Source organism: Leptopilina boulardi, unplaced genomic scaffold (assembly GCF_019393585.1).
Source record: "Leptopilina boulardi isolate dan_hultmark-lab unplaced genomic scaffold, ZJU_Lbou_2.1 LbouV2_325, whole genome shotgun sequence".
Lineage (NCBI taxonomy): Eukaryota > Metazoa > Arthropoda > Insecta > Hymenoptera > Figitidae > Leptopilina > Leptopilina boulardi.
In genome coordinates, this window is record NW_026137891.1 from 1,804,950 (window position 1) to 1,921,581 (window position 116,632).

The 116,632-nt window shown below is 22.9% G+C and overlaps 6 protein-coding genes and 1 non-coding gene across 13 annotated transcripts; 4 read left to right on the top strand and 3 right to left on the bottom strand.

Annotated features, from left to right (window-relative positions):
• Positions 1 to 326: 326 nt before the first annotated feature.
• Positions 327 to 56,668, bottom strand: LOC127284741 (synapsin). Of its 4 annotated transcripts, none has more exons than XM_051310374.1 (11): positions 56,559 to 56,668; positions 42,309 to 42,439; positions 41,200 to 41,673; positions 37,122 to 37,443; positions 34,696 to 34,949; positions 32,469 to 32,604; positions 32,144 to 32,248; positions 8,169 to 8,374; positions 6,488 to 6,752; positions 5,573 to 5,828; positions 327 to 4,896 (listed from the first exon to the last, which is right to left on the bottom strand). In XM_051310374.1, exons 4-11 carry the CDS (start codon positions 37,383 to 37,385, stop codon positions 4,718 to 4,720), a joined length of 1,665 nt encoding a protein of 554 aa, XP_051166331.1. In that variant the 5' UTR covers positions 37,386 to 37,443; positions 41,200 to 41,673; positions 42,309 to 42,439; positions 56,559 to 56,668; the 3' UTR covers positions 327 to 4,717. The 4 variants fall into 4 exon arrangements, with proteins under 4 accessions (XP_051166331.1, XP_051166333.1, XP_051166332.1 ...); XM_051310376.1 differs by having other exon boundaries at positions 37,122 to 37,455; XM_051310375.1 differs by lacking the exon at positions 42,309 to 42,439.
• Positions 9,289 to 28,913, top strand: LOC127284745 (metalloproteinase inhibitor 3). 3 transcript variants are annotated; one of them, XM_051310383.1, is made up of 6 exons: positions 9,289 to 9,417; positions 9,968 to 10,050; positions 24,708 to 24,834; positions 24,908 to 24,993; positions 25,209 to 25,436; positions 27,390 to 28,913. In XM_051310383.1, the coding sequence occupies exons 3-6, from the start codon at positions 24,708 to 24,710 to the stop codon at positions 27,600 to 27,602; spliced, it is 654 nt and encodes a 217-aa protein (XP_051166340.1). In that variant the 5' UTR covers positions 9,289 to 9,417; positions 9,968 to 10,050; the 3' UTR covers positions 27,603 to 28,913. The 3 variants fall into 3 exon arrangements, with proteins under 3 accessions (XP_051166340.1, XP_051166341.1, XP_051166339.1); XM_051310384.1 differs by lacking the exon at positions 9,968 to 10,050 and having other exon boundaries at positions 9,385 to 9,417; XM_051310382.1 differs by lacking the exons at positions 9,289 to 9,417; positions 9,968 to 10,050 and adding an exon at positions 10,676 to 10,933.
• LOC127284737 (uncharacterized) lies at positions 12,482 to 17,237 on the bottom strand. Its single transcript, XM_051310368.1, has 4 exons — positions 16,246 to 17,237; positions 15,177 to 16,072; positions 14,967 to 15,089; positions 12,482 to 14,590 (listed from the first exon to the last, which is right to left on the bottom strand). Exons 1-4 carry the CDS (start codon positions 16,796 to 16,798, stop codon positions 13,817 to 13,819), a joined length of 2,346 nt encoding a protein of 781 aa, XP_051166325.1. The 5' UTR covers positions 16,799 to 17,237; the 3' UTR covers positions 12,482 to 13,816.
• Positions 30,763 to 32,127, top strand: LOC127284743 (metalloproteinase inhibitor 3-like). The gene is made up of 5 exons (XM_051310380.1): positions 30,763 to 30,891; positions 31,030 to 31,159; positions 31,335 to 31,420; positions 31,600 to 31,827; positions 31,932 to 32,127. The coding sequence occupies exons 1-5, from the start codon at positions 30,778 to 30,780 to the stop codon at positions 32,115 to 32,117; spliced, it is 744 nt and encodes a 247-aa protein (XP_051166337.1). The 5' UTR covers positions 30,763 to 30,777; the 3' UTR covers positions 32,118 to 32,127.
• A 12,710-nt stretch (positions 56,669 to 69,378) lies between the features above and the next one.
• LOC127284747 (piercer of microtubule wall 1 protein) lies at positions 69,379 to 77,346 on the bottom strand. The gene is made up of 2 exons (XM_051310386.1): positions 77,063 to 77,346; positions 69,379 to 69,695 (listed from the first exon to the last, which is right to left on the bottom strand). The coding sequence occupies exons 1-2, from the start codon at positions 77,199 to 77,201 to the stop codon at positions 69,484 to 69,486; spliced, it is 351 nt and encodes a 116-aa protein (XP_051166343.1). The 5' UTR covers positions 77,202 to 77,346; the 3' UTR covers positions 69,379 to 69,483.
• Positions 77,347 to 79,722: 2,376 nt separating this feature from the next.
• Trnav-uac (transfer RNA valine (anticodon UAC)) lies at positions 79,723 to 79,795 on the top strand. The gene has a single exon. It is a non-coding gene; the product is annotated as a tRNA-Val (tRNA).
• A 16,017-nt stretch (positions 79,796 to 95,812) lies between these two features.
• On the top strand, positions 95,813 to 103,942 carry LOC127284742 (protein dissatisfaction-like). Of its 2 annotated transcripts, none has more exons than XM_051310378.1 (7): positions 95,813 to 95,943; positions 96,204 to 96,319; positions 99,369 to 99,554; positions 100,147 to 100,290; positions 100,505 to 100,668; positions 100,949 to 101,195; positions 103,700 to 103,942. In XM_051310378.1, exons 1-7 carry the CDS (start codon positions 95,813 to 95,815, stop codon positions 103,927 to 103,929), a joined length of 1,218 nt encoding a protein of 405 aa, XP_051166335.1. In that variant the 3' UTR covers positions 103,930 to 103,942. The 2 variants fall into 2 exon arrangements, with proteins under 2 accessions (XP_051166335.1, XP_051166336.1); XM_051310379.1 differs by having other exon boundaries at positions 100,177 to 100,290.
• Positions 103,943 to 116,632: the final 12,690 nt, after the last annotated feature.

Consider the following 116,632-nt stretch of genomic DNA (forward strand, 5'->3'; position numbering starts at 1 on the left):
GTTTGTTTGTTTTTTTTTTTATTTAATCAAAGGTGTTCATTTTTTTCTATTTAGAAATTCTTTGATCGAATTTTTTTTAAGCTTTGTCAAAGAGCTTTTTTTTCAAAAATCTCTTTTTTTAATTTTTTCGAAGAGAAATTTGCTAAAAATTTCTCTGAAAATTATTTTTTAATTCGGTGAGAATTTCAATTTTTGATAAATTGTTGAATATATCCTTAAGCTCTGCTTAAAATTTTCTTTTTCGTGTTCTTTAAATAGACGTGTGTATTTTAAAAAGCGCTGGAAATTAATGCCTTTTTAAGCAGAGACTTTTGTAAACACGTCAATTATTTTGTTTCTTTTTTTTTTGCTTTTTCTGAATTTTTCGATTTTTTTTCATTTTTGGAATGCTGCTATTCTACGTAACACTCACATATAATGAATAAATCTTATTTTAATAATCTTGTCTTAAATGTTATTTTTTTTGGCATTTTTAAATGCTTTCTATTCTATTCTTTTTTTTTTAATCATAAAATAGAAGATTAAAGAAGTTGAAAGGAAAATTTTTTACTGATGAGAACAATATTTTTCATTTCTCTCCTCGATTGCAATAATAAAATTGCCTTTATTATATCATAAAATGATATAAATTTTTAAAAGTAATTTTTTAGTAACTTTTTTTGTTACCAAAAAATATTAGCAAACAAATTTTTGCTAATACAAGAGAAGATATCATTTTTTTTTTATAAATATTTTAAATCGCTGTTAAAATTTTTGTTCATCATCAGTTTTTTTTTTTTTTTTGTGTTGGGATTATTAGCATATTTTTCTAGAGCACTCTTAATGTTTATAGAATAGTTAAATAAATTTTAGTATCTAGTGAAAATGAATTGAAAAAAAAACAAATATTTACTTTCTCTCGTCATAAAAAATTTTGATGTTTATTATCTTATATCGTATGTTAATGCAAAAATTTTTCCACGCAAAAATATAGAAAAAAAAAAAAAAAATTATCCATAGAGATTACGAATGATGAAATCCTTAAATGAAATTCTCCACAATTTCGGAAATATAATGGAAGTTAATTTCCGGTGTTTCATATGAATTTCACATTCAGATATAAATCATCGCGTATTATATTTTTTTTCTCAATAGAAATTTTTCAATTTTTATTATAATGCGCTTCAAAATTACATGCGAGCTGAAATTAATTTTTTTATTCTCCTTTGACAAAATTTATACATAAAAAATCGCTGTCATTTTGGGAAAACCTGAGATTTTTTTTTTTTTTAAATACACATTTTATTAAAATTTATTGTATTTTAAAAAATCATCCTCAGGTATATTAGGAAACTGATGGAAAAAATTTTGTTTCCTCCCGAAAAAAATTGCAAAAATTTTGTCATTTATTAAATTTCAGCACACACATTTTTTTTTTTTTTATTAATTATATATTGATGTAAGAATAAATTGCAATGGATTTTAATTATTTTGTTTTTAAAAAGACATTTATATGGATTTTTGTTTTTATTCGAATAACATTTAAAATGGATTGCAATGCTTTCTTTTCAAAGATATTTGTTGAAAATGTATTTTCTGTTTTTTTAATTACTAAAATTGAATTTCTTTTCATAAAATTGCAATAAATTCTTGAAGATGTTAAATATGGATTGCAATGAATTTCCTTATATTTCTATTTAAATAATTTTATTCTTTTTTATTATTATTATATATTTGATTAAATAATGGATTGCAATGTTATATATATATATTTATTACTATTCGATTAAATAATGGATTGCAATGTTTTATTTTTAAGATTAAATAATTGCAATTTTTTTTTTCCTTATAGATTATGCAATGGATTTCAATGTTTATTTATTTATTAATATATTTTTTTTTTGAAATAATGCTATTTTCTATTGATTAAATAAATTTCTTATATCTCTAAGAGAGAGAAAAAAAAAAACTAGAAAAAAAAGAAATTATTTTTTTTAGGGAATTGTAGAAAAATTACAAGTTTCTGTCAATTTTAAATAGCCCTGTTAGTCGGGTTTTATTTTCCTTTTTTTGTTAAAGAAAAATTAGAAACTTACTTTTATTTGTATATATACGTAAGTTGACAGTGATTAAATATTATTATTTTCTACATGAATGTAAATATGGAACATTCCTAGTGACACTGGCACACTAAAAAGAAAAAAATTACTATTACATTGATAAAAATTTCTATATATAAATTGAAAAATTTGAAAATTTAAAAATTTTCAGAATTACTTGACATTTCTCAAAATTTCCCAAAAAAATAATTTTTTTTTTTCAAACTATAAAAAGTACACAATAGAGGCATCGTAATAGATATTCTATTTCGATAGAAGAAAGAGGGAGGAAAAAAAAAAAGAATAAAATAAAAATGGTAGTACACGACCAGATAACAGATTTTAAAAAATAAAAAATAGAAAATAGAAAAACGAAAAAAAAATTGGGAATAAAAATCAATTTTCCGCTTCGGGTTAAAAAAAAAAATTATTACGTTTCAAGACCCATTTTTTTTTTTGGTTCATTGAGGAAATTAAATTCTCCGATGTTTAATGGAGAGGAAACTCGTTAATTATTTTCATCTAACGCATGACAGTCGATTCTTACTTCTACTTTCGGGTAAAATTTTCATTTTTTTTTTTTTGTAATTATTATTATTTTTCTGAAAATGTTGAATAGCTCGTTCGTTGCTCTTCTGAGGGGGGTTTGGGGGTGGGGGGGGGGCCTCTTTTGGACGAGACCAGACGCTTAAGATTTTACAATCTATTTGTGCGCTTATAAAGTATGTGATCCTATCATTTTTTTTTTTAAATAACGCTAACAACAATGCTACTAGTTTAATTTTTTTAAAAACTATAAAAAATAATGAAAAATTTAAAAAATGAACAATAAAAAAATGAAATATAAATTTTTTTTTTTAATGAAATTTGAAATAATTTTTATAAATTAAAATGATAGTATGAAGTATTTTTTTTTTATTTGTATAGTAAAAAAATGCAAAAATTTGTTTTGTAAAAAAAGACTAGTAGCGAAGATTAAAGCGTGCGTTGTATTGTACTCGATTATATTCTCTTCTCGTTATTATTTATTATTATTATTATTATTATTCTTTTCTAATAGAATTTAACAGAATTCAGATTAACCAGTGCCATTCTAATACAATTAACATCTTATTCGTAATTTTTTTTTTTTTTTTTTTTTCTTATCTGTCAGTGAAAAAGCTTCTTTTGGTATTTTTTTTTTCTACTATTTTTGACGTGCATCTAGCATATCATTTGACTGACACTAATAAAAATTTACATTCGATACATTTATTTGCTTGCGCATCACCATGAGTATATAATATCTATGGTCAACGTCAAGGGACCTTTCTCTGCCAATAATCGACAATATAATATTGTATATATATATATGTCGTGTAAAACGAGAACATAATTTGTTGATTGCAGCAGAGACAAGTTCATTGTCGAACCCCTCTTTTAGGTCAACTATTTTTTTTTTTTTTCTTTTGCCAATAACTTTCATTTAGTGGCGAATCCAAAAAAAAAAAAATCATTCACAAATCTCTCTGTGTCACTTTATATATTTAATTAATTTTTTCTTTCATTATCATCGCTTTATTTTTGAACCCTCTTTAATAAAATTTATTTTTACAATATTCGTTTTGAATTATAAATTTAAAATATAATTAATTCAATTATAATTACATTTATAATTATAATTACAATATAGTAATTGAAATTTATAATTTATAATTACAATTTGTAATTGGTGTCAACTTTTTTTTTTTTTTTTTTGAATGATAATTTTTGCAAATAAATTTTTTTGCATTATCATTTTAGAATTTTTTACGTTATAGTAATTTTTGAATATTATTTTACGATAATATTGTATTAATATTTTTTAAATTTTCTAATTGATTGAGAAACGAGAAAAATTGCATTAATTCATTTTTTTCCCACTTTTATGATTATAATCATCAATATAATGTTTTACAATCATTTTTATGAATATTATAATCATTTTAATGATTATAATCACATTTGTTTTTATGTTTTATAATCATTTTATGATTATAATTCGAATTTTTATCATTTATGCAATAATTTTTGTTTCGCAATTTTTTTAAAATTAGTTTTTGCTGATTATTTATTAATTTTTTTTTTTTATATGAAGAGAAATAAGATCCGAGGATGAATCTTGTCCCTGACAAAGTTGTCATTAATTTTTTTTTTTGTAAATTTTGGGCAATGAAATTGCAATTTTTTTTCTCGAAATTATCGAAAGGACTTCACTCGATTCGATAATTGGATTACAATTTTTATAATTGCATTCAAAATGCAATTAATTAATATTAGTCAATAGTTAGTAATTAGTAATTAGTAATTAGTAATTAGTAATTAGTAATTAGTAATTAGGAAAATCAAATAATTATTTTGATTTTCGAAAATATTAATATATAATTTGTCGAATTAGTAATTTTTTTAATTAATTAAATTTTACCTGAAAAAAAAATATTTTGGAAAATGGATTCGCCACTAGGTTGACCTTTTTGGATCCAGTTTTTCTTCATCAAGACTTTTTCTTTACATATAGCGATATGTTCGAAGCTTTTTTTTGAATCATCAATTTTTGAATGGGGGGTGCTATCTCTCCCGATATATAAATTTTCAATTTTTTTTTTTAGAGAGAAAGAATTTTACATGTCGCCAAAAATTCCAGCAAAAGTCTTGCGAAGATTTTTCATTGTATCCTCGGAATCTTCATTTTGACTTTGGGATTGACTTCCTTGACGATGAAAAGGTGCCCTTGTGGGTGGTGGTTCCTCTGGACGACGACCAGCCGATGTGACACTGCTTACAGTACTTGATTGCGAAGCTAGAGGGACAATTAGTAATAATAATAATTATATATCTTTCATTAATCCCCAATGGCTGTGTATAAAAATAAAAAACAAAAAAAAGGCATTACTTTTACGAGTCCGAGAGGCGGAGAAATAACCATTATTAACGCTCAGAGGTATTATAATATTTTTTTTTCTTCTTCTCAAATCTATTATTATACAAATATTTTCTTTGCACAAACGATAAGACCTCCCAGACTTTCAAGGAAATTCCCCCCAAGAGAGAAAAAAGAATTTTTTTTCTGAAAAAAATGATTTTTATCGAAAAAAATTATTTCTACTTTAGAATAATAATTACTAATTAAATAATTACTCATTATTAATTACTAATTTATTAAATAAGAAATTGAATTAAAAAAATTTTTTTAAATTCTAAAAATGTCATGAAAATTAATATTAGAGCTGATTCATGAGTCTCAATTATGTTTTTTTTTCCAAAATTGTAGGGGGAATTTCCTTGTAATAAAATATGAGACACTTTGCTGTAGGTCTTTGGAAATAAAATAATTATTGTCTTGAATGATATTTTCTTGTTTAAATGATCCAAGGCGGTCTTGAAAAGAGTTTTGCGTGTCAGAAGGTCAAAGAAGAGAGAGAAAAACCATCGCATTGTTTTGCAATTTGTAGTAAGCGCAAATATTAATGGCTGACCTTGTGAATCACGTCGTTGCAATTGATGATGACTGTCAGAAGAAGTGACATCACTGACGAGAGCAGACGTTGAACCCGCTGATCCAAAGCCACTTGTTATTGAGCTAATACTGCCATGGGACCCCAATGCTGCTGTTGCTGCCGCTGATGCTGAAACTGGTGCACGATCTTCCGATGGACTCGTCACTTGACTGGAGCTTGACATCGACCCTCTGGATGCAGTTTTCGTTAAGACAGCTGGTGGTCGACAGAAGGCCTGCAAAATTAATATATTTTTAATTATTTACTTTTTTAATTAAAAAAAAAATTATAAAAAATTATTTCTAACAAATAACAATTATTTTGAAATAAATAAAAATAAATAATTGTCACAAATGTAAATGTTTTTTTTTTCAGAAAATTATACGTTACTCATTTATATTTCGTAATTCCACGTGAAAACAAATTTCTATGCAAATTTTAAAGACAGTAATTTTATTATGGAATAAATTCAAATTCATTCATGAAAAAAAACCATTTATAGGCAAACGTTTTGAGTTCCACGTATATTTAAATCTCTCCGAAATCAATTGGGAAATTTTTTTAAACTCAAAATTCTTAAATTATGTATAAAATCAAAATATAATTTATGTATAAAATGTTATTTATTTTTTCTATCTATTTAATAATTTTATATCAAAATTTTCACTAATATTAAATTAGAAATTAATTATTAATTTAATAACTAAAAAACTCCTTAATAATAAAGTAAAAATTTAAAATTAATTGAAATATAAATATTATTATTAGTATAAAAAATTAAAATTATTAATTATTTAATAAATAAATTGTAAAAAAAATTAAAAATAATTTTAAGATGAAATAATTTTTTTTTTTGAATTGAGAAAAAATTTTTTTAAATATTTACAAACGAACCTGCATTTTTGCGGTGACTAAATCTGCAATGTGACGACGATCTTCTTCCTGAGAGTCACCCATTAACGACAGAGCGCTATCATTAACTTCAATGATGTACTCCTTTCCATCTTTTCCAACTAAAAGTTCAATAGCACATATATCCAAACCACCGAAAAGTTGCGCCACGTGATCCACCCACGCTCGATGTCTTTCAGTAACCGCAAGTTGTTCTAACATTGCCGATCCAGTATTAGATTTCCAATTTCCACTGATGCTCTTGCGCCTGAAATTACAAAAAAAAACACAAAATAAATAAATAATAATCTTTCACTTAGAAAAAAATAATAATCTTAGAAAAAAAAAAATCAATTTTTAATTAAAAATTTAAAAAAATAAAAAAAAAAATAAAAAATTTAAAAAAAAAATTAAAATAATCCAATATCTAATAATAATTGATAAACTAAATTAAATATTCGCTAACAATTATTGTCAACAATTTTCTAATGAAGAGCATTAATTTTCTATAAAAAGAATTAATGATTTTTACTTACAGAATTTTATTCTAATTATCTTTTAGCCGAATTTTCATTTTTCCGAAAAATCATTATTTTCTTTTCAAACAAATTTTTACATAAAGAATTTTATAATAAACAATTTTTTTGTTTTTTTGACAAAAATTTCTCTTTACCAAATTTTCATTTAAAAACTTTCAACTTAATCAAATATTAATTTAGCAAAATTTTTATTCAACAGAATTTTTAGTGATTCGAATTTTTAAATATAATTTACCGAATCTTTTTTGGAATTTTTTTTTTTTTTTGCACGAACTTTTGATTTGATAGAATTTATAAAACTCTAAATTTCCGAACAAATAAATTGATAAACAAATATTTTGTCGTGGATTTTTAAAATTGATCACAATTTATTTTTCTTTTTTTTTTTGAATAATTTCTGATTGGACAGTTGTAAAAATTGCGCCTCAATCTTTTTGTCGATTATTTGTTCGGTCATTTGTAATTTCGGTGACAATAAAAATTCGGCGTTTTTATTAATTTTCAAATAACAATTTCTTGCAATGAAAAATTCGGTTAAATGAAAATTCGGCGTTTTGAACAATTTTCTATAAAAATTTCATTTCACCGAATCTTCATTTGTCCGAATTGTCAAATTGTCGTTCTTTTTTTTTGAGAATTCTGTCAAATTAACAATTCGTCAAACAAGTGTCAAAAATTCATTATCTAAAAATTTTTTTCTGTTAAAATTCGTAAAAAAAAAAATTCTGTCTAATGCTTGTTCGAAAAATGAAAATTCGGCTAAAAATTAATTACATCAAAATTCTTGAAGATGAAATTGGTTTTTATGGAAAATTCACTTTCTTTAATGTAATTTTTCGAATTATCTAATTTCTATTTATTTGATTTTTTTTCCTTATCAAAATAAAAATAAAAAAAATAATCATTAATTTTTTTTTACTTATCAAAATAAAAAAATCATCAAATTTTTAATATCGAATTTTAAATAAATAAAAAAAAAAAATTTGAATTTACGATTTTCAAGTTCGTTTTTTTCGAAGATTTGCAAACAATATTTATTATATGGGGTTGTTAATTGTTTGCCCTTGAAATATTGTACTAATATATATACGCGTGTTTCTTGGCATGTATTGTAAGAGAAAGATGGCATTGTTCTAAGCACGTACATAAAAGCCTTGTAGTTGTTTCCAATCTTCTGAACATGAACGTCATACTTGGTGTCAATGTACGGTTCGGAAGTACAATAGGCATTCGTCATTGCTGCTAATGAAGAAAGATCTAAAAATTCTTGACTTGTCTCCGCCCGAGCTTTTCCAATACCGCCATGTGCATGTCCCAATTTTATCACCGCTGGATATCGACTCGCGTTCACCTGCAAGAAAAATTAAAAATCAATATTCATTTCCAAAAATAAAAAAATTTTTTATATAAATTAAAAAATTATTTATTACTATTTTTTAATAAAATAAAAATTTATCACTGAAATTATTTTCTGTTAATTAAAAATTATTTTTTTTTCAATAAATTCACAGAAAATTAGTTTTATTTGGAAAAAGAAATTTTTTTCATTCAAAAAAATAGAATTCTTCGAAATATGTTTCGCCTGTTTTTTTTTAAATTGATAATTTCCAGATTTTGTGGAATTTAAAAAATGTTTTTTTTTTTTCATTTCTTTTTGCACTTATATAAGCAAGTGCCCTCATTCTTGTTTTGAAGAAGAAAAAAAAAGATGTTAAAAAAAAAACCCACGTAAGAAATGTTGAGTAAATAGTGCGAGTATTGAGGAGTGAATGGACCAATGCTGGATGCTGGGATACTTAACTGAAAAAAAAAAAAAAAAAAATATGTGAGCAATGATGAAGTGGGAGGGGAGGAGGAGGAGATTCAAACAACGTCGGAGAGGAAGATGATGATGTGAGGATCGTATCACAAGAAGCAAAGCTGCCAATTTCGCTGAAGAAGCGAAAGAGAGTTCATCTCGCTTTTTTTTTCTATATATGCGCGACGTGCTTCATAATACGCATTAAAAAAAAATAGTTCGGTTTTTTTTTTAATTATTTTTGCCTATTGTTTTTTTTTTTTGAATTATTTAGTGACGTGTCAGTTTAATAATAAAATAATAAAGTATAATAATAATAAAAATAAATAATAACAATAAAAAAAAGTAATAAAATAAATAATAATAAAAAAAATAATAATAAAAAAATAAAATATAATAAATAAATAATAATAAAAAAAATAATAATAATAATAAAATAAATAAATAAAAAATAATTATAATAAAAAAAACAAATTATTTTACAAAATATATTATACTAAAAAATTATAAAATTATTAAAAATTATTAAATTAAAATAAAATTATAAATAAAGTTCAAAATATAGAAAGTTAAATGAAGAAACAGTGGACGAAATAGTAAGTTAATTGATAAAAAATAAAGTAAAATTAGATATAATAATATAAAATATATCGAATAATTACTGAGCAAGTTTGATAAGAAGGAAATTCCCTCTCGTTAGTGTCAGAAGTAGATTAATAGTAGTAAGTCGAGTAATTATGATTAATAATGATTTATTGATATTTTGGTGTTTGAAATTGAAATCAGAAATTATTAGTTAATCACTAGTTTCACTTAGTGGTTAGTGCTTAGTGCTTTTCATTTAATTTTTTATAATAAATAAATAAAAAATATTTTTTCAGAAAAAATCTTATCTAAAAATAATTTAGATAATAAAAATATTTTTTTTTTATTGATATTTCCCAAAAAATAGTCGACTTAATTTATATTAATTAATTAATTAATTAATTTTTAATGAATAAATAATTAAATAAACAGTTAAAAACAAAAATATCAAACTTGAAAAAGTAAAAATAAAAAAATCTTTTTTAAATAAATATTTTTTTAAAAAAAGTGACAAAAAATGGATTAGAAAAAAAATGTGTTAACAAAATTAATTGTTTTCAGTTATTTGTGTCGCAATGATTTATACACGTGTTTTATTAGTTAATATTTAAAAAAAAAAAAACAAATTTCATCAATTTCTCAAGGTGAGTGTAATCGAAAAAATATATTTATTTTTTACTGCAATTATTTATTATTATTATTATTATTATTATTATTATTATTATTATTATTATTATTATTATTATTATTATTATTATTATAAAAGAAAATTTCATGTGTATTGAGGAAAAATTTATCTACACGAAAAAACGATTAAATTTCCTGTTTTCGATAAAAATATATAAATATCGAGGAAAAAAAAATGTTAATATGCAAATTATGATCTGAAATAGAATAAATACTTGATAAAAAGAAAAAAAGCACTAAAATGATAAATAATAAATAATAAAATGATAAAATAATAAAATAATAAAATGATAAAATAACATAAATAAAATAAAAAAAAGTAAATAAACAAAACAAAAAATTATTAAACGAACAAGAAAAATTTATAACTAATCAGAGAAAAATAAAAAATTAATTTTTCAATTTAAATCTCCCCTCCCCTGTGAAATAAAAAAAAAAAAAAAAATAACAGGAAAAAGTTGAAATTGATAAAATTGAAAAAAGGAAATTTTTCGATATAAAAAAAAAAAAAAAATAAAAATGAAAACAATATTAACATATGAATTTACTGATGCAAGCTGACGAGCGTATATAAGAGATTGTGGTCCAGAATATAATAGCGGTATTACGAAGGAACTGGGGCAGTCTTGCTTTGACTCGCGCCTTAGACGTTCCTACCTGATTTATTTTCATTTTCGTTTTTTAATCACTTTCAATTATTTTCAATTTTTTTTTTTTTTTTAATTATCCATCTGTATAGTGAAAACTTGTGACACTGAGTTTGTGATATTTTTTTCCCAAAAAAATAATAAGTGATTTTCATAATACATTCACTCCCATTGGGAGATTTCATTGAGAAAGGTCAGTGTTTTTTTAAACGATATTTTACATAAAATTATGTATTTATGTCTCAATTTTAATTATTGATATTTTTTTACAACTATTAATTATTTAATAAAAATTAACCGTATTATTTAATTTTTTTATCATCCCGAATTTTATATTAATTTTAATTTTATTGTTTCCTAATATGTAATTATAACAAAAATAGTAATAATAATAAAAATCATTAAAAAAAAATAATAGTAATATTAATAATAAAAATAAAAAAATTCTAAGATTTATAAAAAATAATTTATCTATTAATTATTAATATTACAATATTAATAATAATAATACTAAAATAATGTATAATATGGTAATTATTATAATTTAATAAAGAATTTGTTGATAAATGATAGATTAAAAAAAAAATTATGCATTTTTTTTCAAAGTAGTTTAATTAAATTTTAATAGAATTGCCAAAGTGTTTAATTAAAAAAAAAAAGAAAATAGTAATGAAAAAAAATTGTTCCTAAAGTTTGGTCCTGATTTTTCTTCAGGACATTATTAAATTCTGGTACTTCTATATATATATAAAGGAAATTGCAAAAATGGAAGGGGGGGGACTTCATCTTTTACAAGTGATAATTTCCGTTCATGACTTCAAACTATATACACTCTATTGTGTTGAAATTAGACTTTTTTTTAGCAAAAGTTTCATTAAAGATTTCAATTTCAAGGAAATATTAACAATATCCCCTTTTTTATTTCAACATCAATATTAATAATAATTCTCTTCTGTTTACGAGTTTATACAATCTTTGTAAATATAATTATTATTTATTTTAAAAAGAATTTTATTTTATTTATTCTATTTTTTTTTATTTATGCCTTTCGGCACACTTCTATCATATACTTTAATATTTGAAAAATTATTTTTTAAAAAGTACTGAAAAATTATTTAAAAACTGTTTTTATAATTTATGTAAACGAGTGAAAAATATTTTAAAATAAAAAATTTAAATATAAAAAAATAAGGGAATAAAATAATAATAAATAATAATAATAATAATAAATAAATAAGATTTGTTAACATAAAAAAATTCTGTTGAAAAAATTATTTATCTCTGATCGTAAATTAATTAAAAAATTGATTCTTTGCTGTGGGGGGTCGACTATAAATTTCTCCCTCGAGACATGATGTAATCATTATAATTTTATAATTATATATCTTCTGCTTCTTGAATTCAGTTTTAAAGGTGATTCATTATGCAAATATAATATATGAAACTTTCGGAACAATTCAAAAATAATTTCATCTTCAATTAAAAAAAACAACAACAACAAAATCTAATTATTTAAAATATAATTGTTTAAAAAAATTAATTATTTAAAAATATAATTGTTTAAAAAAATTAATTATTTTAAAAAAAATTGTTAAGGATAATAAATTTCGGGGAAAAAAAAAATTCTTTCATTTGAATGTGTAAAAAAAAATTAATTTGTGTTGGGATTTTCTTCAAGTGGGTATACTTTAAAGCAATATATATATATATATATATATGAATCTGCGTAATTCTGACCTTGACCCTGAGTATTCCTATGGGCTTCTCACATTCCAATGTAACGCAACAAACGATGGAGTAACCACATATACAAACACATGTGAAAAATCATCGTTAGGATTTTGATCATAAGAATAAAGTAGATCTCAGGGTCTTACACGTTTGATATATTGCGTCGAATCAACTTTAATGATAATTTATACACTCGTGTGTATTTTATTCATAAAATAACTTGTTCATTTTATTTTTTCAAATTACTGTGTCATTATTAACATTGCACTATTTCGCTTTTATTCTTTTAATTGTTCATTTTTTATTATTTTTTTCATATAGGGTAACTGTGGGTATTACTGTGCTTTTTTTGTATATGCTAACTTTGCAAAGCTCAATTTAACCTCAAAAATAAATCAAATGTTGTTATTCCAATTGTAGATAAAAGTTTAATTATTAAATTTAATTAATCATTAAACTCGAGATTAGTTTGGCACTTTTTTTATTTAAAACATCCATTTAAAAAATAATGGCAAATGCGTGTGTTACTGTTAAAATGTCGGTATTTCTGTGCGGTAATTACTAACAAAACGGCAATTACTGTGCTGGCATTACTGTTAAAATCGAGCTGCATGTCGAGCTGCGCATGTCACAAGAATTTAACCTCATTGGTTGAAATATAGCGGGCTTATTCAAACTAAATTTTGTTTCAAAGTTTATTTGAAACAAATTTATTTTTTATTATGTCAAATTATGTTTATAATTTATAAAGAAAATCTTCTTTCAAAAGCCAAATTATTTAATAAATAAGATGTAGAATTTTGTGGCCAAATGGCTTTATTAACTATTAAACAAGCATCATATTCTACATCTTATTTATTAAATTATGTTTACTACGTCAATAAATTGAATAAATAATTAAAATTTTTTAAATAAATAATTTTCCCATTATTACAACTTTATTGAAAGTAACATATTTTTAATATGTCAATATGCACATATATTTTAGTAATTGGACAACTTATATTACATATATGTGACCGTCCACGACAAAACATAAAACATAAATAAGTAACAAACTTTATTATAATGAATAAATAAAATTTGAGTCTTAAATACTTTTGGTAGATATCACAAAGTATTATATAAATAGATAAAAACGTTAATCGAAGATATCACAAAGTATTATGACACTTATGAGCATATAATTATCCTTAAGTAAAAAAGTTTGATAAATAAAATTTGAGTCTCGAACACTTTTGGCAGATATCACAAAGTATTATGCCATATTAGATATAAATCTTAATCGTAAATATCACAAAGCATTATGACATTAATTAAAAATATATAAGCTTTAATCTTTTAATCACAGATTTTGATTTAAATTTACTTGTCTTTCTTGCAAATCACGAATCTGTTTTTCTATTTCTCGTCTTTCTTTCTCTTTGGCTAATTTTTCGTCTAAAGCTTTTTTTTTCTCTGTTATAGCTGCAAATTTTTCTTGTTGTTTCAAAAGCTTCTGTTTTTCTTTTTCAAAGCTTTCCATTTCTTTTTGCTGTTTTTTTTCCTCTCTTTTCTTTTGAAGTTCTTCTTTTATTAATTTAGATTTCGCCTTTTTTTCTATTCTCGCTTTCTTTCTTGTTTCTACAGCCTCAATTTTAATTCGCTTCTCAGTTTGTTTTGTGTCCACAATTTCTTGCCATTGACTTCCGGTGACGACTGAAGGATGACGCACTTTATTTATCCTTTTCTTATTTTCATTTTTTAATAAATTATCAGATGGCCAAAACAAAAACTTCTGATGCACAGATTCTTCTGATATTACCGGTTTTTGTTCATGAAAATTTGTAATGTCGCAAAGCGGATTAACTTTTAACTTGTTTTTGGTCAAATCAAGTGGTACATCGAGCTCTGGAGAATCCTTTGATAAGACAATATCGTTGGAAATCGATTTATTCTCTGCAGAATCATTTGATGCTAAGAGAATACCGTCGGAAATCGAATCATTGTTTGTAAAATCATTAGATGCTAAGACAGTACCGTTAGAAATCGAATCGCTTGGAATATTTTGATTGACATCTACTTCTAATTCCATTATTACACATCCATTTTCAATGACAGCATTGCTTCTTGACTTTACCTAAAAACAATTATCTAATTGTAACCAGCCGTTTTTTATAACAAAAAATACATTACAATTTTCAATACAAAAAAGCTGGTTTTTTATTAATAATTTTTTTTTACAATTCAATAAATTCAATGTAAATTTAAATATTAAATTCAAAAATATCTTTAAATGATATTAAATTATATGACAAAAGCTAGTAAGAACAATTAATGTTAATAATTCAATATTTTATCAATGTGTTATTTCAATCTAATAAAATATGAATTAAAAATATTGATCAACTTATAAATATTATAAATTGATATATGAAATCGTAATTTTTAAAATCTAAGTAAATATAAAAATGTTTTCAAAACAAGAAATGAATTATTTAATTATATGCTTTTACATTATCTGAATTTATCGTAGATTTAACATTTACTCCATTTAGCATCTTGTGACCCCGAGTGGTGTCAATAATTTCAGTTATATCAGAAACAATGTCCATGGGCAAGTCCAACCTTGAGTCATTCTGAAAATAATTTAATAGTTTAAGAATATGCAATAAGTAACGAAAATAAATATTAACATTTAAATTACTTATTTATTATCCATATACCTTTTGATTATTAAGAGTGTTCGATAAACCACCTGATGGGTACGATAATTTGTACCATATGTTAAAGAGTTCCTCATCTTTTACGTTTCCTCTCCAAGTTGGACTTTCATTTAGTCGAAATGCCTCTATTTGATCTTGCTTTAAAAATTTTTCAAACACTTCCAAGGAGTCTTGAACTGTTGAGGAATTACATTGCGAAACCTGAGAACTGTCTTCTGACAATGAATCTGAGTCTCCAATTCGTTTAAGGACCTTAGTGAAATCAATTGCCTCAACATCGAAAGGACATAATCCACTTTTTTTGAACCCGTTTCGTAAAACGGTTTCTAGATTCATTGAATCTAAAGTTTCTTTTAGCAAAGGGGCAAACTGAGACTTTTGAATTCCGACTGCAAAGGAATTTCGACAAAATGTTTCAACTTTTTTCTTCCAATTGGCCTTCAAGGTACGAAATAGAGAAACATCCAATGGTTGCATTATGTGCGTGGCATTTGGGTGCAAGGCGATTAGCACTATTTGCTTTTCGGAACAGAATTTACTTAAGTATAACGTGATATGCGAAGCGTGACCATCAATAAACATAATTACTGGACGTTGAATATTATTTTTTGTTAACCACGGTTCGTAAACATTTGCGATGTACTCGTAGAAATTTTTAGATAACATCCACCCAGTTTTTGAATAACCAAAAGCATAATCGGCAGGCGCCATTTTAACACAATTATTTGGTAGCGAATTCCCAGTAAATAGAATAAATGTCGGAGCAAGGTTACCAACAGCATTGGCTGTCACTAGAGTCGTAATGTTTTCTTTCTCATTATTGTTTACGACAGTGAACACGTTTTTCTGACCCTTTGGAGCGAGAACCGATGAAGATATTGGATTTAAAGCAAGTCCTGTAAATTAATATGTATTTAAATTGTTTAAATATCAAAATGTAAAAAGTGTTTTTATATTACTCAAAGCAAATTACTAATTATTTAAATCTTTTCCTAGTGATAAATTCAATTTTTTTTATTAAAGTATAAAACAATTTAAAAAAAAGTACTTATAAATTTATTATTATTACCTGTTTCATCACAGTTAAAAATTCTATTTGGCTCTAATGACAAGAGATTATTTTCAACCAAATATTTCGAGATTTCTTCAAACCATTGACGCAAACTATACTCTGAAACTTTTGCTCTATTCAAACAAACTTTTTCCGTAACTCTTGTCGAAATTTCTGGATTACGCTTCAAAAACCCATCATACCAAGCTCTACCTGGTATATTGTCAGTAAATGGATTTTTTTTCTTCGTTTGAACACAAATTCGTCGAACACTGTCCACCAGCTGACTTTTAGATACAGGAAATCCTTTTTCACAACAGTGAATGATCCAATTCACTAACTCTTTTTCTTCATCTGCAGTAAATACAGTCGAAGGACCAGGGTTTTTATCGGCATACAGACCTAATCTTTTTGCCCTAAGTGTTGAGCCGGGAATGTCATATGTCCGAGAAACTTGTGCAACTTTTTTCCCGTGTCGAAGTTCCTCGAGAGCGAGAGCTAAGGTTTCTTTTGAATATGAAATTCTTTTCTTTTTCGTTCGTTTTTCTTTTTTCTTTTCTTCACTATCCATATTTTTCTTTTTACTTAACTAATCTAATTAATTAACTAATTAAGTAATTAATTAATTAACTAATTAATTAATTAATTAAGCTGTCCATGAGAATGGAGGTTAGAGAAACGTCAACAAAAAGATTAGGTTACCTTTGCGGCGAGTTGCGCAGTAAACGTATTTAAAAATGACAGTAATGCCAACAAGCAGTGAAATTATTGCTGGTAATACAGTTATAAGAAATATTAATTATAAATAAATAATATAAAGATAAATTAGTATTTTTTTAAAACATTGAAGCATACTTAATTGAGTAATAACACTGAATTGTGTATATTATTGAAAATATTGAAAATATTAACGCTTTCGAATAAGTGTTCACGGCAGCCATATTTGATAATTTCATGGAATTCAATCATAATCAATTTTAAATATAAATAATTAAATAACCAATTGATGAAATGCACATTTTTATTTACTATTCCATTAAGTAAGATTTACAATAAATTTTGTAATTATTTTGAAAAAAAAATATATTTATAAATTATATATAATAATAATTTTTTTAAAATGACAGTAATACCATCACGCACAGTAATACCCACAGTTACCCTACAACATTTTTTAAACAAATTTTTAAAAAAATTTATTTTTTTTACATTAATTAATTATTAATGTATTATTAATTAATTATTACATTACTATGAATTTTTCAATTTATTATTAATTATTTATTAATTATTTATTAATTATTTATTTATTATTTATTAATTAACTATTGATAAATTATTAGTTTACAATGAATTTATAAATTTCTTATTAATTTATTATTTATTAATTAACTATTGATAATCTATTAGTTTACTATGAATTTATAAATTTCTTATTAATTAACTATTACTTTATCAATTTGTTATTAATTTATTATTAATTATTAATTAATTATTAACTAATTATTGATCAATTAGTAGTTTACTATGAATTTTTCAATTTATTATTAATATATTATTAATTATTAGTTTACTATTAATTTATCAATAGTTAATTAATAAATAATAAATAAATAATTAATAAATAATTAATAATAAATTGAAAAATTCATAGTAAACTACTAATTTATCAATAATTAATTAATAATTAATTAATAATTAATAATAAATTAATAACAAATTGATAAAGTAATAGTTAATTAATAAGAAATTTATAAATTCATAGTAAACTAATAATAATTTATCAATAGTTAATTAATAAATAATAAATAAATAATTAATAAATAATTAATAATAAATTAATAATAAATTGAAAAATTCATAGTATACTACTAATTTATTAATAATTAATTAATAATGAATTAATAATTAATAATAAATTAATAAGAAATTTATAAATTCATAGTAAACTACTAATTTATCAATTTGTTATTAATTTAATATTAATTATTTATTTATTATTTAATCTACATAGTTCTTGCCTGTCAACTTAGTACGTATATTAATTAATTATTAATCAATTATTTATTAATTATTAGTTTACCACTAATTTATAAATTTATTATTAATTTTTAGTTTATCATTATTTTTATAAATTTTTAATTAATTATTAATTTTTTGAATATTTATTTAATGATGAAATTTTTTTTTAAAATTGCATTAAAAAAGTGATTGACCCCTTTTAAAAACATTGATTTGCATAAAAAGTATGTGCATAAATATATATAGTGTATAAACTTTCTTGACTGGTATTTTTATCGCAATTTTAAGTTGAAAACTATTATGTAAATATAAATGAAGATAATGAGACAGCAGACAAACTCGCGAACTTATTCCCATTGAGATGAGACGAACATTTCATTCAAGTGTCGCACTTTATCTTTTGTATACAAAATATATTTTATAATGATAAGCATATATTATATATAGTAAACTCCATTAAAATTTTTTATCAATGTGCGTTGAAAAATTTATTTATTTTTTTTTTATTTTAAACAAATTACAAAATTGTATCAGTTTGAAAATAATTTACGTTACTTAATTCCCATTGGAAATTTTGAAAATTTTTAGTCTAGTTTAAAATTATAAATTACGTATATCTAAAAATAAATATTTAGTAAATATTTGGTAAAGATTTGGTAAATATTTAGTAAATATTTGGTAAAGATTTGGTAAATATTTGGTAAATAAAAAAAATAGTATCCGTAGGAGGAATCGAACCCATGTTACTAAAATCGATTCACAACTATATATAAGTGCCTTTAACGATTGCGGCTATCGTATCAAAAAATTTTTTTCCCCTAAAATTTTATCGAATCAATAAAAATTATTAGAAACAATTTTTTCCTTAAAATTCTCTCAATGATAAATTAAAAGGAATCATTCAGTAACGAGAATAAAATGAAAAAAAAAAAAAATGAACTGACGTGAGAAATTATTCGTTTTCTTTTTTTTTTTTTTGTTCATTCAACTTTTGTTTTGTTTTCTAATTGAAGAAGCTCTTTCAGTGAAAGGAAATTCGAAGCCTGATACATGTACATTCCAAGTATAGTAATTGGACTCTTTGAAAAGTAACTCTTTGAAATCTGCCACGTGTAATATAGGTATATACCTTACGGTGCGCTCTTTATTGCAAGGTACCAGGCGCATTTGTCAGCTCTAATAATAGATGAATATACACGATGTTTAGTTTGTGAAAGTTATTTTAGAGTGTTTATAAAATTGACGAAAATTTATAGGTGAATGTCCTTTTTAGAAAATATAGTCTTCTTTTTTTTTTTTGCAAAAATAACTTTCTAATTAGAATGAATCGAAAAAAAACAATGGTTTTTAGTTAAAACATTAGCTCATCATTTTTCTATGCTTCCAACACACATTGTTTACTCATTTACTTGACCATTATTTACACTTCTTTTTTTTCTCCTTTTCGACAGAAAAATACTTCTTTCAAAAAAAAAAAAAAAGAAATTCTGTTGAAAATATATGTGAAAGATAAAGTGCATCATCATTTCAAATGAAATATCTCGTTTTTAGTAAATATACTTTTGCTTTTAAATTGCAGTTTTAGGAATATTCGACTCTACCCACTCGTAGGAACACATTTTTTTCCCCCCTAATATTTTTGCGATTATTGGATCCTCAATTTGTTTTGTATCTTAATTTTTTTTTTACTTTTAAAAAAAATTTGTTTTTTAAAATATTTATTTGTAAAAATGTTTATTTACAATAATATTTATTTGTAAAAATATTTATTTACAAAAATATTTATTTGTAAAAATAGTTTTATCAAAAAATATTTATTTACAAAAATATTAATTCAATAATTTGATTATTTAAATTATATTTTCATATATACCTATGAAGAAGAATGCAATATTTTTTTTTTTTAAATTTGATTTAAATTCATGGGTTGAATTGATTAAAGGTCGCGAATATAAATGATTCATTGCAAAGTGACTTCTCAGCAGGATTTTTTTTTTTTTTTTTTGCAGGTGAGAGATTGGCGGAAAAAAAAGCAAATAATATTTAATTAAACGAGACGTTTTAAATTTAAACTCATCTCAAAAGATGCATATATAATCTATTATAAAAGAAGGAGAGCTGATATTGAATTTACATCAAATTTCAATATCGAAAGTTTCGATCAATATAAGTTTTCAAACAAATTCACTTTTAATTGAAAATAAAATTAATTTAATTCTCGTTTTTAATTTTTTTTTCAAATTAAAAGTTTTTTTTGTCTAAATATTTTTTTCAAATTAAAAGTTTTTTTGTCTAAATATTTTTTTTATTAAAATAATAAAATGTTTTTTATGTTCCAAATAAATAAATAAATAATAAATAAAAAATTAATAAATATAAATAAAAATAAATAAGTAATGAATAGCAATAATAAAAAATATAATAAAAAATATAATAAAATAATAAAGAATAATAAAAAAGAATCATTTCAATGAGAATAATAATTATTATTATAAACCGAGCAAATATTGCTTAGTAAACACTATATACATTATAAGAGGGAGCGTTAACTGTTTCTACGTGCCGAGGAATACTTGATATTAAAGTTTTTAATTTTTATTTCAATTTCCGTCTAGGCTGCAATTTACCGTCGATTCACAGTGAATAACGAACCCTTTTGCCTCTTATAAACATTGAAAGGAAATTTTTTTTTTCCCATTTTCTCAACAAATTACAAGTTTGCACGATTATTATTTACATTTTTTTAAAAAAAATTTTCTTTATAGTTGCAAATACGGGCTTAAAAATGATAAAGAAATCTCAAATTTATTTCCAAAGAAAATTTTATAGTTTCGTTATTTTTTTTTCAAAGCTAAATAATCGTTTCAATAAAATTGAAACATTTTTTAAATTTATTTATTAATAATAATAATTAGTTATTAATTAGTTATTAATTAATAATAATTATTTATTGATTAATAATATTTATTTATTAATTAATAATAATTAATTAAGTATAGTTAATTTATTGCAATTAATATAAAATTTATTTTATTATAAAAAATTTAAAAATAAATCTATTTTAAAAATAAAAGGAATTTTTGTGTTAATTTCTTGAAAATTGAATTTTAATGAAATTGGCGTAAAAATTAATTAATGAATTTTTTTTTTTTAATCAATTTAGGTATATAGTGATAATTTTTGAATATCTGGGATATAAATTTAAAAGACCTTCAGTAAGTTGGAGTACTTTCTACTTTCACCTTTATTTATCGAATCGTATATTTTATGAATTCATGACATTGCAATATCCGATTGCTTTTTTTCATAAAAAAAAAAATTATTCCTCACTAAGTCATTAAATTATATTAATATAAATATTTATTTGATTAATGTAAAAAAAAAGTATACTGTAATTTTTTCAAATTAATTCAAAATATATATACTTTTTTTAACTGAATTCAAAATATAATTTTTTTTATTTAAATAAAAACAATATTTTTTTTTTATTATGAATTAAAAAAATCCATTCACAATTCAAAAAAAAAAGCAATGAAAAATAAAAAAATATCGATAAAATTGAATTTTTCCTGCTCAATAATTTTTGTTCCACTTTTTTTTTTTTAAATTTTATTTTATCTTTCATGATTTTCTCGCAATAATAAAATATTGTATATAAAATTTTTTCTCTCCCGATGATCAGATTCAAATAGCAGAAGACTCAAAGTGAATCTAAAATCTTTGCACATGATTCACAATCGCAAATCTGAATAAAAGATTTGCAAGGAGTGTTTTTTATCATTTGCCATTATATATATATATATAGGTGCGTCATAGTGCGTGGAATTATTTACACACACTTCAATATTATATATATATATATATCTAAAACGTCATTCTCTTTGACTAAAAGATGAAAATAAATTAGATAATTTACGCATAAGGAAATAAAATAACAATAATAGTAAAAAAAAAGAAGAATAATTTGAAGCCAATCGAAAATAATGTAAAAATAAAATATGCAATCCAATATTTACATTTCATTCGTGTATAGCGTGCGCGATAAAAAACGAAAATAAATTTTAAAAATTTACGTAAAGAAATAAAAAAAAAATAAACTTGAATTAATGTAAAACGCAAAAAAAACGGAAAAATGAAGTAAAAAAAATAAAATAATGCACTTCCAATATATTTAAACGTCACTATTCATGTGTAAAAGACGAATATAAATTAGGATAATTTTTTTGTAAGCTTATTTGTACTACAAATAAATAAATAATTTACACAAAGAAATAATAATAATAATAATAATAATAATAATAAAAATGTTAATTGTAATTGTAAATTTTTATAAAACAAAAAATTTTCCTCAAATTATTTTGAAGTTTTTGAAAAAAAAATTTCCATATTCTTTTATTTTGCGTTTATTTGAGTTAAATGAAAATTTTATTTTCGCTAAATGAAATTTTATTTGTCCGAAAAATATAAAAAATTATATATTTTTATTTGCTTCAATTTTATTTATTCCAAATAAACGACAATAAAATATTTCTCTGGATGTAAAAAAAAAAGAAAAAAACAAAAAAGTAAAAAAACAATTAATCTCTCATTTAAAAAGGAATTCGGCAAATAAAATTCGAGAATTAGGACAAATTCTTGAAATTTTCAACTATATATGAAATTCATGTTTAATTATTCAAGAAGGAAATAACGACAATAAAATAATGAGTAGGTGTAATTTTTCCAGAGTACGTGTAGGTTGTCAGGAGTGTCGCGTGCCTCCATGTATATATATATATGTTGTAAAATGTAAAGATACATATCAAAAAGCAAGATCTTGATGACCGGCTCTCACAATGCTTGTTCTTTTGTCGACATTAAATATCTCTATATATATTTACAATTTATATTATTAATAGTCACAAGCAAATTAATCGCGCGTGCCATTATTGCGATTTTCTTACAAAAAAAAAAATTATTTTTATATTTTTCATTAATTCATCACACAGCTTCCAAAAGAACTAATAAATTATTATTATTATTATTATTACCATAAACCATGTAGTTAATTTAATTGAAATTGAATTTCGCGAAAATCGAGTAAGCTTTAATTGTTTTTTGAATTGTCACGCAATAACTGAAAAGTTTATTAATCATAAATCTCTAACGCGACGACGAAACCCCAAAAGCAATGTGAGAACAAATGACACGTTTCGAATATAGTTTGTTATTCAAATCCATTTTTGCCATGACCTTTTTTTTATCCATCACTCGATTAAAACATTTTCTCCTTTTTTTTCCCCCCCAGTGATTTTTAACGATATTTGGGCATTCGATAAATATTTATTTTTACAATTTTTCTGTTTACTTGGAACTCTTAACAATTTTTTTTTTTAAATTTTATTTTATTTTTTTTATTTATCTGTTATTTATTTGTATTTGTTTTTTTTATTATTTTGTGGTTTAATTTTTTTTTAATTTTATTTTAAATATTTTTTATTTGTTTTTTTTTATTATTTTGTGGTTTAATTTTTTATTAAATTTTATTTTAAATATTTTTTATTTCTTTCTATTTAATTATTTACTTATTGTAGGTATTTGTTTTTTTATTAATGGTGTGGTTTGATTTTTTTAAATTTTTAATATTTTTTATTTCTTTTTATTTAATTGTTATTTATTGTATTTGTTATTTTTTATTGTGTGATTTATTTCAAGTGTATTAATTTTTTTCGCTTGTTGAATAATGAATATTATTTTCAAATATATATTTTTTATGAATTAAATATTGAGAATCGTTATTTATTTAAATTGTCAAATAAATTATCTATAAAATTATAATGAAAGGGACTTTTACGAGCTGAATATAATTTATCGGAATTTTCAAGTTTCATATAAAGCATATACATGCACACATATATAATAAAAAAAAAAAAAAAAAAAATGTTGAGCATCATAAGAGATGTTAAAAAGTTTTATGAGGAATAATGATTCAAATTTTTTCGATTTCGTTTCTCCTATATACATACTTTGGTTGGTTTTTTGGTTTTTAATATTCAGTGCTGTAACATTTTATGATTTCACATTTATATATCTATATATAAACATAGACACATATTTATATTGTGTCCTCATAAAATGAAATTATGATTGTATTTTCATCTAAAGTTAATTTTTTTCCGTCCACATTTTTTTTTGCTTGTTTTTTAGTTGAAGATTTATATTATAAAAATTGGCAATTTTTATTTTGAAATTAATTTTAAATTATATTGTAGCAAAAAATAAAAAAAAAATTTTTACTTTATTCGATACTTATTTTATTAAATATGAATATAATTTATATAAATATATAAATTTAATTGTACTTAATTTATTGTAGATTCAAATTTTAAGTAAAGAGCAAATTCGAAAAAAAGGATAAAAATTAAAAAAAAGAACAGTTTGAAATAAATTTTAGAGAAATAAAAATATTTTTGTTACAGATGCGGTGGCAATTTCTTTGCATACACATTTTACTGGTTACACTGCTTTTATTAACAGTAAAAAAAACAGAAGCTTGCTCATGTGCACCAGGTCATATTCAATCTAAATTTTGCACTTCTGATTTTGGTAAATAATTTTCTTTTTTTGATTTTTAATTAATTAATACACAATTAATTTAATAGACATTTTTTTTATGTAGTTGCTGTGATTAAAGTCAAGGAGGTAGTACAGGGGAATAATTCAGATCCAACACTTTACAGGGTTAAAATAAAGAGAGTGTTTAAAGTGAGTAAAATTATCTAAATTTACTAAATATAAATAAATTAAAATTTTCTTTAAATTAATTAAAAAATATAAAAAGAGAGAAATTAGTTTATTATTTTTATTATTTATTATTAATTATTGATATTCTATTTTTATAATTTCTATTATTAATTTCTCTTTGGATTTATTTAAAGATTTTTGCTGATATGACAAAAAAAAATTCTATTCTGTTATAGAATTCAAAAGATACGAATCTCGTATTAGAAGATGAAATTTATACACCATCATCAAGTGCGGCGTGTGGTGTTTATCTTGAATTAAACAAGAATTATGTCGTAGGTGGTAGTTTAGAACGTGGAAAACCATTTATAAATCTTTGTGGTATGGTAATACTATGGGAAAATACGACAAAACGTCAACGAAAGGGTCTTAGACAACTCTATAAACTCGGTTGTCAATGCGAAGTAAGTGTAGAAGGAAAAAATTTTTATTTTTTCAAAACCTATGTAAAACTTATCCAAATATATTTCAAACTAATCCAAATGGTTTTTGAAAAAAAAATTTAACACGTTTAAATATGTTTTAAATAAGTTCAAACCTGATTGAACACATTTCGTATATATTTAAAAGTGTTCTGAATAAGTAAAAACATGTTAAAATAGGTTTTGAATATATAAAAACATGTTTTAATATGTTTTGAATAAGTTTAAACATGTTTAACATGTTTTGAAAATATTTAAGCATGTTCTGAATAATGAAAAACATATTTAAATATGTTTAAAATAAGTTTAAACATGTTACAATATGTTTAAATATCTTTAAATATGTTTAAATATCTTTAAATATGTTTAAATAACTTTAAATATCTTTAAATATCTTTAAATATGTTTTTAATAAGTTTAAACCTTATTGAACACGTTTTGAAAATATCTTAACATGTTCTGAATAAGTAAAACATGTTTAAATATGTTTTAAATAAATTTATATATGTTTAAATATGTTTAAATATAATTAAATATGTTTAAATATGTTTAAATATGTTTTTAATAAGTTTAAACCTTATTGAACACGTTTTGAAAATATCTTAACATGTTCTGAATAAGTAAAACATGTTTAAATATGTTTTAAAAGAGTTTATATATGTTTAAATATGATTAAATATGTTTAAATATGTTTTTAATAAATTCAAACCTGATTAAACACGTTTTAATATATTTAAACATGTTTTGAATAATTAAAAACGTGTTTAAATATGTTTTGAATAAGTTTGAACATGTTTAAATATGTTTAAATATCTTGAAATATGTTTTTAATAAATTCAAACCTGATTAAACACAATTTAAATATATTTTAAATATGTTCTGAATAAGTTAGAACAAGTTTAAATATGTTTTGAATAAGTTTATATATGTTTAAATACGTTTAAATATATTTATATTCATTTAAATGTGTTTAAATACTTTTAAATATGTTTTAAATATGTTTAACCATGTTCTGAATAAGTTAAAACATGTTATAAATATATTTAAATATGTTTAAATATGTTTTTAATACATTCAAACCTCATTAAACATGTTTTGAATATGTTTAAACATGTTCTGAATAATTAAAAACATGTTTAAATATGTTATAAATATGTTTTAACATGTTTAAATATGTTATAAATATGTTTTAACATGTTTAAATATGTTATAAATATGTTTTAACATGTTTAAATATGTTATAAATATGTTTTAACATGTTTAAATATGTTGAAATATCTTGAAATATGTTTTTAATAAGTTCAAACCTGATTAAACACAATTTAAATATATTTTAAACATATTCTGAATAAGTTAGAACAAGTTTAAATATGTTTTGAATAAGTTTATATATGTTTAAATATATTAAATATTCATTTAAATATGTTTAAATACTTTTAAATATGTTTTGAATAAGTTTATACATATTTAAATACGTTTAAATATATTTATATTCATTTAAATGTGTTTAAATACTTTTAAATATGTTTTGAATATGTTTAAACATGTTCTGAATAAGTTAAAACATTTTTTAAATAAGTTTAAAAATGTTTAAATATGTTTTACATAAATTCAAACCTGATTAAATACGTTTTGAATATATTAAAACATGTTCTGAATAAGTAAAAACATGTTTAAATAGGTTTTGAATAAGTTTAAATAAACTAAAACATTTAAAATATTTTTTTTAAATAAGTTCAAACTTGATCAAACTGGTTTTGAATGTGTTTTAACCTATTCAAACATGTTTTGAATGATTCCAAACCTGTTTTAAATAAGTTAAAACAGGTTTAAACGTATTTTAACTAATTTAAAATATATTTAAATAATTTTGTAATGTTTTTTTTTATGCAAGATGGGAATATGTTTAAAACAAGTCTTTTTTTTATGTGTTAGATTGCCTACACGTCATTTAATCGAAAAGGTTCAGTATTGGAGAAAGCAAATGGAAAAAAATGCCTATGGGAAAGTGAACCGGGACCATTAATGTGTCAGGAATTATATGGAGTTTGTTTAAAGGGTCAAGATGGATGTTCATGGTTTCCATCGACATCTTATAAAACATGCATTAAAGAGCATAAACGTAATCGAGAACAGCGCAGATCATAGGAAGTTGGCATGTGTGTATGTGTATGATTCACACGAGTTGGAAATCCTCGTTTTTGCAATTTATACAATCGTTTCAGTCATTTCATTTTCATATATATATATATATATATATAGCAATTACACGCGCGCGTACTCTTTTGAATTCCCTCTTTTTAATGTAAAATTCATTTTCATTTCACTCTTAATTATTCGTCAACTTTTTCTAAATATAAAAAAAATGGAATTATTTTATGTGCAGTAAAAAAAAAGATTGGAAATATTTTTTTTTTTGCATTTAATTTACATCTCTTTTTTGTATTTATAATTTTCTCCGATGGTTCTTTGCATCTTTCTTATTAGTCGCGATTTCATGGAAATAGAATCATTGCGCGAGTCTATAAGAAAAACGGAATATATGAAGATGCGAAGACGATTATCGTGATGATTTTATTTGGTATTTTTATCGAGAATTTTATAACTTTACCACGAATAATAATAATAAAAATTATTATTATTATGTACTGGCTAAATTATTCTACGATAAGAAACATTGTATTTTACAATTTAATAATGAAAAAAATTTCAATTTTAGCTTCTTTCTTATTTTGAAGAAAAAAAATATATATTTTTTCGATTTTTCAATTTTTTTATTATAAAATTATTATTTAATTAGTCAGGTATTTTTAAACATAAAATAGTTTCATTTTTTTGATTTATATCTCTTATTTTAATAACTTTACTTTCTTTATGTTTTCTTTTCTCATTTTTCCTTATTAAAGAAAAATTTATGACTCTATTATGTGAAAAGTTTTTTTTTTTTTTTTTGAAATTTATATGGAGAAATCGATTTACAATACTTTTCGCAATTGAAGTTTGAAGGGGGATTCATAATTCAAAGTTGATTCTTGTAATTCGTGGGTAGATTATGCGTTGCCCACTTATATATATATATATATATGGTCTCCAATTTCATGGGGAAATCTGATTTCGTGGGAAGACGTTCGTTTATTATAAGATTGAGCTTCGAACCTTGTATAGTACAAAAATAAAAATTGTGCTTTCGTCAATTTTTATACCAGTAAATATGTCACCAAAAAAAAAAAACGATTCTTTTACCAATTTATCTTTCGCGAAAATATTTTTTTATATAGTAATAATTAAAAAATACAAATTTTCCTAAAAAATTTAATTATTATAAAATAAATAAAAAAAAAAGTTAAGGCTCAATTTTTCGAAAATGATAAATTTACTGGTGTAAAAAAAAAGAAATATGGCAATCGAACGTCGATGTTCAGTATTTAATGAAACTTGTTAGTTTTAACATTGTGTAAATATATATAATATATTATTTAAAAAAAATTATGTACATAAAAATTTATGTAGTATGTCATGTCAAATAATATATTATAAATATTTGCCTGTATATAATTTATTTATACATTCAAATATTAAAATTTCAAAAAGACGACTATTTCATTGATTTGTTTAAAAGAAGAATATTTTTCTCGGATTTTTCTTAAAAATACAAAACTGTGGAAAAGTCGTTTTCGTTTGAAGAAAATATTTTTTTAGAGTGAGTAAAAAAAAAAAAATTGGAGAACGACGAAAATCGGTAGAATATTATTATTATTAGTATTAATTATATATATGGATATTATTTAAAATTGGTGATTAATTTATTGTATCAGGAGTGAATTATTATATATATATAATATCTACTTGTAACAGACTAAACAAAATTCAATCTTTGTATATGTGAACTAGATTAAATGAAAATATATGAAAATAGCAATTTTTTTTATGTATATGTTTATTTCTTTAGCTTACGATTCTTTTTTGAAAATCTATTCGTAAGGCAAGTAGGCGCACCTTTATGAAAAGTCAATTTACGTCATATATAACATTCGCATTCGTGTGTGTATTTCTGGCATTCTTTTCAAATTCTCTTTTCAACATTCACAATAGAAACTTCAACTTTGACAATTCAGTTTTATAATTTTTTTTTTTTTTTTTTTCATAAGCATCACGAGTAATCTTCAAACTTTTATTTATATACTTTTCGGTGACTTTACATTCTTTGATTTTTAAATTATAAAAAAATATCCCCAAAATTGTTTCCTGAAATTTATTTTTATTTTATCTTATTCAATTTTATTATTATTCGTATTTTATTTTTTATTTCATTTTATTAATTTATTAATTATTCGTATTTTATTTTTTATTTCATTTTATTAATTTATTAATTATTCTTATTTTTATTTGATGTTTAATTTAATTTATTTTGATTTATTTTTCTCATTACATAATTTTAATTTAATTTAATTATTAATTAGATTATTGAGGCTGGAATAAATTTGAATCGATAATCAAAAATTATAATATATAAGTATATGTATAATTCAAATTAATTTGCACAGAGCGACAATTAATTAAAGGACAATGAACTTGAATTTAATCAAATTGTTCAATCACCATCAACTTATAATCGATTATTAATCGATCTTTATGTATTCGAGGTGTAATTTCAATTTACAAGTTCCACCCTGAGGCAGGGAAACCTTCGTAATCTATTATGAAACTTAGTTAACATCAATTTAATTAGTAATTATTCTCTTGTCGATAACTCAAGTTTATTAAAACATACAAATTCTTCAATAGTTTATATTTCATATAATAATCGTAATTAATAATAAAAACTAGAATTTAAATAATTGAAATAATTAATTAATTAAATTAATATATATAATATATTCAATTAAATTTTTTCTTAAATTAATTTTCATTTCTCATATTTAAATTTTAAAGAAGTTATGAATAATATTTCTGCCAGTATAGAAATGAAAAATCAATCTTTGTAATATTTTTATTTTTAGTATTAAAATTTTTTATTACAACTTGATTATTGTCAACGTTTTACTTATAATTTAAAAAAGAAATTAAAAAGAAAATTCTACATTTTGACACAACTACTTTAGAAATTAATTAAAAATTAAATGAGAATTCAAATCAGATTTAAAAGAATGAATTTGTAAAAATAAATTACTAAGAATCGTTATTATTAATCAAGTGATTAATTTTTTAAAATAATTTTTTTTTTTTGTTAAATAAATATAGAAGTTAAAAATTTTGTTCTATGAAATAAAATTTGTTTCTCTATATACTGATAAAATGAAATTACACCTCAATATCACATTTTATGACAAATCCGTGCAAAAAATTTAATGTTAGAAATCATCAACAATTGTCAGTGTTCAAATCTAAAGTTAGTTTTTTGTTTGCATTGAAATTAATTTTTGATTCTTTTTTAAAGGTTTGTTTTCTGTAAATTAATAATTATTGTCATTGATTTTTATTTTTTTCAAAATTAATTTAAAAAATTTTTAAATTAATAAAAAAATTCCAATAAAAAATGGTAAGAAAATATAAATAATAAAATAAATTTTTCTAGATGCATTGGCAATTTTTTTGCATACAAATTTTCCTGATTGCACTATTTTTATTGTCAGTGCAAAAAATCGAAGCAATTTGTAATTGCTTAATAACCCATCCTCAATATGACTATTGTCGTTCTGATTTTGGTAATAAATACAATTTTTAATTAAATTTAATATAAAAAAAAAAATTATTTTCATTTGTAATTATTAATTAAATTTTTGTTGTTTAACACTTTCATGTATAAATATATAATTTATAAAACGAATCAAAAAAAAATATTTCTTTTCGTTTCTATTTTTTCTTATTTATGTTTTTCAGTTGTTGTAATTAAAGTCAACGAGGTAATAGAAGAAGATTACGAAAATTACTTAATTTACAAGGTTAATGTAAAAAAAGTTTTTAAAGTAAGTAAAATAATTTTATAATTAAATATTACTGAATTAATTAATAAAATTAAGTTTTAAAAAAATTAATTTAAAAAAATATTTTAAAAACGTTTTATTAATTTTGTTTTTTAATTTCTTTTTTGTCAAGATTTCTCCTTTATCGGAAAATATTAATATAAAAAATAATTCTGTTATAGTATTTGAAAAATTGGAAGAATCTATTAGGAAATAAAATTTATACTCCAGCATCAATTATGAATTGTGGTGTACGTTTTGAATTGAATAAGAAATATTTCGTAAGTGGTCATTTTGAAAATGGAAAACCTATTGTAACAATTTGTGATGCAGTGATACAATCGAAAAAAATTACAAATGATCAATACAGTGGTTTTGATAAACGCTATAAAGAAAATTGCGAATGCAGTGTAAGTTAAGTGGAAAAAAAAAGAATTAAATTTTTTCACAAAAAATTTTTTTTTTGTCAAAAATAGATCAAAAAAAAAAAAAAATTTTTTTTTTCTTTTTAAAGATATTATATACGCCGCTTGATCAGATGGAATCAGTTTATCAGGAATTGAATAAAACGACATGCATATGGGAAAGTAATCCAAAATCATTTGATTGTCAATTACGACATGGAATTTGTCGAATGGATGACAATAATCAATGTTTATGGGATGAAAAACAATCTTATAGAAATTGTATGAATAATTAAGAAGAGTATTTGGATTATTGACTCACCATTTCTCGATGATTTGGATAGAATGTTTGTTCAATTAAAGGAAAACTTTCCTTTCCCAATCGTCTTTGTAGTCCCAATAGATGACCAAATACCCATGGTTTGTCCTAAATTCGAAAATTAATTTTCTTATCAATATTAAAAAAAATATATATATTATTTTTACTATTATTACATAATTATTAATTACACTAATTTAAAAGTATCATATAAATTATATTAATTAATAATTAAAAATAATTAAAGTAATAAATTTATTTATGTTAAAACAAAATTGCCAATAAATAAAAATTTAAAAAAAATGAATTGTTTTTTTTTTTAATTTACCTGGAAGTTGTAAATTGCTGTTAAATTGTTAACACTTGGAATTCCGCCGTACATTAGACCAAGTAACAAATTTTTATGATCCTCATTAGCATCACGCAAATTTTGACGAATCAAAACAAAGTCTGGTTTAAACGACCTGTTAAAAAAAAAAATACATTTCATTAACAAATATTCTAAAATTAAAATACTTTTTTTATTTGCGTTATTTTTTTCGAATTTTCTAATAAATAAATAAATTTTATTTTTTTTTATATATATATATAATATATAAAAATGATTTGATTTATTCGGGTCAATGAACTGCAGGAAAAATATGGAAATTTTCTTTTTGATGAATTTATTAAAAAGCAAGATAAAGATGAATGCTTTTATATATATACATACATACGCTATGTACTCTCTTATGCTAGATTTATCACGATTACTCTCAATATTCATGACTTTTATCCTTTTCATCTCCATGTTATGTTCTTGCTTTAAACGCAATTCAAACGCGTACATATATATTGTTTAAACCGGAACAAAATTTCTTGCTCCAATATAATATAAATTTTTTATTCACATTTTCATTCTATTAAAATTCCAGATTAAAAAATCAATTTAAAAAAAAAAAATTGCATTAATTCAAAATATATATATGCGAGTTCAATTATAGATTAAATTTATTCATTCTCATATCATATAGAGGAGCAGCGTTATTTTAAGGAAAATTGTTCTGGCAAGTGTAACCTAGATTCGGAAATAAACATTCGTGATTCAATGGATGCTGTGTGTTTACCTAGATTCGACCACAAAAATTTTCTGTGCTTTAATTTAAATTTTATTTCACATGAATATAAGAAACAGTCAAAAAATTTCTTGACTAAAATTTGTGTGAATTTTTTTTTGGAAAACTTCCTCCGTAAATTGTATTAAAGGTAAACAAAAAAAAAGGAATATAGAAAAATGGAAAAAGGTAATTTGAACATATACGGCGCGGGTTTATGGTCTTCTTTGGAGTTGAGTTTAACAAGAAGGTCGGCAGTTAAGAGAAGATTAAGTGCCCCGTAGGAGAAAAAAAGTGCGGGATGGTAATTCAAAGAAACCGACTGGAGAATATAAGAGGGACAAGATAAAATGATGAAAATGAGAAGATTGTTGTACGAGTTATGGCAGTGCTTTACATAAAGGTGTCGACTATATTTACGTTTTTCAAAAATAAATTTTTAAATAAAAATTAGGTACATAAAAAAAAAAATGGGACGCATGAATAATTTTCATTGAGCCGAATTTTATTTTTTCGAATTATTATTTTTCACAATTTTCACTAAAATCGATTTTCAATATTAGAGAATTTTTATATAATTGAAAATTAACTTGATAGAATTTTTATTTGCTTCAATTTTTATTCAATATAATAGCAATTTTAATGAATTTTTATTATAGGTAGAATTTGTCCGAAATTGCAAATGGCCGAATAAACAGTTGGCAGAAAGATTTCGGCGCGATTTTTAAAAGTAACCAATCAAAAATTATCCTGGAAATTGTGATTGGTTACTTTTAAAAATCGCGCCGAAATCTTTCTGCCAATTGTTTTTTCGGCCATTTGCAATTTCGGTCAAATGAATGTTTGGTTATATAAAAATTCTCTAATATAGAAAATCGGTTTAATGAAAATTCTGCAAAATAATAATTCAAATAAAATTCGGCTCAATGAAAATTGTGTCTAATGAAATTCTATTAAATCAAAAAAATTACTATATGCACTCAGAAAAAACTTCGTTTGTAGCAACCAAATTTTGATTAAATCAACAATTGATATACAGTTAACTAAACATTTGGTTGCATAAACCAAACGTTTATTTAGCTCAATCAAATTTTTTCTTTGTTCAAAAAAATTTATTAAAATAAACCAAACAGTTATTTGGATCAAATAAATATTTATTTTTAGACAAATTTTGTTTGAACTAACCAAAAAATTGGGTAAATATAAAAAAATGGTACATTTGGTTCAAACATATCTTTTTTCTGCGTGTGGAAATTCGATGAATAATTTATTTTTTCTTAAATAAACGATTTTGGCTTTTCTGTATGCACAAGTTTCAAAATTTTGAATTCAATATTTATTGATATTTTTTCTTTTTTTTTCGACTTGAAACACTAGTTTTTTTATATATATATGACATGGTAGAAAAATGGATATGTGTTTTTTGATTTATGCTAAGTGAGACCAATAAAAATAACATACCGGATAACCTTGGTCCCGTTTCGGAAGACAGCCATGGAGACGGTGGTACCCTGTTCGTTTGCAGTGAGTGAGAGCTCACGGAATTCGGCTTGTTCAACACGAATTTCATAGTCGCCATGAAGTCTTCGTCCCCGGAAATATTTACTCCAGTCTGTGTTTTGATCATCGATCACCAATAAAATCAACGAGCGATCTTTGCCAAATGATTGACCTCTAGTGGCGCCAGATACCGCGGCACCCAAAATTGATGCTCCCTATTTTTCAACGAAAAAAAAAAACAAATTTCATTCAAAATTTATATTTAACAAATATTCACAAAAAATATTTCTATTAAATTTACTATACAATTTATTTTGAAATAAACCAATTTAAATTCAACATGATATTTATAGAATACTTAATGAGAAAATGTGAATATAAATAGAAGCTTGTATAAAAAAAAAAATGCAAATCCAGCTTTTAAAAACAAAACAGAAGAGGGTTTTACATAAAAAATATTTGGTGGTCTTAAAAAAAACATTTATGGAAAAAGTATATTAAAAACAAAAACTTGTATAGCATAAACGGTGCAAACTGTATACATTTTCATTAAAAAAAAAAAAAAAAAAAAAGAAAAAGTTTACTTGATATTTTTATCAAAGCAAACTCTCGTATATGTAAATCGTGTAGTGTTCTAATAAAAGGCTCTTTTCTAGAAGCTTGACGCTTTTTAGTCGAATAAAAAAAAAAGCAGAAAAATTTCATAAACTCTCATAGGAATATTTATATTTAACCAAAAAACCAAAATTAATATTTCAAACAAAATGAGAGAAAAAGTTATTAAAAATCATGTTACAGTTGAAGATGCTGAGTTGAAATTCATTATATATTTTAAAGAGATAAGAGACAAATATATATATAAATATGATAACAAAATTTATGATAAAAATAATAACAATATAATTAATAAGTAACTGCCATAGTAACTGTTGCCATAGAAACCAACTGTTACCATAGTAAATAACTGTTGCTATAGAAACCAACTGTTGCCATAGAAACTAACTGAGGCCATAGTAACTGTTGCCATAGAAACCAACTGTTGTTATAGTAACCGTTGCCATAGAAACCAACTGTTGCCATAGTAACAGTTGCCATAGAAACCAACTGTTGCCATAGAAACCAACTGTTGCCATAGTAACTGTTGCCACAGAAACCAACTGTTACCATAGTAACTAACTGTTGATATAGAAACTAACTGTTGCCATAGAAACTAACTGAGGCCATAGTAACAGTTGTCATAGAAACCAACTGTTGCCATAGAAACTAACTGAGGCCATAGAAACCAACTGTTGTCATAGTAACTGTAGCCATAGAAACCAACTGTTGCCATAGAAATCAACTGAGGCAATAGTAACTGCTGCTATAGAAGCCAACTGTAGCCATAGTAACTAACTGTTGCCATACAAACCAACTGTTGTCATAGTAACCGTTGCCATAGAATCCAACTGTAGCCATAGTAACTAACTGTTGCCATAGAAACCAACTGTTATCACAGTAACTAACTGTTGCCATAGTAACAGTTGCCGTAGACACCAACTGTTGCCATAAAAACCAACTGTTACCCTAGTAACCTACTGTTGCCATCACAGAAAATTAAAAGGCATTAAAATAAGCTGCAACGCTTATTATTTTAATACCTTTTAATTTTCTGTGATAGTAACTGGAGCCATAGAAATAAACTGAGGCCATAGTAACTGTAGCCATAGAAACTAACTGTTGCCATAGAAATCAACTGAGGCCATAGTAACTGTTGCTGTAGAAACCAACTGTAGCCATAGTAACTAACTGTTGCCATAGAAACCAACTGTTGTTATAGTAACCGTTGCCGTAGAAACCAACTGTGGTCATAGTAACCGTTGCCACAGAAACCAACTGAGGCCATAGTAACTGTAGCCATAGAAATCAACTGAGGCCATAGTAACTATAACTGTTGCCATAGTAACGGTTGCTTAGGTACCGGTTGCTAAGGTATTGATTTTTATAGTAACTGTTGCCATAGTATCTGTTGCTATAGTATCTAACTGCTCTCATAGTAACGGTTGCTTAAGGCCAAAGCAGAATAGAAACGTAACCGGAATCGTTACCGCAAACGCAAGCAGAATAATAAGAAGGACAAACTTGCCCTTTTCTAATTCATTCTTCCGGTTGCGTTTGTGGTTACGATTCCGGTAATCGCTGCTATAGCGACGGTTTTTAAGGTATACCAGTTGCTGTAGTACTGGTTACCATAGCAACAGTTGCTAACGTACCGGTTGCTATAGTAATGGTTGCCATGGTAATCGTTTCTGTAGCGATGCGATTACAAAAACAGCTTTGAAACCGTTGCTAAGACAACAGATCATCTTTCTAAATTCGAAAATAAATTTAAAAAAGAAATGATTACCAACCTGATCACGTGCAGCTCCAGTGAGACTCTGAACCCTTTGAAGAAGACTCTCCCTTGTTTTGGCGGGCGATGATGGTGCGCTTGTTGTTCTTGATCCTGGCCTAAGATTTAGACTTAGATCGCCGCCTGTTTGAGCACTCATTGGCGGTGCACCTGGTACTGGTGGTTGACTAGGTGGTTGCTGTGGACCTGGTTGCGATTGTAATGGCCTCTCTGATATTCCCTGATAAGTTTGAGATGAATCTTGTCGGCCCAAGGTGGCCATCCCAGGATCTGCGTGTGGATCATCGTCAAGTTCCGAGCTTAAGTCCCCTGACGAGAATCTAGAAGACAAGCTATCATGTTCGTCGTGACAGAATAATTCGGCATTGCTTTTTCTTTAGGTCTAGAGCTCATTTTTTTTTTTTTTGCTATACAAGCACAGCAAATGGATATAATGACATCATGTTGAGGTCCATTAATGAGGAGATGACCATGAAACGAGCAATGCCGACAGTACATGCCCGCGCAAATGAAAATGCACATTGATCCATCAAATGCAGGAGTCTCAGTGATTTTTGATTGATTGTAACAAAAAAATTTTTTTTTTAGATACACTATAAAAAGAAAGTCTTATTTTAAGGCCAAAAAGAGGTCTTATTTTAAGAGGCAACATTTTTACGGCAGCTTTGTTATCCCAGGTGAAACGATTCTACGGAAATCACTCCACGGAAATTCCATACGGAATTCCGCAAAATTTTGAAAGTATTCCTTTCATAATTTTGCGAATTTTTTTTGGAAGAATTCCAAACAGAATTGCACAAAATTTTCAATAAAATTCCACAACTTTATTTTTTGCTGATTTTTTTGTGATTTTAAAACTAAAACGAAAACTAGTCGACGATGATGTTCCTGGTGGATATAATATAGAATTTATGATAGATTAATTAATATCTAGTCGAACTTATTTGAGAGGTGAATAAAACGTTTTCCAAAAGAAATTTACTGTTTTTCAGTCAACTAACTAACGGTAGTTGAATTTCTCGACTAATTTTTTTCAGTGTATCCACCAGCAGTTATTTTTAAAATTACAAAAAAATCAGTAAAAAATACACTTAATAAAAAAACTAGTAGATTTGACTACTTTTTAACTACCCTGCATAGTTCAATAGGTCCTTAACTGAATTTAAAAAGTTGTATGGACTATTAAAAATTAGTTAAAAGAACTAAGAATTTAGTTGGGTCAAGGAGATTTTGTTCTAATTTTTAAAGTTGATTTAACTACTTTTGTTAAGTACAATTAACTACTAATTCTTAACTCCATAAAAAATAGTTAAATTGACTACACGCACATAGTTAAAATAACCAAAAAAGTAGTTACTTTTACTACTTTCAAGTCAGTTATAACTAAAGGTAGTTGAGGATTTCGGATAAATTTTTTTCAATGTACAGTTGTGAAATTCTAACAAAAATTTTGTGCAATTCCAACAAAAATTTTGTGCAATTCTGTATAGAAATTATGTGTGTAATTCTTATAAAAAATTCGCAAAATTACAAAAGAACTTCTTTCAAAAATTTTGCGGAAATTTTTGTGGAATTCCGTATACAATTTTTACGGAATTCCGTGTGGAATTTCCGTACGGAATTTCCGTGGAGTAGTTTCCGTAGAATCGTTTCACCTGGGTGGAATTTACGCAATGCAATTTCCATATTACAACTACCAGCGCTGATTTTAAGGCTCATTTTAAAATAAAATTTTCTTTTTACTGTGTATATGTTTTCTATTTTTGTTTAGAGGAATTTCTAAATTATTTCTTTCAATAAAATATATTATTTCTTTAATGAAAATATGAAATATTAGTTTCATCATAAAAATAATGGTCATGCGCTTTATAGTTAAATATTGTAAAACGTATAATATATATAAAAAACACAAAAGAAATTTTTGTCTTTGAAAAATGTAAATTATGAAAATCGCATGCAATTTTTATAACTCTTATATCATGGATATTGCAAGATAAAGAATGTCTCTTTCTTTATATATATATATAACACACAGCATCTCAAAGGATTCATAACAAATTTGTCTCCATTTTGAAATGGAAATATTTATATCAGGTATTTTCTTTTTCAAAACGTCCAATTAAATTTGAATTGTTAATGAATTTTGAATGCCACAAATTTGTACAGTATTATTTATATTTTTTTTATAGAATAGGAAGCGACATCAAGATTTTATTAAAAATTCATGCATATAGAAAAATTCAAAAGAAAACAATCGTTGATTTATTTATTTTTGTGACAAAAATTGGTTTTTTGTGAATTATTACATGTTTTACAATATTATTTTAATAAATATGTTTATCAATCGAAATAAATTTTGTTTATTGAATTACACCGAAAGAAATGTTTTATTTGGACCAAATATAATATATTTGATTTAAATAAATGTACACCCAGAGAAATGATTTATTTGAACCAAATAAAATATATTTGAGTTAAATAAACGTATATTTGTCTCAGAGTCTACTAAATTATTTATTTGGCGTAAATAAAAATTTTATTTGTCATAAATAAATTTTTCTTTGGCTCAAATAAATTTTTTATTTAAATGAAATAAAATATATTTGCAACAAATAAAAGAGTTAGTAGGCTCGAAGACAAATATACCATTTCTCTGAAATTTTTTCTGAAATTTTTTCTAAAAAAAAGGAGTTGAATTTCAACTCCCTAGGGGATGCTTTAAATGTCCCACCCTTTTGGAGTTGAAGCGAAGGGAGTTAATACTTTTCGAGTTAATTTTATGCCTAGGGAGTTGGTTCTAAGAAGTGAATTTCATTATTAACTCCTTTTTTGAGTTGAATTTTAACTCGAAAAATTTAACTCCCAGTAACGTTAACTCCCTAATTTTTTGACAGTGTACACTATAAAAAAAGGAGTTGAATTTTAATTCCCTTGGGGATGCTATAAAAGTGCTCCCATCCTTTTGGAGTTGGAAGTGAAGGGAGTTAATGATTCACGAATTAATTTTTTGCCTAAGGAGTTAATTTTAAGGAGTTTATTTGTCTCAGAGTCCACACTGTAAACAAAATAGGGAGTTAAAAGCACTGGGAGTTAAATTTTTCGAGTTAATAATTAAATTAACTCCTTAAAACCAACTCCCTAGGTATAAAATTAACCCGTAAAGAATTAACTCCCTTTGCTTTAACTCCAAAAGGGTGGGACTTTTATAGCATCCCGAAGGAAGTTAAAATACAACTCCTTTTATTTATAGTGCATTAATTTGATGTAAATAAATTTTTTTTATTTAAATCAAATAAAAATTTATTTGAATTAAATATTTATTACGCTGTGAGACAAATATATAATTGAAGCGAAGGGAGTTAATGCTTTTCGAGTTAATTTTATACAGGGAGTTGATTTTAAGGAGTTAATTTGATTATTAACTCCTTTTTTGAGTTGATTTTTAACTCGAAAAATTTAACTCCCAGTAACGTTAACTCCCTAATTTTTTTACAGTCTACACTATAAAAAAAGGAGTTGAATTTTAACTCCCTTGGAGATGCTATAAAAGTGCTCCCATCCTTTTGGAGTTGGAAGTGAAGGGAGTTAATGATTCACGAGTTAATTTTTTGCCTAGGGAGTTAATTTTAAGGAGTTTATTTGTCTCAGAGTCCACACTGTAAAAAAAATAGGGAGTTAAAAGCACTAGGAGTTAAATTTTTCGAGTTAAAAATCAACTCAAACAGTTAATAATTAAATTAACTCCTTGAAACCAACTCCCTAGGTATAAAATTAACTCGTAAAAAATTAACTCCTTTGCTTTAACTCCAAAAGGGTGGGACTTTTATAGCATCCCGAAGGGAGTTAAAATACAACTCCTTTTATTTATATTGCATTAATTTGATGTAAATAAATTTTTTTTATTTAAATCAAATAAAAATTTATTTGAATTAAGTATTTGTGAGACAAATAAATAATTTCTTTGGGTGTAAGATTGTTTTCTGAGTGAAAGTAGAAAATTTTAAATCTTTTTTAAAATATTTTTTTGTTTTTAATTTTGTTTGTTTTTTTTTTTTTTTAATAAAATTTCCACTTACCTTCGTTTCAGGTAGTTAACATTGGTGGTGAATGACTGGCGGAAGCTGGAGAATGAAATGTTGCCGGGTGATTGAGAAGGACCACAATACTTGGCACACGCGCCGCGTCCGGTAATTTTGATGGTTTCTTTTTAATCGACTGCGTTATTAGTGAAGAACTTTGATTATTTTTTAGTTTCCAGTTTCCTTATCACTTTTTTTTTTTTTTGTTCTTGTTACTGTTGTTATTATTCTTATTATTATTATCGAAGATTAAATATTTCAGTGAAGAAGAAATAAATTTTGTTTCAGTTACGTTTGTTTTAATTTTTTTTTTAGTCAGTCGTTTCTTTTATTTTTCTTTTTTTGTAGAGAGAAAAAGTGAGTAGGCGGAAAATTGATTTGAAACTGGCTTAAAATTATATATTAAGTTCAAATCATAGGGTTAAACTAAGAGTGATAAGAAAGGACAAACTAAACAATCCAAGTTAGAATCTGAAACATTTAAATCGGATTAATTAGAAACTTTTACTAAATTGCAAAAAATTTGGTTCGTTATCAAGTTAAAGGCAATTTTTTTTTCACAGAAAAATAGTAAAAAAAAAAAAATAACAAAAAATAGTAAAAAGTATTTCCTACTATTTTCTATTTTCTTTTTTATTTTAATTGAAAATAAAATTATTTTTTTCTGGAAAAATGTCTCTAATTTGATAACGAATAATATCAAATTTATATTTACAAAAATTCGAAAAAGGTATTTACAAAAAACCCTTTTTTCAAACCTACACGATTTGGAATTTTTTTTTTTTGTATTTCTCTAATATGGTTTTTCTATGTGGTGGAATTTTCCTTTTTTTTAATACGGGGGTAATCGGATAAAAATATACAATGGAAATTTGACCTACTTTTTAACGCTATAAATATATATTTCGATATGAGGGGGGAACAAGGGGGGGTAGTAGGTGGGGGTTTGGGGGGGGGGTGATAACACATTTAATAAGTGGGTGGAAAACTACTGTGCTTTGGGGAACATATTTTTTTTGTTTCCTTTTTTTTTTTTTTTTAAATTTTCGATACAAATCAAATCTACAAATATTTAAAAAAAAAAAAATATTGCCCATATACTTAACAGATAAAGAATTTTTTCACACGTCCGGGTCTTGACCTCCAGTTGAAAGTTATCCTCTGGATAAATCCCGAATTCTGCGATGTCACTGATGTTAATTGAGGTTTATTTGGAGGATAATTTTTAACTGGAGACCTGAAGAAATGAAGAAAAACTCAATAAGCTCTCTTCGGGGGAAAAAAAAAATACTCTTCTTGATTGGCGCTTTTCCAATTGGGGGCAATTTTTTTTTAGGAAAAATTTTTTTTTTCAATTTTTTTCAATGCATTATAAATATTTTTTTTTGACAATTAGATTTGTGTACAATTTTTTTTTTGGAAATTAAATTAATAGAAAAATAATTTTTTTCAAGAGAGAAAGAAAGAGAGAGAGAAAGATTTAGAAATTTGTTTTTTTTGGTACGATTTGTATAAAAAATAATTATTTTTCCTATCTGGCTGTCAGTAAAGTGGGTATAAAAAAAAGTCTATAAAGAAATTTTTTTTGAAATTCAACTTGAATGACACTACGTCTGATCTAAAATATATATATATACGTTTGAAGTATACAACACCTGAATCGATATCCTGGGTATTACCTTCCTTATAGCAAGATTTCAATCCAAAAGGGTATATGAGGAGAAGATGCAAAAGGAGAAATCAAGTTTCGTATATATATATATATATATATATTGTAAAATCTATCAAACTTTAAACTGAACTCTCTATATATACGTATATATAACTTTTGAACTGAATAATTAAAGGATTATTGATTTATGATATCGAGAATTGAATTGCGAATTCGATCGGAAATTCATCTCAATTTTCAATTTTCTGTAACGAATTTCTGTACATTTGATTTTTTCTGAAAATTATATTTTATATTTTAGAAATTTCATTTCTAACACAGAAAATTAAAAGTCATTAAAATAAGCTGCAATGCTTATTATTTTAATCCAATTTTGCTTATTTTAATCCATTTTGGTATTAAAAAATAAGCAAAAATTGGATTAAAATAATAAACGTTGCAGTTTATTTTAATACCTTATAACTTTCTGTGAATATATAAATAATAATTTTGCATACAAAAAATGATGCCTTTAAAAAAAAATCTTTTTCTAAATTTTAAATAATTGCTAAATTTTTGATACATTTTCTCTATACGAAGAAATTTTTTATTTGAACCAAATAAAATATACTTAAGTTAAATAAACGTATATTTCTCTCGACCCATTTATTTGGAGTAAATAAAAATTTTATTTATAATAAATAAATTTTTTTAAATAAATTTATTTGCAATAAATAAATATTTATCTGACTCTGAGATAAATTTAATTTTTAATTTATTTTCAGTCGTAATTTTTAAATCGTTTTTTTTCCACAACTCAAGCATAAAATTTTTCTTTCAAGAAAAAATAAATATGTTATGAGATAAAAAAAAAAAAATTATTTCTTTATAAAAATTATTTTTCTTGTCCAAAAAGAGAAATAAAAATATATTTTTAATTTAAGGAAAATAAACGATTTTTATGTATTTTTCAGAGAAATAATAAAGTTTTGGATAATATTAAAATCCACAGATGCGTATAAAAATGAAATTAAGAGTGAAATGGCTCCAAGCGAAGTATATAACAATAGAAAATATTAAATATATACCAATGAAAATTGAATTTAAAATTAAAAACAAAAAAAAACAATTTAATACCAACTTGAAAAATAAATTTAAAACGGAATTATAAATTCAAAAAATGAAAATTATAAAAGAAATGTTTTTTTGTTATAAAAAAAAATGTATTTGAACTGTTAAAACTAAAATATTTAGTAAAAAAAAAAATTTACAAATTAATGAAAAAAATAATAAGCAATTAAAAAAATATAATTATATAAAAATAAAATAATTGTAAATTTTAAAATTTATTTAAGAAGAAATTAAAACGAAAGGTATGAATTAAAAAAAAAATAATGAACTTACTTAAAAACAAGTTTATAATATAAAAGAAATTCATTCCTTCATTTTCTCAAAGTAATTAAGTTTAATAAGATGAAAACTCACAATAGAATAATTAAACAGAGAATTATATATTTATAAGCGGAAATTAAAAAAGAAGAAAAAAAATTTTTAATAACAAGAGCAGATTTACAAAAAAAAAAAATTTATTTGATTCAAATAATCGATTACTTCACTTATATAAATTTTGGGAAATAAATAAATATTTATACTTAATCCAATTAAATTTTTTAAGAATTTAAATCGTATTTAAACCAATAATTTCCTTATTTTAAAATAAAATTTGACTCAAAAATTTATTTAATTCAAGAAAATATATTTGATAATAGTCAAGTAAATTTATTTGATCTGAATAAAAATTATTTGATACGAATAAAAATTATTTGATTCAAATAAAAAATAATTTGATTCGAATAAAAATTATTTAATGCAAATAAAAATAATTCGAGCAAATAAAAATTATTTGATGCAAATAAAAATAATTCGACCAAAAAAAAAAATTATTTGACACAAATAAAAATTATCTGATGCAAATAAATAATTTGATTCGAATAAAAATTATTTAATGCAAATAAAAATTATTTGATGCAAATACTTATATAAATTTTGAGAAATAAATAAATATTTACTTAATCCAATTAAATTTTTATAAGAATATATATATTTGATAATAGTCAAGTAATCGATTATTTGAATTAAATAATTTTTTTCAGTGTAAAATAAAAAATTTATTTGCCCTTAATAAAATTTTTCTGTTTAAAACAAAGAAAAAAAGATATTAATCTCTGAGAAAAATATATTTTTATTTATAATTCAAAATTTTATTTGTTTCAAAATAAAAACATTTTTTTGGATACAAATAACCAATTATTATTTGAATAATTTTCTTTTTCAATGTAGAAAATTATTCAAATAATTGAATTTGACTTTTAAATATATTTAATTCTTTTTTTTTTTTTTGTTTTTTTTGCTCTAGAGAATAAATTCCAGTCTGCGACTAGAAAATTCCTCAAGTCAAAGTTTCCCCTCTGTAATTTTCACCCACAAGAGAATAAAGATCGGGGACAGAAATCGATGGGCAAAAGTTTAAAGGAGACTCGTGTCTCTGACAAGAATTTTGGTGAAACTTAAGAGTATGAGATTCTTAACGCAAAAAGGGTTGAACGTTGAAGGTGGTACAAGTATAAGAAGCCCGAGGGGGGGGAAGAGAGAGAGAAAAAAAAGAGAGGAGAGACGAAGAGGGGGAGGGCAGAGTTAGAATTCAGCTTCGTTCTTCACCTTTGTATTTTTTTTTTTTCATTTGTTCTTTTGGAACTGAGTGGGTGACTCGAGGGGTGTCTAACTGTTGCAAAAGCTTGTAGAGGAAGGCAACGCCCGCCTTGTAGAATATAGGGGGTAGATGACTGTCGTATCGACCCGTTACTGCCGTAGTACCCGACTTTATGCTTCTCGTGGACCACATCAGAAACCGTATATATATATATATATATATATATATATATACCCTCCCCCCTTTTTCATTTCCTCATAATTTTCACATTCCATGAAAATATAAATATGAAAAAAAAAAATTGCTATTCAAAATATACAACAATTTTATCCAAGTTATACGAAGAAAAAAAATTTATTTCATTCAATTAGTCCATTTAATTTCAAATTTCATTTTTAATTTCAAATAAAAAAAATTTTATTTGATGCAAATAATTTATTTATTTTCAAATTACATTGAAGAAAAAAATTTATTTGATCTGAATAAAAATTATTTAATACGAATAATATAATTATTTGATGCAAATAAAAATAATTCGACCAACAAAAAAAAAAAAATGATTTGACACAAATAAAAATTATCTGATGCAAATAAAAAATAATTTGATTCGAATAAAAATTATCTGATGCAAATAAAAAATAATTTGATTCGAATAAAAATTATTTAATGCAAATAAAAATTATTTAATGCAAATAAAAATAATTCGAGCAAATAAAAATTATTTGATGCAAAATAAAAATAATTCAATCAAATAATAATTATTTGATACAAATTAAAAATTATATTTTTTGTAAATAAAAAATTATTTGATGCTAATAAAAAAAATAATTTGATTCGAGTAAAAATTATTTGATCGGAATAAAAATTATTTGATACCTGAAATAAGAATAATTCGATCAAATAAAAATTATTCGACCAAAAAACAGAAAAAAAAATTATTTGACACAAATAAAAATTATCTGATGCAAATAAAAAATAATTTGATTCGAATAAAAATTATTTAATGCAAATAAAAATAATTCGAGCAAATAAAAATTATTTGATGCAAATATATAAGAATAATCACGATCAATTAAAAATTATTTTCTTGTACGGAAAATAAGTTTAAAAAAACAAATAATAAAGAAAAAAAAAATTAAAAAATTCATTTATAAATATTTATTTTAAATTAAATATTTTAATTTATTATATTAAATATCTTATAAATAAACAAATTTCCTGTGGGGAAAATAAGTTTCTTTTTCAAAAAAAGAGAAAAACAATAAAAAAAGAAAATAATTTTCTACCTGGATTTTGAGGGATAAGAATAAAAAATTACTTAAATATTTTCCTTTCAAGGAATATTTTTCTAAGATCCAATTTAGAAAAAATTCTCTTCACCTGCGACCCATTTGAAGGAAATTTATCACTCAACTAAACAAACTTGAATCAAGTTATAGTGAGATGATGAGAGTTCCTTTATTTTGAGTAAACACACAATTTATCCATCAATAGTTAATGACCCAGTTAAATATATATATATAACTTTTGAAAAGTTATACGTTTTCTAAACTTCTATAAACTTTTGTTGAAATTACGTCTTATATAAGTCTTTCAGTAAACACAAAACTATTTTCGTTTCATTAAAAAAAAAAAAAAAAGAAAAGAAAGCTAATTGTTTTATTAATTTGCAAAGAATTGGTATTTATCTTCATTATATAATTTTCTTACTTCCATAAAAAAAAAAAACAATTTTTTTCCCCATAAAAAAATACTAAAATTAATTGCAATTATAGTGAATAATTAAATAAAAAAGAGAAACAATTTTTGTATAAAGAAAATTTTTTTCTTCTCTAATTAAATGTGAAATTATTAAGAAGAAAATAATTTTGAGAAACTAGAAATTAGTTGAAAGCTAATTAATTCAAGAGAGCTTCATTCTTTAAATTCCATTCGAGTTTTCTGAAATGAGCTTTTCTCTCCCCTGATATAACCAAGAGTATAGTAGAGATGGAAAATAATTCAATCTTTCGAATTATAAAATTTACACACAAAAATAGTATAACTTTAACGGACTGAAAACAAAATTTAAAAAAAAAAAAATAATAATAAGGGAAAGAAAATTACAATTTTCATTATATATTATATATATGGCGACAAAATACCGAGACGAATGCGCGAGAGGACAAAAACAATTTTTAAATGGAAGTTTATATATTCTTTCAAGAGAAGCTAAAATGAGATAAGCGGAAATAAAATCTTTATTAAATGTCATTTTCTTGCCTTCTTGCCATCTCTCAGAGGGCGTTTAAGCTTCATGAATATGAGAGGCAATCTAAATAAGAAAAAAAAATAAAAAAAATAAAAATAACGAAGTCATCATTTTATCTATAAGTATTTTTTTTTCTTTCTCTTCATCTAAAGTGTTAAAACTTTTTCAACAGTTAAATAAAATAATTATATATATTCTCATCAAGTGGAGAAATATAAACTTTTTTTTTCAAACTAAAATAATTTAACAATTTTTACAATTATTAAATTCTTTTCTTTTCAAAGTGAAATAAAATTTAAAGTTTAATTATTTTTTTTATTGTTGAAAATAATTTTCTTGTGCGAAAAAAATGCAAATGTTTTTGAAAAATAATTTTAAACATATTGAAAATTTATTAAAAATATTTTTTATATATTTTTATAAATATTTTTGTTAATATTTCTAACATGAATAGAATTTTTATAAATATTTTTGTTAATATTTTTGTAAATATTTTGTAAATAATTTTTAAATATTTTGTAAATATTTTTTAAATATTTTTTAAATATTTTCCAAATATTTTATTTATTTATATTTGGAACATAAAAGGTTTTGTAAATATTTTGTAAATATTTTGTAAATGTTTCTTCTAAATATTTCGTAACTATTTTTTAAAATTCCAAAAAAAAAACTAAAATAACAAGAATTTTTTTTCAATTAGTATATATATAGTGACAAAAGAAATTTATTTTGTCAAAAAATAAAAAAAATTCCGCACTATTTTGTTGACGTAAAAAAAAAATGTTTTTTCCTCGCTGTGTCTATGTAAATATTTCGAGAGAGAGAGAGCTTCCTTCAATTTTTGAAATTGAGCTTTTTTCTAAATTCGAAGGCGCTATATATATAAAACATTGTGTTTTGAAAAGGAATTTAGGTTCATTCGAATCGGTATAAGGTTACATCTTATACATGCAAATTGAATCACAGGTCCGAAGAGAAAACAGGATCAATGGAAATCCACTTGTTTCCAACCCCCCACCCCCCCTTCTTTGAAACTAAATTATTTCAAAACACTCAACAGAAAATTGAATTTATTTCAAATGCAAAACAAAAAAAAATAAACAAATTTTTTTCAAGCATTGCAAATTTTTTTTCTAATCAAAATGAGGAAAAAAAAATGTTTAATCATGAATTATTTATTATTATTATTATTAATCCATTAAATTATTTTTTTTAATTAGTAAAAAAAAATAATAAATAAAATTCGAGAAATTGAGAGAATAAAATTTGAATGAAAAAAAGAAATTTTATAAGAAAAATATCTTGTTTTTAGAAAAAAAAAAAAAATGTCAATTTTCTATTTAATGGTGATAATAATCGGAAAATGGTTTCGAAATAAAAAGGGGAGAAAAACAAAAAGAAATTGGAATATGAATTAAAGGAAAAATATATTTTCTCCCAAGATAACTATATAATGTTCATTGTATCGACTTTCCTGGTTCATGGATTTTTACTGCTTCCCTTTAACACAGAGAGAGAGAGAGATAGAAGCTTTATGAGATAAAAAGCTCAAACAAAAAAGTCCAGTTAGATGTATAAAGAACATTGTCTTTAACGAAACTAATTTTCTTTCATATTTTAATTAATAAAAAAATAAGTTACAAAAAAAAAATTGTTATCTTTTAATTTTAATACGATTTATTATAATATAATAATAATAATTTATTTCTCTTTTATAAGAGAAAAAAATTTTTGAGTATTTTTTTTCTTTTATAGAGAAAAAAATTTGTCAATTAATTTTATAGTTAATTTTCTCTTCTTTCTTTCTCTCTCTCTCTATACATGTATAAATCATGTATAAAAATTTTCAGGAAAAATTCGGTCTATTTGAAGGAATTATTTATTGAGAGTGAATTCAATTTTAAGTGAATTGAAGGGAGATGTAAACTCTCTAAGGCAAACTAATAATTTTCTCAAAATGCCCAGGGAAATCATAGAACTACAAAGTCATGAAAAAATAAATAAATCATTCTCTAGAAAATTGACTAGAATTGATTTTTTATTCTTCAATATTTTTTTTTATATAATATAATAATTGAAAAAAAAAATTGACTCAAAAATTAGTTAATGCAAATAAATATTTATTCAATAGTCAAGTAATCGATTATTTGAATTAAATAAATTTTGTTTTTTAGTGTATATAAAAAAAAATTGATAATTGAATAGGTGAGAAATAATATATCAAGAAATACATATATAACAGGTACGTCAGTAGTTCATCCAGTTAATCCATCAATATAACTCCAACAAATCTCATAAGAGGAATTAAATGTATTTCTCTGGCTTCATTGCTCGAATAAATTTTTAGAGATCAAAGGTAAATGGACGATAAATCAAAATTTATATACACAAAAAATCAAAACTTTCATAAAAAAAAAAAATTAAATCAAGTGATAATAAAATAGAATTGAAAATGTGACAATTTAAGAAATTTAAACAGACAAACATTTTAGGTAAAATAAATCAATGTTGTGACAGACAGAAAAAAATAGAAAAAAAAATTAAGTGAAACAAATCAACGTTAAATCCGGCAGAGGATAAAAAAAATTGAGTTAAACAAAATAATTCTCTAATTTATGAAAAAAGTAAATTAAATTAAATTTAATTAAACTTTATTATAATTATAATAATAATAATAATTATAATTATAATTATAATAATTATAATAATTATAATTATAATTATAATAATTATAATTATAATTATAATAATTATAATAATAATTACACCTAATAATAATAATTATAATTTATAAAATTTAATTTTATTTGATTTAAATAAAAAATTTTATTTACTTCAATTAAATGGGCCAAGACAAATATACGTTTTATTAAACTCAAATATATTATATTTGGTTCAAATAAAAAAATTTCTCTGAGTGTATGAATAGATCAACTTTCAGTGATATAAATCAATGTAAAGTCTGCCAATGTCGGATATTTCAATTTAAGTAGAATAATTCAATGTTATGTCAGACAAAGTTCAAAACGGTTTTAAATTTATTTTAAAAAAAACAATAAATATTTAATTTTGTTATTGAATTTTGTTTTAATTTTGTTATTTAATTTTAATTTTGTACTAATAATTACAATGAAACAAAAATAAAAAAAAAATCTTTCAATTTTCAGAAAAAAATATAAATATTCAAGTGAAAATAAATTTTACGATCTATACTGCAATTCGCCTTATGCGAGCTAAAAATAATAAATCTATAACGAAGTATCCGCACAGTGTGTGTATACATATCTGTATAAGGAAACTGTAGAAAATTCTCACCCTCCTTAACCTTCGCCGGACTGGATACTTTTTATATACACGGTTGACAAGATCCCACCCAGGGTGGGCCAAATGTTTTCTTCTTTGTATATTGCAATAAAAACTTAGAATCATTCAGTTTTTTTCCAAAATTGTTATATGTTACCAAATAATATATTTTATTAATGTTTTGTTGATTTTTTATTTGTTTAAACAATTTATTATTAATAATTTATAACTTTTTCAAATATACATACGACAGTAGAAGAATTTTATAAATTTGTTACCTTTTCTTCGAAGTTATTAATTCAAAGGTTATAAATAAAATAAAATATATAATTCAATTTGCAACAACTATTATTATAAATTGTTTAAACAAATAATTGTTGCTATTTATTAACATTCTTCATAATATTCCTAGAAAATTGCAATTTTTTTCTAATTTTGCAACTTAACAAGCACAACATAATAACGCAAAGATTTTATATGAATTTACTATTTAACTAATTGTTTAAACAATTGTTGAATTTACAATTTTACATCAAATCTATCTTTTATTATATTCCGCTTGATAAATTGCAAAATTAGAAAAAAAAACTGCATCTTTCTAGGTGCAGAACAAAGAAAGTTAATAAATAATAACAATAAATTGTTTAAACAAATGAAAAATGCAATATAATATTTTTTATATCTATTATTTGACATCATAAAACACTCACAGTGAAAAGTCTGCATGATTTCAAGTCTTTTTGTAAAATAGAATTAAAAAAATATCTGAATCATCCCGGTTATCTCCGTACATACATTGATAAAAGTTATAAATAATCAAGAAGACATTTTTTTTAAAAATTTGTTTTTACATTTTTTGAAAGTTCTTAAGATTTTGTTCAGTGACTTAAAATCGCGATTCAATTAAGGCAAAACTTTAGAAGATATGGCAATTTCAATTTGTCTGGCCCACCCTGGGTGGGCATCTTGTCAAGCGAAGGTTAACCTTTAATTTTTTTTTCTCTCCCTCTCTCAGACTATATATTTTTTTTTTTTTCAACGCAACAATAAGAAATTCGTATCCTAAATCGTCAGTTTAATCCCCTATATTTTTCTTTTCTTTTCTTTTCTTTTTTTTACGATATATCCAATGATTAAGTGTTAACTCAAGCTTCAGAAGCAATCAATTTCTCATTTCTGGACCCACACATTAGCCCATCGAAATTGGCTTAATCTTGGCTGAGATCTGGCACTAGTGCTATTACAGGAATTAATCAAGCAAGAAAATCTAAATTTTCAGATTGGACGAGATTTTTTTTCTATATAATTTTTAAAAATATTCGTTTTTTTGAAAGAAATTTTGTTTTCTATTTATATTTGTTTAAAAATTTCTTCTAAAAAAAGAATTTTTTCTTTTTATATTTTTTCGAAAATAAGAAAAGTGTTTTTTAACATTTTGAAACACCAGCTTTTTCTTTTTTTTTAAAGTAACAAAAATACACATCATTTTCAAAAAGAGATAATGAATTTTTATTATTTATAGAAATCATCTCCTTTGGAATATTTTAAACTCCCTTTTGATTAATCAATATAATTCCAACAGAGTGGTAACCATTTATAAATTAAATTAACAATTCTTTAAAATTCTTATTTAAGTGCCAATAATAGAGAAAAAAATAAATAAAAATGAAACTATATATTATATTTTTTTATAAAAAGAAGAGAAATTTTTGCAGAGAAATAAAAGAATTTTTCTCTCTATAATATTTAATTTTTAATAAAAGGTTAATTTAAATTTCATGCATTTTTTTTTATTTTTTATTTCAGTGACAGTCATATGTATATATCTTATTTCATTTATACTTAATATGAAAATCGATAACAAAAATTAAAACCGATATTATATATGTATATATGAATTTTTAATCATTTTTCTTTAATTAGTTGTATAAAATTTATATTTTCTGTAAAAAAAAATTATTACTTTCCGTAAAAATTTTCCTTTCTAAAAAACATACTTTCTTTAAAATTTTCCCTTTCTGTAAAATTTATACTTTCTTTAAAAATTTTGCTTTCCTGAAAAACTTACACTTTCTTTAAAATATTCCCTTTCTGTGAAATTTATATTTTCCGTCAAATTTCCCCTTTTCTGTAAAATATACACTTTCTTTAAAATTTTCCCTTTCTGTAAAATTTATTTTCGTTAAAATTTTTCCTTTCTGTGAAATTTACATTTTTCTGTAAAATTATCACTTTCAGTAAAATTTTTCCTTTCTAAAAAATGTACTTCCTTTAAAATTTTCCCTTTCTGTGAAATTTGTATTTTCAGTTAAATTTTCCCTTTCTGTAAAATTTACACTTTCTTTAAAATTTTTCCTTTCTGAAAAACTTACACCTTCTTTAAAATTTTTCCTTTCTGTGAAATTTATATTTTCCGTCAAATTTCCCCTTTTCTGTAAAATATACACTTTCTTTAAAATTTTCCCTTTCTGTAAAATTTACTTTCGTTAAAATTTTTCCTTTCTGTGAAATTTACATTTTTCTGTAAAATTATCACTTTCGTTAAAATTTTTCCTTTCTGTGAAATTTACATTTTTCTGTAAAATTATCACTTTCAGTAAAATTTTTCCTTTCTAAAAAATGTACTTCCTTTAAAATTTTCCCTTTCTGTAAAATTTGTATTTTCCGTTAAATTTTCCCTTTCTGTAATATTTACGCTTTCTTTAAAATTTTTCCTTTCTGAAAAACTTACACTTTCTTTAAAATCTTCCCTTTCTGTGAACTTTATATTTTCCGTTAAATTTCCCCTTTCTGTAAAATTTATACTTTCTTTAAAATTTTTCCTTTCTGTGAAATTGATATTTTCCGTCAAATTTCCCCTTTTCTGTAAAATGTACACTTTCTTTAAAATTTTCCCTTTCTGTAAAATTTACTTTCATTAAAATTTTTCCTTTCTGTGAAATTTACTTTTTTCTGTAAAATTACCCCACTTTCTGTAAAATTTCCCTTTTATTGAAAAACTTACACTTTTTTAAAAAATTTTCCCTTTCTGTAAAATTATATTTTCCGTAAAATTTTCTCTTTCTGTAAAATTTACACTTTTTCTAAATTTCCCCCCTCTTAGCGAAATTTATATTTTTAGTGAAATTGTCACTTTCTGTAAAATTTGTCATTTTCTGTAAAATTTTCCCATCTTGTAAAATTTAAATTTTCTGTAATGTTACCACTTTTTTTAAAATTTTCATACAGTACTCTAAAAAATCACAAGAGAATTGAATATTAACAAATTTTAATCTTTACCTATAATTACTAAATCTAAGTTAGTAAAAAAGTTTACTAATTTTTGAAATAAATAAATTTATTTATAAATTTATTTGAGACAAATAAAAATTTATTTGCAGTAAATAAAAATATATTTATTTCATAGACAAATATACGTTTATTAAATTCAACAAAAAACTGAAAAAAAAATTTTTTGATTTAAATAATCGGTTACTTGATTTTTATCAAATAAATATTTATTTCTATCAAATAATTATATTTTTGAGTCAATTAAATGATATTTTGTTTCAAATATAAAAATTATTGGTTCAAATAAAATTAATATAATTATTAATTCAATTATTTGGTTCAAGTAAATATTTATTTAATAATAGTCAAGTAATCAAGTATTTGAATCAAATAAAATTTTTTTTTCAGTGTTATTATATTTGTTTCAAATAAAACATTTCTCTGAGTGTACAATTAAGATTTATCCATTTAAAAAAAAACCACCAATTAAAAATTAGTTTATAAAAAAATTAACAATTCCGATTAAAAGTGGTTCAGTAAAAATTAAAAAAATGGTACACCCAGAGAAATGATTTATTTGAACCAAATAAAATATTTTTTGAGTTAAATAAACGTATATTTGTCTCAGAGCCTACTAACTTATTTATATTTGGCGTAAATAAAAATTTTATTTGTCAAAAAATAAATTTTTGCTTTGGCTCAAATAAATTTTTTATTTCAATGAAATAAAATATATTTGCAACAAATAAATGAGTTAGTATAGGCTCGAAGACAAATATACAATTTCTCTGAGCGTAGAAAACAAAAATTATCAAAAAAGGAAATTTTACAATTTTATTAAACTTACACCCAGAGAAATGTTTTATTTCAAAAAAAATTAAATATATTTCAATTAAATAAATGTATATTTGTCTCAGCCCATTTATTTGTGGTAAATAAAAATTTGTATTTAAATCAAATGAAAATTTATTTAAATCAAATGAAAAATTTATTCGAATCAAATGAAAAATTTTTTGAATCAAATGAAAATTTATTTAAATCACACACTCAGAGAAATGGAATATTTGTCTCCGAGCCTACTAACTCATTTATTTGTTGCAAATATATTTTATTTTATTGAAATAAAAAATTTATTTGAGCTAAAGAAAAATTTATTTCTGACAAATAAAATTTTTATTTACGCCAAATATAAATATGTTAGTAGGCTCTGAGACAAATATACGTTTATTTAACTCAAATATATTTTATTTCGTTCAAATAAATCATTTCTCTTGGTGCATAAAAATTTATTCGAATCAAATAAAAAATTTTTTGAATCAAATAAAAATTTATTTAAATCAAACAAAAATTTATTCGAATCAAATAAAAAATTTTTTGAATCAAATGAAAAATTTATTTAATTAAATAAAAATTTATTCGAATCAAATAAAAATTTATTTTAATCAAACGAAAAATTTATTTGAATCAAATAAATATTTATTAGGCTCCGAGAGAAAAATATATCATTTCTCTGGATGTAAAAAAGCACTGAATCTTGAAAACATTTTATCGTGTGTGTCACCAATAAAAGAAAAATCACTAAAAAAAAAAAAAAAAATTTTCCTCTAGCACATATAAGTGATACCCTTACCTTTCGTTGATATTTTCGATTAAAAAAAATCACTTCCGTCGCGATTTATTTATTTATTTTATCTCCTAACGTGAAAACCAAGATCAAAACTCGGGGACAAGTTTCAACGAAAGATATAGGGTTTGTTCGGATATACAGTAGAAAAGTACCAAAGATCACGTGTCAGTCCTGCGCATTCAACCCTTTATTTTGCCTAAAGGAAACGCACACACACACACACACATACATTTAACACACACAAACACGAGGGCAGCGTGCTGATAATATAATCGCGAAAGGGGTCGACGTACGTCGGTACCGAGGACTATTAAGGGGCGTCCCACTTGTTACAGAACAGCCAGTGCCACAGGTTTTTTTTTTCTCCACAAATTTTTTTTTTAACTGTGTTATTGAGTAACGATAGAAAAAATAGAAAAAGAGAGAGAGAGAAAGAGGGGAAAAAAATCGTTTTTTGATAAAACAAAAAGAGAGAAAGAAAAGAATTAGTATTTTTTTTTTTTTTTGTGAAAAAAAAATAGAAGATCCGCACGCTTCGACTTACCTATGACGTGTGTGTGTACTACCCACTAGTTCGCCAATGAAACAGTGAAAGCTTGCCTGAGAATTGCGAGGGTGCTGCCGTCCAGGGCCTCCGGGTCGATACGGACACGCCTGCGCTGCCCATACAATTTTCCATCCCTTCTCTGTATATATGGCAAAAGAGAAAATCAACCATCAACGGACACGCGACTTAGTAAATGTGTGTATGTGTGTGTGTGTGTTTTGAGATAAAAGCCTACATACATTTCGACAGTGCCGTATATTTCATTCAAGTCGGTTAACTATCCCTCCCCCCCACTCCTTCTGCTTTGGAAAAATCGAATCTAAAACCAGATGTCGACGACTCTGATTTTACTGACACACAGAATCTCCCATTTTGTTTGTTTATTTATTTAGGAATTTTATTTATTTATTTATTTATTCATTTTCCCTAATTTTAGGGAGCAAAAAAAATTGTCATTTTCTTTCAACTGAGATTTTTTATAAATAAATTTTCCGAACAGATGAATATTTTACTGATACACACACCCAGAGAAATGATTTATTTGAACCAAATAAAATATATTTGAGTTAAATAAACGTATATTTGTCTCAAAGCCTACTAACTTATTTATTTGGCATAATTAAAAATTTTATTTGTCATAAATAAATTTTTCTTTGGTTTAAATAAATTTTTTATTTAAACGAAATAAAATATATTTGCAACAAATAAATGAGTTAGTAGGCTCTGAGACAAATATACAATTTCTCTAAGTGCAGAATCTCCCTATTTTGTTTATTTATTTATTTAGAGATTTTATTTATTTATTTATTTTTCCTAATTTTAGGGAGAAAAAAAATTGTCATTTTCTTTCAACTGAGATTTTTTTATACAAATAAATTTTCCGAACGGATGAATATTTTCTAAAAATTGTTAGAATTTTCATTTTATTGATTTTTAATTTGTCATAATTATTTTTGAGACGAATTTTTATTTGTTCGAATTTTGTATTTTGCAGAATTTTCATTCAAACGATTTTCTACATTAGAGAATTTTTATATAATCGAAAATTTACTTCACTGAATTTTTTATTACACTTTTTATTCGTGAGAATTTTTATTAACTCGAATTTTAATTTAACATAATTGGAATTTTAAAGAATATTTATTCAGTAGAATTTAATTGCATAAAACAAATTTATTTGATTCAAATTTATCAGTTACTTTTGACTATTGAATAAATGTTTATTTGCATTAAATAAATTTTATTCGAGTAAATGAAAATTTATATTTGTTTTTCAAATATAGAAATTATTTTTTCAAATATAGTTTATTTAATTTAAATAAAAATTATTTTATTCAAGTAAATTTTTATATGATTTAAATAAATATTTACTTAATTCAAGTAAATATTTATTTGATTCAAGTATAAATATTTATTTGATTCAAGTATAAATATTTATTTGATAATAGTCAAGTAAATTATTTAATTTTTCAAATATTTAATATCAAACGATTCTAATTATAAATATTTCGATAATATAATTTCACAAAAAAAAATAAAATTATTTTATTCAAATAAATATTTACTTGAACAAAATAAATTTTATTTGAGCTAAATAAATTGATTTTGGACCAATAGAGTCTTTGTATTTGAATTAAATACATTGTATTTGAACCAATAATTTCTGTATTTGATACAAATAAAATTTAATTGCAACAAATAAATATTTATTTGATAATAATAAAGTAACCAATTGCTTAAGACAAATAAATTTTTTTTCAGTATAAGAATTTTCATTTCATTCTTTTAGATAAATTTTCATTTTTTTTCGAATTATTATTTGATTGAATTTCCGTATAACCGATTTTTCATACTACATATCTCCCATTTTGTTTGTTTATTTATTTATTTAGGGATTTTATTTATTTATTTATTTATTCATTTTCCCTAATTTTAGGGAGAAAAAAATTGTCATTTTCTTTCAACTGAGATTTTTTTATAAATAAATTTTCCAAACAGATGAATATTTTTTAAAAATTGTTAAAATTTTCATTTTATTGATTTTCATTTTGTCATAATTATTTTTGAGACGAATTTTTATTTGTTCGAATTTTGTATTTTGCAGAATTTTCATTAAAACGATTTGCTATATTAGAGAATATTTATTTATAATCGAAAATTTACTTTACTGAATTTTTTATTACAATTTTTATTTTTGAGAATTTTTATTTACTCGAATTTTAATTTAACATAATTGGAATTTTAAAGAATATTTATTCAGTAGAATTTTATTGTATAAAACAAATTTATTTGATTCAAATTTATCAGTTACTTTTGACTATTGAATAAATATTTATTTGCATTAAATATATTTTATTCGAGTCAATGAAAATTTATATTTGTTTTTCAAATATAGAAATTATTGTTTCAAATATAGTTTATTTAATTTAAATAAAAATTATTTTATTCAAGTAAATTTTTATATGATTTAAATAAATATTTATTTAATTCAAGTAAATATTTATTTGATTTAAGTAAATATTTATTTGATTCAAGTAAATATTTATTTGATTCAAGTAAATATTTATTTGATTCAAGTAAATATTTATTTGATTCAAGTATAAATATTTATTTGATAATAGTCAAGTAAATTATTTAATTTTTCAAATATTTAATATCAAACGATTCTAATTATAAATATTTCGATAATATAATTTCCCCAAAAAAATAATAATAATTTTATTCAAATAAATATTTACTTGAACCAAATAAATTTTATTTGAGCTAAATAAATTGTTTTTGGACCAATAGAGTCTTTGTATTTGAATTAAATAAATTGTATTTGAACCAATAATTTCTGTATTTGATACAAATAAAATTGAATTGCAACAAATAAATATTTATTTGGTTCAAATAAATATTTATTTAATAACAATAAAGTAACCAATTACTTGAAACAAATAAATTATTTTTCCAGTATAAGAATTTTCATTTCATTCTTTTAGATAAATTTTCATTTTTTTTCGAATTATTATTTGATTGAATTTCCATATAACCGATTTTTCATACTACAGAATTTTTCCTTAACCGAAAAATCACAGAATTTTTATTTGTCCGTAATTGCAAATGTCCGAACAAACAATCGATTTTGGCGCAATTTTTAAAATCAACCAATTAAAAATTATTCATAAAATTGTGATTGGTTGATTTTCAAAATCGCGCCAAAATCGGACTGTTCGAACATTTGCAATTTCGGACATATGAAAATTCACAAGATTAATAATTTAATTTTTTAACAAGGTTTTTCCGAAATTTTCTTCACTTTTAATGAATGAAAAAAAAATGGGGGTATAATTATTTGCAAAAATTTTTGAGAAAATTATAAAATAATTAAAAGTTGAAAAAAAGTTTGTCACTGAGTACAAAAAGAAATATTTGTTTATTGTTCATTTTTTCAATAATATTTAAATACTAAATTAAAAAAGAAAAAATTAATTTTTATTAAAAAACAAATAAAATAGTAAATAAAAGTTAATATCGAAAATTCCAGTGACACAAGTCAACGTCATGTCGGCCAATTAAAAAGATCCTTCACACACAAATATATATGTATATAAATAACTATAAAAGGCGAATTTCAAATAAATTCAGTTTCAACAAAATTAAAATTTAAAAAGTTAATTAAAAAAAAAAAATAATTAAATAAAACGGGGAAAATTAATATCGAACGAAATATAAATCGACAAAAATTGAAAAATATTACAAAATATAATAAAATATGTAATTGACGAAATACATTTTTTTAATTAATAAATAATAAACTAATAAATAATAACCTAATAAACAATAAACTAATAAATAATAAATTAACAAATAATAAACTAATAAATAATATTTTTTTTTAATAACAGAAAAAAAATACTAGGTCACAAATTGCGTTTCAGTATAAAATAAGCTTTGGAACAAAAGTTAAAAGCTTAAAAACTGTTTTAGTAAATTAAAAATGCTTTTAAAACGCAGAAGGGGAAAATTTTTCGCTATAGATGAATATTCAAAGGTGAAAAAAAAATCAATATTTCAGTTAGACAAAATGACAATTTTTAAAATTCAGAAAAAAATTAAAATATTTTTACTTAGAATTAACAGTTAAACAATTTCTTCAAATTAATTATTCTTTTAAACAAAAATTTGACAATGATAAAAATTTCTAACAGAATAGAAAAAAATTTCAGTGAAACAAATCAACGTTTAATTCGACAATGGAGAACAATTTTAAATTTTGAAGCTGTTGTAAAAAAAAACTATCGAATTTCAGTAGTAAAAATCAATTGTAATAAATTTAGAATTAATTTGATTCTAAATCTATATCTAGAAAAATGATTTATTTGAACCAAATATAATATATTTGAGTTAAATAAACGTAGGTATATTTGTCTTAGAGCCTACTGGACCATTTATTTGGCGTAAATAAATTTTGTTATTTAAATCAAATAAATATTTATTTAAATTAAATAAAAATTTACTTAAATCAAATAAATATTTATTTAAATTAAATAAAAATTTACTTAAATTAAATAAATATTTATTTGTCACTGAGACAAATAATATTATTTCTCTGGGTGAATATAAACAATAGAAATAATATTAAAATATTAAAAAATATAAATAAATATGAAAAAAAGTTTATAAAATATATAAAATAAAATGTCGAGTAAAATCAAAGAGAATAAATTTAAATAAAATAAAATTTTCAGTATACTGTATATATATTAATGTTTGAGGAAAAAAAAATCCAAGAAACTAGAATTTAATGAAAAAAAAAAATTTGCAAAATAAACGCGAGTGAAAATTGAGTTTCAGTGAAACAAGTAGAGGTAAGTCCTGACGATGAAGAGTCTCTCACTGAATATTAAAGTGAATTCCAGTAGAATTAGTCAATACAAGGCACGCCTAAGTATCGCACAGTGGCGCTCAATGAATTCTAATGAATTTTCACTAGAAAATTTTAACCTCACAATTTTATAAATATAAATATTATTTTTTAAACCATAATTAATATTAACTAATTATTAATTATAACTAAAATATAAAATAATTAAAAAAATGCAATATTTTTCAACAACAAATGGGTAAATTATTTTATCAATTTCAAAAAAAAAAAAAATTTTTTTACAATTGTTATAAATTAATGTGATAAATTGAGTTCAATTTATATATATAGGAGTCGAGGAGTCTGTGCATGCAAATGAGTCGTGCAACCCATAAAGATTAATATCTTGATTGTAGTATTGAACACGCAATCTCTAAATTACCGAGAAACTAATAATCATCTCAATTCATATTTTTTCATAAGTTTAATATAGTTATTGTTTTTTTTTTAATAAACATAAATTACTGCAAATTTCACTATTTAGTATTTTCAATTTTTTAAATAAAAATAGAAATTATTGAAAAATATTTTTTAAAAATTTAATTTTTCGTTTTTGCAGTGAAAAAAAAAAATTATTTCATTCAAATAATTGGTTAAACTATCAAATAAATATTTATTTGTTAAAATTAATTTGATAATTTAATAATTAATTATTTAATTATTACACCCAGAGAAATGATTTATTTGAACCAAATAAAATATATTTGAGTTAAATAAACGTATATTTGTCTCAGAGCCTACTAACTTATTTATTTGGCGTAAATAAAAGTTTTATTTGTCAGAAATAAATTTTTCTTTGCCTCAAATAAATTTTTTATTTCAATGAAATAAAATATATTTGCAACAAATAAATGAGTTAGTAGGCTCGGAGACAAATATACCATTTCTCTGAGTGTATTCAATTATTAAATATTAAATTATTAATATTTTATTATTATAATAATTTAATTATTTAAATAATAAAATTAATTAAATAATTATTATTTTGTTATTACAATTATTTAATTAATTTAAATTAAATAAATTATTATTTGAGTCAATTAAATGTTATTTTCAAATATAGAAATTATTGGTTCACGGTTTATTTAATTCAAATAAAAATTGATTCCAGTAAATATTTATAATAGTCAAATAATTATTTATTATTTGCATCAAATAATTTTTTTTCAGTAATTATAGAATCTTTAATGTTATTATCTAATTATTTTTAAATATTTATTTTTATATTTATTTATATATTTTTTTAATATATTTTTTAATATATTTTTCTTTTATATTTAAAGAGTATTTTTTTTGTATTTATCCATGAAAAAATATCGTTTTATCAAAAAAAAAAAAAGAAACTTTGTAACTAAAATCGGATTCGATATATAAAAAGTAGTGTAAAATTTGAACACAAAACTTGAAGGTTTTTGCTCGCATGGAAAGTAAAAGTTCAAATGTTAAACGTATATAGGATATATAAAAAAAAAAAAAATTCACGCGATCTAGATTTAGAAAAAAAAACTATATATATATATAACATACCATTGGAACGAATCTCCCCCAAAAGGATCCAGTGGGATTCATATATAGAAGTTTATTCAGCTTTTACACGCAGTCTTCCACAGGCAACTAATCCAATCAAATATCTAAAAATATCTTCTATCTGAAAAATAGAAAACATAAAAAAAAATTTATTGTTTATTTCCATGTTAATTTAACAATTATAAAAATAATTTATAATAATTTGAATAATAATAATAATAATAAAATTAACAATTATTTCTGTTACAACAATAATAAAAATATTATTGTTACAACAACAATAATACCAATAATAAAATAATAATATTAATAATAAAAAAATGATAATAATAATAATAATAATAATATCAATAATAATAATAATAATTTTATTTGAAAATTTTGAAAAATTATTCACGAATGTGTCATTTATCAGCGAAAATAATTTTCCCCGTTTTTTTTTTACAATATTCATGTCGCGTATTAAGATGAAAATTTATGCAAAAGCAATTAAAAGGATAATTACTATTAGGATAAATTGCCACCAGACAAGACACTAATCATGACAAATTCAATAAAAAACGGAATCATTAAATGCAATATAGTGAATATAAAATCGTCATTTTTCATGTGTGTAAAAAAGAGAAAATTTTTATTTTATAAAATAAAATTTATATTTTATAAAATAAAAATTTTCCTCGATGTTAAAATTAATTAATTATTTATTTATTTATATATTTATTAATTAATTAATTTAATTTTTCTTTACGTTTGAAAGAAATTTTTTTTATTTTTTTTTATTCCAAAGATAAAAAGTTAGTTTTTTTTCTCTGTATGTAAAAATTGTTTTTTTTTTCATTTTATATACAAAATGGAAAAAATATATCTGTTATTAATAAATAAAATTAATATTCTAATGTTTTAAAATTGTTTTATACTCTCTTTTAATTTTTAGTGACTTTTATATATTCTCAGAATTTTATATAGAAAAAGAGGAAACTATAAAAGAAGAAAATAGTGATGTTCTATTTTTTTTTTTTTTTATATGATTTCTCATCTCTTTCTTTCTTTTGTGATTTCTATTTCCGTTCATTCGTCCAAAGAGACGTGAGTCTATGTGTGTGTGTGTTTTTTTTTTATTTTCTCTTCTCTTTGATTTTGAAGACATTAATTTTTCATTGAATTCTTTCGACTTCAAGTCTCGTATATTTTTTGCTTTAATTTTTTTATACCCCATTCTTTTAATTTCATTTCTTGTTTTTGATGTATTTTTTTAAACTTATTTTTATTCTCTTTCTATTCTTTAAATAACTTTGTCTTTTAGTATATTTTAAGTTTCCGCATTGTTGCATTTTTCCAAAGATGAATCGACACAAATTTTATAATTTAACTTCATCTTTTTTTATACATCAAATGTTTTTCTATAATACAAATAATAATAATAATTTTTATTTTTTTTTTTGCTACAAAAAACAAACAATTTTCGTATTTTAGTTTAAACAATTTTATGAGTACGTTAAATTTTAAATTTATGGAAAAAATATTTATAAAAAAAAATAATTAATTTTCCTATTTTTCTTGTTAACGAGAAACCAAAAATAATTACCAAATATAACAATAATTTGGTTAGTAACGAAATCTCATAAAAAATTATTAATTAAAAATTTAATTTTAAAGAATTTTATTATATTTATAATTATTTTTTAGAATTTTCATTTCTTGAATTAAAATTTGATAGAATTTCTTTGTAAATTAATTTTTTTTTAACAAAATTATCATGTTTCGAAAATTTTTAATTAACAGAATTTTTAAAGTGCCTTTTTTTTATTTGTTCAAAATTTGTAAATGGCCGAATAATAAACGCACAAAGATTTCGGCGCGATATTTAAAATTCACGAATCAGAAATTTTTAAAGAAAATCGTGATTGGTGAATTTTAAAAAATTGCACCAAAATCTTTCTGTTGACTGTTCATTCGGTCATTTGCAATTTCGGACAAATAAAAAATTCGGCATTCTAAAAAATTCTGCACAATAAAAATTCGATACATAAAAAATTAAAAAATAAAAATACGTTTAAAAAATAATTATATATGTAATAAAATTCTCTAAAATAAAAATTCTAATTATTTTTATGGGATAATTAGAAACCAAATAAAAAAAAAAATGAAAAAAATATAAATTTTCTATTTTTGTTGAATAATGATTTTTTAACAATTATTTATTATAGAGAAAACCAAATGCGTCACGATAAAAAAAAATAGAATACAAAATAAACTGTACATATATGTAGTTGATGAAACAAAATTTGCAATTGAAATTTATTTATTTTATGAGAATTGTTTTTCACCCTTGGCTAATAATAATGGACTGTATAAAATATAACCTAATATTGCGTGTTTATATTTATGTACAATATATATTCTTAAATTGAGAATATAAGTTTTTCAGGTTATTTATTTATGTATTCTATGAGTTGCGAACATATAGAGAAAAAAAAAAAAAAAAAAAAAAAGGGAGAGAGAGAGAGAGAGAGAGAGAATAAAATGTGTAGTGTCGTGTACATTTGTCTGAAAGCAAAATACACCTGTCATGTCTCGCCGAAGAATAGGAAGGTTTCAACACACATACATTTACCATATTCACATATACGTTGTAAGACTTCCTTGTCAGGTTCGGATCATTAAAAAGCCCCCCCCCCTCTTTCTTAATTATATATAAATTTATATATCGAATTAATGAAATTTTTTTTGATAAACGAAATTTATATTGATATTATCCCCTAATTTTTAAATTTTTAATTCAAAATTATTTAATATTTCATTTAATTTAATAATTATTTAATTATTTAATTTAATAATTCTCAATTTATTAAAAAAAAATATTTTTATTCAATTATTTATTATATTCTAATAAATTAATTATTAATTAATATAATTAATTCTAATTAAATTAGGATTATTATTAATATTTTTTTCAAATACTATTTGAATTTTTTTTTTTTTTATTTCAGTGGTAAATTCACTGAAATAAACAATATTCTCAATTTAAGAATATAAAATTGCGGTTATTTCCATCTTAATTATAATTTTATTTTATGAATTTTATTGCTATAGTAATTTTTTTTTGGTTTATTTCAGTAGGAAATTTAGTGAAAAAAACATTATTCTCAATTTAAGAATATAATCTTGCGATTATTCTTATTTAAGAATTTTATTCATGAATTTTATTGTTATAGTTAGAATCATATAGTATTTTCATAAAAAAAAAAAATTATAAATAATCTATTATCATATGTGTAGAAAATATTTTATAAAATAAAATTATTTTTAAAATCTGAATATTCTCAAATTAAGAATATTTTTAAAATCAGAATATTCTAAAAATAGAAATATTTTAAAATCAAAATATTCATTAAATAAGAAAACAATTTTTTAAATTAGAACATTCTTGAAGTAAGAATATTTTTAAAATCAGAATATTCTTAAAATAAGAAAAATATTTTTAAAAAATAAGAATATTTTTAAAATCAGAATATTTTTAAAATAAGAAAAATATTTTTAAAATAAAAATTAAAATATTCTTAAAATAAGAATAATAATTCCATGGTATAAAAATTACATTTGTAATAATTGTTTATTTTGTATTTATTTTATATTTTACGAAAAAATAATAAAACAAAAATTATTACAAAAAAAAAATGTTCCTTATTTTGGAGCAAGAGAGAGAATTCCTAAAATCCCAAAAGTATTTACCAGGGGTGGGGTGGGGGGTGAAAAGTTCAATTGCAGTTATTATTTCTCCCAAGCTTGTTTAGTCTGTAGGTCGGTGTGGCGCTCGTTTCAAAGTTACCCCCTGGGGCATGAGGAGGATCCTTTTCCATAGCCTATATATATATATTCTCGCAGGGTTGGATTATCACTGCTTCCCATTCATCCCTTTTCTAGGGCAAGCACAGAAACTCGTGACATGACATAACTGGTGACAGTCATTTCAAACCCACCCTCCCCCCCTTCCCTCATCCCTTTTCATAAATTCTGTACATACGAAATTTCCTTCATCACCATGAAACCGACATATATATATAAATTTCGAAAATTCAATCTCAGTATTTAACAGGGATGTGACTAAAAAAAAATTTTCACCTTGGAAAAAAATTTTTAATTTCAAAAGTATAATAATTTTTTTTTAATACACCCAGAGAAATGTTTTATTTGAACCAAATATAATATATTTGAATTAAATAAACGTATATTTGTTTCACAGGCTACTAGTTCATTTATTTGGCGTAAATAAAATTTTTTAATTAAATCAAATAAAAATTTATTTGAATTCAATAAAAATTTATATTTGAATCAAATAAAAATGTATTTGAATTAAATATTTATTAGGCTGTGAGACAAATATACCATTTTTCTGGTATCAGTATAGTGAAAGTCAGTTTCGTATTTCAGTAGTAAAAGTTTGTTTTAGTCAGACAAACTTTTAAATCAGTAAATTCCTTATTTCTTTTTAAATTAGTAATCTTTTTTTTTTTAAAGATTACTAAATTAATCATTCATTTTAAATATTTTTCATTAATTCTAAAAATGTTTGTTTTTATTGAAAACGGTTTAGTTTAAAAAAAAAAAAAAAAAAATCATTTTCCACAAAAGCTCGACATAATAATGATTTGCAATGCTTTTTGTGCAATATTTACTTTTTATGTTTTTTCAAACGGGTAGCTACTGAATTTTTTGGTAGAGGAAGTACACCAGCAGTCCAGTTTATCGAGTACTCGACACTTTTTTTTTTAAAGGGCGATATGTTCCTATATATCCTCTCACACGCTCTAAATATGAATTAGTGGAAAATTTTTTTTAATTAGTTAATTTTACTAATTCGATAGTGACACATTTTTTTTTACTATTAATTAGTCAAATTTTACTAATTCAATAGTGAGAATTTTTTTTTACTATTAATTAGTTAAATTTTACTACTCGATAGTAAAAAAAAAAGATTTTTTTCTAAATCTCAATTATAGTCAATTTTTACTAATTTAACTGAGCCTATTCAGTCATTAAATGAATTAGTAACAGTTACCATTGCAACCGTTACTATGGCAACAGTTACTATGGCAGCAGTTACTATGACAATTGTTACTACGGCAACCGTAATTATGGTAACAGTTAGTTACTATGGCAAGAGTTACTATGGCAGGAGTTACTATGGTAACAGTTAGTTACTACGGCAGGAGTTACTATGGTAACAGTTAGTTACTATGGCAATAGTTACTATGGCAGGAGTTACTATGGTAACAGTCAGTTACTATGACAAGAGTTACTATGGTAACAGTTAGTTACTATGGCAAGAGTTACTATGGCAGGAGTTACTATGGTAACAGTTAGTTACTACGGCAGGAGTTACTATGGTAACAGTTAGTTACTATGGCAGGAGTTACTATGACAAGAGTTACTATGGTAACAGTTAGTTACTATGGTAACAATTAGTTACTATGGTAACAGTTAGTTACTATGGTAACAATTAGTTACTATGGTAACAGTTAGTTACTATGGTAACAATTAGTTACTATGGTAACAGTTAGTTACTATGGTAACAGTTAGTTACTATGGCAAGAGTTACTATGGTAACAGTTAGTTACTATGGCAAGAGTTACTATGGTAACAGTTAGTTACTATGGAAAGAGTTACTATGGAAATAGTTAGTTACTATGGCAACCGTTACTATGACAACAGTTACTATGGCAGCAGTTAGTTACTATTTCAATAGTTACTATGGTAACAGTTACTTACTATGGAAAGAGTTACTATGGTAATAGTTAGTTACTATGGCAAGAGTTACTATGGCAACCGTTACTATGACAACAGTTACTATGGCAATAGTTACTGTGGGAATTGTTACTTCGGCAACCGTTATTATGGTAACAGTTAGTTACTATGGAAAGTGTTACTATGGCAATAGTTAGTTACTATTGCAAGAGTTACTATGGCAACCGTTACTATGACAACAGTTACTATGGCAACCGTTACTACGGCAACTATGGCAGCAGTTTTAGTTACTATGTCAAGAGTTACTATAGCAAGAGTTACTATAGCAAGAGTTACTATAGCAACTGTTACTATGGCAACAGTTACTATGGCAACAGTTACTATGGCAACCGTTTTTATGACAGCCATTACTATGGTAGTAAACGTTACCTTGGCAGGCCACGAAACTTTTACGATCTAATTAGTAAAATTTATAACTACTTTAAAGGCAAAAAATTTGTTATATATATATATATATTCTAGACTCTTAAAATAAGACCAACAATGACACTATTTTTATCTTCTATAAGTTTTCATTTTTATTATTAATAAAATATAATTACATATAAAAGTACATATTAAAATGACAAAAAAAAATGAAATTTGTTTTTTTTTATTATTATTTTTTCCTTCACTCTCTGTTTGCATTAAAAATAATGAAAATTGATAATTTAATGATGTGGTAAAAAGTTACGTTTACATTTAGAAAAGTGTCTTGTCCAGTTCGGTGTTGAGGGAGCGATTACGGTACATCCCTGCGCGACTTAGTTCGTTACTGAAGAAATTGTTGCGAGGATAGTAATTTGCTGGTACTGTGTGGACAGTCGGTGCGTACCAACCATAATCCATGGAAGTGCTTCGATAACAAGGGTGTGGGAGAGAATTATCGTTTTGTCGATATCCTTCAAACACTTCTGCAAAAGACGTATTTTCAAGGAATGATAATTTTATCATTTTTTTTTAATTTTTTGTTTCATTATTTTAATAAATTATTAATAATAATTGCAAAAAAAATTAATATTTAATAATTTATTATATTACCTAATTGAAATTAATATTAATTTAATTGAAATTCATATTAATTAATTTACTATATTAATTTACTATATTAATTTAATAAATATTAATATTAGCGATAATAACAATAATTTAGGTTAATTTACAAATAATTAAAAAAAAAAAAATTAATTGACTCTATACAGTAAATATTTCCAGATTTTTGGTAAAAAAGAAATATTTTTTTTTACAAATTACTATTAAAATTGCGATTAAAGAAAAATAAAATTGCAAAATTCCGAAGTAACAAAAGAATATAACAACAAAAACACACTGGCAAAATTAAAAAATAAATAATTTACGAGAAATAAAAATTTATAACAATCTCGCGACTCTTTCATTCATTGGGGGATATTTGATTGTTATTATAATAATAAATTTCACAAACAGAACATTGTACATTGACAAACAATGTGTACGCGAATATTTATTAAAGTAAATTAATTTTTTTTATAGAAATAAAAAAAAATTATTATAATATATAAATAATTATTAGTATATTATAAATGTTATAATATAAAGATATGTAATTCACGATAGATTTAATCATGATTACTCGGATCTCAGACGCTTATTCAATATCCCTGAAATTTCATCATATTTTATATATACTGATTTACTATTTTTATACAAAATTCTTAATAATTATATCGATTGTCCTGAGATTCTGTCAAAAATTAATTTTTATGCTCCATTTAAACACCTTAGAGATCGCCCTTTGTTTAAAACAAATTTTCATAGATCAAACTTTGCCAAAAATTCTATTTATGATAGATTGTCCGAAGAAGCAAACTTATATTGTAACAATTTGGATTTTTTTAACTCTTCGCTAAGTAATTTCACAATGTCTTTGCGCAAACTTTTTCTTTTTGATAGTAATAACAACGCTACCTAGTTATAGTTATTTTTGTTATTCGGTTTTTAAGAAACATTATATTTTATGTTTCATTATTCTTAGTACTTCGGTACGAAAGGGCTAATTTTTCTTTCTTTGTAAGCCCGTTTACATGTAAATAAATAAATAAATAAATAAATAAATAAATAATTAAAATTAATTATTATTTATAATACAATAATATAATAATAATTAATAAATGAATAATAATATTTATAATATATTTATTAATATTTATTAATATTATAATATATTAAATATAGTGAGGGATTAAAATTATTTATTTCACACAATGAAAATCTTTCTTGATTTTTCGAAATAAAAAAAAATACCAAATGAAATAAAAACTGAAATTTAAATTTTACTTCCTCCAAGCACGAAGTTTTTAAAGTTTATTTTTTATTAGCTCCCTTTTATTTTCCAGTATTTTTACGCTCAACAAAATCTCCTTTAAAAGTTTGAAAACGTTCATTACATTCCTATATATATATTTTTCTGCAAATATTTCTCTAGATTATAATTCGAAGATAGTAATGTATTTATATAATTTTCATTATATTGCAAAATACAAAATTTTTTTTTTTCCCTAATGCATAATTTTTTAATATATTATTATTATGTATTTTATTAATTATATACTATATTTATTATTTTTAAATAAAAAGAATATTCATATTTATTATTATAAAATTGTAATTATTAATAATTATTTATATAATAATTATAATAACAATTTAATTTATAAAAATATGTTATATAATTTTTTAAATTTATTTTAGATTTTAAAAATTAATAAAGTTTTAAAAATTTTTTAAAAAACTTGATTCATTAGAACGTTAAAAATTTGAAAAAAGAAAATTAAGATGAAAAGCGTATATTTGATCGTAATCAACGCTCATGCATCAAACGAGATTCTTAACTTGAGAGAGGAGAAGGGTCGATTATCTTGCACCGATTGGGAAAGCTTCCAGGAAAGTATTGATTTATTTCTCTTTTTATTCTAATAAACTCAATGCATTTTATATAAATTTTATTATATAAAGTATATAAAGCTAAGTAAAATTATCGATTTCGATAAAAAAAAAATTTTTTTTTCTTATTTATAAACAATTATAAAATAATTTTCACATTCATTTTTTACTACTACTATTATTTTTTTTAAAATTATTATTGTTAGTATTATTAATATACCAAAAAGTTGATATTTCCTTATTAATATTCCGTGTGGGATATATAATTTTATGACATCAGGAAATGAATAGTCACGTGGTTATGACGTAATTCTCGCTTAGGAAAATGTAACTGATATCGTTATTGATTCAATTATTGAAATAAACCGTTATATAAACAAAATTGTAATTTATTGCAGAAATAATTATTATTTTATGTATACTGTATAAATTTTTAATATTTAGCCAATATTATTTTGAAATTTTTAGTAATTAGAATTTTTTAATTTTTATTAATTAAAATTTTTTAATTTTTATTAATTAAAATTTTTTAATTTTTATTAATTAAAATTTTTTAATTTTTATTAATTAAAATTTTTTGAATTTCATTATTTTTATAATCTTCATTTAGTTCAAAAAAAAAGATAAAATAAATTTTCCCGCGTTTTGAAATAAATAATTATTATATTGAATCAATTGGTCGTTTACTTAAAGTCTTATATATTGATTTTACACACATGTTCCTTTTGATACAAGAATAAGAATTCTTCTTTTTTTTCTTTTATTTATAAATGTCAAACTGTTGGCATCGTGCCGTATAATTTTCTCCCGCATTCTCTCTTTTTCTCTCTCCTAAAAGCGTGTATTTTACACAATTGAAAATGTGTATGTCACAAATATTGATTTTCACGTCCCCTTCTCTTTTTTTTCGTATAACATTAAAATTATGACTTTGTTGCGGAGGGAAAAATTCACCGTTTATCGAAATATGTCAAATTTGTTATTGTTCAAATATTATTGTTATACAAATAATCTCATAAATGATCTCATTTTTATCAATTTGCAAAAAAATAAAAAAATTACAAAAAAAATGGAAAAAGTAGTAAAAACTAAATTTAAAAAATGTATATTTTGTTCATATATTACAGTCAACATAAATCTATTTTTTTTCATATTGTAAAACATTATTGATGTGAGAAAATAGTAAAAAAAAATTTTGCTCTTGAGCGGTAAAAAATTTTTTATTACAATAAATTTTATTCATGATCGTTGAAAACATTCTGATTTCATAATAATGTTTTTTTTTTATATTATTATGTATTAGAGAAATGAAAATATATTATAAATGAAAGAAAAAAAACCCTGCGCACTATGTGAAAGAATATTTTCAATATTTATCGGTTCTTATATTTTTCGCAGAAAAATGGTGTCAGAGAAGATATGCTGATTCTATATAAGAGGGATGAAATAAAAAGGAACTTCAATATTCACACACGTCTCGCAAAGCTTTTATCGTTTTTCTGCGCTTTTTACTACTATCATTGCGTATAGAAAAAGAGGGAGAGTGAGTGAGAGACTCAAAAAAAAAGATGCGATAGAAAATATGTTACAATTTTTATTTTTTTTAAAATGAATATTTAAATAATTTATTATTTTTTCTCGAATTCAGAGAAAAAGGTCTCTTTGTCTTATTAATAATTTATAAAAATAAATATAAAAATAAATTTATAATAAATTAATAATTTATAATTTATTTTTAATTTATTAATAATAATTAATAACAAATTCATAAATTTATTAATAATAATTATTTATTTACATGTAAACAGACTTACAAAATAGAAAAATTTTTCCTTTCTTAATTTTTGTTATTATATATTTTTTATTATTTCGCAAATTACTTCGTAATTTACCCCCAATAAGTTTATTAATAATTAATAAAAATTAATACTAATTTTAAATTTATTCCTTTTAATTTTTTTTTCTTTTTTCATACTATTAGTAAATTTTTCTAATACTTTTAGTAGAAAACGACATTTTTAAATTTTGCAAATCCGAATACCTGACAAATAAATAAACAAATTATTATAAATAAATTATTCAAAATTGAATAAAAAAAATTGATTATTAATATAATTTATAAATTCACGATTTATTAATAATAAATAATACATTTATAAATTAATTTATTAATAATAATTATTAAATTCAATAACTTCTTATTAATAATTAATAAATTTATAAGTTAATAATTTTTTTGGAACAAACAAATATAAATAAAAATAAATAAGTAGTAATAATAATAAATAAATTTTTTTAATATTAATTGAAAATAAATAACAAATTTTATAATTTATTATTATTACTTTTATAATTTATAAATTAGTAATAACAATTATTAAATTTATAATTAATAATTAATAACTAATAATTAATTTATTCATCATTAAAGAAAAAATTAATTATTAATAATTAGGAAATTTTCAATTTATTAATAATAATAATTGAAAATTAATTAATAATGGTTAATGAATTCATAGTTATTTAGAATTTTTTCATAATTGAATAAATATTGATTATTAATAATTAAGAAATTTGCAATTTATTAATAATAATTGAAAATAATTAATAATGGTTAATGAATTCATAATTATTTAGAATTTATTCATAATTATTAATAATTGATTATTAATAATTAAGAAATTTGCAATTCATTCATAATAATTGAAAATAATTAATAATAAATTCATAATTTATCAATAATAATGAATAATAATGAATTCATAATTATTCATAATTTATTCATAATTAAATAAAAAAATTGAATCTGTGTAAAAAAAAAATGGAGCGTTGTTTGAAAATAGTAAAAAAAAAATGTAACAGTAAAAATTTTGTTCACGAATTTAAATGAAATTAGAGATTTTGTCGACATCATTTAGCGGATTAAATCAGCGTGACATGTTTGCGAAATGAGTAAATTGTTTGAAATCAGAAATTCGTGTGATTGAGAAAATACATATATGGCAAATGTTGTTATTATTATTATTATTATTATATACCACACGGTGAAATTAATGTTGTAGGATGTATATGTAAAGCTATGTATGTATATTTAAACTGGCGCCACATTTATGCAATTATATCGTAAATGTAGCAAATAGAATTGGTGGTAACTTGCCAATTGTAATTGCCCACTCACATCGTATGTCTACATCAGTCTTATATTTATCGTTAACTCGCTTATTCGTGTCTGACCAAACGCGTTTACGCCTCACTGCATCTACTTCAGCCTTTTAGCTGCCCAACACAGTATGCAAATGCTCTTCCCGTCGTTCACATATTTTTAGAATATTTTTATCTCACGTTTATCACGTTTTTATTTATATATATACATATAATGGCAATGAAAAACTAAATTCGAATTAAAATTAAAATTTCATTTAAATAAAAAAATTTATTTTCGATTTATTTCATTTAAATAAAAAATTTATTTGTGGTGAATAAAATTTTTGTATTTAAAATAATATTTATCTCGAGAGCCTAATAATGTTTTATATTTTTTTAATAATTAAATACATTTTTATTTAGAGCAAATAAATTCTTTATTTAAAATGAAAAGAAAATTTTATTTACGGCAAATAATTTTTTTTATTTGAATGAAATCAAACTTTATTTAGAGAAAGTAAATTTTTTAAATCAAATAAAATTTATTTGCAACAAATAAATATTTTCTTGGCTACTATATTTCCTTTTTGAATTTTTACTTAACTTTGTGTAAATTTTACAGAAAGTGTAAATTTTACATAAAAGAAAAATTTTACAGAAAGGGAAAATTTTTATAGAAAGTGTAAAGTTTACAGAAAGGGAAAATTTTACAGAAAGGAAAATTTTACATAAAAGAAAAATTTTACAGAAAGGAAAATTTTATAGAAAGGGAAATTTTTATAGAAAAGGAAATTTTTACAGAAAGGAAAATTTTATAGAAAGGGAAATTTTAATAGAAAAGGAAATTTTTACAGAAAGTGGTACCTACTTTTACAGAAAATGTAAATTTTACAAAAAGGGAAAATTTTACAGAAAGTGGTACCTAATTTTACAGAAAATGTAAATTTTAGATAAAAGAAAAATTTTACAGAAAGGGAAAATTTTTATAGAAAGTGTAAATTTTACAGAAAGGGAAAATTTTACAGAAAGGAAAATTTTACATAAAAGAAAAATTTTACAGAAAGGAAAATTTTATAGAAAGGGAAATTTTTATAGGAAAGGAAATTTTTACAGAAAGTGGTACCTAATTTTACAGAAAATGTAAATTTTGCAGAAAATGTAAATTTTACAGAAAATGTAAATTTTACAAAAAGGGGAAATTTTACAGAAAGTGGTACCTAATTTTACAGAAAATGTAAATTTTACATAAAAGAAAAATTTTACAGAAAGGGAAAATTTTTATAGAAAGTGTAAAGTTTACAGAAAGGGAAAATTTTACAGAAAGGAAAATTTTACATAAAAGAAAAATTTTACAGAAAGGAAAATTTTATAGAAAGGGAAATTTTTATAGAAAAGGAAATTTTTACAGAAAGGAAAATTTTATAGAAAGGGAAATTTTTATAGAAAAGGAAATTTTTACAGAAAGTGGTACCTACTTTTACAGAAAATGTAAATTTTACAAAAAGGGAAAATTTTACAGAAAGTGGTACCTAATTTTACAGAAAATGTAAATTTTAGATAAAAGAAAAATTTTACAGAAAGGGAAAATTTTTATAGAAAGTGTAAATTTTACAGAAAGGGAAAATTTTACAGAAAGGAAAATTTTACATAAAAGAAAAATTTTACAGAAAGGAAAATTTTATAGAAAGGGAAATTTTTATAGGAAAGGAAATTTTTACAGAAAGTGGTACCTAATTTTACAGAAAATGTAAATTTTGCAGAAAATGTAAATTTTACAGAAAATGTAAATTTTACAAAAAGGGGAAATTTTACAGAAAGTGGTACCTAATTTTACAGAAAATGTAAAAAAATGTAAAAGGAAAATTTTATAGAAAGGGAAATTTTTATAGAAAATGAAATTTTTACAGAAAGTTGTGCCTACTTTTACAGAAAATGTAAATTTTACAAAAAGGGCAAATTTTACAGAAAGTGGTACCTAATTTTACAGAAGATGTAAAATTTTTCCCTTATTTTTATAGAAAGAGAAAATTTAACAGAAAGGGAAAATTTAACAGAAAGTAATAATTTTACAGAAAGGGAAAAAAATTAGGAAAAATGCGAAATCAAAATAAGAATTCAAAAACAAAATTTTTTTTTTCTTTCAAAAAATAAATAAAATTTTGAAATTAATTCCAAAAAATTTATAATGACTGAAACTCATTTTTTAACTACATACTTGGATAGAGGAATCTCAAAGGTAGACCGGAAGTTCGATAAATGTCACTTGTACAAGGACCAGGTGGCCATGTTTTCTCGTGTAACTCGTAATTTTGTGCCTCGTCATGAGAACATAGATTTTTAATGATTTCACTCATTTTCTCTTTTTTGTTTTCTTGTAAAAATTTTTACTAAAAATTACAATTTTTTTTTTTTTGCCAATTTTCAAATATTTTTTTTTTATAAAATACGGTTAGGAAATAAAAATCCTTTGTGCCTTAAATGGAAAAGCCTATCGTAGAAGGCCAAACATATTCTGGTTACTATGGTAACTTTACTACTTTGATAAATGTTAAAAGTATTAAAGCAACTGTTGATTATCACGAAAAGAGTTTAAAAAAAAAATCTCATTACTCATTTTTTTTCTCTCGTAAATTTGCATTTATTTTACAATATAATTATATATTCCTATATATATGTAATCAATTTAACTTTGGACAAATTTTTCAACAGTGAAAATTTCAAATTAATTTTGAAATATAAAAATTTTATTGTAAAATACAATAAATAAATAAAATATATGACAGTAAATAATATGTAGGTTAAAATCGGAATTTTTTTAATTTATGCAAATTCATATATAGTATGTTGGAAAAAAAAATATCGACCACAATTTTACGATTGTGGGAATGTAATGTAACAAGTAAAAAAAAAATACAAAACAATTTATCACCTGCGGTTTCAATGCTGAAAACGTTTTATTCTTTTTATACCACAATTTGCCCTTAACTAAATCTTATTTTACACTTTTGTGTTTGCTATAAACTTCTTATTAATAAAATGGAGGAAACAAAAGAAAATGAAATTAATTATTTTACAATGGAAAAATTCAGAATTATTGTAATTAAAATAAAAAAATGATGAAATAAATAAATAAATGAAAAATAAATAAATAATTAATAATAATAAATAATAAACAAATGAATAAATAAATAAATAATAATAAATAATAAAATAAATAAAATAAAATAATATAAAAAACACGAGGAAAATGGACAAAGAATAAGAAAGAGAAAAGAATAAAAATATAAGGATAAGAAAATGAAGAAATAAAAAAAAATATATAAGAAAATTGTTTTTATCTGTAATAGAAAATTTTTCTGTAATTATTTAACTCTTCACGCATGACTTCCATTGCATGTGAAAAAGATAGCGAATAAGGAAGTAAATATATATATATATATACTTGGTAATAATTTATATACTCATGATTCTTCGTTAAATGTACTCAATGCATTTACTGTCTACAAAATAATCACATCTGCCACTGATTATGCATATGGTTACGTAAATTGCTTTTAAAGTGCGATTTAAGTGCAAAATAAAATTTTACACCTATCTTAGTTTCCCTATATTTTTCTATTTATTAAATATATATCTTTTTTATTGATATATTAAACATTATTTTTTTTTTTTATATTTTATTAATATTTTTTTTTTCATTTCAAAATTTTAAATTTGTTAATCTGTTATTAATAATTATTTCCTATATTTATGTGAGAAAATAAAAATAAAAAATTTATAAATAAAATATTTATTCATTTAATTATTAGCAATATATATGTTATTTCTTCTAAATTCCAACTCTCAACAACAGAATTTAATTAATTAATTAATTTAATTAAAAGTTTCATTTGAAACATAACGAAAGGTTTCATTAGAATAGTTAAAAAATTGTCTAAAACAATTAAAACATTTGCTATTTTTAGTAAAATCTTTCGCTGTTCCAGATAAATATTTTTTTTCATGTAATTTACTATTTTCTTTAATTTTACTAAATTATTGATTTATGGTTCCATGATTATTTATTTATTCTATTTATTTATTATATTACTTTATTTTTATTATTATTATTTATTATAATTGTTTATTATAATTATTTATTATATTTATTTATTATATTTATTTATTATATTTATTTATTACAGTTATTTATTATATTTATGTATTATATTTAATGATTCTATTTAATTATCATATGTAATTATTTTTTGTTTAAAAATAAGTTTTCGGATCAATATTTTTGAAATATTTAGTATTAAATTTATTCTTAGTTAATCATTACTAATTAATAATTATTGTTAAATTATTCTTAATCTAATATTAAGGGTGTTCAATAGAGGGCAGCAGTTCTCAGGAAACTCTTCCTATCATCTGTAGATAAGGAAGGAATTCTACAAACTGCTTCAATGGTAAGTTATCATTAAATTTAAATTCCCTCTTAAATTCCACAATATTTCTATTAAAAAAATTAATGGTATAATAATTGTTATTGTTAATAAAATTATTAATAAATTTATAATTAATAAAATTGTTAATAATTGTTAACATAATCAAATAATGTAAAACAAATTGATTTATCCGTAAATAAATTTAAAAAAAAATTCAAAGTAAAATTCTGTATTACCAACAGTTAATAAGTAATCAGTTTACTGTTAATATTATTCTAAAGTTCACTTTTTCTTAATTTAACTCCATTTCATTGAAGTTCGCGCGTTATTTAATTAACTGTAATTAATAATAGATTAAACAAAAAATTTTTTTTTTGAAATTTATATAATTCATAGAATATGTTATCATAAAATTCTGTTCCTATTTTAGGAGAAAATATCACAAGGTGGTTCCGTGGTGTAGCGGTTATCACGTCTGCTTTACACGCAGAAGGTCGCCAGTTCGATCCCGGCCGGAACCATTTTTTTTTTATTCTTAAAGTTCTAATTTAAGGAATTTTTAAAATCTCCAAAAAGAGTTCAGTCATTTTGGTTCCAAAAACCGTTAAATCGAAAAAAAATAGTGATACTCTTACACCTAGAGAAAAGATTTCTTTGATTTAAAGAAATCAATTTCTTTGACCTGTTTTCTTTCATTCAAAATAAAATTTTCTTTGAAACAAAAAAAGGTTCTTAGTTTCAAAGAAAATTTCATTGATTCAAATAAATTTTCTTTGAATCAAAGAAATTTGTCCTTTAAATCAAAGAAATTCTAACATTGATATATAGGGTCAAAGAAACATTTATTTAAATTAAATAAAAAAAAATTCTTTTGAAACAAGGATAATTTATTTTGAATCAAAGATAATTTATTTGAAACTAATAAATTTTCTTTGTATCAAAGAAAAACTTTGTCAAAGAAATTGATTTCTTTGAATCAAAGAAATCTTTTTTCTAGATGTAATTTATTTTTAAAAATTATTATTTAAAAAAATTGATGAGAAATTGGAGAAAATAATAAAATTTAAATTAAAAAAATCGATTATACTTTTTTTCCATCAGGAAAGGAAGTATTTTATTATAAGAAAGCTCGACAGAGGAATCTTGAAGATCGAATATAAGGCGACGGTTAAAGAAAAAAAAAAAAGTAGATAAATGCGTATAGTCGAATCGTGAGAATCGACAGTTGGCATCTTGTCACAGCGGTCGCACAGTGGTTCGCACTTCAAGTCGCTCTTGTTGTCAAGAAAATCGAGTGCTGATACAGGGCCGCTCTATAATGTATTTCACATTTTTTTACACTTTCAAAAATGTGCGAACAACATTTTTGCAGGAAAAAAAAATTTCAAAAATATTTTTTACATTTATTTACGAGTGAAAATAGCAAAATTTATAACCACAGAGTGAAATTTACTCTATTGGAGTGAAAATAATACAATATAGGAGTTAAATTCAATCCCGATTGGAGTTAAATTAATCTCATTACTGAAATTGAGCGATATTTTGACATTTATTTAGGAGTGTAAATAACATTTAAAAAAACAAATTTTAACGACTGAGTGAAATTTACTCCATTAGAGTAAAAATTACATAATAGGAGTTAAATTTAATCCCGATTGGAGTTAAAGTAATCTCATTACTGAAATTGAGGGATATTTTATATTTATTTAAGAGTGTAACTTATACTTTTTAAAAATGTATTACCAAGAAGTGGGATTTACTCTATTGGAGTGAAAAAGATACAGTAGGAGTTAAAAAGAAATCTCTATTGGAGTGAAAGTAATCTCATTACTCAAATTGATCGATATTTTTATATTTATTTACGAATGTAACTTAAATTCTTATAACTCTATTGGAGTGAAAAAGATACAGTAGGAGTTAAAAAGAAATCCCCATTGGAGTGAAAGTAATCTCATGACTCAAATTGATCGACATTTTTATATTTATTTATGAATGTAACTTAAAATCTTATAACCAAGGAGTAAAATTTCTCTATTGGAGTGAGTTATTTTAATAAAATAATTTTTTCTCCTATTTAACTCCAATAAGAAATAGAAAATTTGAAAAATAGAATTTTTTGTATTTTTCTTTAAAAAACACTTAGAGCGTCCCTGAAGGTGAAGATTCCTAGAGAGGATGGTGTGGCGGATAAAAGGTTTCCTTGTTTAACAAAATAGCGTCGCCGAGCCATTAGCTTGACTGCTACCACTTGAGATGGGCACTTCCCTATCCTCTCTGTGAATCCACAAGACTACAGATCTGTTGATCCAAATTACTTATAAATAATTATTATATCCGTGACAATTAAATAAAAATTTATAAACACTTTTATTTTAAATTTCAGTCAAAAATCACTCCCAAAAAGTGTATGTTTACTATTAAAATTGTTTGCCCATTTCCCACGATTTATTTAAAAACTGTAAAATATTTGGGGAGTTAATGCCAACTGAAGTTGGGAGTAACATTTTTGGAGTTAAAAATCAACTCCAAAATCGAGTTAACATTAGATAATTTTATCATTAATTCTCTATTCATAAAATTAACTCCCTTTGTTTCAACTCGAAAAGCTTGCTACTTTTAGAGAATCCCGTTAGGAGTTAAAATCTTACTTTGCTTTTTTGCAATGATCACTAAAAGGGTGTTAAAATTTAACTCCCTTTTTTGTCAATGTAAAAAATTTTCGAGGTGTTAAATAATAGTAAAGTTAGGAGTAAAAATCTATCATTGTAATTACCTCCAGAGAGTTAAATGCTATCAGGGAGTACTTTTGGAGTTAAAAATCAACTCCAAATGTACACTTTTAAAAAAGTTACTATAATTTTACATTAAAGGGTGTATCTTTTAATGTAAAATTGTAGTAATTTGTTGTTAACTTCTCATGTGGAATAAATATATGGAGTTAAATTATATCTCACTTGGTTTTCATTTTATCACAGTAGATAACACTTTTTCGAGTTAATTTCACTCTGCAAAAAGCCTTTTTCTCTTCTTTGAATTAAAATCTACATTTTTTTGAATAAAGCATATTATTTTTGAGAGTATTTAATTTCTTTTTGTAAAAATTTCACCAGGGAGTATTTTTTGGAGTTAAAAATCAACTCCAAAAGTACACTTTTAAAAAAATTGATACAATTTGACACTGAAAGGTGTCATTTGTTGTTAACTCCTTATGTGGAGTAAACGTATAAAGGAGTTAAATTATAATTTCCTTGTTTTTCATTTTATTTTCACTTTTTCGAGTTAATTTCACTCTTTAAGGTAAATTTTTCCTTTTCAAATTAAAATCTATATTTTTTGAATAAATCAAACTATTTTTTAGTGTATTTAACTTCTTTTTGCAAAACATCTCACTAGGGAGTAGTTTTGGAGTTAAAAATCAACTCCAAAAGTAAAAATTTACAAAATTTACTACAATTTGACACTCAAAAGTTGTCATTTGTTGTTAACTCCTCATTTGGAGTAAATGAATAAAAGAGTTAAATTATAATTTATTTGGTTTTCATTTCATTTTCACTTTTTCGAGTTAATTTCACTCTTTAAGGTGAATTTTTCCTTTTCAAATTAAAATCTATATTTTTTGAATAAATCAAATAATTTTTTAGTGTATTTAACTTCTTTTTGCAAAACATCTCACTAGGGAGTAGTTTTGGAGTTAAAAATCAACTCCAAAAGTAAACATTTACAAAATTTACTACAATTTGATACTAAAAGTTGTGATTTGTTGTTAACTCCTCATTTGGAGTAAATGTATAAAAGAGTTAAATTATAATATATTTGGTTTTCATTTTATTTTCACTTTTTCGAGTTAATTTTAATCTTTAAGGTGTATTTTTCCTTTTTAAATTAAAATCTCCATTTTTTGAATAAATCAAACTATTTTTTAGTGTATTTAACTTCTTTTTGCAAAACATCTCACTAGGGAGTAGTTTTGGAGTTAAAAATCAACTCCAAAAGTAAAAATTTACAAAATTTACTACAATTTGACACTGAAAGGTGTCATTTGTTGTTAACTCCTCATTTGGAGTAAATGAATAAAAGAGTTAAATTATAATTTTTTTGGTTTTCATTTTATTTTCACTTTTTCGAGTTAATTTCACTCTTTTAACCTTCGCTTGACAAGATGCCCACCCAGGGTGGGCCAGACAAATTGAAATTGCCATATCTTCTAAAGTTTTGCCTTAATTGAATCGCGATTTTAAGTCACTGAACAAAATCTTAAGAACTTTCAAAAAATGTAAAAACAAATTTTTAAAAAAAATTTCTTCTTGATTATTTATAACTTTTATCAATGTATGTACGGAGATAACCGGGATGATTCAGATATTTTTTTAATTCTATTTTACAAAAAGACTTGAAATCATGCAGACTTTTCACTGTGAGTGTTTTATGATGTCAAATAATAGATATAAAAAATATTATATTGCATTTTTCATTTGTTTAAACAATTTATTGTTATTATTTAATATTTATTAACTTTCTTTGTTCTGCACCTAGAAAGATGCAGTTTTTTTCTAATTTTGCAATTTATCAAGCCGAATATAATAAAAGATAGATTTGATGTAAAATTATTAATTCAACAATTGTTTAAACAATCGTTTGAATACTAAATTCATATAAAATCTTCATGTTTATTATGTTGAGCTTGTTAAGTTGCAAAATTAGAAAAAAATTGCAAGTTTCTTGGAACATTATAAAGAAAGTTAATAAATAGCAACAATTATTTGTTTAAACAATTGGTTAAATAGTAAATTCATATAAAATCTTTGTGTTATTATGTTGTGCTTGTTAAGTTGCAAAATTAGAAAAAAATTGCAATTTTCTAGGAATATTATGAAGAATGTTAATAAATAGCAACAATTATTTGTTTAAACAATTTATAATAATAGTTGTTGCAAATTGAATTATATATTTTATTTTATTTATAACCTTTGAATTAATAACTACGAAGAAAAGGTAACAAATTTATAAAATTCGTCTACTGTCGTATGTATATTTGAAAAAGTTATAAATTATTAATAATAAATTGTTTAAACAAATAAAAAGTCAACAAAACATTAATAAAATATATTATTTGGTAACATATAACAATTTTGGAAAAAAACTGAATGATTCTAAGTTTTTATTGCAATATACAAAGAAGAAAACATTTGGCCCACCCTGGGTGGGATCTTGTCAACCGTGTATATAAAAAGTATCCAGTCCGGCGAAGGTTAAGGTGTATTTTTCCTTTTCAAATTAAAATCTCCATTTTTTGATTAAATCAGACTATTTTTTGAGTGTATTTAACTTCTTTTTGCAAAAGATTTCACCATTTTACCATTCTAAGAAAAAGTGTGAAAATTTCACACCGAAAAAAATAAACAAAATATCAAAAAATTCAATAAATTTTGTTATTTAATAATAAAATAAATATTAATATATGAAAAATAAATTGTTAAATTTAAATTGAAGAAAAAAATTGGTTTCAGTAAAATTCGCGGAACACTAAACTGACTTTCGTGCGCCTCATATACGTAATAATGCTTGCAAAGCTCAGGACTATTTTTTTTTTTTTTTTATCTATACCTGTTATGTTTACACGCATAACTATATATATATATATATCGGTACTCGTCCTCGAGTTTATCTTGATAGGAAATACCAATCGCAAGCTTTCACCCTTATTTGAGGACTCCACCCTTCAGCCAATGGTGTGCTTCCTGACATAGGATTTCTGCGCGTGCCACCCTTAATGGGTGGGACATTCTGAAAACTACCCTTGGGATTATTGGTTACGATCATCATCAACCCTCTAGGGAGATTTTCACCACCGATACCAAAGTCAAAAATTTGTCAAGAATTATATAGATCACCCACAGTCTGGCCACAGGTCGGATCATAGAGTGCAAAAAAAAAAAGAAATTTTTTTTAATTTATTCCAATTAACAAATAGGCGATTTCGGGGGATTTTATTTTGAAAAGCAAAAAAAAACAGTGATAAATATGAAAAAAAGTGCGAATATTTTAAAAAAATTTACATTTTAAAGAGAATAAATTCTCCGTTTGTTATCGTTATTGTTATAATTTTTATTTTGATTGGTAAATTTTTCTATTAGTTGATACAATTTGTGTGTAGTTGATTTAATTAAAGTTTGTTTTTTATTTATTAGATAAATTTTTTAATTTACTGGCTAAATTTTAAATTGGCTAAATTTTGTAATTATTGAATTAGTTTATAATTTTTTTGCTAAACTGTATTATTAAGTAAACTCAATATTGAGGTAAATTTTTTTGTAAGGTAAATTTTTAATTTATTGCGATAAATTTAGACTTTCTTTTTATTGGATAATTGAACTATTTTTTTTTTTGTGGTAAACTTTCTATTTATTAAAAAATTTTTATATTTTTTAGGATAAATTTGGAATTTTTTCGGCAAATCTTAAATTTTCTCGTTAAATTTATGTTTTGAGTGATTTTGATTTTGATTTGCCAAAAATCAATGCCATAAAGATTTTATAATTTTAAAATTAAAAAAAAGTGAATTTTCAAGAATCGAAAATCTTCAAGTTACTGGTTTAATTTAAAAAGTAAGTAGTACAAATCACAGTTTCGTCAGACATATGTATCAAGACGGAAAAAATTATTTATTCTAATTTTAAAAATATCTTCTTGGTATTTTAGAATATTTTCCATGCATTTTATTCTTAAAATTAGAATATAATATTCTTAAAATAAGAAACATTTCTTAATTTAAAAAATTTTCTACAGACAAGAGAAAAAAATTCTTAATTTAAGAAATGTTTCTTATTTTAAGAATATTATATTTTTACTTTAAGAATAAAATGAATGTGGAATATTCTTAAATGAACGCCAAGAAAATATTCTTAAATTTGGAATATAATTTTTTTCAGTGTAATAAACATCCTATAATATTATTTAAAGTATATTATTTATTAAATTTCAAAAAATTAATTTTACATTTAAAAAGTTAATCCTTATATAGTTAATTTAAACAATAGTTCATTATTAATGGAATGATTACAAAGAAAGTATTTATTTTTTTCAAACAAATTTTATTCAAGTTAAAGAAAATTTTTTTTTCCGCTAAATAAAATTTTTATTTGTACTAACTACAATTTTTTTCCGCTAAATAAAATTTTTATTTGTACTAACTACAATTTTTTTTTATTTAAAACAAATAAAAAGTTATTTGGCTCTTAAACAAATATATTTTTATTTGCTTCAAATAAATTTTATTTTTCGCAAATAAATACTAATAAAAAAGAATAAAAATTACAATTGTTCACTAATTTTACAAAAAAAATAAATTCATTAATAATAATAATAATAATAATAATAAAAATAATAAGAAAATTTACAGTGACAAATCAGAAATTTTGATTTCGATACAATAAATACAGGACAAGGGTCGTGTTTACTAAGTTACATGGAATGGGACATGTATATAAGAGCACCTGTGACCTATAGGCCACACTTTTCTGGCATCGCACACGATAATTGCTACTTACACAGTGGACATAATGTTCATAATTGATATATTGTAAAAGCACATATTACGCATATGTTAAAGTCAAAAAGAAAGGAAACGAAAACATATGTTACCCCACGCGCGCACACTTTTCAAAAATTGCTTTATAATAATCTTTAAATAATAACAAAATACATAAATTATATTTCCTGATATATGTGAAAATGGGAAATTGATTCAAAATAATTTCAAACTATAGTTAAATTATTTAACAGTAAATAAATTATTAATAAAAAATTTCCAAAAATTTTTTTCATTAGTTTAACTTGATAAGTTGCAACAAACTGTATTAATAATTAATTTAAAGATTAATTTACTTAATATAGTATAAAATTATTGAATTATTAAGTAACTTAGTTATTAAGTAACTCAACTATTTAGTAACTTAACTATTAGGTAACTTAAATACTAAGTAACTTAACTATTAAGATCCTCAATTACAAAGTGACTTAACTATTAAATAACTTAATTATTCAGTAACTTAACTATTAAATAACTTAACTATTATGTAGCTTCATTATTAAGTAACTCAACTGTCAAGTAACTCAACTATTAAGTAACTTAACTATTAGGTAACTTAATTACTAAGTAACTTAACTATTAAGTTCCTCTACTATAAAGCGACTTAACATTTAAGTAACTTAATTATTAAGTAACATAACTATTAAGTAGCTTCATTATTAAGTAACTCAACTATTAAGTAACTCAACTGTTAAGTAACTCAACTATTAAGTAACTTAACTATTAGGTAACTTAATTCCTAAGTAACTTAACTATTAAGTTCCTCTACTATAAAGCGACTTAACTATTAAGTAACTTAATTATTAAGTAACATAACTATTAAGTAACTTAACTATTATGTAGCTTCATTATTAAGTAACTCAACTATTAAGTAACTCAACTGTTAAGTAACTCAACTATTAAGTAACTTAACTATTAGGTAACTTAATTACTAAGTAACTTAACTATTAAGTTCCTCTACTATAAAGCGACTTAACTATTAAGTAACTTAATTATTAAGTAACATAACTATTAAGTAACTTAACTATTATGTAGCTTCATTATTAAGTAACTCAACTATTAAGTAACTCAACTGTTAAGTAACTCAACTATTAAGTAACTTAACTATTAGGTAACTTAATTACTAAGTAACTTAACTATTAAGTTCCTCTACTATAAAGCGACTTAACTATTAAGTAACTTAATTATTAAGTAACATAACTATTAAGTAACTTAACTATTATGTAGCTTCATTATTAAGTAACTCAACTATTAAGTAACTCAACTGTTAAGTAACTCAACTATTAAGTAACTTAACTATTAGGTAACTTAATTACTAAATAACATAACTATTAAGTTCCTCCATTATAAAGTGACTTAACTATTAAGTAACTTAACTATTAGGTAACTTAATTACTAAGTAACTTAACTATTAAGTTCCTCAATTATAAAGTGACTTAACTATTAAGTAATTTAACTATTATGTAGCTTCATTATTAAGTAACTTAGTTATTAAGCAACTCAACTATTAAGTACCTAAATTATTAAGTACTTCAACTATTAAGTTCCCCAACTATTAAGTTCCTAAACTATAAAGTAACTAATCTATAAAGTAACTCAACTATTAAGTAACTCAACTATTAAGTGACTTAACTATTAAATAACTCAACTATTAAGTTTCTAAACTATAAGGTAAATCAGCTATTAATTAACGTAACTGTTAAGTAACTCAACTATGAAGTAACTTAACTATGAAGTAACTTAACTATTAAGTAATTCAACTATTAAGTAACTCAACTATTAAGTAACTCAACTATGAAGTAACTCAACTATGAAGTAACTTAACTATTAAGTAACTCAACTATTAAGTAACTCAACTTTTAAGTAACTTAAATACTTTACTTAACTACGTTACTTACTTTAGTTAGAATGTTCCTTAGCTATGAAGTTCCTTTAACTATGAAGTTACTTTAGCTAGAATATTACTTTAGTTACAATGTTACTTTAGATATAAAGTTCCTTTAACTAGAATGTTACTGTTATTATAAAGTTAAAAGTTACCTCAACTAGAGAGTAACAATGAAGTTACTTTAACTAAAAAGTCACTCAATAGTTAAAGTAACATAATAGAGTAACCGACTAGTCAAAATAACGTTATATTGAATTAAATTAACCTTATAGTTGTAGTAACTTTAAAAGTTTCGGCAACTATATAGTTCAAGTAACCTAATAGTTATAATAATATACTAATTAAAAAAACATTAATGAAAGTAACTTCAAAGTTTTGATAACTCGATTGTTAATAAATTAACTTTGTTTGAATGTTAAAGTAACAACAAAAAATATATATATATATTTATTACAAACTAAATTTCTATAATTGCTGATGGGAGATAATTATTATTGACGCATTTTTCACGGCTATTAAATATTGTTTATATATAAGGTGTTATCTGTGATTTAGTTGACTGATTTAATTTGATTCTGACCCATAGCACACGTGTCCACTTCACACAACTTGACAATGATTGCGTGACCAGGCAAACGATTTTTTTTTTATTATCTATACCTTATGGCTATAGCAACCAAGGAAATTAATAGTGGTTTTCTTATTTCCTTGGTCTGCCCGATGTCTGGCTTCATTAAAAAATTATTAACTATTGCAAGACATTGTCTTGAACTATATAGGCTTTTGTCCTGCTCTGACAATATTAACATCCGCTATTCACTATATTTACTCAAAATATATTTATATATATAGATATTAAAATAATTTTCTTATTTATAATGTAATGATTAATAAGAGTTTAATACATAAATTGTTAATAATTAATTAGTAGCTTAAAATAATTAAGGAAACTTAATAGTTGAAGTAACTAAAGTCAGAGTAACATGATAATTAAAGTAACTTAATAATTGGACTAGTGAAATATAGTTGAATTAATTTATAGTTAAAGTGATTTATAGTTGAAGTAACCTATAGTTAAGTTACTTAATAGTTAAGTTAACTTCTTAACCTACAGTTAAGTTACTTAATAGTTAAGTTAACTTCTTAGCTAAAGTAACATTCTAGCTAAAATAATTTCATCTGTTAAAGTAAATTTTTAATTAAAGTAACTTTATAACTGAAGTAACATTCTAGCTTAAGTAACTTTATAATTAAAGTAACATTGTAGAGAGAATAATTTTATAGTTAAAGTATCTTACAGTTAAATTAACCTATGGTTAAGTTAACTTAATAGTTAAGGTAACATTCTAGCTAAAGTAACTTCATAAATGAAATAGTCAAATATAGTTGAAATAGTTTATAGTTGAACTAACCTATAGTTAAGTTACTTAATAATTAACGTAGCTAAGTAACATACTAGCTAAAGTAACTTCATAGTTAAAGTAACGTAACTAATGTTATTTTATAGTTAAAGTAACTCATAGTTGAATTAACCTATAGTTAAGTTACTTAATAGTTAAGTTAACTTCTTAGCTAAAGTAACATTCTAGGTAAAATAATTTCATCTGTTAAAGTAAATTTTTAATTAAAGTAACTTAATAACTGAAGTAACATTATAGCTAAAGTAATTTCATAGATAAAGTAACATTGTAGCTAAAATAATTTTATAGTTAAAGTATCTTACATTTAAATTAACCTATGGTTAAGTTAACTTAATAGTTAAGGTAATATTCTAGCTAAAGTAACTTCATAATTGAAATAGTCAAATAGTTGAAATAATTTATAGTTGTAGTAACCTACAGTTAAGTTACTTAATAGTTAAGTTAACTTCTTAGCTAAAGTAACATTCTAGCTAAAGTAACTTCATAATTAAAGTAACATTGTAGCTAAGGTAACTTCATAATTGGAATAGTTAAATAGTTGAAATAATTTATAGTTGAAGTAACCTACAGTTAAGTTACTTAATAGTTAAGTTAACTACTTAGCTAAAGTAACATTCTAGCTAAAATAATTTTATCTGTTAAAGTAAATTTTTAATTAAAGTAACTTTATAACTGAAGTAACATTCTAGCTAAAGCAACTTTATAATTAAAGTAACATTGTAGAGAGAATAATTTTATAGTTAAAGTATCTTACAGTTAAATTAACCTATGGTTAAGTTAACTTAATAGTTAAGGTAACATTCTAGCTAAAGTAACTTCATAATTGAAATAGTCAAATAGTTGAAATAGTTTATAGTTGAAGTAACCTATAGTTAAGTTACTTAATAATTAACGTAGCTAAGTAACATACTAACTAAAGTAACTTCATGATTAAAGTAACGTAACTAATGTTATTTTATAGTTAAAGTAACTCATAGTTAAAGTAACTCATAGTTGAAATAACTTATAGTTAAGTGACTTAATAGTTAACGTAGCTAAAGTAACATTCTAGCTAAAGTAACTTTATAGTTAAAGTAAAATTTTAGTGAAGGGAAATTCGTAGCTAACGTAACATTTTAGCTAAAGGAAGTACATAACTAAAATAACATTCTATTTAAAGTAACTAAATATTTAAAGTAACATTCTAGGTATATAGTAAATTTTTTAAAAAAATAGAATTTCTCCTCTGAAAATTTTGATGAATCTCTGATTGGCCAAAAACAAAAATTTAATGAAATACTTGTTTTCGTAATTCTTTTTATAGAAATGAAGAAAAAAAAAGTATTACTAATATTTTTTAAAAATATAAATTTTAAAAATATATTAATCATAAAAACTAAGTTATTATACCTAATTTGCGTGTTTTTATGGTCTTTAAATAATCGAATATGACGCAGGATATGCCATTATTTATTCAACGTCTCGCTAGTAATTGGAATTAGCTTTTTTGAAGCAAAGAAAAAAAAAAAAAAGTCAAGTGACATGACAGAATCGAATAAAATAAATTTTAATCACCGTTTATTTTTATGCATAACAATTTTAATCCAAATTGATTTTAAGTAATTATTATTCAAATATTCCATATTTATAAATTGAATAATTTTTTAAAGTATCTTTAATAAGAGAGAGAAAAAAAACGAAAAGTTTTTCAAATATCAACGCATGTTTATATCGATATAAAGAAGTTGTATATATATTCTCGAGGGTGCATGACTTTAAATCATTTGAACATTATAGAAGAAGTGAAGCGCGAGAATAAATTGAAATCAAATTCAAATTAGTTTTGAAGGTAAAATCGTAAAAGAGCGATCGAGCCGTGTCACTTTTCTGCGAAAAGTCACACATGTTGGTGACTTTGAAAAAAATTTACATACTGTATATAAATATATATATATATATATTTTTTAATGCGAATATCAACAACGCCTTATGTCGAGTGAAAAGTATTGAAAAGTCATTGAATTGACATTAGATTTCATCGCGATTATCACCACAACGCCCTCTTCAAAAAATTTAATACAAACGATCAATAAATTTTCGATTACAATAAAGTACTACACACATGTGCATCCAGAAAAAAGATTTCTTTGATTCAAAGAAAGAAATTTTTTAGGACTTATTTTTGCCTTTGATACAAAGAAAATTTATTTGTTTCAAAGAAATTATTTTTTAAAAAAAAATTATCTTCGTTTCAAAGAAATTATCTTTTAAAAAAAAATTATCTTCGTTTCAAAGAAATTTTTTATTTAATTTAAATAAATATTTCTTTATTTCTATATTAATGTTAGAAATTTCTTTTAATTTAATGTACAAATTTCTTTGAATCAAAGAAATTTTTTTTTGCAACTAAGAAACTTTTTTTGTTTCAAAGAAAATTTTATTTTCCATGAAAGAAAATCAAAAAAATTGATTTCTTTGAATGAAAGAAATTTTTTTCTCTGGGTGTGACGCTACATAAAAAAAGGACCTTAGAGGCAAAATATTTTAGGTTATGTTTGTATTTTTTTGAATTGAAAATAGAGGATCGACTTTTAATAAAAAAAAAATCATATTTATTAGATTCAAAATAGTTAATAAAAACTGATTTTGATTTTACATAATTAAAAATAAACGTTTAATCAAGCTAAAATTATCACTAAACATAACCTAAAATATTTTTGCCTAAAGTCCCTTTTCTCGTGAAGCTTCAAATATATATTAAAATTCCAAATTTAATCATCAATTTTTTTGTATCTTCGTTTTAGTTTTTAGCAATAAAAAAAGTTTTCTTACTCTCTAAATTTTAATCACTAAATTTTTTAATTTTTTTTTTCTAATTTTATGAATCATATATTAAATATGCGGGTAGAAAATCGGATATTATATAATATGCAAGATTTTTAGAAAAAATAATTAGTGTCATATATAATAATAATACTTTTGGCTTTTTGCTCTGACATAAACAAGTAACATATGTTGAAGTACTTATGTCAATTGCATGTCGAGTGGCTTTGGGTTAAAATAGGGTTAAGCAATGCACCCTTAATGACATATCACGGCAGCCAACTGCTTTGCATGCGGGACCCCCCCATGTAAATACCATTTTTTTTCATAAAATATAAAAAAAAAATCTGTTTTACTAATTAAAAAAAAAAAAAATTTGTTTAAATAAATTTTCCTAAGAGAATTATTGGCAATTATTATTATTATTATTATTATTATTATTTTATTATCTTTTTATTATTTTTATTATTATTTTTATTATTACTTTTATTATTTTATTATTATTATTATTTATTTATTTATTTGGAACATAACGAGACATAATGGAAATTTGATCGCTCTCCATTATTAATTAATTATTAATTAATTGTTAATTAAAATAAAATTAAAAAATTAAAATAATAAATTAAATAATAAAAATAAATAGAAATAATTTTCAAAGTTAATTGTTAATTAAATTAATTTCAATTTTCGCTCACCAATAATTGTCTATTATAGTTTTTTTTTTCAATCCTTATTTCCTTATCTTATACAAAATGCAAAAATAAAATAAAAGTAATACAAAATAAAAAAAAAGAAACTGTAAAATAAATCTATATAAAATAATAGAAATTGTAAAATAAATCTATAAAATTCTTTTACTTCTTTACGAAGAATTTATATCCATATAGATCGTCGTAAATTGCTAAGCTTACATTGAACTTACATAAAATAATAAATATTCACTGAAGGGGGTTATAGGTACATTCGACTATTAAATCGCCAACTCGATATTTTCATATATATATATATACTACTTTACTTTTATATAATATTCAATCAATAATTGTTTCTCTCCGATAATACATAGACTGCGGTAATTATACAATATTTATATGCTATAACGATAAATAAATGTTTAGAGAAAATTAATTTAACAAAAAATTAATAGAATATAAATATGAAAATGAAGTTTTAAAATTGGTAAAATAATTCGAAAAAGAAATTTTTCTTTTCTTTTTAAAAGGAATTAATAATTTTTTTTTTATTAATTTTGAAAAATATTTTAATAAAATATTTTAATGAAAAAAATGTTTTAATAAAAAAAAAATATTTTTTTACGATTCTAAAAAAGGGAACCCTTCCCCCACCAAAAAAAAGAAGACAATGTAGAAAAAAGAGTATTGGAAAATTTCTTGAGGAAATCCTTGTGAAACTTTTTGTCTCTCTCTCTCTTTCTCGCGTTATATATATATACATATAAATTGTCGATCTTTTTACTTTGTCGCTCCCCTTTTAATGGTCTTATGGCGCCTGTCTCGATCTTTCTTACTCTAATAGAGAGAGGCGAGGACACCTGTAGGGTTCTCAGGCTCAATAATGCATCGAAAACATGGAGAAGCATCGCCTAGAACAAAAAGGGTGGTAAACCACATGTGGTGGTTACCTATTGCCACATGCCTTTTTAGCCCCCATAAAAAAACGACCATTTTTCCTATTCGATTTTCATCTATTATTCCTTATTTTTGACTCTTTTTATCGCAATGATATAAGATATAGAAATAAACCAATCATCGACATCACATTTAATACACAGTGATTGGATAATCGTTTGACTCTTATAATAATAATTATTATTATTATTAATTATTATTGGCGGAAAAATAGGCATTGAATGATTTTTTTTTAATAATTAAATAATAAATAAATATTATTTAATAAAAATATTGATATAAATAATAAATTTATTATTTATTATAATATATTTATTTCAATATAATAATTATTAAATATTTTGTTAATAAATAAATCTAATTTATAATTGGAAATGTTTTCTAGCCATAAATAGATTTTATTTGTTACAAAAAAAATTGTATTTGTTTTAAATATAATTTATTCGTAACAAATAAAATTTAGTTCTAACAAATACAATTTATTTGTTGAAAATAAAATTTATTTATAACAAATACAATTTATTTGTCGAAATTAAAATTTATTTATAACAAATACAATTTATTTGTTGAAAATAAAATTTATTTATAACAAAAACAATTTATTTGTCGAAATTAAAATTTATTTATAACAAATACAATTTATTTGTACAAATTAAAATTTATTTATAACAAATACAATTTATTTGTTTAAATTAAAATTTATTTATAACAAATACAATTTATTTGTAAAAAAATCCAATTTTTAAGTGTCACACATAAAATTTATTTGTAAAAAATAAAATTTATTTATAACTTTATTAATTTATTTAATTAATGTACAATAAACTATCGTAACCACTCAGTACTCTGTACGAATGGGCTTTGCCCGTATATTAACAATAAATAAATAAATAAATAAAAAACTAATACAATTTATTTGTACAAATTAAAATTTATTTATAACAAATACAATTTATTTGTTGAAAATAAAATTTATTTATAACAAAAAAAAATTAATTTGTGAAAAATAAATATTTATTTATAACAAATAAAATTCATTTGTAAAAAAAAATTAACAATTTATTTCGCTCTGGATGTAGTTTTCGAGAAAAACAAATTAAAATTTTTTTTTAATAAATAAATTTCCACTGTAAAAATGATAAATTCTGAATTTGTGTTTTTTTTTATATAGCCGAAATTAACCAAAAATGGAAGATGGTGGAAGAAATGAGACACTTTGTAAAGTTTGTGGTGATAAAGCATCGGGAAAACATTATGGAGTACCAAGTTGCGACGGATGTCGCGGATTTTTTAAACGGTCAATCCGCAGATATGCGAGGTAATAAAATTTCTTCAAATTTTCTCTTAATAATAATAATTTCTTTATAATAATAAACAAATTATTTATTATAATTATAATAGTTTAAAATTATATTATAAATATAATTGCTTAAAATTGTTATAATTATAATTGTTGATATTTGTTATAATAATTATTTATTTTTTATTTATTTATAAATAAATAATAAATAAATAAATAATAATTGTTTATAAAATGTTAAATTAATTGGAAATTTGTTTAAAAAAAAAAAAAAACAGAAATCTGGATTACGTTTGTAAAGAAAATGGCCGCTGTGTTGTGGACGTTTCGCGCAGGAATCAATGTCAAGCGTGTCGATTTACCAAATGTCTTCAGGTCAATATGAAACGTGATGGTATGCTTATTAACAATATACTAATTACTGCCTGCTTTAATTACTAAATGACCCCTTTCATTTCGCTTTTAATTTATAATTCTAAATTTAATTCCACTATCAATATATATAAAAATAAATTTGGCAAATTTTCTTTTTCCAACAAATAAATATTAATCACACAAATTTCAAAGTATCAAATTGATACCAAAAATATCAAATTGATACAAATTTTTATATCAATTTGATATTTTTGGTATCAATTTGATATTTTTAAATTAGTGTGATATTAATCAATATTAATATTAACAAATGTTATTAAAATATAATTTTTTAAAATATATAAATAAATTCAGTATTTATATATTTATGCATAAAAAAGTCAAAACTAATTCGACTTAATTAAAATAATTAATTAATTTAAAAAAGGCATTATCCGTAAATTAAAAAATAAATAAATATTAAAGATAAAATTATTATAAACATTTTGTTATTAATAATAAATAATGTATAAATTATACAAATAATCCATACCTTGGAATCCATAGTCGCAATGCTCTCAATGTAGAAATCTTCTTACACTCGCGATTAAATCAAAAAACAATTATATTTTACTAAAAAATACAAACGTAACACTCCCGAAAATCACTTGAAAGATTTAATCGAAAAAAATACTATTTATAAAGAACGATCGCGATTTAAGAAAATTTGAACACTCCCGAAAAAAAACAAAAAAGTAAATGAGAAATTTTCTAAAAATATTAAGTCTAATTTAAAAAATTTTTAATATTTAAAATTAAATTGAAAGAAAAAAATAATTAAACACATTTATTCTATGAACTAAGAGTTTTGAACGTTCATATGAACGAAATTTCTTTTGCTACTTCTTTAAGTACGAATTTTATTACAAAATATTGTTTTAAATATCTAAAAAGAAGTTATTAATTTAATAATTGTTTAATTTACTGTTTTATTTTACATGGTCAGCATAATTTTTAATAATTTATAGATTGAAAAAATTATTTCGTTCAGAACTTTTGGCTCATTTTATTCTCGACGAATCACAAATATTAACTGATGAATTAATAGAAGAAAATTCCTATTAATTTTCAACCATGCAAAAGGGTACAATCTACCTGAGATTATAAAATTAAAAGTGACCCCGCTCTTTATTGATAGCTCGGTTTTGAATGTTGCAGATTTTGAAAACAATAATATTGCAATGAAGTCATTTGTTTGGAAATAATTTTAAATTACTTTAAAATTTCAAAAATGAACAATTAAAACCTTTTTTAAAAATAAAATAAGCAACAAAATATATAATACATTTTAATTCATTGCGAAAAGAATTGTCAATTTTTTTCAAGTGTATCAATTATAAAAAAAAATTTGAAAAATAATTGCAGCTGCTGAATATAATGAAAAGGAAAATTTGATATATATATATATCAATTATAAATGAACAAGTGTGTAAATAAAAATGGTTGAACAACAATTACAATGCATATGTGTGTGTATTGGGTGTCGTTTGCCCTTTAGGTAAATAATAAGGAAAAAAAAAGAAAAAGAAGTATGGGGGAAAATATGACAAAAATGTTAAAGCACTAGCGGATCTCTATATTGAAGAGTCACAAAACGTATAGTGTCAGACACAGACCTAAAGTTCACAGCTTTTGTAAATATTGCGGGTAGCACCCCTGAAAGTTCAGACGAGCTCGAATAAACCAAACACTCGATTGCGTCGAGATATCAATTAGCAAAAGGGTCATGGGGGGGGCAGGAGGAGGAGGGCCATTAAGCAAAGCACCTTCAGTGCCTTTTATGTGTATTTTTATTTTAACCTTTCATATATAACCGATAAATAGAAAAATATATTGATTCCTTTTTTTTTCTATGACAAGTGTTTATACTTTAGGAAAAAAAAAAAGATTTGACACAATTTTTTTTTATATATGTCTTATTTACGGATCTGTGATTTTCTCCACAGAAAGTAATTTAATTTAAAAAAATAAATATATGACTTTAATAAATAATGTGGTAAATATTAGCGACTAAAATTGAAGAAATAAATGAACACGTTTAAACAAATCGAATCCCGAATTTTGATTTGAATTTATAAAAATTTTTGGATTCTAAATTTTCGCTAGCCTATTTAATTTCAAAAATATAAAAAATTTATATTATTACTTTAATCCTTTATGTGCATGATAAAGAGAAAAATCTGCCTTTTCCTTTTTTTGTATAATAAAATACTTTTTTGGGAAACAAAACAAATAATAGAGAACCAGAAATTGAAAAGATAAATGAACACGTTTAAACAAGTCGAATCCCGAATTGTGATTAAATTTTGCTGTGGGGGAAAAAAAGATTTGATACAATTTTCTTATTTACGGATTTTTGATTTTCTACACGGAAACTAATTTAATAAAAAAAAAATATTTGACTTTAATAAATTATGCGATAAACAATAGAGATTATAAAATTGAAGAGATAAATGAACACGTTTAAACAGGTCGAATCCCGAATTGTGATTTGAATTTAAAAAACGTTTCGATTCTAAATTCCTACTAACATTTACACTTTGGAAAATATAAAAAATTTATATATATATTGAACACGTTTAAACAGGTAGAATCCCGAATTGCAACTGTTGAGATGCTAAATTTACTTAGCCTATTTAGACTGAAAAAAAATTTATATATATAACATTGAAATTACTAAAAATTTTATATTTATACAATTATAAATTTATATTTATACAATTATAAATTTATATACTTATATAATTATAAACATTCAGAAATATAATTATTAATATATATAGAAACATATTTAGAAAAATATATATTTATAAATATATAGAAATATAAATTTTTTAAATTGAAATGTATATTTTATGGATTCAAATATAATATATATAGTGGATAAAGTGCGAGCAATTTAGGAAATGCTCAGTGCACAGTAATTGTCAAGTAAAGTGGCTCTTATAAGAAATATAGTATACCGTTTTTGTGGATTTTTTTTTCTTCTTTTTTCCATTTTTTTTTTTTGAAGGAAATGTCATTTTCAGCCGTTCAACATGAAAGAGCGCCGAGAAGCGCGTCATCTTTGGTGGCAGCAGCAAGAAGAACTCCATCGTCACTCTATCAGGGGGTTCCCCACGTTTATCATCCTGGAAGCGCCCCTTATCATCCACTTCTATATCCAGCATTTTTTTCATTTAAACCCACTGTGCCAACATTTTCTTCCAACGTTGGTAAGAGATCTACACTGAATTTTTTTAAAATAGTTCATTAATTTTTTCAATTTTTAAATATTTATTTTTCAATATTTATTTATTTTTTCAAGTTTTAAATATATTTTTTAAAATATTTATTTTTTCAATTTTTAAATATATTTGTTTAAATATTTATTTATTTTTTCGATTTTTAAATATTTAGTTTTCAATATTTATTTATTTTTTCAATTTTTAAATATATTTTTTTTAATATTTATTTATTTTTTCGATTTTTAAATATTTATTTTTTAATATTTATTTATTTTAATTTTTTAAACTCATTTTAAATAAAAAAAAATAATTTGCAAACAAATAAAAATCTTTTTTTTTATAAAAAAAAATTTTAATTAAAAAAAAACTTTTTCTTTTTGATAGTAATAACAACGCTACCTAGTTATAGTTATTTTTGTTATTCGGTTTTTAAGAAACATTATATTTTATGTTTCATTATTCTTAGTACTTCGGTACGAAAGGGCTAATTTTTCTTTCTTTGTAAGCCCGTTTACATGTAAATAAATAAATAAATAAATAAATTAATAAAAAATAAATAATTTCACTTACTTTTTTATAGATGTCAACGATCTATTACGTTTTTCCACAGCCACACATTTTTTTCCACGCACATCAAATGATATAACAACGGCAGCTAAAGAAGATGAAGTTACCAGTTCAGAGGAAGCTGGAAAAGTTGATGAACGAATCGATATTAAAAAATGTAATTATTCAAATTTTTTTGTTGTAAATATATTATTAAAATTTATATCATTTACTTATAACAATATTATTGTTACTTAATCATATTATAAATAATGAAAATAATAATAATAAAAGTTAATAACGATTTAATAATAAATTATAATAAATTATAATATATCCATAAATTTTTAATTGAGAACTAATAAAGAAATAAAAAATATGATTAATAATAGTGGATCCAGTTACTCGCCTTGTACCACAATTTATGGGCTCAACATTAACTGAGAATACAATGCCGGGATTATCAATTTTGCCAACTGAAAATATTTATGAGCTTGCAGCAAAATTACTCTTCCTTGCTGTGAAATGGCCAAGAAGTATTTCCTCTTTTCTTCAAGTACGTATCTCTTTCCTGTAAAAAGAAAAAAAATTTAACAATATTAGTAAAAATATAATTTATTTTAATAGTAAACAATTATTTTTATTTAAAATTATTTTTTTTGCTATATTTAATTATCTATAATTAATTAATATTTAAATTTTTTAAATTTATTTAATTACATTTTATGTGAATGAAAAATGATTTTTTTGTATTAAATAAATAAATAAATAAATAAATAAATATTCATTTTAATGATATTTATTGATTTTAATTAAATAATTATCTTTTTTAATAGTTATCCTATAGAGATCAAGCAATATTACTTGAAGAATCGTGGAGTGAATTATTTGTCCTAACAGCTGCACAATGGAATTTTCCCGTTGAAGAATCGGCATTGATACCAATAAATTTGCCAACTGATAGAAAACAAATTCTTCTTGATGAAACAAGAAGACTTAAAGAATTATTAAGAAGATGTGCAATGTTAAGAATTGATCATTCTGAATTTGCTTGTTTAAAAGCCATCGTTCTCTTCAAAGGAGGTACGTTATTATTTTTATTATTATTACTATTATATAATTACATTAAATTATTATATATATAATTTCAATAATTTCTTAATTATTTATACAATAAAAAAAATAATTTCGTTATTTTTATTATATATAATTATATTAAATTTAATTATAATTATAGATATAATTTTTTTTTATTTATTTCAAGTAATTTCCGCAATTATATTTTAAATTATTTTTCAAATAAAAAAAATAATTTTTCATAACATACCTTTTAATTTAGTAGAATGAAGAAACTGTAAATAGAAAAAAAATTATAACATGAGTAGTAAAGACTAGTTTCAGTAAGACATAATTTTTTTAATTTTAAGTAGTATCAGTAGTAAAGGCAAAATTTCAGTCAGACGAACATTTATAAATTTTTATTAAAATTACAGTAGTGAGGATCAATTTTAGTCAGACAAGACTTAATTTTTTTTTAAATTTTGGTATCAGTAGTCAGGGCAAATTTTCGTCAGCCAAAGGTTTCAAATTTTTTTCGTTAGTAGTGAATTTCAATCAACAATATTAATTGTCAAAAATTTTTTTTCCCAGTGGAAAAAATTGATTTTAGTTACACAAAATAGTCAAATTTTTGTTATTTCAGTACAAGTAGTAAAGGTTAATTTTAGTCAGCCAAAAACAACAAATTTTTGTGTTTTTGTTTTCAGTAGTAAAAATGTATTTCAGTCAGACAGAATATGTAAATTTTCTTCTTTTTAGAATAAGTAGTAAAATTAAGTTAAGTCAGACAAATACTAGAAATTTTATTTTTATTATTAGTAGTAAAAATACGTTTCAGTCAGACAGAATATAAATTTTTTTTTCATTTTTAGAATCAGTAGTAACAGTCAGGCAAGAATCTTAGTTTAATCTTTAAAAAAAATCTTAGTCAGGCAAGAACTACAAATTCTGTTTTTATTGTCAGTAGTAGAAATGTGTTTTAGTCAGACAGAATATGTAAAATTTCTTCTTTTTAGAATCAGAAATAAAAATGCGTTTTAGTCAGGCAGAATATATAAATTTTTTTACTTTTTAGAATCAGTAGTAAAAATTAAGTTTAGTCAGACAGAATATATAAAGTTTTTACTTTTTAGAATCAGTAGTAATAATTAAGTTTAGTCAGACAAAAACTACAAATTCTTTTTTTATTGCCAGTAGTAGAAATGTGTTTTAGTCAGACAGAATATGTAAATTTTCTTCTTTTTAGAATCAGTAATAAAAATGCGTTTTAGTCAGACAGAAATAGAATTTTTTTTTACTTTTTAGAATCAGTAGTAAAAATTAAGTTTAGTCAGACAGAATATGTAAATTTTCTTCTTTTTAGAATCAGTAGTAAAAATTAAGTTTAGTCATACAAAATATATAAATTTTTTACTTTTTAGAATCAGTAGTAATAATTAAGTTTCGTCAGACAGAAATAGAATTTTTTTCTTTTTAGAATCAGTAGTAAAAATGCGTTTTAGTCAGACAGAAATAGATTTTTTTTTTTACTTTTTAGAATCAGTAGTAAAAATGCGTTTTAGTCAAACAGAATATATAAATTTTTTACTTTTTAGAATCAGTAGTAAAAATTAAGTTTAGTCAGACAAAATATGTAAATTTTCTTGTTTTTAGAATCAGTAGTAAAAATGCGTTTTAGTCATACAGAATATATAAATTTTTTACTTTTTTAGAATCAGTAGTAAAAATGCGTTTTAGTCAAACAGAATATATAAATTTTTTACTTTTTAGAATCAGTAGTAAAAATTAAGTTTAGTCAGACAAAATATGTAAATTTTCTTGTTTTTAGAATCAGTAGTAAAAATGCGTTTTAGTCATACAGAATATATAAATTTTTTACTTTTTTAGAATCAGTAGTAAAAATGCGTTTTAGTCAAACAGAATATATAAATTTTTTTCTTTTTAGAATCAGTAGTAAAAATTAAGTTTAGTCAGACAAAATATGTAAAATTTCTTCTTTTTAGAATCAGTAGTAAAAATGCGTTTTAGTCATACAGAATATATAAGTTTTTTACTTTTTTTAGAATCAGTAGTAAAAATGCGTTTTAGTCAAACAGAATATATAAATTTTTTACTTTTTAGAATTAGTAGTAAAAATTAAGTTTAGTCAGACAGAATATGTAAATTTTCTGCTTTTTAGAATTAGTAGTAAAAATGCGTTTTAGTCAGACAGAATATATAAATTTTTTACTTTTTAGAATCAGTAGTAATAATTAAGTTTAGTTAGACAAAAACTACAAATTCTATTTTTATTGTCAGTAGTAAAAGTAGTGTGTTTCAGTCAGAAAAAACATTTTAAATTTCAACTAATAAATTATCAGTAGTAAAAATCGATTTTTAGTCAGACAAAGCTAAAAATTCTTTTTCAAACATAAAAAAATTATGTTTCACTCACTTTTATTTCCTAGAAATTTTTTTTTTTTTTTCATAAAAGCAATTTTTATTTTTGTTCGCAAAAAGAAAAAAGGAAAATGAATTTTTTCTTTCAGAATGTAGAGGGCTTTGTGAAGCAGCACGAGTGACAGCATTACAAGAACAAACGGTTGCCGTTCTTAGCGACCGAGGGGCCGGTAGAATAGGACAGCTTTTACTTTTATTACCACCAGCGCGAGCACTTTATCGAAGTACTCTACACGAGCTACTTTTTAAACCAACAGTCGGTGATGTCAGTGTCGAAAGGTTACTCGAAGATATGGTTCGAACCTCACGACCAAACTGAAAAAAAAAATTCAAAAAAAAAAACAAAATATATAATAATACAATAAATATAATAAAAATAAATTAAATTAATAATTTATAAGAAAAAAAAAATATATATATATATACAATTATAATGATAGCAAACAAGTTTGCTGACAAAATTGTATTGCAAAAAAAATTGGATCGTTAATGTTTTTCAAAATTTATTTTTTCAAAATATAAAAAAAAATCTAATTTTTCATCGTTATTTACTTTAGTGGAAAATTATATATTATCTAGATTTTAGTGTATTGTAAAAAGTAATTTTTTTCTTCTATTGAAAAAAATTTATTTGATTCAAATAATCGATTACTTGACAGGGAAAAAATGTTTCACCTGAAACAGCAATGAGTTTCACTGCGACAGGGATATGTTTTTACTAAAATCAGGAAAATTTTTCTTATTCTAGAAAAATAATTCGCTGTTCCAGATAAATTTTTTCTCTTGACTATTAGATAAATATTTATTTGTAATTTTTTTTTTAGATTTAGATTTAGATTTTGATATTTGTTTCAAATAAAAAAATTATTGGTCCAAATACAATTTAATTCAAATAAAAATAATCTGGTTCAAGTAAATATTTATTTGATAATAGTCAAAATTATTTTGAATCAAATAAATTTATTTTTAGTATTTAAAAAGAATAAATAAAATTTAATAATTAATTTCACATTACTTTAATGTAATTTGAATTTAAAAAAGCAAAAATACAATTGTCTTAGCAAACTGAAATTGAAATTTCGAAAAAAATAGTCTATAGTTGTAGGTATTAATAAATTTTAGTCACTTATTGGGATTGTGCATTATAAAATTTTCTTGGCAAATAAATAAAATTTAAAAAAACGAATTCGTAACATTTTTCTATTTTAAAAAATAAAAATAAAATATATAAAAAAAAAAAGTTCAAAACTGGGAAAAGTGAGGAAAAAAGGATATTGAAGAAAAATATGGGAAACACTTTTTTTTTTTTTTTATTAACTAGAATAATTTATTTTTTCACAGTAGAAAAAGGAGAATGTATCTTAAACTCATGGACTGCATTGTACTCATATATATACAATTACATACAATCCTCGATCGAATGTTACACATAAATTCATCATAAATTGATTTCTTTTTCCATTGTCCTTGGGCATTTGTAGAATATCTAAATAAAGTTCTTGTTTTTTGAATTTTTCAAAAATCAATCACTGATTTCAATTCAATCGTTTGAAAAAAATAATTACACAACAAAAAAAAATGTATTATAATATAATCAACGATTTTACAATATACAAAATTTCTATATTTCACAAATAGAGTGTGAGGAATTAGAAATAGAAAAAAATTTAAAACAAAAGGAAGAGAATAAACTAGAGACAAAATATAAAAATTCAAAATTTTTTTTTGGATTAAATTAAATCTAATGAAAATAATATTTAATATAGGAAATAATCGATCAAAAAAATAATTTACAATTATCGTCCAAAAAAATGCAGTGATAAATGAAAAATAATTAATCAAATTTTGATTTCTCAAGTGCCATTTTTTTTTTGTATTGAAGAAAAAAAAATTTTTTTTTTTTCGAATTGGACTATGGAAATCAGAGTTATATGATTCTTGTGTAAGCATTCACAAAGGCCAAAGTACATAATAAGTAAAGCTAGAAAGAAAAACAAAATACGGACAATCGTCTGGATTTTCGGATTTAAAAAAAAAAATTGATTTTTTTTTTTTGTCGAGCGATACTAATTAGTGTACATATAATTGTATATGATTTAAAAACGTTTTCCTTCTTCTCTTTTTTTTTTTGCTCTTCTACTACTTAAATGCTTATTAAATCGTTTTGCACAATTCTTTTTTTTATCTGGCTTTTTTTTTTAATCATTTCGCTTTAGCATCTAAACACATATTTAAACTTTAAGAATCCCTTTTGTCTTTGTTTTTTTTTTTGTATGTCTCTTTCGAAAATGAATTTTACACACATTGGTTCGAAAAAATTGTTTTTTTGCCTTCGAAATAAATTGGTCGATCGATTTTTTTTTTTGGAATTTGAAACCGAAATTAATTAATTTTGAATATCGATCGGACGTGCTTCGCTTCTGTAGTGAGGAATCGTCTCGCTCATCTCATCGTGACAATTTTGGAAAGTCGATATTTGTGATGAGAAGGCGTTACAAACGCATGTGCCTCGACGCTAAGAAAGCGTATTTTTTTTTTTTTTTTTTTTGAGCGTTTTTGAAAAAAAAAAATCGCTCTGGTTTTTTTTTTTTTATTTTTAATGAATGTGAAGAAAGAAAGAAAAAACACAACGGCAATCTACTTATTACCTTTCTAGGTATTTAACGCTAATTATGTAAAGGACAAAAATCTAACAGATTTCGGAATAATAACAAAGTCGTCGTATTCACAAATTAGGTTCGAAAAAAAAAATTTTTTTTTTTTACTAAAATCACATTTTATCGAACCACTGTAAATACAACGAAATATAACAGGTTTTCGGCTTTGACGTATTAACGAATTTTCAATGAAAAAAAAAAACTGGAAATTTTTTTTTCCAATTTTTTTAAAAAAAGAGGAATTGAAAATTCTCAGATGGAACTATTTACATTTTTTTTTGTTTTTTTTTTTTCAAGAGCTAACGTCGAAAAAAACTATATTTTTTCGAAGTTACCTATTGGAAAAAAAATTTACGTCGAAGCTCGCGAACACAATTCATTCTTAATAATTGTTCTATCATCACTATTTATGTATTTCACTTCAACTATTCATTTTTTTTTTTTCTGTGTGACAGTTTTTTCTTTTTCCAGGTGTTTTTTTCGAATTTTTTTTAACAATATTAACTAACTGAACAAATATAATAAAAAAAAACAAGTACCAATTTTTTTTTTCAGCTTTTTGATATAAAAATCTATACGGAATTGAAAAAAAAAAATAAAACACTTAACGAAACTAGCGAAGAAAATAAAGGGGGAATTTTTTTATAAAAAATTGTGGGGGTGTCATAAATAACGTACAGCGATATTTTGTTAATATATAGGCAGGTTTTGGGCTACTATTGCAATTTTACTTTTTTTTTATATATAAAAAATCTGTACATTCTTGAAATGAATATATTTGTATTTTATAGTAATATTAAAAAATCACTATGTACGATTTAATAGACGGCCCTGTGTCAAAAAAAATACTTATTTTTCTAGAAAATTTATTTTCTATTAGCTATTTAAAAAAAAAAAAATATTACGAGGTAGTTTTGTGAATACGATCACATTGCCACATTTGCGAGTGACCATCTTTGATATCGCGTAAATTTTCGGATTCACCAGCCGGGAGGAAGGAAAATTCAAAAAAAAAAATTCGTATTGAGAAAATAAGACAAAAAAATTATTTTTTCTATTTCTTTTTTTTTTTTTTATCGGCTGGTAAAACTGAATATTTTCTACGGCAATATTTATAATAAGCGATCGAAGAAGTCCTCGCAAAGGGGCAAAGGATCTTTAATTAAAATCCCTGTTCTATTGTAAATAACTATTGCACTTATGATTTGTTCATTCGGACTTTAACTGTGTTTTTTTTTTTATAATAATAATTTTTTTTAAGAAATAACATATTGTAGATATATCATTTACAAAAAAAAAAAATAAAAAAAAAAAAAAGACTCCCATTTTCACATCTTCGCTCTATTTCGCTCAGCGTTGAGTGATAAAAGCGATAAAATATACATATATGAAGTATATATAAGGTAAATATATTTTTTATTATATTTCTTGTACTGTACGTGTATTTGTCTGTGTGTCTGTGTGTTAGTGTATTTTTTTTTTTTAAGCGAGAAAATTATAAAAATTTCTTTCTTTTTTTCTTCGATATTTTATCTATCTATAATTAGTGCACGTACGAATTTTCAAACCAATTTATCGAAAATTTCAGGATTCCTAGAGTAAGAGTCATTCCCTCCAGAAAATTTTTTTTTTTTTTTTTATGGAAAGAAAGTGAAAAATTTTTAAATTTTGTATCTGGAGGGAAGTCACTTGTTATCAATCCTTAATGTCTATTTTAATTTTTTTTAATTTTTAAATGCTTCGTGTACTTAATAATGATTATCCGTATATCTATATATTCAGTAACCGTTAAACATTATCCACTAAAAGACACCGTATCCGTTTTGTCTAGAATTTTAATATATATGTTTTTTTTTTTTTGTACGAAACGGAGGCTAAGAAAGAGAAGTAAAAAGAGAGATTTTTTTTCCCTTTAATTTTGTCATTTACCAAAAATTAATTTTTCCAAATTTTTTTTTTATGAAATCTCTCTCTATTTCACTTTCTTTGACCGTGCAAAAAAAATTTTTTATTTTATTTATCCTTGTGAAAAACGATAGCCTATACGTGAACGTCTCTTTCTTATATCAACGCAAATTACGAAAAATCCGTAACACCGATTTTACTTTGAAGAAACGCGTTTTTTAATCACACGTCACTGAATTATTTCCTTTTTTTTTTTTTTTTGGCGAATTAATTCCCATTATTTATCGAATAGACTTTTAATTATCATTCATCAAAAAGACACAAAAAGTAGTAGTAAGTAGTAAGTAAGTAAGTAGTATTTTTTATAGTAGAAGCACTAGCAGTAGAAATTGTAATATTAGTTAGTCGTATAGTAGAACGAGTTTATTGTTTGATAAAGTAGCGATTAAAGTAAACTAAAAGTATTTATAGATGAAAAATAAAGGATTTAATTATGGCGAAAAATTATTATTATTATCATTATATTCGTAAATACGAAACTCGTCGCGAAATTATTTTTTCAATTTTTTTTTTCTGATTTTTACATTTTAATAATGAAAATTGTTTGTTGCACATTGAAAATTCTATTTAAATTAAAAAATTTCTTTTAAATTTGAAATTTATTTTTTTATTAAAATTATATTTTTATGGAAAATTATTTTTTATTCAATTATTTTTATGGAAAACTATTTTTATGGAAAATTATTTTTTATTCAATTATTTTTATGGAAAATTATTTTTTATTCAATTATTTTTATTCAAAAAATTATTTTTTATTAAATTTAATTTTATTCAAAAATATTTTCATTCAAAATTATTTTTATTCAAAATATTTTCATTACAATTATTTTTACTGAAAATAGTTCTACTGAAAATATTTTTATTAAAAGTATTTTTTATTGAAATTATTTTTTATTCAATTTTTTTTTTATTCAAATTAATTTTATTGAAATTATTTTTTATTCAATTTTTTTTTATTCAAATTAATTTTATTGAAATTATTTTTATTCCAAATTATTTTTTATTCAAATTAATTTTACTCAAATTATTTTTTATTCTAATCACTTTTTATTCAAATTAATTTTATTCAAATTAATATTTTATTTAAATCACTTTTTATTCAAATTAATTTTATTGAATCAATTTTTTATTTAAATCACTGAAAATACTGAAAATACTGAAATAAAATTAATTTTATTCAAAAATATTTTCATTCAAAATTATTTTTATTCAAAATATTTTCATTAAAATTATTTTTACTGAAAATAGTTCTACTGAAAATATTTTTATTAAAAGTATTTTTTATTGAAATTATTTTTATTGAAATTATTTTGTATTTAAATTTAAATTTAAAATTAATTTTATTCAAATTATTTTTTATTCGAATCATTTTTTATTCAAATTATTTTTAATTCAAAGTATTTTTCCATTTTTCAATAAAAGTATTTTTAATTCAAAGTAAACTGATTTTTTTTTTCAAAAGCAATACAATTTGAAAACATATTTTTCATTTTCAAAAATAAAACAATTTTCATTCGTTACAAAAAAAAAATTTATCCAAATTTTCATTTTTTTTTCTCTTCTGGTATTTTTTTTGTGAATTTTTCAAAATCTGAATTTGTTAAACGTTCGAACGAGTTCCGGAAAAAAAAATGTAGAAAGGAAAAAAATTAAAAAATAATATAATTGTAGCAAGTGCGAAACAAAAAAAAAATGCAAGCGCGGAGGTTGGACTCCGTCGGCAATGCGCGTAACTATAAAAAAATCTTAAGTATCATGATTACGTATAAAAAAAAAAAAAAAAAAATTGATTAAAGTGTCATTCAAATTGACGTCGTGTCAATTCTCTCGATTATTTATTATTATATTGGATTTATTTCTCGTATGCATGCAAATCGTCATTAAACGTATATCCTCTATATATTTAAATTGTGATGCCAACAGTCCCAGTGTTGTACTAGGACATATCTTCACGCGCGCCTTTTCGGTTTTTTTTCTTTTTCTTATTTTTTTTTTCTCCTCCTCTTTTTTTTCTAATTCGATTCTGATCGCTTGTCAGTATCCCTCGTCTCGATGGCTGATTACGCGCTTTTTTTTTTTTTTTTTTTTTCAAAAACCAATTTTTTATGCATGAAAAAGCCGAATAGAATGCGCGTTTTGAGCGGGTTTTTTTTTTCTTTTATTTTATTCTCCCGATTTTCGGCTTTTTTTAACAAGAAAAGTTTAAATATACAACACACACTGAAAATGAAAAAAAAAATTTTTTTTTTGAAAAATATTACTCATTTCTACTGAGAATATATATTTTTTTTTGGGGGGTTGCGATTTTATTGAGACAACTTTTGTTCTCGATTTTCCCGGAGGGAGAAAATGTAAAAACTTGTTGAGGTAGTAATCTTCTACTCTGAATGCTTCAAAATTACTCATTTACATTTTTTTTTTTAGTGTGCTTAATTTAAAACGCGCCTCGTTTTCCCAGACTCGCGGATTATTAATTTTGGGTTTTAGTATTATAAAAAAAACGCTTTAGAAAAAAATGGCAGTTATTTGATAAAAAGCGTTTTTTCGAAAAAAAAAATTCAAAATACCGTTAACATATATATATATATTTTTTTAATTCTCGCTATTGTTTTCATTAATGCCAGTTGCGGATTTTTAAGGTCACCTTCGGCAAGATCGAAGCGCTAGAGTAAATATTAAGAATTATATAATATACCGGCTATACAATCTGCTTATTTTTTTTATGTGTATTTTGTGTTTTTTTTTTTTCCTTTTTTTTTTTTTAGTGTATATAATTAAATGCTTGTGTAAATATATATTTATATATATATTTATGTCATATAGATACATAAATAAATATGTACAAAAAACAAAAAACAAAAAAAAAAAAAAATATTGTGTAGAGAATAAGTTACGTACCCGCGCGGATTTCTGATAATGCCCATCATCGGCAACAAGATAATAATAATAATAATAGATAATATTAATAAAAACACCTTCAACGCAACATGTATCACTAAAACACATTTATACTTTTTCATTTATTCTTCAGTCATTCGATAAAAAAAAAAAAAAAAAAGAAAAAAAAATAACAGAACATTTAAGAATTCTTTTCAAAAAAAATTTTCTATTTCTCCTATTTGAAAAGAAATTTTTTCCAAATAGGAAAAAATTATAGAGAAATTATTTTTTCGAATTCTTAAAATTACAGCCTCAATCATTCGTCTTAAGTTCTAGCTGCTGCCATCTTAGACTATTTTTATCAACGCGTTTCTTTTTTTTTGATATATTATCAACAACAATGCCCAACTGTCTTGAATAAGGCCCTCGATCTTGACCATATTCTGATCTCTATTCTTCATTTTCTTTTTTTTTTTAACAACTTTTTTTGAACAGAAATTAATTGTTTTTTTTTTCTTTTTCAGAGTCAGAATAGGGCGTCAAGCTTTGAAAAAAAAATTCACGATTCATTTTTCTACCCTGCTTTGAATCGAAAACTAATACTAAAGCCCAAAATGAATGACCCAATTCTAGCGCATCCTATTCCTATATTACTATCAATCTATTATTAACTAGTATGTCTTCCGGTTTCGTATATTGAAATCGGCGATATTTAGACAGAATCTTTCCGCGTGTGTATATGGGGTGAAATCCCTGTTTTTTTTTTGTATTTATATATATATTTTTTATTATATATAATCTGTGCGCTGGAGTGCAGACAGTGGCTCTTTAGAATATTTTCTTTTTTTTTTCTTTTAAACTGGCACTCGTGAATTTCCGTGTTTTTTTTTCTGTTGTAGAAAATGTCACTTTTTTCTATAACTCAAATTTCGATTTTTAAAATCTTACAAAATTTCAAAATATAATAATTTTCGAATAGAAAAAAAATTATTTTATTTTGAATTTAATTTTCCTTTTTTGGGAATTTTTTTTTTAAATTTTGTTTCAAGAAGCTTTTCTTTTTATCGAATATATTTCGAAAAAATTTCGAAAATACATTTCTAAATTTCTTTAATAAAAGAGTAAATCAAAATTAGAATTTTTTTTTTTGGGATTAATTTCAAAAATTCATTTCCAATATTGATTAACATATTTAGAGAACAAAAAAAATCTTAATTGATTTACAAAGAAGAAAAAACAAAATTAAATTTCTGAATTATTAAAATTAAATAATTAAAATTATTTCTGAAAAATAATTTTTCATTTTCAAAAATTAATTTACGTATTTAAAACAAAAAATAAAATTTTCATAATTTATTTTTGCATATAGAAATATGAAATTAAATCCGAAAAATAATTTTCTTAATTAATTTTGCATAGAAAAATGAAATTAAATCAGAAAAATAATTTTCTTAATTGATTTTGCATAGAAAAATGAAATTAAATCCGGAAAATAATTTTCTTAATTGATTTTTCATAAAAAAATAGAATTAAATCCGAAAAATAATTTTCTCAGTTGATTTTGTATAGAAAAATGAAATTAAATCAGAAAAATAATTTTCTTAATTCATTTTCAAAAATTGATTTACAAATTTCATAAAATAAAAAAATTCTTAATTCATTTACACAAAGAAATTGAATCCAAAAAATAATTTTCTAAATTCATTGCCAAATAATGCCAAATTGATTTACAAATTTCTGTACTTAATTTTGAATATTAAAAATTGCAAATAAAATTAAATTTTCGAATTTATTTCCATTTTTCAGTTTATTTCTAATCTTAATTTATATTCAGAATAGTCAAAAATTCGTTTCCCAAAATTTTTTTAAAAAAGAAATTTTACTTTACAATTTAATTTTCGAATTAGAAGTTAAAATTTTTCCCATCCGAAAAAAAAGATCACAAACCAAAAATTCAAATTAGAAAAAAGATAACAATTTGAAAACACGGAAACTGTCTTGATTTTTCATGTCAATATTGTAAGACAGCAGAATTTGTCAAGTGTGACATTCTGTAAAACTGCTATTTGGAGTAGTTTTCTTTTTTTTTTGTCATTATCGGACTCTGGGAAGTCAGTTTTCACCATGGAGTCCCGGAAATGCGAGTGTGTTTTTTTTTTTTTTTTGCAGCCGTGTAATTCTGGTTGCTTGTGAATTCTTTTTTTTTATTATACATATATTATTATATATATATATATAATAAAGCATGCGAATCGCGTCGTGCGATTTTATAAATCGGTTATAGATCTTGATCAAAGTGCATTGTTTTGCTCGTTTTCATTTTTTTTTTTTTTTTAAACATTTGCCATTAATCTTTCTCTTTTCTCCTATATGTGGTAAATACGTTTATTTTCTTTTCACATTTTTTTTTATGTTTCCCTTTAAAAATTTGTTTTTTCAAAAAATTTGATTTTTTTTTTCGAACGGATTGCCGTTATCGACCCTGAGAATTGCGACCAAAAAAAAATTTTTACTTTTATTTGAGAATTTTTTTCTCATTGAACTATATATGAAGATGCAGAGTTTTTTTTTTTGATTTTATTTTCCAAAAAGAAATTTGTTCTAAGAATTTCCCCACGATTAAAAATACACTCTAGACTAATTATTTAATTTAGTTTAATTAATCGAATTTGTACATTTGTTGCTGTCGGTATAACCGAACTGTTTTTTTTTTTTTTTAAATTCTAATTCATCAATAATAAACTTTAAAATACTATTAAGTTATTATTATAATAATTATATTAATAATTTCTATGCACCTCCATTTTTTGTTATTCTCTTAATTTGTACATTTCTCTCGATCGTGCGGGCGGGTTTTTTTTTTCAATTTTTTCTTTTTTCAATCAAAAATGCGTGTCTGTTTTTTTTCTACCTTTATGAAGTGAAATGGAGTCGGCAGAAGAGTTTTCCCTTTTCTTTTTTTTTAAAAATAATTTCCCTTTTTTTTTGAACGATTTTTGAAAGACATCCGATCCCGAGTGCGATCAGCCTTTTGTGTCTTTTTTTTTTAGAGTCTTGAGAACTGCGAGCGATCAACAAAGTCTTAGGGTTGTAAACTCGTCGTCTGACTCGGAAATTAAATCCTGAAAATAACCAAAAGAGCGTCAAAAGTTTTTTTTTCGAAGTGTTTTCTTTTTTTCTTTTTTTTAGGCTAATTTTGAATTTCAGCGATACTTCTGTTTTGTTTCACCTGGTCAAATGTGGAAAAATTTGACGACAGGTGCAAAAGGGGTAGGGGGTGCTTTTTTGGGTTGGATGGCGGTATTTTTTTCACGAAATTATTCATTGCGTTGATTTATCGCCATCGCGAACATAACTGAAAGAGCAATCATCTCGCATTTAGTGCTGCTTTGTTACTGGCCTCCTTTCCCACTCACTTGGCATTTGATTAAAAAGAATTTTCCAAAAATGTAACTTTTTTTTTTCTCTAAAGATACAGCTTCCAAAAAAGAATTTTTCAAAAATCTTCCTTGCCAAGTGGTTGAGGAGAGGTGGAAGGTTTTGGTCGTTTCGATGCATTTTTTGTCGGAATTTTGATAGGCAGGTCGAAAGTACTAAAAGAATGTATTGATATTTGTGTTTTTTGATATAAAAATGCCTCCATTGAGATTTAGAATTTGAACGATTTAGCGTAAACTAGTTATCCATTTTTCATACTGTGTTTTGATAAATCCGCTTTTTTTTTTTTTTTTTTTTTTGAGATCCATATTTTAATCCCTTGGCACTTTCGCTTTTATCTCTTCATCTTCATTTTATTTATTTATTTATTATTATTTATTTATTTTTTTTTTAAATATTTACGCTTTGATATAATAATAATTCGAATGCGATTCAAATTAACAAATGGTCGTCGATGTTTAATTAAGAAAAACAATGAAAGATTCACAGCATCACATAAAACTGTGAGTTGAATTCTTTCATTGGCTCGCAAAATTTAATTGAAATATTTATTTTTTAAAAAAAACGACAACCATTGAAAAATTGAATTGCTATCGTATCATTGAAATATATTAAATATATTATACAATTTATATCCGACTAAAATCTTCTATAATTTTTTTTTCTCTTTCTTTCATATGGCGACACAGTCCAAAAAGCTGCGCGCGACCATTAAACTTTTTTTTTTTGCCCTCTCATTTTTTTTTTGCGAAATACCAGTTCGCTTCTTTTTTTTTTATTTTTCGCCTCTTTTTTTCTCTCCCTTTTTACATAAAAAAATTTTTTTTCACCTCCCTTTTTTTAATTTAAACCTTCCTCACACTCTACCACCTACTCCTTTAATATCGTTAAAATTCATTAAGTTATTAAAAAACATCTAACAAAAAAATTAAAAAAAAAATAAAAAAAAAAAAAAAAAAAAAAATTGAAAAAGAAAGATTTTTTAGATCTTTCCAACAATGTATCAAAAATAAACTTATATTCATATTTTTTTTCTTCTCTCTATCCTCTTCTTATTTTTCTGAGAGGGATGGACCAGAGAAGAGAAGAATAAGGGGGAGCGAGGATTCAAAAGAGAAAAACAAGAAAAGAGAAGAAACGATTCTCTTCAATTCTTCCTTTCTTCCTTTCTCTTTTATTTTTTTTTTTAAATTTTCTCTCTCTTTCTCTCGTCCCATTCACTCTCAAACCTAATCATACACACGTTCAAAAAATTTTTTTCGCCCGCTTACAGACGCGACTTAATTTCTTTGACTTTTTTTTTTCTTCTTTAAACTCGTATATCTTTGTACTTTTTTTTGTTTTTAAACGCGAATGCCGTGAAAAGAGTTATCCAACGATTAATTCGTCAGATTATTGACGAATTCCAAAAAGGTATTCGTTTATTGGAAAATTCCGAGTGCTCCATTAAAAAAAAAAAATGTACAAAAAAATCTTTTGAAAAATTATTTTAGAAAAATATTTTTTCAAAAGATTAGTGGTAATTTTTTTTTTTCATGAGAAAAATAAATTTCTTTCAGGGGGGGGTGGGAGCAGCAATTACATTTTGTCAGTCCGATATTTTTAATAACTTTTGATCAACACCAAAAATTTCAAATCTCTCACGATTTTCAATAAAATATTGCTTATTTTTAAATTGGAGAAAATAATTTTTAAAATTAATTTTGTCTAGCAAAAAAAATTTTTTTTTTTTTCCCCTTTTGAGAGCAATTTGAGAGATTTGAATTTTTGGGAGTCTAGAAATCTCAATACTAGAATACAAAAGTTCTCTTTGTCTTACTCAACTTTTCCTTTCTTTCTTTCTTTTTTTTTCTTAATGAGTAATTAATTACTTATTAATTAATAGTATTTATTCAACACACGCACACTTGCACACTATAACATCCATGGTAAAGTAAGAATCCCTGATAAAGTTTTTGCGGCTTCCTCGTACTCGTGTCGCATTTTTTCTATTAACAAAAAAAATTTTTTTTTTGTTTAGATAAAAACGCGATATAAATCGTTCCCCTCGCTCTTTGTTGTTGCAAAGGAACTTGAGGCGTT

Bases quoted from the DNA above. Each gene is read 5' to 3' on its own strand.
- LOC127284745 (XM_051310383.1), top strand. From the start codon at position 24,708: ATGCGGTGGCAATTTCTTTGCATACACATTTTACTGGTTACACTGCTT. The intron at 24,835-24,907 runs GTAAATAATTTT...TTTTTTATGTAG, and splicing joins ATTTTGCACTTCTGATTTTG to TTGCTGTGATTAAAGTCAAG. The intron at 24,994-25,208 runs GTGAGTAAAATT...ATTCTGTTATAG, and splicing joins AAATAAAGAGAGTGTTTAAA to AATTCAAAAGATACGAATCT.
- LOC127284742 (XM_051310378.1), top strand. From the start codon at position 95,813: ATGGAAGATGGTGGAAGAAATGAGACACTTTGTAAAGTTTGTGGTGAT. The intron at 96,320-99,368 runs GTATGCTTATTA...TGTCATTTTCAG, and splicing joins GGTCAATATGAAACGTGATG to CCGTTCAACATGAAAGAGCG. The intron at 100,291-100,504 runs GTAATTATTCAA...GATTAATAATAG, and splicing joins ACGAATCGATATTAAAAAAT to TGGATCCAGTTACTCGCCTT.
- LOC127284741 (XM_051310375.1), bottom strand. From the start codon at position 37,385: ATGGCCACCTTGGGCCGACAAGATTCATCTCAAACTTATCAGGGAATA. The intron at 32,605-34,695 runs GTATGTTATTTT...TTTTTTTAACAG, and splicing joins AACGGGACCAAGGTTATCCG to GTCGTTTAAACCAGACTTTG. The intron at 32,249-32,468 runs GTAAATTAAAAA...TTTCGAATTTAG, and splicing joins CAGCAATTTACAACTTCCAG to GACAAACCATGGGTATTTGG.
- LOC127284743 (XM_051310380.1), top strand. From the start codon at position 30,778: ATGACAAATCCGTGCAAAAAATTTAATGTTAGAAATCATCAACAATTG. The intron at 30,892-31,029 runs GTTTGTTTTCTG...AAATTTTTCTAG, and splicing joins TTTTTGATTCTTTTTTAAAG to ATGCATTGGCAATTTTTTTG. The intron at 31,421-31,599 runs GTAAGTAAAATA...ATTCTGTTATAG, and splicing joins ATGTAAAAAAAGTTTTTAAA to TATTTGAAAAATTGGAAGAA.
- LOC127284747 (XM_051310386.1), bottom strand. From the start codon at position 77,201: ATGAGTGAAATCATTAAAAATCTATGTTCTCATGACGAGGCACAAAAT. The intron at 69,696-77,062 runs GTATGTAGTTAA...CGTCTTTTGCAG, and splicing joins TTTGAGATTCCTCTATCCAA to AAGTGTTTGAAGGATATCGA.
- LOC127284737 (XM_051310368.1), bottom strand. From the start codon at position 16,798: ATGGATAGTGAAGAAAAGAAAAAAGAAAAACGAACGAAAAAGAAAAGA. The intron at 16,073-16,245 runs GTAATAATAATA...ATTAATTTACAG, and splicing joins TTTTAACTGTGATGAAACAG to GACTTGCTTTAAATCCAATA. The intron at 15,090-15,176 runs GTATATGGATAA...AATTATTTTCAG, and splicing joins ACACTCTTAATAATCAAAAG to AATGACTCAAGGTTGGACTT.